The 144179-nt window shown below is 38.6% G+C and overlaps 1 protein-coding gene across 4 annotated transcripts; it reads left to right on the top strand.

Moving 5' to 3' along the window:
• Nucleotides 1-4251: 4251 nt before the first annotated feature.
• NUBPL (NUBP iron-sulfur cluster assembly factor, mitochondrial) lies at nucleotides 4252-93370 on the top strand. Of its 4 annotated transcripts, XM_038179960.2 has the most exons (13): nucleotides 5356-5474; nucleotides 6308-6391; nucleotides 8285-8320; nucleotides 10346-10388; nucleotides 11125-11159; nucleotides 21735-21825; nucleotides 35450-35489; nucleotides 35577-35667; nucleotides 56500-56593; nucleotides 70328-70413; nucleotides 76325-76445; nucleotides 81393-81475; nucleotides 92784-93370. In XM_038179960.2, exons 2-13 carry the CDS (start codon nucleotides 6380-6382, stop codon nucleotides 92844-92846), a joined length of 795 nt encoding a protein of 264 aa, XP_038035888.2. In that variant the 5' UTR covers nucleotides 5356-5474; nucleotides 6308-6379; the 3' UTR covers nucleotides 92847-93370. The 4 variants fall into 4 exon arrangements, with proteins under 4 accessions (XP_027313985.3, XP_038035889.2, XP_038035888.2 ...); XM_027458184.3 differs by lacking the exons at nucleotides 6308-6391; nucleotides 8285-8320; nucleotides 10346-10388 and adding an exon at nucleotides 4252-4410 and having other exon boundaries at nucleotides 5327-5474; XM_038179961.2 differs by lacking the exons at nucleotides 6308-6391; nucleotides 8285-8320; nucleotides 10346-10388; nucleotides 81393-81475 and adding an exon at nucleotides 4252-4410 and having other exon boundaries at nucleotides 5327-5474.
• The last annotated feature ends 50809 nt before the right edge of the window (nucleotides 93371-144179 follow it).

Here is a 144179-nt window from a genome sequence, read left to right on the forward strand (position 1 = left end):
AGCACTTGAGCACAGAAGATTAGAGATCAGGAACTTTAGATTATATTCAGGGACCTGCCTCTGGCTGAATGCAAAACCATGAAGAAGAATTGCTTTCCTTCGTGGTTGTGGATTAATGAGAGAAACAGGCATTCCAAGGATCAGCTGCTCTGCTTTCACAGCTGTGGAGTGCCTCGTATTTTTACATGTAGTGCTTCAAAACCATGTAAAAAACATTCTTGGAGCACATTTATTTTCAGCTGAGATTGGCCTCTGTACACTGAAACAATCTGGAACAGGCTGCTACTGGCATAATTGTGTAACTGGTCTATATACACCCAAAGTACATTGGTATCCTTTTGAAACGTCTTGCACTGCTATGTACTGGGAATGATGAGATAAGTATTTAATGGCCACAGAGCAAAACTGAATTGGTTTGGAACATGAGCCAGATTTTAAAATTAATTAGTAAATACAAAACCCACTAAAAGTTGATGTAATTTCTCAAATAGCCTCATTGTTCAAATTGGATTAATTTGCTCTACAAAACTAATTTAAGCTCTGTGTTCTGATGTTAACAGAAATACTTCCTGTAAAACACAAGTTTATGATTGAGAAAATGGATGAAGAGCAGAATTAAAATGATTTCAGAAACTGAAATTGTGCCTGAATGCCATTAAGACTCAGTGAGAGCAGAGGTGTCAGGTGGTTTACTGAAACTTGAGGGTAGTGAACACTTTAACTCTATTTGCGTATGATGTCTTATACAAAAGGACTCCTTCTATCACTTCAACTGCAACTTATTGGCACTACTGAAAAAAAGGAAGGAAAGGAAGGAAGGAAGGCAAGGGAGGACAAAGAAGAAAGAAAGGGTGGAAAGGGGAAAGGAAGAGGGAAGGGAAGGGAAGGGAAGGGAAGGGAAGGGAAGGGAAGGGAAGGGAAGGGAAGGGAAGGGAAGGGAAGGGAAGGGAAGGGAAGGGAAGGGAAGGGAAGGGAAGGGAAGGGAAGGGAAGGGAAGGGAAGAGGCAAAGTGTCAGCTTTCCTTCAATGTTTGTAAAACATGGCAAAGAACAGGAAAACCTTTTGAAGAAAAAGTCATCAAAGCCTTTGTTTTCCTCTTTAAGTATGGAAATATCATTCATTTGAGATAGTTACATTCATGCAAGGAGTATATATACCTAAGAAAAATTATGTGCTTTTGTTACTGAAGGGTGTATTCAACATATCTCTTAATTTTCTGCACTGCTTGCTCAAGGCTGGAAAAATTGCTGTAACATCAGCCGTACTTCCACTGCAATGTGGCTGTTACTATAGTGCACAATATTAACCTGAAGAACTTGATGAATGACTTCAGAAAAATGTAGCTATAATTTAAATAAGGTTTTCATCTCCTCTTGACTGTGAAGGACTGCACTGATTACGACGTCCAAAAGTAATACACAAACTAAATTGGGCTCAATTGTGACAGACTTTCTTCCTCATTTTGCAAAACAGGACTAAAGCAGAGAACTTAATTTCTTTTTCAGTTAAAAGTTTGGCAAAGCTTTCATATACAATCAAACTAGTTTTGTGGTCTTATATTTACTAGAAATATTAATGCACATGATAAAGAAAAATAATAAACTCTTACTGTTTCTTCTATGATTTCATTGTGCTTGTCAGTATGTTGCAGTATTACTATATATTATGAACAAAACATTGCTTCTTAAATAAGGTACTATCCCATATATTACCACAGGTAAACCTCACTTTTTTTACACAGATATTTGAAATCAGAATCTGTTTAAATCCCTTGGGTGAAATTAACTTTGCAGGGAGTGAGCGTAACTGTCTCCTTGTCAGTTGCAGGCCCTGATACTGAAGCCTGTCAGGAAGAAGATGGAAAAAGCAAAATTCTAATGAAAAAAGTAGGGGAAATAGCATGAGAGACAAGGACTCTCCTCAAACATACCAAGCCAACACTGGATGAGGTCATGTGGTTTGGTATCAAGTAAATTAGGAAAAAGTAAATTAGCAAAAAAGTTTCTTTAACTTGCATGAGGAGCAGAGCAAAGATCAAGGAAGGAACTCACATTGGTAGTTGTTTCATCTTTTTTTTTTAATTTTTTTTCTTTTAAAGCTTGCCTGTTGTCATCACCCCACAGGGGAATGATAGAGTCTGAGAATGACACAAGGGCAGCTGTAGCTTGAAATGGTTACTTATGCTTACTTAAGGAACAGAATATCAATTTGCATAAAAAAATAAATACTGTGTTTTTCATTTTGTTGAACTATTGAAAAATCCAATATAGAATTTTGGAAAAATACATAGATTGTTTGTAGTTTCCATAAAGACTCATGTCTGGCAGTAAGATCTTTGTTAATTTTTGGTTGCATCTTCCTGGACTCATATTTTAGCACTGTATGTGAACTGTAATGGATGATGTCACACAAGCACCATTACTTTCAAGTGTTAAAATTTAAATAGAAAGCCCAAAGCAATTATGGTATTTTGGAGATACCTTCTTTATTTCAGAGCAAATTTAATCTCTTTCTCATAGCCATTTCTTCATTACGTATTCAAGATAACATGCTGCCATATTAGCTCCTGTATTATTGCTAAAGCAGTGCTAAAAGAAAAGCAAGATATTGAAAAACGTTCTTTCTTAGGTGGCAGTTTGGAAAACTCTTTCAGCATACTTTTCTAAAAATCAATTTTATTTTGTGTTCGATCAGAGTTTTCAAAAGGAAAAAGGAAAAAAAAAAGTGAGGATTGATGCAGTTGGTGTTAGAGTTATTCTCAGAACCAAAGAGTATACTATGGATTTTTTGCCTTTTTTGTTTGTTTGTTTGTTTGTTTTGTTTTTCCTTAGTACAGACTTTGTAAGGATGGATAGGTAAGCTGTATGCCTACCAGTGATCCTGCATTGATGATTTCATTTCTGCGGCACACGTAGTATTTTGTACTTTAACACTGCCTCTAACCACCCAAGGTAGGAAAAATAACTATGGATATTTCTTGCATGGAACAAGGTAATGTGGTTTCCCAGGGCAGTGAAGAAAAGGCCCTTGAGGTAGATCTTTAATATAGTTTCAAAATTAAGTGGCTCATTGGTTTTCAGTATCCTTTTGCATTTTGATTTGGCACTAAGGTGAATTATTGGGAAACAATTTGACCTCTTCAAGTATGTGTGCTAGCTAAGTAAAATATGCTCAAATGGTTACAGCAAAAATTAAAGGCTGAATGAGAAGCACTTAAAGGATAGCAAAAATTGTGTTTTTATCATTGTAATTTTTCTCTGGCTGCTGAGCACTGGAAGAATCCTTTGAAAATGGTGGCTTTTAGCAAAATGCCTGATTAGTGCTTTTAATAATACAAGCCAAAAATAATATTAAATGAATGATGAATATTCTGCCCGGTATGAACGGGAGGCGGTGTTTCTTATAATAACATTTTAACCTGATGCAAGATCCCCTGATCTGTTACATGGTACAACAGATACCAACAAAGGACACTATCTACACTGTATTTTACCTTTGAGAACTAATGGCCTGAAACTGACAAGGTTGGAATTACTTCTGTACTACCACCTAGATAATAAGGACGATTCATGGAATTGTTGAGAACAAACTGCATCAAACCCATCGCGTTGCCTTCTACAACATGGTTCCGAGCCTTGATGACAGGAGAGAAGCAGCTGATGCAGCTCATCTTAAAGCTTTAAACGAATCTCCCGTGATGGAAGGAACAGAAATGTAGTTTTGGTGAAAGCTGGAGGATAGGTGTGTGCTGGTTGGAAAACTAAAACCCTAAGGAGAACAATTAGCAGTGCTTCTGAATTAGTACTAGAAGACAAGTAAGTAGTACCGGTCCTGGCTACATGTCTATTTGTTCTTTTAACTAACGACACAAATGCTTAGCTGGAACATAGTTATTGTATTTGATGATGATGGAAACCATGGAGGGACCAAGAGGTCTTGGCCAGCCACTTTGGATATGAAGATCGGACTTGGAAAAACTACTGACAAACCGTAGAAACGCCGTAGGTGTAAAAAGAAAAAAACAAACCAAATCCTCCCCCAAAAACCCCAACCCCTGCGTGGCGGCCGCAGCAGCCAGCCGGGGCTCCCCAGCTCGGCCCAGCCAGGCCGAGGCGATTTTTTCTTCCGTGTCGCTTGTAACCACGGCGGGCTGGCAGCGGGGACCGGCCGGGACCCCCTAAAGGGCTCATCCCGTCCCGGGAGGGCTGTGAGGATGCCTCTGTGCGGAGGCGGCCATGCCGGGCCGTGCCGGGCGCTGGGGGCGGGCCGAGGCGCGGCGCGGCGGCGCCATCTCAGCGCGCCCGGCGGGGAGGCGGAAGCAGCCCTATGGCCGCTGCCTGGTGCCGGGCGCTGCGCGCTGCCCGCGTCCCCTGCCGCGGGGCTTGCGCCGCTTCGTCCTCCGGCTCCGCGGTGAGTGCAGCGGGAACTCCACGCCCAGCGGCCCAGCCTGGGCAGCGGGCCCGCCTGCCTCCGGGGCGCCTCTGGGGCTCGGAGAGCCCCGCCACGCTGCCCGGCACGCTGGGGAGTGGGGCTGGGGGAGACCCGCTGGGCGCTGCCGTGAAGCCCTCCCTGGCTGGTGCAAGCTGGGGGCTGCTGCGGCGTAGGGGGGCTCCCGGAGCGAGGGGGGAATATGGGGCGGTGCCCCTACATCGGAGCAAGCGGCCAGCAAGCGGGGTGGTGTGGAGCCGCCGGCACAGCCCCAGCTGCTCCCGGCCGTTCTCCTTCTGTGCTGCCAGCCCTGCGCGGCGTGCCGGCGGTGCTGCCAGGGGAAAGGCTGCTGGGTCCCGGCCCGGGGGCTCTCGTATTCGTGACCTGGTGGTGAAAATTCAGGTGGCTTCTGGCCGCCGGGTGTGCTGCAGGTGGCGGAGTAACGGCTCGTGCAAGCAGGTGCGTGGGTCATGGTTTTGGTTGGGAGGGTATTCAGGGAAATGCTGATTGCGCTGAGGACCTTGAAAATCAGGTAACCTGAACCCGATTTTCAAAAGCCTCCAAATTATTGAACAGGGTTTTGGTTTAGTTTACTGTGAGCCCTGATCTATTTATTTATTTATTAAGGTTTAAGTTCAACCACACTTAATGGTTTCTAAACAAAGTGCCCTCTGGGGTCGCTTTAAAATAGGCCAGGTAGTTTCAAGCCAGCCTGGCTGTGAACCAGGCTCCTTTAGGGAGAGTTTGTGCACAAGAAGTTTTTTTGCACCAGTACTGAAATTATCTCGGAGCACAGGTTGGTTCATGCTTGTTAACTTTCTCCACAAAAACTGCCGGTTTGGTACCACAACCGCAGCGCTCTGGTGAATATGTGTGTCCTTGTTTTCTTTTTTATTAGTCCTCAAGCTCCAGGGATGAGGTGCTACAGGACAAACGTGCCCGGATCCTTTCGCGAGGGCTGCCAAAGCAAAAGCCCATAGAAGGAGTTAAGCAGGTGCTGGTTGTGGCTTCTGGAAAAGGGGGAGTTGGGAAATCAACAGCAGCAGGTAAGATTTTTCTTCTTTTTGTGCAGTCTGTTGTGTTTTTATTGTTTTGTAATAGATGTATAAATATTTATATGCTAATGTGTCTTTTGAATTGCGTTCAGCTGGCAGCAATAAAGCCTGACAGATCACTAAGCTTTATTTCAGTGCTTCAAAGAAATGTGCTTTGATACTCTCCCTCTTCCCTTCTACCCCCACCTGGTATTATGTAAGTAACATTGAAGCTTTTTGTTGCAAAAAACATTGGCTTTTTTGTTTGTTTGTTTTTTAATACTTGTATGCTTTATAATATTTCCCAAGGAGTATTTGGGCAGTAGTGTAATCTTCTAATTAAGTCCCACTAACAGCTCTTAACCTCTGTGAAGTCTCATTGCAGCCTTTGAAAATCCATACAGGTACAGAGGTCTTCAGTTTAGGAACCGTTTGTGCCAAGTGGGTGCCAATTGAGCAGGCAGCTTTGAAATAATGTACTTGTAACAGTGCAGTGCTGTCCTGGGACAGGCTGCTTTTTTGACATAAGAGTAAGCTGAGGTGGAGGGAATTACACACTGGTGTATTGGTACCGTTCCTCCTTCACTAGCAGACTAGGTGTACTTGCACAATGCTCCACTGCGTTGCTATAGACATTAGGGGATATCAATATGTTAGTATTTAGAAGGTTTAAGTATCAGGTCACTGTCCAGTCTTCTCAACTATTTGTGAAGACTTCTCATAACGAGAGATGAAACAGTAGTGATAAACCATGCAAAGTGATAAGAACCTGTTGGGTTATGTTGAACTCCTGACTTCTCTTGTCTGTGCTCTTAGGCTTTGAATTCAAGTTTTTCTAATTGTAGGTTCCTAAGTCATAGAACAAGATGGTACATGGGTTACTAGTGTTGTATAAATTTGCCTGAAATTCAACGAAGATGACACTGAAGGTAACGTAAAAGATCTCTAAAGTTTTATGAACTTGTTTAAAAACAAATTTACTCGGATTGGGAAAGGAGAGTCATTCTTCAGTTGTGTGTTGTCTACTTGCACAGTCTTCTGTTCATCTCCATTTGCTGTGAATAACACATTGATGTAATTCTTAATTTCTTACTTTGTAGTTTGTATTTCAGCCATGCTTGAATAGGACTGGCTGGCTAACAAATTCTAGAACAGACAAATATGTTACCCATAGTGAAAGCAACTGTACTTAAGGGAAATAGAAGTATTGAATGCATTTTTTCCTATACATAGGACACACATTTAATATCCTATACCTAGGATACATGTGTCTGTATGTATATAGTGTACACGTTCCTGTGTGAAGACATTCAAAACAGTCGATGCTTCTGTTACTTAATGATATAAGGTTGGTGGTTATAATTTGTTGGTGGGTTCTATCAGGTTAATGAAAATATTGAATAGCTATTTGTATGTCAACAGATTGACAAACTGAACGTAATCTGAACAATACATTATCACCCTCACTTTTACAAACAAATGTGCTGATTTAAGTTCCACTAACTGGTTTCTGTATGTAGTTTGTCCATATGTTTGTAATCTGTATTTGATTTCTACATAAAGTACAACAGGTATAAGAACCTTTAAAGAGGTGGGAGTTCTTATCCATTTGCTTAAAAATAAAGTAGGATTCAACAGACATTAAATAAGAGAGCTAAGTGATTATTCAAATGTTAGCGTATGGAACAACCTATTGTTAATGAATACATTTATTTATAGTACTGAGAATAAAGAGGAATCTAGAGTCGTCTTTAAAATAAGAAAGCCTTAAATGGTTCAGATGAGCAATTGAAGATCAAGTAACATGTATGGGGAAAAAAGTAATAGAGGCTTATGGGGAATGTGCTTGGTGACAACTCTGCTGACACAGTTTGAGAGCAAGAGTTGGAAAAGGAAGGAGGGTGGTAATTAGAGGTGGTATACACCTCTTAATTCCTAAAGCACCACATAACGTATTGTCAGCCTTATCTGCATCCCTCTGAAACGCTGTCAAGGCTGTTCATATTCCTTTCCCTCTATGGGTTTGCGTTTCAGTTGTTCCAGATCTCCCTGTCAAGATGAGTGGTTATGTATTAGGGTCAAGTTTGTCAGGGGCATTATTCAACTGATCATTGTGTTTCTTTTGAGTAATTCTTTTTGCCTGTCACATACAGCTTTAATATTACATTCTTTGTTGCTTTTTGTGCTTTTGAAATCAATGGAGTCACTGATTAAAAGAAGAAATTGTTTTATAGGAAGAAGTATTTTTCAGTCTGTGTTTAGATGCTTTTGGTTGTTTTGGTAATCTCTGTCGAGTAAGAGTTTTTTTGTTTGCTTGATTTCTGTCTCGTTCCTCTACTTGTACTTCCTGTCAAGTCACTCTTTTACCAGTGTTCTGCTAGATTTCCTCAATCCAACTGAAGCTTTCAATTTCTTTTTCCTTTTCTTTTCTGCCCCCTCTTTATACATAACTCTAAGTTGAGAGCATGGTAGAAAATTCATCTTGTCATGTGAAGAGTTCAAAGTGTAGGCTTGAAAGAGTAGAAGCTTCTTATTTACTGAAACTTGTGTTGTTTTCAACTGTGTAAGTGGGGGAATAAATAATAAAAGAATAATAAAAACAAAATAAAGCGGATAAAATAAAAACTGTGGAAAATTAATTTTTACAGTTAATTCTTTGAACAGCAGGATTAACAACTATTGATACTTTGTTTTGAACTTTGAGACACATCCAGCAAAGGCTACTGGGATGAGATTTTTCATTATTGTTCAGGAAAACTGATAAAGCCAATGCGTTGCCAAATGTAATTATTTTTTTCCTCTTGTATGTTTTTATTCTGCAGGCAGGATATACTGTTGTTGAAACTCACCCTTTCAAGGTAGAGATTAAAATCCCCATCTATTTATCTAAGCAGTGTAGATGCAAATGTGTGCTTTGGCAAGCAGGTTGATAACATTTGTTCTCTCTTGCAGGACTAACATAATGTTTTCTGGTAGTGGACCTTCTGTACAAGTTAAGCTATTTTGGTGACTAGGGAGATCTAACTATTTCAAAATTAACTTTCAGAAAGAGTTTATCTGAGTTATCTGTTATTGATGATGTAGCTTAACTGTGCCACAAATGTGGATGCACTCAGATGGCTCCGTATATGTCTGATCTTGGGCGAAGCACTTTTATTGGTGGTGTTAGCTCAATATTCAGTGAATTCAACTGTGCTGCTCCTATGGCCACTGGGGGTTTGGAAGTTAAAAAGTCTAAACTAATAAACCATCCTAGACTTGCACTGACATCAAGAAGACTAACTCAGAATCTCCTTATGTGTCTTTCTGGATACTGGTTGGCTTGTGTAGGATGGGCAGAGACTGCTTGCGTTGTGCTATGAAGTTTTGGGGTGGTGGGAGGAAGTACTGGACTTCTCAAATGTATATGTTCTACTGCCCTGCAGTCCTGATTACACTGGGATTTCATTGTGAGGGCCCATGTGAACGTGTAGGGTTGGGTTAGGGTCCTGTGCTACATTTCTAAACCCTCTTGGAACTGATGGTAATACAAAGACAACTGAATGCAAGAATCAGCTGGGATTCAAAAGGGTACCTTGTGTCCAGCCAGATATCCATCTAATAAACTCAGACTTTCCCACTATATTATTTTCACTGACTTCCCTATATTATTTTCACTGACTTCCTTCTTTTCGTTTAGTAGTCGAATACCCTTTATTGAAGAAGCATTGTGGATCATACTTTAATTTTATACGTGGTAATTCTATGTAGACAAGAAGGTAGACGTATGAAGCTGTCCAGGTTTTGGATGAGATAATTGCTTTCATATTGGCTGGACCAGTGACGTGTTGTGGATGTAGGAGAAAGATAATTCTGATGACGCACGATAGTTTAGCTGTTGCAGAGCTGTGCTCACACATCGCCAAGGACTTTGCAGCCACTCACTGGTACTGCCCTGCCAGCGGAGAGGCTGGGGGAGCCCCAGGAGCTGGGCGGGCACAGAGCCAGCACAGCTGACCCAGACTGGCTGCAGGGATGTCCCACACCTTATGGCCTTGTGATGAGTAATAAAACTGGGGGAGTTGGCTGGGGAGGCTGCAGCTTGTTGGGGTCTGGCTGGACATCATTTGGCAGGTGGTGAGCGATTGCACTGTGCATCACTTGTTTTGTATATGTATTTTTATTATTACTATTATTGAATTTCCCTTCCTATTCTGTCCTATTAAACCGTATTTATCTTATCCTAGGAGTTTTACCTTTTTCCCCTGTTTATGTCCACCATCCCACTCAGTTTGGTGCTTAGCTGCCTGCTGGGTTAAACAACAACAAAAGTCATAGACTTATGAAGACAGTATGTGGAGTAACTTGCTGCTTCCTTTGTGCCTCTTCAAACACGAATTGCAGTTGTGTTATTTATTTAATCATTGGTTTGCATGTTTGTTGTCTTAGCTGTGATTTGTAGATCAGTCTCCAAGGTTCAGAAGATAAATTTTCTCTGCTTGGTTCAGGGGATAGTTAATCAAGCATCTACTTAAATTGCAAGCTGAAGAATAAAATCCCTATTGCTTTATCAGTTTAGGAGTGAACAGAGCATGTGTGTGCCTTACAGAGAGCTGTATAATCTTCCTTGCTAACCTCCTTGCTTTTTTGCTTAAAGAAATTTACCTCTTTCCATACTGCGTTGTTTAAGGTGGGAATGTTTCCACGGTTTGTTCTCAGTAACCTCATACTCTTCCAGTAGAAGAGTCTGGCTGCAGCTTATCTTTCTTAAAATTCTCTGTCATCTGAGATACAACAACATGTAAAGAAGGAAAAAAACTTACATGCAAAAGTTGTTGTTTTTTTTTAAACATGTTACTGTTTGGAGTATAATGCCTACTGTTTGGTTATATTGATATTTCTAGGAGATCTTCCAAAAGGTAGTTGAAACGGGTGAACCATTAAAAGGTGCTATTTCTTCTATGTGCTTTCTAGTTACAGGAGTTAAATATTGATTGAAACGCTTTAAACAGAGCTGTAAACAAACTGTTGGATTTGTTAATTGCTCCATCCTGTTACTTTGTTTCTTTAGTTGCTACAGGTGCTTTCAGGGTACATGAGACTATTTTCTGACATACAAATCGAGCAAAAAGCATACATTGCACCTTCTTAGAGAAAATTTCTATTTTGATATATCATGAGAAATTGAAAAAAAGGGTATAAGCATATTTCTGGTCACAGTAGTTTAATAGTTTAGGTCAATGCTTATTTAATCTCTATCTTAAAAAAAAAATAAAAAATAACTAGAGACGATGGTGAGGTTAGCTATGGTGGAATCATTTTTATTGTTATGGTAGTGTCTAGTTCCAAGAGTCAACAGTGATTTTTCTTAACATTATCCTTTGGCAAAATGCTTAGATTATAATTTAACCTCAGCGTCCTGTAGAAATTTAGAGTTTGTAAGTTTTTGCAGGTTAGTGTGAGGTCGTTAGCAAGCATGGATTGAAATGTGAGTGCTGCTGCCACTGAAACTAGTAATGCTGCAGAGGTGTAAGAAGCTAAAAATCAAGATGATGAATGTGATTATTAAGCAAGTGTGATTTATCTTTGTTTTTTCTTGTTAAAAACCACAACAATCTCAATATTTAGAAAGTAAATTCTATTGCACTTAATCTTTTTTTTTTTTTCCTTCTTTTTCTTGCAGTAAATATAGCCCTTGCCCTAGCAGCAAATGATTCGGTAGGTGAAGATCTAATTATCTGCCTTAATGTTAAACAAGTGTGTAAGTCATAAATAAAATGGTTACTGCTGGGGGCAGTCACATACATAAAATCTAAGTATTTATTCTGGCAGTTAATTTTTTTATTTGTTTTTATGGACTTCTGAGTTTATGTAAACTTGTTTATATTGTACAGCATGATGAACGACTCAGCTCTCATCCTTCTTTGGGTTCGGTTTCGCTGTGCACTTTCCACTGTGTCTCTCTGATTTCAACTGCAATTCTGCAAGGATGTGTAGATTTACTAGAGGATGTTTGTGCAGGTTGGAGATGCATAATAAATAAATTCTATCACTTCAGAGTACTGACTTGGAAAAAATGAGTAATTGTTGGGTGGTGTCCAAAGTATTATTTGTAGCTGTACAGATTTATTTTTTCAGGATAAATTTATGTATAAAAATACTTGAAATATAAAGGGCTGGGGGGGGGGGGAAGGAGCTGTATATCTTTTGTGAAGCTTGGAAATCTATTTTTTCTGTAACAAAATATCGTTGCCCAGTTTGGTATTGCAAAACCCAAAATGTTAATTAGACCGAATATAAACAGTGGGACCTATTTAATGTTAAAAAAACAAGGTGTCTTCATTACATTCACCTGATGCTTCCATTGTGTACATTGATATATAAGTAAACTTTGAAGCAAGTTTTTTCATGATTTCCTATGGAAGGGTATATAAAACAAATTTTGTACTCATAAAGTATGAATCCCCAAATAGCTAGTAAATACAAAATAAAAGTGTAGCCTTTAGAAGAGTATTTCACAAAGGTTTTCAGTGAAGCTTTTAATGTATGATGAAAGTTCACATTTATTGATAATCTTATGCAAGGGCCAAGAAAGGTAAGTGAGGAAGCACCTCATTCAGATGAGTTATTACTATCTAGGAATACATAGTAAGCATGGCTTTGGAATCTTGTCGCAGTCAACTTTAACAGGGAGTTACTTGTTCGGATTCTCAAATGACACTTGGAAAGTGCTTCATAGTTGATGTTGTGTAACATAGAAATCATTTACAAAGTGATATAAAACAAGGTATTCACAAGTACTTTGACCTGGTAAACGTAGCATCCTTTTCTTCTTGTATTGTAAAAGACGAGTAAAATGAAATAGGAGTGAAGTTTGCATGCATTCTGCACACTTCCTGTAACAATTTGTAAAAGGTTTTTTAAAGATTTCCATAAAATCAATCATACTTGATAAGAAGTGTTTAAGCTGTTATATGAAATGTGTGCTGTTTGTAATGGCAACTGATCTTGATATTTCACAGTTTTTAATTCTGTGTTTTAAATAGGCTGCTGGAGTAATTTGATTTTGGAGAAAAATCTGTCATCTTGAAAAGCAAAACTGCTTGAATGGTTCCTTCTAATTAACTTTAAAACATGGCATTTGCTGTAATGCTTTTCCAAAATAAATGTGATCCTGCGAGGAGTTCTGTGCTGTGGCATGGTCACTGAGTAGCTCCATGGAAACCATGTCTACTAATTGCACATAACTGTCGGTACTGGCTAAGATACTTGTAAAGCATGTAAATAAGACACCATAGCCAAACAATTGAAGAGGTTGTTACTGGAGTTATTAGGCAAATCAGAGCTGAGAATAATTATAAACGAAATTGAGCCAAGAAAGTTAAGTTATAAAATGCACTAGACACTTCTGACGTTAAGATTACATGGTGGTGTGAAATTGGAGGCCAGAGTCTGGTGGATGTTAAGCAATGAAAAGCAGATGAAAGTGTTGTGACTTGCATGAACTGATGGCTACAATCTAACAAGGTGCTGCTCTTCATTTGTCTCTTCATTTGTTCTTCATTGATGTAGTTATGGGATGTAAAACATGAAAGTAAGTTGAAGTGAAGGAACTCAATTCTTGTTTGTTCGTTCATGCACGGATATCTGTTTTTTATATAAAATGACGACATATATGTTTGTGTTCAACCTTCGGGCTTGAATTTGCTGGTGTTATCATTTGTTAGCTCCCATTGATTTCAAGTCAGTAGTTTTGTGAGTTAAAAATTGTGAAATGAGTATCTCTGGGACCTTGATCCAGGCTGGGATTGTTCATTGCTCTCAGCTGTAGGGATCCCACTAATGTTCAGTTTCGTTACAGTGAAATAAATAAGGAGGCTGTTTTCCAGAGTTCACTGGTGCCTCCTGCTGAAGTTTATAGTGAATTTCTTTGACCTCAGATATGCAGCAGTGGCCTCTTCATTTTATTGTTAATAACTAATGATTGTGCATTGCCTTCCTGTGGTTTTCTTTCCCTTTATTACTGTCCTAAGTTCACCTGTTTCTTAGGAGATGGTAATGAGTGTGGTAGTAGATCAGGCCTTCAGCAGCAGCCTCCCGCAACTTCATGACAGTGCTTATGTCTCTTATAAGCAAAATAGAGATTTATAGAAACTGATGCTTGAGCGTGATGTATCGTTTAAAGCAAAAAAGAAAGGACTTGAGTAGAAAGGTCACCGTGATGATAAAGGTTTGTGGTTTGATTCTTTCATTAAATACAGTCTTTCTCTGTTACAAATTCAATGTTTATAACTAGATTTTCAAAGTAACTATTATATTGGACCTAAATGACTTTAAAAATACATTGTCTTCTGATCTTTCAAGTGTTATTCTTCTAAGATTATACAGGTCACAGGCTACTGAGAACAACTGTTTCTGGGGAGGGAGATGTGTGGAAGATGCTTTCAGAGGAGATTGGATTAGAGTAGATTCTTGCTGCTTTTAGTAACAGCTTTGACGCCTTATTGTTGTTTGATAGTGTAATAAGTTGGAAACAGATTAACAATCAAAGCATGAAGGAATTTCTTGTCTTCTTGATAAAAGAAAGCTTCCTTCCATCGTCTCTTGAAAGTCTGGTTTATACAGCTTTAAAAAAAAAAAAAGGGAACTACTGTTTTTATAAATAAGTAGCTGATTTTTTTTTAACGTGGAAGCTTTTTCAGGTATTACAATGGTAGTCCTAAGTATTAAGGAGTCGACAGAGCCTTGGATGTTGTCATTGGCACTGTTTGTTGGCAGAGCCAGGATTAGAATTGAGGAGCTGGAGTCCTGCATGCTGATGCTCAGGCTGCTTGGCACATTTTTACCCGTATGGTTTCGGAGTAAATAACTCTGAGACAGGATTTCATTTAGATACCTAGATACCATGTCCAAGTAGTGTGTGTTGGGGATTTATTTTTTTTCCTTTTTGATGCAAGGCCAAGGAGATGAGCAGGGCAGCCTCTTAACACTTTCTGGATTGTTAGACTTTGGTGCCCTGGGTTACCTCTTGTGGATGGATTGGTTAAGATTTGTGTAAACTCTTGTGCCTGTACCAAGATCTATAAATCATACAGTTTTCTTTTTATGTTAAGAAATAACTGAAGTTTTGCTCCTGTGTCCTATTTTTAATTGCTTGCTTAGTTTGGTGGCGGATTTTTTTGTTCTTTTGATGTGCCAGCAGTCATTTGTGCTCTCATAGGAGCACTTGAGAAGAATTTTTGGGTTTTGTGCCAGGACAAATCATATTCAGACTAGAATGACTATTTATGAAGGCTGCCTGGCCAGAGACGATTTATTATAGTAGAAACAAGTTGAATTAATAGATGCCAGCAATAATAGGATAGAGATTGCTTGTTTATGAACAGAGTATTTTAGTGAGCAAACACCAGCTGTGCATGACTAAGGATGGCACAAATCCAGTTGGGAGGCTGCATGCTTGTGCTGTCACTGCGAGGCAAGTTCCCTTGTCAGCTTTCTTCTGACTCTCTTTTTCTTTCCAAGAAGATGTATGTTTTTCACTGTAGGGTGAAATGATTTTTGTGTTGTGAAGGACAGAGCAGCAAGCAGTAAAATCACACGGAACAGATCAGCAGGTAAGCGTAAGCAAATGGCTTCTGCCCAGAGCAGTTAGGGCAGGTGATGAGTGGCAAACATCACTTTAATGCCTTGTAGCCCAGCCCTGGGTTACAGGTTACAGGACTGGATTAGGACCAAAATGTGGAATGCCCTCAGGCCTCTTCCTCATGCGGCCATTAGGCCATTATGTGTGGGCCTGCAATGGCCCAGGATCCCCCTGGCTGCTGAGCAACATAGCGGGGTGGCAGCCTGGGCCGATGGCAGTGGGGCAGGGGCTTCAAACTAATGTATGGCTGTGAGAACAGTCTTCATGGGAAGAGCTGCTGGGATAATAAAATGGTGTCCAAACATGAATCAAACAACACACATTGATTTTGAAATGGGTCAAAAGCAGGGAGGGGGAGGAAGTCTAGAATTTTGGGGATAATGGGCTTCATCACTGAGTAATTGCAGCTGGAAGGAAAGCTTTTGACCTGTTTTGTCTTCCTCCTATGCACCCTTCCTAATTGTTACGGTTTGATTTCTAGGCATCTTTTAAGGCAGCCTTTGTTGCTTGGAGAATCAGGAGGCTTTAATTGCTACAGATAGGTGTTCAGGCTAATTTCTTAATGCTGAAAAGTGCTGATAAAGGTGGAGATGGCAGTGAGAATTGATTGGGGTTATCTGGTAATGACAGCTCAGTTTCTTGATCAGCTGAGAAAATGAGAGAATAAAGCTTGAAAAATTTGACTGTTTTCAAATTAAAAAAAAATAGTAAAAGTTGTCTCAGACATGCAGTTCTTAAAATGTTTCTATACTTAATTTGATGGACAAAGAAGTCTTTTGAAGAATATACATCACAAGGTGGAGTGTGTTTACCACAACCATCTGGCGTGCTGGGAGTGCAATGAGGCACCTCCTCAGGGATGTGGTAGCATTTGGGATACTGTTGTGCATTTTTAACCATTATTTTAAAAATTGTGCTTTATGAAGTTGTTTTTTTTTTTTTCCCCCAATCAGATATATGATGTGTAAGGCCAAATGAAATTGAATTACTGGTACCTGATGATTGAGAAATCCGAGTAGGAGCTACTGAAAGCTGTTGTAGAAAAAAATGCCAGAGAAGTTCTGTAGTTGACAGGAAGTTACAAGATCTTCATATGAAGGAAAAAGGGCTTTTAAACCAGCAGAAGAATGGGTGTTGAAAGCAAGTTTGCATTTCTGGGACAGATAATGACAAAATTGTAGTTGGACTTTATTGGCTTTAATCCAATTTACAGCTAGGCACATAAGTAGTGTTCAGCTGAAAGAGCTGGAGAATCAGGGATTAAAAGATGGCTATTCAATGTGTCAGTATGTCAAATGGTGAATCTAGGGCCTATCCTGGTTTTAAGTTCCCTTTTGTCCTATATGCTGCTGCTTGCAGTTTGGGATTAGCTTTAATTCTATAACCACATTAGAAGGGTAAATTGAGAGTCACTGGTTGAGGATTAAGAACACCAGCATTAAAAATAGCTGGCACCATCACTTAGCAAAGCTGGAGTTGTTTGAAATGGGCTGCAGCTGCTGAATGTTGGGACTGCTGTGGGTGCACAGAATCGTTCCCACGCAGTACAACGGCAGCTCATTAACCTGTGTCTCCATCCTTTCCAGGCTGAACACCAGGGAGTTCTGCTGGTCTGCAGGGTTTACTTCAAAGTAAAGTATCATCCACTCAAACCCAGTGGGGATGCATGTGTTTTACCAAGTATGGAAAAGAAATCTCAGAACAGATGAGCAAAAGTGAAATTAATGCTGTTTAAGAGTCTCTGGATGTTTAGCAGTAATGTAGGCTATGTTGATTAACAGCTATTTATAGCAGATCTTTGTGAGCTGATCTTCTTTTTCCCCTTCATTGGCATGAAGTCTTTTATCAGGCTTGTTCCTCAATAAAGCAGTTGGTGACTTTGAAGAAATCAATGCATATCACTAGATTCTCCTCTAACACAAAATTATGCGTGGAAGACTCATCTTGATGCATGAATGGAACTGGTTGCATTTGGTTAAAAAAAATCTGTTACTGGAAAATCTAATTGATTTCATAGTTCATATTACCTGAAAGATTTAAAAACAAACAAAATTCCTACATAAATGAAGAATATGAGAGTAAGCAACTTTTCAGTGTAAGCAGAATAGTTTGTAGGAGGAGGGATACATCACTGGTATTTACCTACATCTGTACAAGGACCATGTATAGTAAAAGTCACCTGCGTAAGAGAACAAACATAACAATTGAGTGATTTTTGTATCTGCATACAGAAAAGCAAAGGAGGCAAAATTTATTTCTTCTTGAAGACCTTCTTGTGCCACTATACAAAGGGGCTATGTTCTAATACAGCCTTCAGCAACTGCTTTTTGGGTTAAAGGATTTAACCCAACAATGTCCAGAGCTTTAAACCAGTTTAGTTAGGATACAGTAGTAATGTAAATCTTCATCACTCACAAGGCAGTGTCCAAGTGTAAAGGCTAAATTGAATTTTAATTATGTTGGCAATCTTGCTGGGGACAAGAAGCAGATGGAAAGACTCTTTTTAATAAAGGTAAAATATGCCTGTAAATTGCACGCTGCGCAGTATGAAGCCGTAAGACTCTCAGTGATATATGCAGGAATATCTATCTATTGATGGAGCAGTTAGATTTCTTATAAATACAGAATCTGTGCCTAATGACTGAAAACCTTGTTTTCATTTCTTAATGTAGATAAAACAAGTTTCTAAATTAGAAGAAAAACTTGAGAAAATTTGAACTGAGGTAAGAAATGCAGTGATGGTATAGATCTTGTGCTGAATATTTGTCAGACATCTTCAGGGAGGTCTAATTGGGAAAATGAGTATCTTGTTGGGAAGATTAATGTCAGTAAAGTAAATATGGTGACATAGTCAATGATGTAAAAGCAGAAGACGAAGGTGAGCTGTAGTTCTTTACCACAGTCCTTTACTCTATTTCTTTTTCTTGTTGTCTTGAACTGACCCATGATCTGATGAGACCTGAAATATTGGTGCCAGCTTTCAGGAAAGAACAAATCCTAGTAGTACTTAGCCGATGCTAGAGATCATTAAACTAGAAAGGGAAAAAACCTTAGAAGTACTGATAAGAAGCTGTATGTTAACATACAGTGTTTAAATATACTTATTGCTGAATATACCAGGAGATCAGTTCTGTGTTTGTATGTGGCAAGAAAATATATATATATTTTTAAATGTTGTGTTCTCACTGGCTGATGTAACAAATTTAAGTATGAAGAGTTTCTATAATTCTGCATGTGTTCAGTATATTTTTTCTAAGTAGCTGGCCATATGTCAGAGACTTAAAGTGCATGATTAAAACATATGGGAATGGTTACACTGTCAGTTTTATCTTCAGAGCTTAAACTGTTTTAAATGCGCAGGTAGGTAACAAAACATAAAGGTCTCTAAGAGGTATTTTCTGAAGTGTGGTGAACTTAAAGATTGAGTCAGCCTTTCTCCAAAGCTGGGCAGGTGGGAGGGAATGGGCAGTGGTGAACTTCAGAACAGCAGTTCTCAACCTGGTTATGGCTATGCCAGCTGGAGAGGGGAAATGTTAATAGAGCAGGAAATAAATACTTCTATAAGCAGAAAATAGAGCTGTAAGAAGAAAATGGTGGAGATGTAATACCTGCCTCCTTTTCCTGCAGAATGGTTTAAATCATGTGTTTAGATAAAACTTCAGTCAGCATGGGAAGTAGCTTGTATTGGTAGTTCAATTGACAGCTTCATGTAGTAGCATCCAGCTGCATTCCAAATTTCCTTGAGGAATTTAAAGCATTGTGTAAATGCTGAAAGAGATGATCTGGACCTGTCTTAGAAGGTAGATGCCATAATGCTTTTCTGAGATAATTAAATCTTGAAAATAGGGGTGGTAGTGGTATTCTAGGGATACTTACATGCTGCGGATGAAGTGATGTTGGAGGGCAACAAAACCCAAAACCTTAGCTTATTGGGCCAATGCTTTCTTCTAAGCTGCTACTTTTAGATAACGTGAACTTTTTTTTTTTTATGTAACATGTGGGATTGCTCAGTGAGGAAAAACCTACTATAGGCTCTCTTTAGTGATGATCTGCAAGTGATTTAAAGAAGAGTTTCCAGAAGAACTTTCTTCTGTCAGTCTGTGGAAAGCACCCTGCTTTCAGGAACACCCCTGCCTGCATTAAATGAGCTGTAGAAACTGGAGAATCTGTGAATTCCTCTTCTTTGAAGATGAGTTTTGTTGAGCTATATACAAGAACGAAAGTAGTATATCTCAGAGACAGGCATTTTGCCTGCTTTTGAGGAACTGCATGGACTTATTTTTTTTTTTTTGGAGAACTGTCAGGTTTGCTTTGTTAGGCTGAAACAAGGTCAGCTTTGTAATTTGGCATAGTAGCTGTATTTGCAAAGTTCTCCTAGATAATTGAGGGATTTTTTTATTCCAGTGTGTGTCTTTTTAATTTCAGGAAACTTAGTACATTAGTAGACAGACATGATGTCTGTCCTGCAGATTCCCAGGAATAAATAGCTAATGGTGGTGAAGATCTGCCTATGCACAGGAGGTCACAAAGTCAATCTAATTAATTGAGTTTTTCCTAAATCTTCATTCCCTTCAGGCTGAAGACAGAATTGTAGGGAGGAGTAAGGCTGTTGCGGGTAGTCAGTGAGTATTGATGATCCTTGTTAGGGTTGGAGGGGAACCCTCAAAAAGTTGAAGGAAAGAATGTCAGTCAGGTTTAAAACAATATGTAGGTTTTTCTGCAAATATTTACTTTAATTTGACATGTAATTAGGTGGCACAGCCCTTAGATGATGTTTTGATGGGTTCGATTAGTTGCTGACAAAGATAAAGGGACTGAGTCATGAATCTTGCTAATCTTTTAAAATATGCATTTTGTACAAGAACAAAGAAGCCCTAATATTCTTTTTGATGTCTTTGAAATCTAACCTAAAATGGGTCTTTTCAATCTTTCTAAAATTGCGGCTTTCATACAGTAGGCAAGAGGTAGAATAATTTGTCAAAATAATTCCTGCCCTTCGTTGTAATAGCTTTCACAGAATGTTATAAAGTAAGAAGCATTAAAAATCTATATGAAATAATCCATTGAATTATGTATGCTTTGCTGTGTGTAATAACAAGTATATTGAATAACTAAACCCAAATTAATTTTTTTTTGTGGTGAAGTTTATTTCTTTTTTAAATACATTATAGATCACATACAGTAAAGTATTTTTTACTTCTCAGCTATAAAACTGAAGATACATTTGACTTACATTAGGTAAATCTGACACATTAAATTGATCAGCTGTTAAGGGTGTCCTAAGGGTTCACTATCAACTGTTTAAATAAAAGATAAGTAGAAAACCTCTGCTAAATCCTATTTCTTTTCTATTAAATAGGGTCAGATTTGCTTCTCAGGTGTCTGATTTTATGAGACAGTTAACTGAAATTTAGATCTATTTAGTAGTAAGGGCTGGAACTAGTTTTTTAATCCAGGTGTATTTTTGCTTTTAAAAAACAAACTGAATAAACTGATGCAGAGGAATGTACTTGTTTAGACATCCTCTTCAAGGGTAAGGATGCTGTGGACCTGCATTAAAAGCCTCTTAAAGCTCTTGTTCTAACCACACACTTAATACTTTTTACTGAGCCTTTGTCTTTCTCTCTGTCTTTCCCATCAAAGTCATGATAACATAATGGCTTAATGTGATAGTGAACTATGAAATCTTTATTCAAAAAATGGATTTCACACTTTGAAACATGAATAGTGGAAGTGTGACTCAGCATTGTTGGAAAAGCTCCTGTTGCCTTATTAACCTTTCAAACAAGCCCTTAAACACACTTGCTTGCAATCATGCAAAATGTTGAATACAGTTAACTTTTTATATTTGAGAAGCTTGATGTTCAGCTCTTAAGAGCTTGTTCTTTATTACTTAGTTTACAGAACTTGGTAATTGGTAGCTTGTCTTGCCATCTGTATGAAAAATATTTTAATTTTCACCAAATGTGTGCATGTACTTTTTTTAAAAAAAAAAAGATATGAATCTTGAAAGTCTAGACTGCATAGCTGAAATAACTTTTGTTTGAAGTTTATTGCGTAGTGTACCATATGTATTTAAATAAACCCATATTTTTAGCATTCCTTTGTGTAAATGCATTTGATTAAAGTGTTATACCTGCTTAATCGCCTTCATAGACTTGCATTATGATATTTTGATGCCTGCCAAAGTTTACTATGGCCTCTTAAAGATAAATACATCTTACTGTTTTCACATTCCTTATACAGTCACTAACTACATTCCAATCTCAATATATATTTATGAACATTGATAGTTGTTTTTTTTACGATGAAATTTGATACCCTTAAAAACCTTATATTCCTCTGTAAAGGTACATTGAATAGAGAGAATGTTGCTTATAGCGTTCCTTAATATAATGGTCTGTGGTCTTCATGGTAAGTCAGAAAATGTGTGCAAGTGAGGATTTGAGAATCTAGATTTTGTGACCTCTGGTAAAACATGTAGAAATACTAACTTTCATGCATCAACTGCAAATTAGACCAAGGAAATGGTGATAATTTATGTTGGAAGTCAAGATGTGTTTTTTTTATTTCTGTGGGCAGTTCTAAGGTTTTGCTTACAAAGGAAGAAAGAGATTTTGACAAATACGTTTTCTTTGGTCCTTACACAGAAAAAAGAAGTTGGCTTGCTTGATGCGGACATATACGGGCCTTCAATTCCAAAGATGATGAACCTTAAAGGAAACCCAGAATTAACACCAAGTAAGTGTGAAGTGATTTTTATGTTGTTGTTTCATTGTTCAGGAATGAGCATAGATGTGCCTCCTTGGTGTGGCATGGAAGGGGGTGCAAACAGAAGATGTAAATGTAGTGTATTCATTTCTTAAATTTTTGTTAATGAAATAGCTGTACAAACTAGCTTTGAAAGCAGCGAGCATACTTGTGGTCTTTGTTCATGTTGGTCCACAGGCTTTCAGGTTTTAATGGATTATTACTGAAAAGACTGGAAAAGGTAACCAGGAAATAAAGGATATTGTCAGTGGGTTTAGACTTGCAGACAGTGAGATTCTGATCCCATTGTAGAACATATTTTGTTTTTGTTTGTTATGTCAGAACAGTAGTCTGGGGATGGGGGTGTTGGGGGGGGGAGACTAACCTAGGAAATAAGAGAGACCATTACAGTAGTTAGTACAGTAATGTCTTTTCAAAATGTCATTGAAATGGTTGCCTTTCGTATCTCTCTCTCCAGCCAAATACTCAGGGCCACTTGATTATTATTTTTTTTTAATCTGGAATTGTGAGTTTAGAAAAAGTCGTGGTGAGTACCAGAAATAGATGAAAAGGATTCTGGTGTGAGGAAAAGCAAATTCAGGCAGGAGAGTTTAGAGAGAAGTAAGGAAGACAAAGTAGAAAGGTTACATTAAGTCTGTTCACCTTTCAGAAACGTAACTTCCACTTCTGCCAAATGGGAGTGGAATTGAAGAACAGCTTTATCCCGCTAACCTCTGAGATGATAGGGTTTTAGTGCTTTGTTTTGCTCCTCTGAAAAATTTAGATGCAGTAAATTTAGGATTACTGTCTGTCTCCTTCTTTTTCCACCCTTTAGTCCAGAGAAAGAAGTAGTAATGTATTTCTATATACAGATGCACTGCAGGTGGACAAGAAGATGTATGCTTGTACATGTGACGATCCATTTGAGTACTTTTCAAGTACCTGGCTTACAAACGTAGAAATCATTTAGACACTTTCACAGAGGGAAAGAGATTACTTGGTTTTATTTGTCGGGCTTCTGATTTAATTTTTGAAGGTAAAAGCTAACTCCATTGTGTAATAAATAAATAACTGAATCTTTGCACATATCACCAGTACAGTTTGACTTCCTGATTTGACTTCCTTGCATTCTCATGTAATTTGGGACCTGCTGAGAGTGTGTCATATAAGCTCTGTTCTCCTGTAAAATATATATAAGTGCATATATGTGTGTGTGTGTGTGTGTATATATGTATTTGAAATGCATTATGTGATATGAGCACAAAGGACTATGTTGCAATGTCTTCTGTATCTCTCGTTTTCCTTTTTATATGATATTAGCTTATATATATTGTTAACAGATGTTACTGACTTTTTCCTTTCTAAAGATGATCATGTAAAAGGTTACTTCTCCACCTTTTTTCCTCACTGCTAGAAAATTGGCAGGTTAGCTTTGAAACTCTTACAAATCTAGCCATGTATTTTATAGATTTAAATTTGGTATGAGTTCATATCACAAATAAAGAGGAAGTTGCCCAGTCTATTTCATATGGTCATAACATTTAATTTGCTAAGAATGCAAGGAATTAAAACATATACATTTAGGTATTAGGACAGATCAATGTTGTGGTATATAAACTTTGTAGTCTGCAGATACTTTGAGGATACAGCTGAAAATTAACTGTACGCTTTTGTCTTGGCATGTTTGCTGTGCTGTGAAAAACACAGCATTCAGTGTAACAGAAATTGGAGGATTTCCCTGAATTGAAATTGCTTCTGTTGGCCTGTAAACACATTTTGATTGCAAACATACATTCTTTCTGTCTCTGTATTGAATGTACAAGGAAATAATACCAGGATTTAAGAACATGCTTCATTTTTAAGCGACAGCAAATGGATTAGCGTATTTCAAAAGCGTGACATACAACACAAGTCTACTGAGAAAATGATGTAACAATTCGGTATGAATGGTAAAGGGGTACAATTTCTATTTCAGGAATTCTGTTTACTTTTCAGTGCAGTATAACCCTGGAGTTGATGAAGCTGTGGAGTAGCAACAATGAAAGTATTGACATCAAGATGATTTGGTTGTGAAAATAGGATACTGAAAGGCATAGGAAACTTTAATTGTAAACTTCAATGATTTCTTTGTTACTTTGTTACTTCAATGATTTCATTGCTACTCCAGTGAGTAGCAATGATGGGATATGCTTGCAAAAAAAGATCAGTTGTAGGGGTGTGCGTGTATGTACATATTTTTCTACCTACATTTATATATATATTACAAGTATATATGTGACCCTTTTGATGAAGTTTAGCCTGGTTTTCCAATTTCTTATTAGATCATTTAATTGTCTTTATTTTCAAGAATAAAACTCTGAACAATTCTTGTTTCATAGACTATTACAGAAAACAGTTCTACACATTAAAGATCTGTATTAACAATGTTAACTTTATCAGTAAGTCAATTAAAAACATTTTAGTAGCATGGCAGTCAACAATTGTGTTTAAAGACTATTTCTGTCCACAACATAAGACCGGGTTGTGAAAATGATGAGTAGCAGCCTTCATTGTTACTGAATCTCTACAGTAGCTCTAGGAGGTTCTGATCACTCTTGCACTCAGATTTCTAACTATTTTTCCCCTCACATGTAGTAGTCAAAGAGGGATTAGGGATGCTTGGCACCATACAGAATAAATTTGCAACAATTATTACATTTGAATAGAGAATGTTATAGTCGCACTACAATTTAAATGTGGAGTTTGTCTAAGTTCATCAAGTTCCAACCCCCCTGCCCTGGGCAGGGACACCTCCCACCAGACTGTGTTGCTCAAAGCCCCATCCAGCCTGGCCTTGAACACTGTCAGGGATGTGGCATCCACAGCTTCTCCAGGCAGCCTGTTCCAGTGCCTCACCACCCCAAAAGAATTTATTTGTATATATAATCTAAATCTACCCTCTTCTAGTTTAAAGCCATTACCGCTTGTTCTACCATTATACTCTCTAACAAGAAGTCCATCCCCAGCTTTCCTGCAGGCCCTCTTTAGGCACTGGAAGGCTGCTGTAAAGCTTCCCTGTAGCCTTCTTCAGGCTGAACAATCCTAACTCCCTCAGCATGTCTTCACAGGACAGGTGCTCCAGCCCCTTTATCTTCTTTGTGGCTCTCCCCTGGGTTCTTTACAACAGGTCCATGTCCTTGTTATGCTGGGGACCTTAGAGCTGAACTCAGTATTCCAGGTGGGGTCTCACAAGAGCAGAGGGCAGAGAATGCGTTCCCTCACCCTGCTGGCCACGTGTCTTTTGATGCAGCCCAGGATATGGTTGGCTTTCTGGTCTGCAAGCACACATTATCAGCTTGTGTTGAGCTTCTCATCCAGCAATACTCCCAGGTCCTTCTCCTCAGGGCTGCTCTCAATCCATTCTCTGTGTAGCCTGTGTTTGTGTTTGGGATTATCCTGGCACAGATGCAGGACCGTGAACTTGAGCTTGTTGAACCTCGAGAGGTTTGCACAGGCCTACCTCTCAAGCCTGACCACGTCCCTCTGGACAGCATCTCTTCCCTCCAGTGTGTTGACTGCACTACACATCTCAATGTCATTGGCAAATTTGCTGAGGTGCACTGACCCTTCCCAAGACCAAGACGTTACGAGTGCATTCCAGGAACCTCCTGGCTTGCCTATGCCTTGTTGCACTGTCCCTTCAATGGATATTGGGGTGGTTGAAGTCCCCCGTGAGGAACAGGGCTTGTTAACATGTGGCTCTCCTGTCTGTCCATGGAGGGTCTCATCCACTTCGGATTCCCGGTCAAGTGTCCTGTAGCAGGCTCCCTCTGTAATGTCCCTACCCTATATTTAATCCTGACCCATAAGCTCTCCGTTGGCTCCTCAGCCATCCCCAGGCAGAACTCCGTGCACTCCAGGTGATCATTGACAGAGAGGGTGATGAATTCAGTTCAAAATGAATTAGGAATTCCCAGGGAGGAGAGTCTGTATAAATGAAAGATACTCCATTACCTTAATCTTGCAGACTTGAGTACGTTGGAGAAACGTACGTCTACTAGCATTTAATAGGGTATCATTCGAATTACTTTTACTAAATGGTCAGGGAAATCCTGGTTAATAAGTTAATGACTGAATTTAATTAGTTAATGGAGGATTATGTAACTATGGAATAAATACTAACATCAGCTACAATATATACACAGATCAACATTTCTAACACAAGTAATGAAAGCATTACTTCTACTTTTTCCCCAAATAGGGTACTTGAAAGCTGTTTTCTGGCTTAGTGGACTGCGAAAGTTGTTTTCTTTTTTTACTCTACCATTTAAACTACCTGGCAGAAAGTAAAAGCTGTCATACAGCTGCAAGGATATTGTCCTTTTGCTGGATAAATGTAACATTTTTTCACTTAAATGATTATGAAGATTGTGGTGGACTTCTTTATTTATGGCAGTTGAGTGCTCTTTTAATATTTTGAAGCTTTGCTATTCTGTGATGCTTTCAGTATCCTTTTTATTTCTTAGTTAAGTAGTATATTGAAAAGATCAATAGTAGATGTGTTTTCAAACTTTGGAATGAGAAGTAATTCCTGAGAGAATGAAAGCAGTGGGTGTGTTGCAGCCCTACTGAAGCTAATAATACTACAGGAGCTATAGAAATGCAATTACTGATAAAATTCTAAAATCAGGAATAGATATTTGCATTTTTTTTCCCTGGGATACATTTATGTATCTACTGCTCTTCAGTTTAAAATCAGAATTTCTAACAGAAAGTGGTGATTTAAAATATGCTCTGTAGTTGCTGTTTAAAGATGTCTACATGAAATAGTCATCAAGGGATCTGGGGATCCATTTTGGGGTTATTTTCCCTAGTTAGGTAATGGTATATTGATAGGGTAGTTGTTCAGGTAACCCTGAAGTTTCCCGGTTATATGTTAGAGATGAATTTTAAAGATAGAACTTGTATTCACCACCTTTATGCTTTACCAGTGGAACTTTGTCATGATTAATTCAAATAAAAACTAAATTTGATTGTCTGAAAAAAGGCATTTTGTTATTGCTACTGCCTCTTGATTTGTGTTAAATAGTACGCAGTTTAATGTTTTGCGTTATTGATTCTATGTTGAAAGTAGTCTGAAGTGAATGCTGGTATTTTACTGCTTGTGTGGTCTTCTCACAGTTTATGTAGCTGGCTGAAGGAGAGTAGTCACACCTCAGATTTGTTGGGCCACAAAGCCATGCAGTTCTATTTTTGAAGATCTCAAGTCAGGGCCAGACCCTCTTTGGGTTTATCAGGGGACTTTGTTAGAATGGGACTTTTTTTTCCAAAGTACATTCAACATCCCTTTTTTTTTTAATCCAATTTTTCACTTCAGCAGGCAAACTTCACATCCTCTCTGATTCTCGTACCTGTTTGTTGTCCTTAGGCTGGTAAGTTTAGTCTGCCCTTTTAACTTGCTCTCCTTTAGCTCCCTGAAGCATTTGCTATTTGCACCATCCTTATTCATGATATTTAATTGGAGACTAAGTAGAGATGTCTGGCCTGCAAAAACTGTTTGTGTTGATTCCATTACAGAAGAGGGTCAGCTGCAGTCAGTGGCATTGCTTATTGAAAATCCATGCACTGGTGAGAAGACTGGTTTGAGGTCAACGTCTTTTCTTATTATCCCAAAAAGCCATCTGATATTCTCAGGCAAGCATGCATTGAGAATAGACTGTTTATGTTATGCAAAAATGGTAAACTCTGGCCTGGTATAAGAATATCTTGCTGTTTGAGAGGCAAATTCAAGTAGCTATTACAGTGAAAACAAAAAAATGAGAAAACACAGCAATGCTGTACAGGTATTTCAGACTCCATTAAGTAAAATAATTTTAAATGAAAACAAAAGAAAGGTGTGGTGATGGGAAATGGGCTTTCTTAGGATCATCCCAAGCAGTTCTGCAGTGGCTCACTGCCCAAGTACCTGGTTATTTTTTTTGGCTTCTAGGATACTTTTTCTTGGTGTTGTTCTTGTTTCCTATTCAGGACAGATAAGTTCCAAAAGTTCCAGCTGAAGCCACTGGCATTATAGGTACACAGGCGCTTTGAAAATCTTTGAAATAGTCTTGAAGACAAAATAGTAATTCAGAATGTTGAAATTAGTTGTATTTCTATTTTGGAGGCTCTTTCATGTGTCATGAGGTAGCTGAAAATGAGAAGAATATTTAAATGTTAAATTATTTATTCTGGACCTTGACTATTGCCCTCAAACCTGTAGCAGTTAACCCTGAACTTGATTAATTTGGAAATTTTTGATGTCACTTATGGAAAAAAAATGGTGACCTTTACTTGGGGGAAAGGAAGTGGAGAAGGAGTACAATGGCAATCTGATCAAGAAGTGAAAAGGAATTTAAAATATTTTGGGGATGAGTATGGAAAAAGGACTGTTTTAACTACAATGAAGGCATCTATTGCCGTTGAATCTTTATTTTTAAATTTCTTTTTCTTCTGTCCTTTAAGTGGATTTTATGTTTGGCAAAAAACAAACAAACAAACAACTAACTTTCTCTTAAAATATTCTCTTCTGGTTTCATGAGGTATTTTGAAATCACATATCTAGATAGTAATCATACCATATTGGGTTAGATTTATAGTTTTGAAAGACTTAAGACTGCGTGTGTAGTTTGAGATGACACCAACCCTGCAAGGGATTGTTTATAAGCATGTATTTGTTAGCTGCTGTTTAAAAAATAAGAAAAAACAATTAGTGTAGTTAACTTGTTAAGATTTATTTTTTCATTATTGAACAATTCATACTTAAAATTACAAAAAAAATAAAAGTAAGATGATACGGTGGGAAGCATAGTATGTAGTAATTAAATTTTTTACTGAGAGCAGCCCTTTTGGATAAGGGGCAAATGAAATTTCACTAAATGCTATTGCAACAAATTACTGAAACACAACTAGAAGCAAATACATGTCAACATGTCAGGTACTTGAAAGCAGAGTATATTACTCTTCATATTGTAAATCCTGTCATGTGGTAATTATAAATGTTTTGATATGGATTATGACTAGCACAATATTACAACGTTTACTATTAAAGATGTGAATGGTTCATCAGGTTCAACTTTTATACAAACTGGAACCAAATTGCAAAATGTTTTTATTATAATAAAATGATAAATGTACATTTAATTGTATGTATGTAAACAAAAAAAATGATTCATTTTCCTTTTTGTACACTGAACACATTTACCTGTTTGCTTATTTCAGAGGAATACATGTAAATGTTTCCATCCCTCTTATCTGTAAGAAGTATAATTAAAGAACTGTAACTAATTCTGAACTTTCTCGGTATTTTCATCTAGCAATTTCACTTTCATGCTTTATCTCTGTGGTTTTCTTGCTGTATCCCTTCTCCACATTATAACTGAGTGCCTGTTCAGGAGAAAGAATAAAACTGAATACATCAAAAATAGAAAAATATATTTTAATCCTTTCCCTATAGTGACAGGAGGCTAAAAGTGACAAAGTTTAAAAGCTAACATTTCTTTCCCTTGATTTAGTTGATAATCATAAGTCTTTTAAAGAATCCTGAGCTTCATTTTACAAATGGTGAAATAGGAATAAAATCACAAAAGGATGTATGGAGGCGATTCATGAGAAATGCAGAGGGGAATATTTAATACACAAAGAACACTTTATTTGTTTGTCTTAAATGGAGAGTTAACAAGTTTACTGTAGTTTTCATCTGTCATTAACATCCAGCAGCTTCAACAGTTATTAAAATTACATATAATCATTTGAACAGTTTACTTCCTTCTGTTTTCATTGACGCTTTCTTTTTTTGTCTTGATTACAGTATATAGCTTAAAAAGGCTGAACTGACTCAGACACATTGAGTTCCATGCTTTTTCTTGGAAAGCAGTGGATGCCCCTGGTTTACTGCAGGGTTTTGTTGAAGTTAGATCTTGAACTGAAGGGAGTGCATGGGGAATGTCTGTCCCTTGGGTTTGTGGTACTCTGTCGTGTCTGTTGTCCTGTGTTACATGACTGACTTGGGCAATCCTTCTTTCACAGGAGCATCCGAAGCAGGGCCGTGCTTCACATAACTTGCCTGATAAATACTTATAAAATACTGATAAAAGCTAGTCCTGTGCTTTTATTCCAAACCTAACAAGCTAATGATGCTTAAAAACATAACAAAGATATGACTAAATCCTTGTGCTGTTTGCTTTTGCCAGGCTTACTTTGAATGTATAATCTTCCAGCAAGCAATTAGACCTTTTGCTTTTGGGTAGGACTCATGTCACAGCTGCAAACCCGCTCTGGTAATGAAAAGCCTCTCACAGAGCCTTGTTGCCTCTGCAGTCTGCTGGCAGGAAAAAAGTAGTGAAAACCTAATGGGATGGCTAGGCCAACTAAATATGAGAAGCAAATCTTTTGGAAAAAGCCATGTTTCTTTGTGCATTTATTTCTTGAGCTTGAATTGTGTTGCCAGTATTGAATAATGTTCTTTGAGTCTCTGTGGTGGTTTACTTTGGTTTAAGCATTTGTGATGCCTCCATGGCTAGATAACATTGTTAGCACAGAGCGTAATGGGAAATCGCAGCCTTCCGCCTTCAAGCTTAAAATACAAATTGCAATACATTTGAGGCAGTCCTTCAAATAAATTTGTAGCAGTGTGAAATCAAACTTGAAGTCTCAATTAGTCTGTCACTTGCCATAGAATATTCTGGGCTTCTGGTGTAAGCAGTTAAAATGATGCTTGTGACTCTGACCAACCTTGTGGTGACAGCAGCCTGCGTCTCTGAGGCGGCTTGGGCCTGGCTGCTCCATGCTGCTTGCACCCCTCCCCTGCACCTCGCTTTCCTCTCATATCACCATGCTGTGGGTGGAATTAAGTTGCCTTTCCATGGGAAACTTGCACCATTCTAAACATTCTGAAGCTACCCCTTCAGAAAGTATGGCTCACCTGTACCCTCAGTGAAAGCCTCTGCATACCTCTTAGCTCCCAAAGGCATCTGGGGTGGTGTGAGACAATTCTATTGACACCAGCAAAGCCCACTGTTTTGTTAGTCTGTTTCCTTTCCTGTCCTATGTCCCCTTTTTCCACAGCTTAAAGATGATTATTTTCTATGAACCTACTGAAGTTATCTACTTTTTTATTTTTTATTTTTATTTTCTCTTGTTTGTTAGGAATCTCTGTTCAACCCTGCCTTGTCTGGAGCCTTCCAGTCCTTCACTGGAACCTGGATCCTCCCATTAGAGGCTTCTGATCTTGAGAGCTGACTGTCAAACTAGACTGCAAATAACTTCCTTATACTTCTGCATAGCAACAGCCATATGAAAATTACTGTTTGCTCTGATTAACAGAAAGTTGTGTGTAAGTTGGAGCCCTAACTTAGATTGATAGAATATTCTGTAGTCACTGCAGCATGAAATTGTATACAATTGAAAAGCAGATGATGCAAAAAGTTGTTGAGATTTTACAAGTGACCATGCTGAAAATCTGTTTCAGCTTGTCTATATGTATGGCACATTAATTGAGTTTGTCTCAGATGATTTTGTTTAATGTACTGGAATTCACAGCATATTCTGCACTGTCTTATTCATTCTCTGACTAGCGTGGTGGCAAAGTGCTTTGTCGTGCCATACATCTTCTGTGTTTGAGGCAGTGAGACATGGCTGAGATGTGAGGAGGAGTAAAAATGGCAATTTGTCATGAAAATCTCAGCTAATGATGAGCTGTATAAACAGCAGCAGAACCTTTAGCTTTGGTGTGTGCTGTGAAGAAGTACCAGCTTCCTGAAACTTCAATAATTGTATGCCGAGGAGTTGCTGCATGGATTTTTGTTTTAATAGAATACAATGGAAGATGAAGGAATACTTAAAGTTATGAGCTATTTAGAACTAGAAATATACTTTTAAATATACTTCTAAAGCTGCTGTTTTAATGCTTAAATGTGAGGTGTTAAATGCCATTCAGAGACTGAGGTATTACAGACAAGATGTGTGATTTCTTTTCCTACTTCTTTCTGTTGTATACCAATTACGCCTAAGTTAGCTGCTTTTATTTTAATTCTTTCAGTTTCAAGGGAAAATAAGCAACATCAGCAATAAAACTGAATGCTTATCAGTTGTCATTACATGCTTTCTAACGTTGGAGATTAGTGGAACCATGGCTCTATGCTGCCTTTGGGAAGGATGCAGCACTGGTCTCCAAATCTGCAGGAATCTTGAATAATCTGTAGCACAGATTTCACAATCTCTCATCCGTAAAATGAGATACTACCTCCCTACATGGATGTTACAGAAATAACATCCATGTAATAAGCTGCCTTTATTTTTCTTAAGCAGTGTGATGCCTCTTAATGAGGTATAGTGTAACATCAAAACCTTCTGGAATAATGGTCTTTACTTGCCTGATGAGATGAGACTGAAAGGAAGCTTCTGCTTGCTCTAGTGCTTCAGTCAACAGATTTGAAACAAAACCAAGAGTTGAAATGTCCGTGCCTATAGGTCTCATAGCTATGTACTTTGTGCTGTGCTAACCTGTGGTTACCATCAAACGGCTATGTCAGGCTTTCTAGAGAAAAAGAACTCAGTTCCTTAGGGTGATCTGCATGGCTTGGCATTTGGGGAAAAAAAATAATTCAAACCCAAAAGCATACCTCTTACAAAATGCAGAAGATCCATCCTAATGCCTTCAACATCATTCTTCCCCCAGGGAGTAACAACCCAGTCCTCAGACCAATCCTAGAACACTTTTAATCAGCCATCTGCTGAACTGCTCTAATGAGCTTGCACGCGTTTGCTTTTTCCAGTGCCCTACCAGAAAAGGCATTTTATTGGTAGTTTGTTGGTGCTCTATTGATCTTATTGATCTGGTTTTGCACATTGACTGAAAACAAAGAACCCTTTAATTTAGGGCCATTGAGCTTGCTTACAGTTTGCAAACAAGGAAACTGATCTCTTAACATAGATGGCATAGTAGGGCTGTGTCTATTACAATTTTAAGAAATTAGATGTATTTTATTTTCTCTTGGTTTTCTGAAGCTGTATAGTAGGCATCTCATCTGATAACAGAGAAGGAAGTGTTAACTGTAGTCTGAAAGAAATAGGAAATAGAGATGTTACTGAGAACTCATTTCGCTTAATCTTCTTTACATGTTATGCTTTAGAAAATCTTCGTGAGACCCAGAGTGAAGGAGGAAGAATGCCTGTTGCTTTTGATGAGACAAGGGTGATTACCAAAACCCACTGAAGCACTTTAGGTTTCAGATAGTCGTAAGAATGCTTTTTAGCAGTAGGCAGGCAGTGGGGTGCTTTGTGGTATTTTGTATTACTTTGAGAATATGCAGAATGTTATAGCCAGAATATACAGCAGGTTGGGAATTGTTCTTGTGCAGTATGTAAACTTGATTAAGTTTTGCTCTTCTGAGCAGTTTATAGCCCTTGGTTTTAACCAAGATATAAGATCCAGTTTTGATAAAAATGAATCTCTACTGTTGAGAAGTAAACAATGCATGCGTTTTAGCAACAGAGATTCCTTTGCTTACTCTGTAAATCAGTGTTTGTGTACCCACAGCAACTCTCCTGTTACCACTGAGGAGAAGGAGAGGGACATTCATGAAGCTGTGTCTGTTGTGTGAGGCTAGTGTGTTGCACCTGCGCCATATACAGCAGAAGCTGTCTGTGCAGGTAGTGGATCTGAGATTGTCTCAGATATTTGACTGACATATTAAAGAACCTGGATTGAACTGAGAAGTTGCATGATATTTTGGTGAAGTTTCTTATGTTTTCAGACCTCCTGCAGCTTTTCCTTTCTTATCTTCCAGTTCCTCATCCTCACATACTGAGCAGTCAAGAATTGGTTCTCCCTCATCCTTTTTTTTTTAATTGTTCCTATTTAATGGTAAAGATGAAGCAGACCTTGATGCTGCAATAATATATACTGTTGCTGATGCTTTTTTACAACTGTTTTATAGGTAAATACGAAAGCAATCTTTTTTCTCAAGCCTGTTAACAGGATTGTAATTTGTGGCAGTATGTATGTTTACAAGGACACCAAAGCAGTACATAAAGGAGTCTCTAGGCTCAAGTTCAAATGTCATCAACATCTTCATAGCCAAGCAATCTTGCTGCAGTGGGAAAAGTAAGCCTGAGTACTAGAAATATGGGTAGACAGTATAATGCCACCAAAACTCAGCCCTGACTGCAAACTGAACAGAACTACACAAGTGTATTGAGCTAGCTCAGTGAATCAGTCCAAGCCCTTCTCTTCTTGAGTAACAGCACAATAGTCATGCAAGTGATTTGTTTAGTTTGTTTTTGTCTTTTTGATTTGTAAACCAAAATACTGTGAATACAAAAACCATACCTAATTTATTTTTGACCATATTTCTACAGAATTACATGGCTTGATTGCCTGCTTACTTTTCATTGCTTGAAAGCTTTCGTCTGTATGTTTTAGCTGTTTAATTTGAGTGCTCCTGGGTGTTACTTTGTCTGAATTTGGAGTTCAGCTTTGAATGCACAGCATTTTACCCACATTGTTTTGATTTTGCTATATATATATTTACTTTAGATGCATCAAAGGTTTCTGTCAAAATATGTATTGTAATATAATTTTTATGGCTTACTCTTCTTGCAGTTTTCTGCTAGTTCCTGCCTGTACATGCTCTTAAAATAAACTGGATAGGCTCAAATAAAATTCATTTTGTTCTTCTGTGTGTGTGTCTGAGCACGTGTGCTGTTTTGAGTTAAGGTGGGAAATGAGATGGCAGAGAGTATAAAGAAAGAGGAGGTTTTGGCTTTTGGAGAGTTTTGCTCTGTATGCACTGATGTTACCTTTTTATTTGTTTACTTTCTGCTGCCTTACCACCTTGCCAGCAGAACAACTGCAATATTTCTGCACTTTTCTTCTTGACACGGGAAAGCATAGGAGTATGGAACATGACAAGGACATAACTTTTGTAATGTCCAAATAAACATATATTGTTCCTACAGAAATGTTTCTAAATCCTGCAGACTTCGTCTAGGACTTCTTATCTAGAGCTGTTACCAGCATGTAGTGGTGGCTTTATTTTGTATCTCTCACCTGGGGTTCAAAGCAGACAATAGAAAGAGGAATAAGAGGAATTCCCTGAAATGTGGTGTTTTAAAGGGAATGGTCCTCTGATTCGTAAGATTAATTGGTAGCGCAGTTAATAAATAAATAAAATCTCAGAGCTTTTTAGGACTTTGTTTTTGTTTTGATAAAAATGACTCAGCAGTTATCTAAGTATTGCAGAAGTAGAAGGTGGACAAATAGGTGATCTGTGCCTTGTAGCCAAGGGGATTTTTTATAAGCTGGTGAAGTCTGGGTTTCAGCAGCACAAAGTGATAATATGGGCAAATACACAGTTATTCTGGCAAGACCTCAGTGGTCCCAGTTGTTGCAGACTAAGACAAAGTGGAGCTAGGGTCTCAGGTAGAATAGACAAAGGTATACACGTATATATACTGAAGGAATGAGAGGGGGGAAATAAACAAATACCGCTGGGAGGGAGGGAAAACTGCTCTGAAAAGGAAACTGTTGTCTAAACTTATTTCTTCTTCAAAAAACAAAAACACCCTTCCAAAAAAAACTTGTTTGCTTTTGTTTTAGAAAATCTAATGAGGCCCCTTAAGAACTATGGAATCGCATGGTGAGCATGTTTCAATTCAAATAAAGTTTATTTACAGATATACTTGGTATCGTGCTGGAAAGCTAACCTTATGCTGTGTTGTTTCAGCATGTCCATGGGCTTCTTGATAGACGAGACTGCCCCGGTTGTGTGGAGAGGACTCATGGTCATGTCGGCTGTTGAGAAATTGTTGAGACAGGTAAGGATTTATATCTAACTGATACGTGAGTAACCATAACATCGTTTCAAATTAGCAGTGAAAATTTTTGTGTCTTGGTCTTTTATATGGACTTGTGTTGCTATCAGACTTCTGAAACATGTTTTGTGCACTAAGGAATCATTTTCTTGGTGTCAGTAACTTAATAGAAAGGTTTTCACTGGAGAACCAAATGGCACAAATCTTCCTGTGGACACTTGACAAGAGTCATGGACCTAACTGCCATTTGTGGCTTTGCTTACTTAATGAAAGCTTCATAGCAGGCAAACTGCAAGCAATATGCATTTGAAACAATAATCCCTGGAGGTTATCTCAAATGAACTAATAAGATTAGTGGTACAGAACTCATACAATGTTGTCACTGGTCTTTTGATTTGCAATTTTCTGGCCTTTTGGAACTGATGTTTGTAAAGAAAAGTAGAAAAAATCTGTTTGTTTTTTTTTTTTTTTGTATGTTTTAATTTTACTTCCTGTGCATTTCAAATATTTATTACAACTTATGATCATGACTTCCACTTATGTTCAGTTACCTTATGACCATTCTGAGAATAAGAGAATTTTATTTTCTTTCCAGGTAAGAGAAAAAGTTGAAGCTTACTGTGTTTATCTATTCTCTTTATGTAGTCATTGTTCTGTGCGTTTGATTAGTGGATCACCACGATTTAATGCATTTTTGTGTATTTTTAAAGAATATTTTGCAAATGTCTAAGAATTTGAATGTATAGGTGTCTGTGCTTATCTACAGCTGCATTCCTGTATGTGCTTGTTTATTCAGCAGCACTAAGCATTCTTGGATGGCATTTGACAGGTACATGAAAATCATGAAATACTATCTCGGTGTAATGCAGATAAATCGTTGGTTAATAAAACTCCTGGCATATGGAAGCAGGGTGGCTTCTTTATTTCTTGACAGATCGTTTTTTCCTTCTTCGTGTGAGTAGATCTGTGAAGTGCTAATGAGACAAACAGCTGAAAAAATGCATTAAGTGCATTAAAGTTCTGTGTTTAAACTTGGACGTGACCCATATTGTTCATGGCTGACATCTATTCCAGAGATCTGATGTATACAGCTTGGAGATCACTAGGTTTTTGTATGTGTTCTGTAAATACTTCCAAAACTTATGCTCCCTTAATGACTGAGAAGGAGGTGTGTTTGTTTTTTTTTTTTTTTTCTTCCGTTTCCCTAGCCTGTTTCCAGTGAATTCTTCTCTGTTTCTAACAGACTTTAGAATAGCGGCAAATGTTGCTCTAGTCAGAAAGGACACGTGTGCCAAAATTTAAGGGAGAACCTCTTTGTCTAGACTTGACATTTAAAACTACGAGGTATCCATGCCAATAGCTGTGGAAGGCTGTTTTGCCCTCTTCGTGTGTCGCATTGCGTTGGCCCGGCTGACAAAGACTAGAGCCTAAAACCTCAAAGACAGAGCTGAAGTTAGCACCTGCTGCATTCAAATACTCAGCCCTGGGAGACTGAAGCCTTTTGGCAGGCACTGCAGTGCTACTACTTCAGTCGGAGGTATCCCCAGATGGGAAACGTGTGCCAGCTTCCTCGTGGAGGGTGTTGATGGTGCTGTGTAATGAGCTCACTGCTCCCTAGCAGCCAGTGAAGTGGTTACGTGCTGCCCGACTGCAACAGGAACAAGGCAGAGAGTCCATTAATGCTCAGGGCATCAGTGATTTCGCTGACAATGGAACCTACCTTCTGAAAGAGGAAGACCTAATAGCTACATTTCTTCTCTCCTGCAGCATCTTTACCTCTATTTGATGATCAGGGTTTGCTTAAATCTGTGCTGGAAAGAGTTGTTTGCGTCTTCTCCCAAGAAGAAAGAAACTCCTAGCCAACAAGAAAAAACAGCAGGTTCTTTCAGATGCACAGGTGGTCTTTAGAAAACGTCTGACAAATTATCCAGCCTTACACATGCTGCTTTGGTTTTAAAAACTGTAATATCTCCCTTCTGACACAGCTAACCCATGCTTGAGATTGACTAGTAACTAGTGTTAGAGCCTAGGACAACTGAATGAGAGAGGACCACAGCATGTGATAAATATCGTTCTGTTTGTGTTGAAAATGGTTTTGTGATCTCTTGGGTCTTCTGAAACTGTTTCCTCTTTTCTCTTTATCTGCTCTGGTTGTTTGTCTATTACCAATTGTTTGATAGGATAAAATTGCTTGCAAGAATAAAATGATTCTGCTTCTAACTTTCTAAGGCAGTATTCTTAAGAAATAGCTGCTTTACCTCTATAGCTACATGTAAGCTATCTAAATTAGCTCCCTAATCTAGATTTATAGTCTATAACTTTAATGTAAGGACCTTTTGTGCACTCAGATAAGCTAACAAATGTTAAGTTCTTAAAATAATTAAGTCAGCCAGGTAGAAAACACCTGATGGAACTGATTGTGTCAGAAGTTCCCAGGCTTTCACATGAAAAACACTGGTAGTATTTCATAGTGGTGTTTACTGTTAGGTCTTGGTGGCTTTATTGTGTGTGTTGTTCTAAGAGGTTTTGTATTTGCTCTGTAAATAAGTTTGTTGTTTTTTTTTCTTTACAAAAGAACCAGTTTTTCAGAGTTGTTCATGCTTCACATACTCCAGTTAAAGCACTGGAGGGTCTAGTTTCCCAACTTATTAATGTTGACTTGTTGACTCATTAACTTGTTAACTCTTAATCGGTCTGTGCCTGTAATTAGTATTTAAATGCTTCTTTTACTCTTGCAGTTTATCAAATCTCAGGAATTGTTTGTCTGGAAAATACATTTTGTTAAATATATACACTCTGTGGCTCCTTGTGCACTTTGTGCAGGTAGGATATCCTACTCAGGTATTGAAAGAGCTTTGCAAACATCACTTTTCATAATACATCTATAGTTTTGTTCCTCTCATTCCTCTTGCCTAATTCATCCTTGGTGGATGAATGGCTTTTCAGTGCTGCTCCCTTTCAGTTAAACATCTCTAGTTTACATGCCTTGAAATTACAGTGGCCAGTTGTCATGGGCCATATGATCTGAGGTTTAGTTGTGGCTGAGAAATGACTTTTGTTAACATAATGAGATGTACTTTAGGCCTGTTTAGGTTGCAGAATGATCATTCCTCTTATCCAGACTTTACTCATTTCCCAGCAACAATTGTTTTCATATAAAAACTCATCCACCTTTGTTGACACTTTGAATTTTGGTAGCCTATAGGTGAGGTAGAACAGAGTATTTTTTGGTTTACTTAAAATTTTGAAAGGATAGTTCTGAAATCTTTTCTGTGAAAACACCATTAAAGCCCATGCAGAGAAGTTTTGATAGTTCTCCATTGTCATCTGTGGCACTGGGCTTTTCCTATTTGCTTTCCACTTAACATACACTTCAGAAGCTGCCTCCTCTTTATAGTTCCATTCAGTGCTCACTTCTTTACTGTTTGTGTCTCCTGACCCAGTGCTATGGTTCAGACTAAGAGTTTCTCAAAATGCATTGTCTTGGTGTATTTGCTGTGGAAATGAGTCCTGGTGAACCTTAGGCTAAATATAGCAAAGATTCTGATTTTTTTAAATTATTTTTCTATGAATGTTACCTAAAATCTGTGCCTGAATAGTGATGTTGCTGAGAAGCTTTGAAGTAAATGTCAAGTAGACAGCTGAGAACCTTGGAAGAGCACCTATAAGAAAAAGGGGTGGGAGGGTGGGGGAGGGCAAGCAAAACTTGCTGTAGTCTGGTTTAAACTGCTACTGCAACAAGGATTTTATGCGTTCATTACCGCTGTATTATAGATGCTGTACTGTAAGTTTTCTAACACCATTTCCACTTCTGTCTGTTGTGGTTTAACCCAGCAGGCAACCAAGTACCACACTGCCACTTGCTTGCTCTCCCCAGGTGAGATGGAGAGAACTGAAAAGATAAAGGTGTGAGAACTCATGGGCTGAGATAATGACAGCTCACTAGGTAAGGCAAAAGCCATGCATGCAAACAAGGCAAAACAAGGAATTCATTCATTGCCTCCCGTTGGCAAGCAGGTGTTCAGCCATTTCCAGGAAAGCAGGGCTCGTCACACAACGATTGCTTGGGAAGATTAATGTCATCACTTTGAATGTCCGCCTTTCCTCCTCCTCTCCCCCAGCTGTTATTGCTGATCATGATGCCCCATGGTATGGGACATCCATTTGGTTGCTCTCGTCAGCTGTCCTGGCAGTGTCCCCTCCGACCCTCTGGTGTGCCCCCAGCCTCCTCGCTGGCAGGGCAGTGAAAGGAGCAGAAGAGTCCTTGGCTCTGTGTAAGCACTGCTGTGTTATCACCACTATTTTCATCAAAAATCCCAAACCCAGCATCATCCAAGTCTCTACAAATAAAGTTAACTCTAACCCAACTAAAACCATAACACAGTCTGAGAACATCTTGACAGTTCACCATCATAGGAGCAAATAGAAGAGTGTAGATATGATTCTGAACTAATCTAGGCTCCTCAAAGTTGGTTGCTGTACATCCTAGAATATATTGTGGCAATTGTTTTGCCAGAAGGCTGGCACAAGGGAAGTGGCATTGCATTTGACTGCCAGTTTAATAGTTACTGTAGTCACAGCAGTAATACAAGTGAAGGGGATTTTTTTGTTTAGAGTACATAAATTTTAATGTAAAGGACAGTACACGTTGGTTGCTCACATCCTAACAGATGTGGAATAACAATTCATTAGGTTGAAATACAAGTACAGAGTGGGCTACAGGTATAAAGTGCATATTTCAGCATGTAGTGTTCTCCTATATTTATCAATAAAATTGTGTCACGATGAGAAGCAAGCATTGCCTACACAATAGGGATTATAGGTGTGAGCAATTCTGTTAAGTGCAACCAGTCCACTTGGAACTAGCCCAAAGAAGCTGCTCTCTTTTCAAGGCAGGGATCTCTGGTTGATTAACATCCTTAACTGGATTTCTTACATTGACATGGCATTTTAACCTATGTTTTCCAGACTAGCCAGATCTTACCTGGCAAGACTCCTGTATTTCTTCCTTATCCTGCTCCTCTGGAGCAGCATGAACATCTTGTGTATTGGCAGCCTCCTTGGTATAGTATGGTTAAAAATCTAACCCTCAGAACTGCTGAAGATGTTGCAAGATATAAAGGTTCTTTAAATGTACCTGAGAAGGGTGAACACATTTTTCCTAGAAAGACAACAAAGTTCTCTGGAGTGGCTTAATGCTAAATTTATCTAATCTCCATTTCTTCCTTACTCCTTTTTGGAACAGTTTAGTGCCTTTGTTTTACAAGAGGTATGTTTTGAAAGAAAATTAAATGAACTTTCACTGGAAGAGATATAATTGGAACAGAAATAATACAGAGAAGCTAGCAGAAAGCAAATGATATAAGCCTTCTAATGCAGAGCACTTGCACATGAACAAAAGGAAATGGGGCCTTGCACTTTGAAGCATGGACAGACTTTATCCCCTAAAAATGTGTTGAAAGAACGTAAATTCAGCAAAGGAAATTACCAAATGATTTTTTTTTATCCTAAAGCAGATTAGAGCTGTAGCTTTAAGATTCATTCTTGTCCTTTAAAAAAAACTTGAACTCAGTTTATGTGATAATTATAGTTGTATGTTCTGGCTGGAGGTGGAGGTTTTGTGTGCCACTTTCCTTTTGAAGTTCCTCTCTACTAAGAGCAGAGCTGATTTGAAATCAGCACTTAACAGAGGTAATGGTGGTAGTATTTTTATAGCATTGTGTGTGTGTATATATGTATATGCATCTGGAACTTTTTTTTGTAGCATAATGCTTAATGTCTTCTGCAGATATATGCACAATTGCTTAACACCTGATCGTACATGCTACCTTATTTGCATCTTCTGCAAAGAACCATCAAAGTGGTAAGGGGTCTGAAGCATGTAATAAGAGATACCATAAATACTGGATTTATTTGATTTTGAGAAAGTTAAGAGGACATCTGAGCTGTTGTCTTTAGCTACCTAACTGATATATACAGAGAAGATGGAGGTAGTTGCTTCCTGTATGTGCAAAGTGAAGACTTCCCAGAGAGATTACAGATTCTCTCTTTTGGAAGATACTCAGAACTCAGTTGGACAAGGTTCTGAGCAGCCCGCTCCCAGTTGGTCCTGCTCTGTGCAGAAGGATGAACCAGAAAACATCTTGAGGTCCATTCCAACCTAAATTGTTCTGTGAATCTATGATTAATTCTGAAGTAGATGTCCTGCTGCTTATTTGACTAGCAGCATATATAATTTATCTGCAGCTCAGAGAGGAGAAGAAGGTTATGCCTTTGAAAGAGAAGACTGAATGCTCTAGCCAGTGATCAAAACCTAAAATGAAATGCAGGTGTCTCTCTTGTGTGAGTGTCCTAATCACAAAGCTAGACAGACGTGCTTGCAAGGCATCTTGTGTCTTGCTCAAATGAATTTATAATTAAGTCTTTCAGTCAAATGAGCAAGTTTCAATATAATGAATGAGAGCATATTTTCCACAGTAGCACTTAAAGCCATTTGGCCACTTGACAGGTGCTACATCAGATCCCCATAGGCAGAGACAAAATATTCAAACCCAAATAATCTTTGTCTTGAATGAGCATTCTAAATATGAACTAGGAAAAAAAGTTTAATCACTCATATGGTAATGTCATTGGGCGCTTGCTGTAGGTTGAAATTATTAGTAGCGTGGTGGGGAAAAAATGTCTTTTTTGGATAAAATTAGTGAGAGTATGGGTGGATGAGAGGGAACAGTGAGAGGGATTCAGCAGAGAATGACACGTCTTGGGTCAGGAGAAAGGCAACAATAACAAGTTGATGGCTCTGATTTTTTGCAGCTATATTTCAAATGAATTGAAAGGATCCCCAGAATAGTAGTAGTGAGTCAATGATGAAAATTATTCTTATTGTAAATGTAAAGAGCAACTGGAGGGGAAAAAAAAAAAAAAAGCACTGCAGTAAAGCAAGAAGCAAAAAGATATTTTTTTATTGTGGTTTTTAGCACTCTTTGGTTTTGGAAGGGCACTCCATCAAGAGATTTCCCTTGAAGACATTTAACTTGCATTATGGCGGTAGATTCTAGAGACAGGAAAAGGTTGAGGTGCTGCGGCGGGGAATTGTAGCAGAGGTGATTGGGAGGTTGAATAGTGATCAGTAGTAATCATATTCTTGCCTTATAATATACATTTAACAGTCTGTACGGTTGTCTTTATCAATAGATGTGCACGAACTGTATGCTAAAGGCAGATAATTAATATTTTTCTCTGTATTTTGTTTCTGCAACATTTTGCAGTTGAATATTTCAAAACAATTCAGTGTTGAAATTAGTAAAAATTTTCATTTATCTGGACTGCAAATAATTGAGAAACTGAAGCATATAGTCTGTAGCAGGCTGTTTACAGTTTATGTTTCAAAAAGCTAAACAAAGCTGTGTTTATATTATGAGCTACTAAGACATGTTTATATTCTGCAGTGCATAATTTTAAAATATGGTAGTCTCACCAGGTGTCACTACATGTAAAAAAAAAAAAAAAGTTGCCAGCATTTTAACGTTTTTTTTTTTTTTTTTTTAAAGTATTTATTCTCTTCTAATTTTCTATTTTGGGTTATCTTAGCCTGAGGTGAGCATAGAGATTGTTAGGCCAGGCCAAAGGCTGTTATTTTGTGATTTTGTTTGGAGGGGGAGGGAGAGGTGGAAAAGTTGAGATACCACTGTTCTTCAGAGCACGAAGAGTGGTTGCATCTTGAGGCAGTTCAATTGCTTTTCTGTTTTTATTTTTGTGATCCAAAGTACAAAAAGATCCAGACACTTCTTCATTATATAGAGGATCATTGTATCAATGTATTTGTTTTATTTAGAAAGGTCGAGATCTGCCATTGAGATACATTGAAAAGGGGAGCAGAACTCAGTAGTAGCAGTGACCAAACTTTGCAGTAAGGTCTGCTTTGATATACTCCTAAGGCTGCACGGAATTGGCCTGTATCTGCAGCTGGCAGGCAACAGACGGTAACTGAATGCGTGTGAGATTTTTCCTTAAGTGTTTCATGAGCTTTCATTTAAAAGCAGGGAAGGTCAAGAGGCACATGCCTTATCACCAAATGTAAGGAACCTGTTTGAGGGTAGGATAAGATGCCCTCTCATACCTTATAAAGGAGTTTGGGGAGGTGGGGAAGCCTATCCTGATTTTAGTTGCATTCATTTTGCTGTTAATAAAGGACAAATAGCCTAACTTCTTCTCATCCAAAGCCCACTGAAACCAGTGGGCTTGAAACTGATTTCTATGAGCTTTAGTTTGTGGCGTTGATGTTTAGAAAAGCCCGTTAGAAGAATTCTTTGTGTAATCATAGCAAATTTGCTAAAATACTAATAATGGTCTTGAAGGGCTCTGTGTATTCAGAGAGAACTGCCTAAACCAGTCCCAAAAAGTGTGTGCAAGGGCAGTGCAATGCTTCCTGGAAATGAGAAGCTAAACACAGACTGAGGGATGTCCTGCAGCCCACGCCATGGAAGACAGCAGAACGTCCCTCCTGCCACCCCCAGCCCTCTGAGGTCCTCACAGCTGGAGCATTCCTGCTGCCACCCTGTGCCGTATCCCTTTGCCTCCAGTGCTCCTGTGTGTTTTGGGAAAGGTGTGATTGAACGAATATAGGCTTGATTCTTTTGTTCCAGCTGAAGCTACAAAACCCGTTTTGTTGCTTTTCTTCCCTTAATGAAGGAAGTAGGATCTATACAGATCCCTGTTGCTTTATTGGCTTGCGTTAGCAGTTGATATGAAAAAGGATTATAGTCTGTGAAAGGAATTGACAATCATAAAAAGAAGTGTTAGAAAAGCCAGAAGAAAACAAAAACATTAGCCAGCAACATAGTGCTGAACTGGAAGCATTTGCAGTAAATGTATTTTAACTGTCTTTGAGGATTAAAAAAAAAAAAAACCTAACAACTGAGTGAGAATGTATTTACAGCAAACATTTCTTGGCCTGATTCCTCAGCTGTCATGGTTATGACTGTGCAGCTACTGCTGCTGTGGGAACAGGCTGTGAGAGTGTTTTCTTTGCTCTGCTTCCAGTAGTCTCATCTCCAGCACAGATTACACAGGTATGCATGTGTCTGCCCTCCTTTGCATAAAATAAAACAAATGCAAAACACACAACTGTGTTTCTGGGTTTGACTAGACAGGAAGAAACGGCAGAGCTCATGGTTGTTCAAAATGGCTGCCTTAGGGCTAGAACTGGTGTGCGTATGTATATATGTATGTAATTCCTTCAGCTTTAAAAGAAACTGTCCTGAGGTTTAAGAGTTGGCATCATCTGTCTGCAGCAAAGTTCGGAACATTGTGTCCAAAATGGCATCCAGCTTTGTTCTGTGACAGAAGAGGCAGCGATGTAAGGATGTTCTCAAGTGTTTGCTAAACTGGAGTACTGGTGGTAGAAGAACTGGGAAAAAGAAAAGAAAAGAAATCATTACTCAAAATTTCCAGAATTGATGTGACACTTCTCAAAATATTGAGTGTTGTAGGTAGCTATTGCCACTCTATCACCTTCTTTTCCAATGATAAGGAAGTCTGTTCTTTCTGGCCGTAGTTCAAATGAAAAGGGGACATGGGTATTGCTCTGCTGAACGTTGCAGGTAGGTAGGTGCCCTGCCTGCCAGAATGGAATTGGAAAGTCAAAGCCTAGAAGAAAGCTGGGTCTACTCAGCTGGGATTTTGGAAATACATCATTTGTCCCTCCCAATGTTGCTGAGAGGTTACTTCAGACTTTTTGCCACTGCCTCAATAAAATAGGTACAGTATCTTTAAAGTGCTGAAGTTTAGGGCTTGATGGAAAGTAAGTGAAATTTAATGGTGCAAGTGAAATTCGTAGGGTCAAGGGCTGGAAATGAGCAATCCTGAAATTGCCGAGCAAGAATGCTATTAGGAAAAGCCTATGGGATGTGTCTCACTTTGTGTCTGTCCTGGATTTCAGCACGTAATTGTAGCCTGGATTAGACAGCTCTGTGGAGCTGAGATTTAGAGCCAAAACTGAGTATCTTCTGTTAGGTGCCAAGACCTTTCTCTTGGTTTAACTTGACAGGCTTATTCTGTGTTCAGAATAATAGCCTGGGAAGGGAATCATTCAGCCAGGACAAGAGAACTATGAGTTCAGTTTCTTTCTCAGTTTTACATTTAAACCTGTATTTCCCATTTCCCAAGAGGGTGCCATGAAGCTGCATAAAGCAGTCAAAACCTTCTGCTATACCATTTACTCTATGAACAGGGATGTGCAATTTCTGGGACCAAAACTAGCAGCATGGCCAGTGCTATACAGGAAATTGTTAGTCCGATGTTTCAGCTTTCCAGGTGAACTCTTCAGCTACCAAGTTTATATAAAGGGTTATGTTTGCTTCTGTGACTCCTGCGTTCCTTGTACACTAGCTGAAATAAATGACACCTGCTTGAGAAAATGAAACTCATATCTTCTACTTCTTGTATGGGTTCTCTCATGCAGCTAATTACGATATCAAAAGCCACAATTACAGCAGCAGAACCACAGGTTTCTGGCATGTGTGTTCACTTTAAAACGGCTGTGAGTGCTCAGCTTTTTGTTGAATTCGGTGTTATCACTGACAGGTGCATTTTGAGCATGCCTGCTAGATTGGTCCTGTAAGACTTGATTCTCACTCACAAAGGTATGTATAATTAATGGACCCCAAATGGTCTTCTGGTAGACACTTAAAGTTGTAGAATTGTAGAATTATTTATGTTGGAAAAGACCTCTAAGATCGTCTAGTCCAACCTTTAACCTAGCACTGCCAAGTCCACTGTTAAACCATATTACTAAGCTCTACATCTACATGTTTTCTGAAGACCTCCAGGGATGTTGACTCAACTACTTCCCTGGGCAGCCTAGTCCAATACTTCACAACCCTTTTGATGAAGAAATTTTTCCTAGTATCCAATCAGAATCTTCCCTGGTGCAACTTAAGGCCTTTTCCTCTTGTTCCTCTTGTCTTATCACTTAGTGCACAGCGGGATTTTGATATTTGCAGCAAAAGAATTTTCACTATCTGTGCGTTTTGTGTTGAAAATGTGTAGTTTTGTCTCAAGCATCCAGGTTACTGTGGGTTACAGGCACCTGACTTTCACCTAATTCATAGCTTATGAGTTGCTATGAATCAGATGAGTTACTTTTGAGGTGGTTTTGGGTGCTGCTGCCTTAATGCTTGGGTCCAATAAGTTGTCCTTGCACCACTAAAACTGTGCTGCAGAAGTAAGTTGAAATAATTATGGATGAAGGGCAGACAGTGTTTGTGCCTCAGCTGGCTCTCCTCAGTGCTCCTGGCAAATATTAGCTATGATAGGAAAGGTAAAGAAACTCTGAAGTACAGAGACCATTATCATAATTATCAGAAATGACACAATCAAAGTTCCACACTCCTTTTACAAACTTTCTTTCCTAGGGATGCAGTTCAAATAACGGCTAAAATACTTGGACATTGATATTTTCTACTAGCAAGCAATGCTTTGCCTGAGGACAGCAATAAATTTTTAGTGGTGATTGCCAAATTATCTTTTGATTATTAGCAAGCTGTTTTGTCAGTTTGGACTTTGTTGTGCCAAGTCAAGTAAAGAGCCTCCTGACACCTGGCAGTAAATAACACACCAAACTTGCACACAAATTGAGGAGATGCATGCGGGTGTAAAAGAGGAAGGAGTCAGTCTGTCCGCTGTGGTGCTTCCTTCAGCTGGAGCTGCGTTCACTTCTTGAGCAGTCAAAATCTTTAGGAGAGGTTTTAGGGTTGCTTCTGAATGTGTATGTGGAACTTGCCAAGGCTGCTTCTTAGACATTTTTTTCATTTTTAGACATTTTTCATATTTCTGTTCAAAACAAAAGTGGACTGTCCTCCCCATCATGGCAAAATTATTACATTGTTCAGCATTAGTCACTCAATTTCACTTAGCAAATGAAATATCAATGTCACTATATACACAGGTCTTAATTTGATATCAGTATAGGTTTTTTTAATATTTTAAATTACACATTTTTTTTTAAATGAACTGACTTGCAGTGTGACCATTGAAAACTGAGATACTGATCCCTTCACTCACAACATCCTCCCATATCTCTTTTGCTCCCAGAAAATAGCTGTGGATACCCAAGAATGGCAGCAGTTTTTGTACCTATGTTCTTTGGAGAAACTGACCATTTCTCACATGCTAAATGATTGACACAAATATGAAATAATTGTGCTGAAGGCACCAGAGATTAATGCCTTTTTTTATCCCTGACCAAAAAACCCCAGTGCTTCTCTGTACTATTTATGAAGCTGCAATAGATGGTTCTGCTTTTACACTGCTTTAGTCTATCAACAGTGTCTTTCAAAAGAAAAAACTGTTATTAGCAGAATGATGCCTTTCATGTACACTTCTTTCACTGTGTAGTTAGTGGGTGCCCATTTTAAGTATGTTTTTTTTTTTTTTGCTAGGTATAAACAGTTTTCTCTGTGTATCAACGATGAAGTAAGAATTGTAGCCAAATGCCAGGATAAAAATGAAAATATGAAACCTGTCCTGTTCTTGGCGGTAATCACTGAATGTCCCTAAAATTCAAGGTTTCAGCACCTTCAGCAAAGTAGTTTAATTAGCTTTAGAATACAAGTAACACTTTTAATTTATTGTTGCAGATTTATAACTGAGGGCACCAGTGAATGCAAAAGCTTGGTTCTGCAAGCACAGCAATTATTTTGGCAATCTTTATACAATGCTGTCATATATTTGTTGTCTAATCCATAGTAAATGCTTTTGCTACTCTAACAGTAAGACATTCAGCACATCTTTAATTGTGGGAATGTTGTGCGTGCAATTGCAAAAGTGTGAAATTCTTAAATTGATTTTTGTTTTTACATACTGTCTGTATTTTAATGTGCTTTCTGTGTTTTGCTCTCTGTAAGAACAGTCCATATATAGTTGTTCTTGTTCCTTTGCAGCCAACGTAAAGCTAGTTCTTTTAACAGAAAACTTGTATCTATCAGCTTCAGAGTCTACAGATAGTCCCTGGTCAAGACTTCCAGTGAGTCAGTTCTGCTTCCTCTTGCACGTGCTCTCACTTGCACTCTTCTTTCACTCTCTCTCATCTTCTGGAGTCTTGCTGTGGAAGCGAAGGATACTACATATTATGCGGCCTTGTTGTGACATCTTGTTTCTTGTTGGATATATTCATTATTGTGCTCCAGGTAACTCAAGCGGACTCTCCAATGCTGGTTTCATTAGCAAGGGTAGACTATTTTGAATTCAGTGACTGTGGAGGATATGCATCTTAATTTTAAGTACATCAAATTTGGACAATGGGATTTTATCAGTGTTGGTGGAAAACAGATTATTGTAAAATACATGTATATAACATTTTATTATTGGAAAATTAATGTTTCACGTTAAGGCTACTTACTCTGAGATTGGATAACATCTCACCAGACAGGAAAACCAGTTCTGTATTGAGACTTACTGTGTCTGGCCTCAGTTCAGTGGTCTACATCTAATTGATTCTATTCCAGTTTTTATATTGCACTGCTTATGGTAGTATTGGAGGGTTTTCTTCAGCAGCATTTTAAATGATTTGAACAGTATTTGTCATGTTATTTTCTTCTGTTATCTTTTTCCTGAAGGTCTTAGACTTGCCTCTGAAGAAGTCTTCTGTACTGTTGTGGTTTTAATTAAATTAAATGCATTAATGTACTTAAGAAAGAATTTTCTGACTTGTTAAATTTAATGTTTAAGTACTAATTTAAAATCAGTGTCTCAATGAAGGTCACAAACTGGTGCCTGTATTAGTCTGTTAGTACCCCAGTAGTGAATTTATGAATTTTCTTATTGTACCAGGATATGAATTGAAGTTTAAAGAAGTTAAATGACTTGCAGAGAGAATTAGGAACATTCCTTTCCATTGTACAGCTTAAGCACTTGACTTTAAACTATACATCAGCTTTTAATATCATTAGAGTAATACTGGCAAGAGTATATATAAAGGATGAGTTTAATAAGTTTCTCCCTTTCGGTAGTTGTTACCAATGCTAGTACTATTTCCATCTGTTGTTGTAGGGAATATCTGAACCAGACAGCATACATAAATTTTATGAGCTTAACAGGAATCCTGATAACACTGCCTTAAGAATGTTTTCTTGACTTTGGGACTGATAGCTAGATGATGCACATGTCCCTGTGTACTAATAAGGAGAGCTCAAAGAGACTTTGTAGCTTAGGTGATATCTGTAAAGCATTTGCATCAACCTGGTTGTTAATTGAATTAGATGATGTGATGCTAGCCCAGTTTATTCTGATTTGTTTAGGTTTATGTTACTTTATTTTTTTGTGTAACTTCATTGCTAAAAGGCATACGAATTGAAACTTGTCTCGTTCCATGTTTCTTTTCCAGACATTGCTGTTGAGAAGCTGAACTACAGACAATTCTGTGTCACAGAACAGGAATAAAAGATGGTACATATATATTTCTGAAGAAAATTTCCTGCAAATCATGTAGTACAGACTGTGGGTCAAGGACAGAGAGCAGCAGATGAATTATCAGTCTCAAGACTGAGTGCATAATACAGTTTGTTTCTCAAACTGTCTCCTTTTAGGGAACAAGTGCTTCCCTGGGAAATAGAAGTCTCAGCTCACAAAGGCTCTTTCACAGCAATAACTCAAATCTAGCGGGAGATTTTGTTAGATATGATAGTGTTGATTCCATCTCCATTAATCATTCTGGGGATGCATAGAGACTCTCCTTCTCACTTGTCCCCAGTGACCAGCCTCAGACTCTTGAGGACATGTCAAGCTGGTCCACATCTTTGTGCCCTCTCTTATGCCACTAAGGCTGACATGGCACTGGTAGGGTTTCCTGAAGTTGAGGAGGAGCCTGGTGTCAAGTGCCTATCCTCAGTCTTCTGGAGTGCCCTCTGCAGAATGGCCACTTCATACTTGTTTTTTGGGAGTTGCTTCGTTTTTTAGGTTATATAGGACAGAAACTTAAGGCTACGGCATCATATTTTTCATTTGCCTTCAGATTTCTATATTATTAAAAGCCATCGGGAGGAGGAGGCCAGTTTCTGTTTCAGTGGTTGAATTGAACAGGACGCTGATTTCCTTCCTAGGTAGTTAAAGTTACTCTTAGTCTGTATTTGGAAAGAAGAGGACAATCTCCTTCACTTTATGGAAATCTGAGGAGTAAACTGTTCAGATGCTTCACCTCAATTTTTCTGTATACTCTGGCAAAACAGGCTGCTCAGAAATACCTTAGAGGGTATCTGAACTATTGCAAGACTGGATTCTGAGTCTTCAAGATTGGTTAAACATCACAGGACAAGTCAAAGGGGCAATGCTCTTTGTTCAGAAAGTGTCAAGTTGTATTAAGCACTATGGAATACTCTGCTATGGCGTAAGCCGTTATTTCACTATTGAGAGAGTTACTGGAGGGGATAAGTGTCTTCTGTTCTATGCCTGGGAAATGCTCCTTTCTTTAGTTCATCAAATATTTTTGAGAATAAATATTAATTAACATATCATAAGTTTAATTATACTATTCCTTAAAAATCTGCTTTCTTTTATCATGAAGCCAGTTCTTCTAATTTCCGCTGTCTATACATGTTTAATCAGCATCTCTAAGTAAATTTTCAAGGAATTACTTTTTAATGTTTGCTTCATCTTGTATTAAGAGATTTTTATGCATGCGAACAGCTGTATGCGGATGCATACTAAATTTGCAACAAAATTTCTTACCTTTAGTATGTTCAGCTGTTTGCCTGTCCTAAATCACATGCATACCCAACACAATAGTTAGGAGGGGGGGGTCAGGCAGGAACAGCCCTTAAGCTGTCTGTGACATAGCTCTTGTACTTTGCTGATACTGGTGTTCAGAGCTTGGCTGGCTGCTGCCAAGTCTGCACCTGCAGTGCTGCTTGATTGAAACTCTGCATGTATTCCTCTTAGTGAGAACAAATAAATAATATCTTCTGTTATTTACCAAACACCAGGATTACTTCAGAACCACAAGTAGCAATCCCTCTTCTGTGCTAATGTTCTGTCACTTCTACCTCGTGCACAGAGGATTCTCAGGCTTCATTCCTCAACAGAAATGCCATCTTTTTTTTCTCCATGCTCTATCTCAGGTTTAATTTGGTATTTGGAGCCCTTACTTTAAATGCATATCTGGCATTTTGATTATGAATTGTCACATAAACAGAGTGATTGATTAAAGTAATTTACATAGGAGCATTCATGGTATTTCTGAGCAAGGGAAAATACACAGAAGCACATGGCACTTAATTACATTGCTTAACAATAAATGTCAAGTTAGATCTTTTTAAAAAAAGATGAATGCTATACTTAAGTGAAGTGCAATTATATTTATATGGTTTGAAATGTTTTACGCACTGTATATATTAGAGAGGCAAAGATATTAACACTTCTGTACATGCAGAGGTGCTGACAGATTACAGATGCTTCGAGGCAGGCTTTTGTAACTGCCATCAGTTCAGTGCTTGCAAAGGGAACTCCTCTAATGTGCTGTTAATCTGAGCTCATTTACTTGTATGCAGTGGCATTTGCATACAGGCACACTTCTTAGAACTGATTGAGAACATGAAGACTAGTGGTCCTGATTTGGTAAATTGTTGCGTATAAACAGGATTTGCATTCAAATTAGTGTTTTATATCACAGCCTGATTATACATCCCATTTTAATAATGTTGAAAGAATGGCAATAGTAGATTTCAGAAAGCTACTTCTCTGATTATATGTTCCAATTTTAAGTTAATTAAAAATGTCTCTTCCCCCTTTTTTTCCTCCTCTGCTGATATTTAGTAACACCTGAAATTTTTTCCCTCATTAAATAATGTGTGCAGTTCTATAACAAATAGAACCTTCCAAATTATATTCAATGATGTGTTAAATAAAAGCCTGTTGTACTGGTTATGTACTGCTGTGGGAGGATAATGAAGGAGCAACTGACCTCCACAGTGTTCATCATCCTCTAATTCTGTTCTATTTTGCAGCAAATAGGAGTCTACAGAGTGCAATGTGGTGAGTTGCAGAGCTCTCCAACCTGAGTCTGAGCAGGTCCATGTGGTTACAGGCCACTGTTCACTCCTGGGCAAAAGCACTAGCTCAGTTCTTTGTAACAGTTATATCAATGTCCTTGTGGTGCAACTTAGAGTCTCAGAGGTCTTAGATCTGTTCGTACCCTAGATTAGAAATAGAGAGGAAGAAAGAATAAAATTATGAGGATTTAAAAAATGTTATTTTTAATGAGGAGCAGTTTTCCAATCCACTTTGCCATCTGCCTTCCGAAAATTGTGCTGGCACAACTCTGAGGTGTGTGGAAAATAATTTTCATGTATATTTAACACTTGCACATCTAGGTGTCTTCATTGTGTTCTTGAACTGATGTGAGAAGAGCTTGTCTTTCTGCTACTATGCACGGCAGCAAAACATCCTTTCCGCTACTGCTGTGTTGGTGTACCTTCTATGTTATACAATGGGACTATTTATTTGATGAAGTCTTAAGTTTTTCAATCCATGAATTTGAAGAAAATACATAAAATAAAGTGGTTTCAGTGCCATAAATTAAGTAAAGTGTTATAATATAATTGCACTACATGTTAACAGAGTATTTTTTCTGTTGCCTAGCAATGAGATGTACAATGGGGTTCACCATGTGCTTAAGATTCCCTGATTAACTTCTGTTTTCAGAGTTTTGTAATTTTAACACAAATCATTAATCGTAGCACAACCCAGAATATTCTTGTTTGTTAGGGGGTCACTTACTTAAGGAAGCTTGAGGCAGAAAGCTCTGGTACCTTCAGATTTCTGTACTCCTCTTCCATACGTGGTAAATTTTGGAAGTAACTTACCAAGCAGAAGTTGTTTTATGCATTTTTCTACTGGTAAGCTTTTCATTAAAGTGTTCTTTTACTTGAAGATGAGCGTCTGAGCAGTACTGGCATGGGTATGGGTGTTTTGGTTGGGGAACTGTGATGTGTGCCAGGTAGAAGCTTCACGTGAAGCTTGATGAAGGAGGCTAGTGATTGAAGAACCTGAAATCTGGAAAAGTGAAGAAATGCCACAGCATGGTCCCAGAAGGACACCTTGTTCCACAAGAAGAGCTAATATACGGTCAGGACCAGCAACTACATATGAAACTAGAAAGCTTTTAGCTCTGGGAAAAAGAGCTGTTTTTCGTTCCAGTCACCCCTAGTAAGAATGGGTTTTGGATTATTTTGCAGTACTCTGTGAAATGGTGGTGGTGCTTCAAGTTAAGCTCATGCAGTAAAAGCCTGGAGACTACTCAGTATCCCGAGCTTTTCAACAACCATAACTGGTTTGTGTAGACTTAAGTAGCTGGAAACTCAATCAGAATGATAGAAGTGGCATACTGCTCATCAATGTATTTTAGGATTGCGTCTTGCTGAAAGGCAGAAAGCAAAAAACTAGTTGATTTGTAGTTTATGTAGAAGCATTTAAGGAAGGAGAACGTGGTTACTGGACTTGTAAATTTGGATTTAACAAAAGGTGTCAGGATCGTACTTTATAAAGACACAGGGGAAAATAAATGCATTTTGTTATCCTTTTTATAACATAAAATCCTCTGTACGTTAGTGTTCCAAAATGGTTGTGATTATTATGAAAGATTTATTCCTGCATATTTAGATTTCTATGTATGTAGATGTTTTTAGTTACAAATCTTTAAGGAATTTGTCTTTACTCCTGTTGTAAACTATTGCTACTCTGTAGCATCTATATCAGCATCTATATCATTTACCTTTCAATTTGTCACCTTTATAATGGTTAATTTTTAATTAAGAAATTCAATACAGAAATTTAAATTTCACACCTTTAAGTGAGCAGAGTTAATTTTCACTGGAAAAGGAGGCATCTGCAAGCATTGGCACTTATCTTGTTTTGTAATTAGGCAGGATTAGTTATGAAAAATGTAGTAATTTTTTTTAAGGATAAACTGGATTCTCTATTCCACACTTAAGTTTCAGTATGTACATTTTGCACATAAGTGAGACTTATATATAACCCCTCCGGGGTTATATAGTCTCAATATGATTATGAATGCTAATTATTTAAGAAATCTGTTTGGCATATGTTGTTTCATTGACACGATATTGACATTATAAAATAGAGATTGATAATGTAAAAAAGTGAAGCGTAATTTTTGCTGTGGTTAACATAAGCAGCATTTTCTGTCTAGCTAGACTGCCTTAGGTACCATTCAGTCTCCTGCAGCTTTTATTTAGGAAGAGAGGAAAGGGAGGTGTGCCTGAGATGAGTTCAGGCACACCTGAATTCAGGTACACCTGAAGACATCTAATTTAGATGTCTTAAGTCAGAATTTGTAAATAACCTTCCCCATCCTCTTTTTCCTGTAACTGCTCTGAAATCTTGCATCTTCATCAGTCTGCCCTGAACCATTGCTTTTCTCCCTGGAGTATTACATTGATTAGTGGTCTGGATTTAACATCACTCGTGCTTCCCCAGCACATCGTCATCTGTACAAGGACTGAATGAAAATGAATGAACGTTCCCTTGACAAAGTCTAACACTCCAGAACAGTAACTGTGGACAAGCAAAAAGAAGTTGGTTGGTTTTGCTGTTCCAGTAACACTGAGGGAAGGAGTAAGATAAAAGAGAAGGTGAAATCTCATTCTTGCTTGGCATTTTCCTTTTGAGAGCAGCTCAGAGACTACATCTGTAGTCTGAATCAGAAACATAGAATCACATTGTCTGTGTGGAGAGAAACGTGTGGGGAGATATTTTTGCATTGTCACTATTTTTAATGGTTTTGATTTCTAAAGCTCATGTACTGCAGAGGCAGAAGACCTCATATCATTATCGCTGCCTAGAAAAAGTACACTGGTATACGCCTGCACCATGTCAGAGTCGAATTAAGGGTCTCCCAAAGCTTAGTTAAACCACTGGGAAATGTTTAGGCAAATCATGGCTTGACTGTACGTTATGTGGAGTAGTACTATTTCCTTTCCCTGTGATAGGGAAGCTGCACCACTCGACAGCCTCCAGCTCGTGGAGAGCCTGCGTTGCAGTATGTGGTGCTCCAGGAAGAGTAATTTAGCTCACCTGGGAGTCTGTGCCTGGCCAAGAACAAATAATTACAGAATTTCCAGATTTGAGCCTAGTATCTTCAATTGTCACTCTCATTTGATGCCTAGCAACTGGTAAACTTGTTTTATTCCATGATGTTTTATATACACCGTAGGTCTGCATAATTATGCCCAGTGATTTTCATTTAACAAATTTGTTTTTTCCAGCAGCCATTTTTCTTGATAAAAAGTCAGTACCAGTAGTTCTCCATGCATTAATAACTTGACAACAACAAACCAGAAAAGGATTACTAAAGAGATTATGTATAGGTTTCAAAGAATTGATAAGTAGCAAGCAAAATTGGTCTAAAATTGATGGAAACAGTTCCAAAGCAGTATTTGTTACACAACAAGCAGCATTTTACTCGAGTTTTATGTAACACCTGCTTCTAAACTGTGATTAAGCAACTGTGAAGTAAAAGGCTCAAGTTGTTAATTTCCTTTTTGGGGGGAATGGGGAGGGAGGTGAAGAGTTCTGTAAGGATTATATTCAGAAAGGTATGTGCATAGTTTTGAGTGATCAGGAAAGATTGAATGTTTTCTAAGAAATGTTTTGATCTTCTACTGGTAGTCTGGCTAAAAGGGTCTCTGAGTATCATTCTTCCAAGATATCCTTGGTTTACATGTTCTACATAATGTGTTGTTATTTCAATCCTTGTTTCCTGTGAAGTGCTTTAAGTAAAAACACTTCAAATGTCCAAAATATGTTTTTATTCTTTTCTTCTAGGTTGACTGGGGTCAGCTGGACTATTTAGTAATAGATATGCCACCTGGGACTGGAGATGTACAGCTGTCAATCTCACAGAATATTCCAGTTGCAGGTATGTGTATTCTTTGAGTGTTTATGAGATTTGAAGTTAGTTTGGTGGCATTAGGTAAGTCTTTTTTTTAAGAATGCCAGTCAAAAATCTTTTTAATTGCCTTTCAAGACAATTCTTTTGTCTACACACTGAGTAACTACTCTGTCAGTAGTGTAGTGGTGAAAAATGCTATCAGCAAATTTTCTACTTGTCTGCATTAAGATTGTGTTGCTTTCTTTTAAGGGAAGTTTCAAAAATACCCAGAAGTCAAGTATATCAGTGTTCTGGAAAGAAAGGCAGCTATGCCAAAAACTGTTAAGCCTAACAGTAGAAAGTACTTTCTTTGTCTCTAACTACTGCATATTAATGCTCATACAATAAAATAGTTGGTCTTCATGGTTGCTTTCTAATAAGAAGCTGACAATGCTGTTAATGCACAGCATTTATTCGGTTAAACCATGCAGCGCTGTACTGCACTAATGCATTCTTTTTTTCTCATGTTGTGAATTTGACTTTTTTATAGGGGATTTAAACATTGACAAATCAATCTTGAGGTATGTAGGTTGCCCTCTAATCCCATTGGCTTAAGCAGGAGTTAGAAATACTGCTTCTGAAAGGATACTTAGGATCTCGTGAGATCTAATAGATTGTAATGGTTTGACCTGTCTGACACACTTCCAACAGAAGCAATTGTCAACAGGCAGTGTAATGAATATTAGGAACTGAGTGATAAAGAGACAAAGCAATCCTTATGGTTCCAGGACTAACTCAAGAGTTGCTGCAGATCTTTACCAGGAGGGTAGTGCAGTGCTGGAACTTCTTATCCAAAGAGTTTGTGGGATCTCCATCCTTGGAAAGTCCCCAGATTCCACTAGAGGAAGCCATGTCTAGCCCTCTCTAGTGCTGCCAGTAGATGACCTCCAGAGACCTTTTCTGAACAGATTTATTAAATAATCAGTGGAACTGTTTGCTCCACTGCTTTGTGATAACAGATAAATGTGTTGATACAAAAAGAACACCTTTTGAGCAACGTTCACTGCTCTCATTTTTTTTTTCCGGAGTGCAGACTGGCTCACATGTGCAGGCAGCTGCTGGCTCTCTCTGGTACTCCGTTGTCTGTGCTTTGGTGATTGTAATGCACTGAAGTTGAGGCACCACACCTTAAATTTGTAGAACTATTTCACTTGAATGTAAAGCTTTTAACAGGCTGCCAAGTAACAAATAAAAGACTGTGTATCTCTACAAGTTCACAGAGTATGATAAAAAAAAAAAAGGGTTAGTTACACACATAGGTAAAAAGATTGGTGGGCGTTGCAGGTGTGCCCATGAGGAAATGCACTAGAGCTAACAGATTTTGAGACACAGACCCTGGTTTCACAGCAAATCATCACTGCTGTTACGGCATAGTGAACGCTACAGGAGTGAAGTGAGTCATTTTAAAATCAGGCGGCACCTAGTATCTTTACCTTGTAAGGGGCTATCTTACATGATAAAGACAGTTATCCATATATCTACAAGACAAAATGTCTGAAAAAGTTAAATTTAGGGTTAAAGCTGTGCAGTGGCATCTCATAAACTTCCATGATGTCAAGTTTAGAAAAACATAAATCTTCTGACATTTTTATGAAGCCCAAATATTAGGATACATGCTAATTCATTGGCAATGCTTTTGACTCAGAATTGTTAATAACCACAGAGGGTTCATTCTGCTGTCTGTGATTGTGGTGAGTGGTGGAAGGTTTAAAAAAAAAAAAGTCAGATTTAATGATTTTTTTCCCGTAAGAAGTACGAGTCTTTTACTGCCTTTGCTTATATGTGACCTCAAACATACAGTAAAAAGAAAACCGTAATTCATACTTATTTTCTTAAATAATCATAGAATATCCCAAATTGTAAGGGACCTACAAGGATCATCGAGTCCTACTCTTGGCACTGGTATTAAGTGTTGAAAGCATATGTGAGTAGCAGAGCAGGTCATTTGTTACCAGGTTTTGAAGCAACGAGGTATAGCATGACAGTGGTGTGGAAGTTTTTGGTATGGTAGAATTTCACGTTAAATCTTAGACATAAAGGTAGAAAAAATATGAAATTCAAGAGGTACGTATTATGGGTTCCTTTAAAGTATGATGGGTGTTGATAATTGCTGTTCACTACAGTACACCTAAATTTCTGTTATATATGATTGTCAGAAGCACGTGGCTTTCACATTTGCTGAATCATATTTTTGAGGCAAGCCAAGATGGACAAGACATTGATTTAAAGGAAAGAAAACCACCAACAATACAGATACAGATTCTCTTCATATGCCCTAATGGGATAAATTCCTTTCCTATGTCTCTTTTTAGACTTGACTATGGCATTTTTTGTATAAGCGTGGGCTTCTACAACTTCCTAGCTGAAGACAGCGTTTTGAATTGAATTCCGAAATCACTTCATCAGTTCTACAGTTGCTCAGTTCCATTTATTACTTCACCAATCCTAACTTCATAAAATTAGAATGATACCATCACTTTACATTTGCCTTCCACATGAGTTGGTGTAGTAGAGCACGTTAGCTAAAGTCAAAACTCATTGTAAAAACAAGTGTTTTGTGCTTTTGAAGAAGACAAATGTAACAGACAAGGAGTGATTAAGATCTATAATTCCCTGTGTTCTTTCTGACTCAACAAATTTCAGCTATTTATAGAGAGTTTTCTCTGCTGTCTGTTTTATTTTTCTTTCTCATTGGAAGAGCTTGTTTTTGTGTATTACAACTTTAACTGTGCTTTATTCTTTCACTCTTGTTAATTGGTTGCCGTCTATTCAACCGTCCTTAGCCTTGTTTAGCATACCTTTATTTTCTTCAGCCTTGTTGCTTTCAAGGATAGTGTCACAAATATCAATGATGGTGTCCTTGGAACAACCTATAGAATTCTGCTGTGTGTTTTTTTTTTTTTTTTTTTTCAATGGGCTCCATTGTTGTTTGCAATTCACGTTTCTAAGCTGTGTGGTGTCTTTATTTATTTATTTATTACAGAATGTATTTGGTCTTCTGCCATTCTGCTGCTTCTCCGTTTTTCTTGTTCTTTAATTTTTCCTTTGAGGATGCCTTGGACGGTCATGGTATTAGTAGCATAATTTCTTTCCTCAGAAACAGCATGTATATATCCCAGTTAAGTACATTTGGAAGTGCATTATCTAGTTTGCATGAAGTTGTCCTTTGATTTGCATGCATGTGTATGTGAGATATAGTATTTACATTACATTTTCATTATTTATCTGTGGCTTCCTAGGGATAGACAGTGTAGAAAAGTTTTATTTTGTCTCTAAATAAATGTACAGAACCTGCATTAATACTTTTGCCAATCGCCCTACAAATTTTTCTGTGAGTCTGAGAAAGAACACTGGCAAATTTGTTTTGTTTGGGGAGGGTTGCTCAAATGTGACATGAAAAACTGTAGCATTGCAACATTTGACAATGAGAGGGACTGTTAGGATGTGTGAAAGGGTATTGGTTTTTAGAGTAATTTTTTCACCTGCATCACAGCTACCGTAATTTCCTTGAGTCATGAAAAGATTAGAGCAATATGCAATGGATAAAAGCAACATAACAAAATCTGTCACTTAATTCTGATCATTAAACAGAACATCAGCCTCACACAACTTGATTTGAAGTGGCAGTTTTGTGTATGTATTTTCATTCTGTAAAAGGTGATGACCAAGGTTACTACAGTGACTGTTATTTTTATTATTCATAGCTACCCTTCCTAGGAGAAGTCTTATTTAACATATTATTCATTAATCACCTGTAACTTTTACATGTTTGCAGTCATTCTTCAACTAACTAGCAGATGAGAAATTATATGACAGCTTGAAAATGGGATATATATTTTTCTTCCACCACTACTCCTTTCTTTAGATACTTTCCAAATAAAAACTCTGGGTCAGTCAAGAGAAAAAGGCTTTGTTTATGGTCTGTTGCTACCTACTTTTTCTTTAGTTCTACTTTTTTTATTTCTATTTTTTCAACTTTTATGTCCAAGATACCCAGAAGCAAGCTTTATCATGTCTTCAGCATACATAGGAAAATTTGAAACTTCCTTACTCATTTTTCAGCATTTAAAATGTAGGAGTGTTCAGATGACATTGTGATGTTTAGTATCAAATGTCTTATATTTTGTGTGAAGTAATGATATTATGAAGAAAAAGGTCTGTGATTCCTTTACATTACCTGTTTGCTGAATTGAGAAATCTAAGCATGTACATTCTTTCGTTCAGATAAAGGAGCCATAAATCCAGTGAATAAATAATAAATCCAGTGAATAGGAGCTGGAGAATGAGCTTTCCTAGACACAAGGAGAGAAGCTCTTCATTCTCTCTCATTAGAAAGTTGATTCTGACCCCCAGGACCGAAGGCTGTCTTGATAGCAGAAACTGCATGGGTAGGAGAAAGTGCCTGCCTCTTGGAGAGAGTGTTCTGGCACCCTGTTAGCACAAGCACTTCTTAGAGAAGCTAAATTGTGGAGACTGTTAACTATGTTAGGCTGCCTGTCACCCTTTCTTTATTAACATTAAAGTGAAGTTAGCATTAGTAAAATGCGACAGCTTGACAGCTGTATAGGCTGACACTCTGTCCCAGTTGACAGAACTGGCTCCAGGTTAATAATGGAATTGTCATTTAATTTTCTAAACTTTGTCATATCACTCTCTTCTCTGGACATCAAGATGCCATGATGGTGAAAACCATTAGAAGTACACACCTGTCCAGTGGGAAGTGGACTGAGACAAATAATTACATATCTTACTGAACAGTCTCTTAATAATTACAATGATGACATTTGGACTGAACTGCATAAATAGATGTAAATGTAAAAGGTTTTGTTTTATTTCAGTGCACTTAAATTTCCCATCTTTTGGAAGTAACAGTTTTGTTTTTTGCCTTTTTTTCCTCTTCTGTTCCCCCTTCCCCTACCCACAAAGCATATTATTATAATAAGCTTATCATAATAAGCTTTAAAAAGGCTGTTACTGAAAATCAGGAAAGACCATTAGTCAAGATGAGCAAAGTGACAACAATGTATATGCTATTTATGTGTTTTGTCAAGTTCCAAAAAAGCAGAAGTGTTGTCATTGCTAGCCATACAGTGAATTACTTTCATCACCTTTTAGATTTAAAGCCAACACAGTGCACAGATCCTACCTTCTTTTTGTTGCCTTATTCCACAAATAAAGTAATTTTTCCTAAGGACCATAACTTTCAGCAATATGTGGATCTTAATTATCTCCTGAATGTCTTTTGCAGATAACGACTGAAATATTTACCAAAGGAGTTTCTGTTACTTCAAATACATATTTTCAAAGAATTGTAATTAATAATTTTTTTGACAACATTGTTTTGATAGATAGGTTTAAATGAAAACAAAAAGCTTATTTCTGTCTTTACTGATTAAGCTTTAAAAGTCATAGCAGTATTTTCTCTATTCAGATATGTTAATTGAGGAGAAAAGAGTAGAAGAGTACTACCAACTTGAAGAAAGTTGGCATTTTTAAATTCTGAAACACTTGATTGCATGCTACATACCGAACTAGTAAGCCAAACGCTATTTATTCAATTATATGTCAGTGCCACACATCTCGTGTTGTAGACAACTGTAGACGATAGCAGTGTGTGTGCCACTGTGGTAGCTTAACACTGATGGCCAAGTAAACTCCATCACACCACGCTCTTACTTGCCCTCCTCAAAGGAAGAGGGGGAGAAAATAGGATGAAAAGGGGCTCAAGGGTTGAGATAAGGACAAGGAGATCACTCACCAATTGTCATCATGGGCAAAACAGGCTCAGCATAGGGAGACAAATAAAATTTGTTGCCTAACAGTAGTAGGCTAGGGCAGTGAGAAACTAAAGGGAAACGGAAAGCATCCCCACCGACCCTCTTGTATGTGTTCTTCCTGAGTGGTGCTGGGGAATGGGGGTTGCAGTCAGTCTGTGATGTTTTGTCTCCGCTGCTCCTTCATGGTCACTCTCTGCCCTTGCTCCACGTGGGGTCCCTCCCACGGGATGCCATCCTTCTCAAACTGAGCCTGCGGGGGCTGCCCACAGAAAGCAGCTCTTCAAGCACTGCTCCCACATGGCTCCGTACCACGGGGTCCTTCCCCCAGGAGCAAACTGCTCCAGGACGGGTCCCTCACGGCTGGGCGGCAGCTCCCCCCAGACTCCCTGCTCCTGTGTGGGCTCCTCTCCATGGGCTGCAGCTCTGGCCCAGGGCCTGCTCCTGAGGGGGCTCTCCATGGGCCGCAGCCTCCTCCAGGCCACATCCACCTGCTCCACTGGGGGCTCCTCCATGGGCTGCAGTGTGGAGATCTGCCCCATGTGGAGCTGCTTAGCTGAACTGGATCCTGCTTAACATCTAATAATGTACAAAACCAGCAAGTTCCAGTTAAGAAGCACTGAAAACGAAGAGGAAAAAAAAAAAGAATTCCACATAATTTTAAAAAAAGAAAATGACTTTTGTTTTCTTTTTTAATTTTTCCACGGTGTTGGTATGGAAAAGGACTGTGATTTCTGAGATAAAGGTGTCTTCTTAAATTAACTGAAATCACAAAGTAGGTAGGTATGGCAGCCTTTTTTTGTCTTTTCTGAAGAGAAATGATCAAAAAAACCCAACCCTAACCAATGCAACCATACGAGTTGCGTGTAGCATATGCTTTGATTGTAGGTGTATCTGTATTCTGTCAGTGCTCTTTGTGTAAGTGTCTGTTTGCCCCTGGTTGAATATCTCTTACTTTGATGCAAATCACAGTTGCAAGGCATCTGATCTTTCCTTTTAGTTTAACAATGATTTACAATGTTTTTCTCTGTTTCTGAGCTAGCTTTTTTCTTTTACGGAGGTTGTGCATTGTTACTATCTACAGTAAATTTTTGAAGATATTTTATGGAAGCCATCTGAGTGTTTTTTTTTTTAAGGTAAATTTTACTTGATCTATTTTTGAATTGCAAATATTTTTAACATCAGATTTCTATATTTTTTTCAGATAGCTGTGGAGATTTATTATTTCTTTCATGCTATATTCTGGTATTTTAAATAACTGCACGAAAGGAAAAGCAAATAGATTTAGGACAGATTAACAACAACAACCAACCCTTAGTCATAACATTAGGAATTTTTTTAATTGTCAGTTGCATTTGTCCAGCTATAATTTGTATGTTTAAATAGTATTTTTTCCTTTGCCAGAAAAGCTATAGTTGACAAATGCAAATCATCATCAAAGTTATCTTAGCTTTGGATGGTCTCAGCAGTTAATTATGAAGTGCCTAACCCAGTAGGCTGTACATTTAATTTAGAGACCAAAATGCAATATGAGTTACATGTTAATGGCTCAAACTGTTTCAGTATTACTTTAAACTTAACTCTTGGCTCCTGGATATTTAATGGATTTCCTGTCCAAGCTGAAGTGAGAGCATGTTCAGTGCAAGTTCTTTAAATTTTATAATTCTTTAAAAAATAGTTTCTACGTATTGAGGCAAAAAGCTGTAATGTACACAGGCTTTGAGAACTGAGGTTCTCAGAGGTCTGGCAATAGTGGCTGAGTGTATGTTAAGCAGCACATTTGCTGTAATTGCTTCTTTTTTTTCCAGACCATTCTGAATAGGAAGAATAAATAAGCATAGAGTTCAGCTGACAATTACAAAGGATAATAAAAATCCATGTGAATAATGGTACTGCATTCACCCTCACCTCTGGGGAAAAAAGTTAAAAACAAGTTTGTGGACATGATTGAAGTATTTTGTGTTGTGTAGTTTTGTTGTTGGTTTTGGTTTTTGGAATAGGAGCACACTTTTCCCTAGCTCTCTTTTGATTGGCACCTCTCAGAAATTGTGAGAGTTTTTTTTTAAATCATATTAATTGTCAAAAGAGAATATTTGGACATTGCTCTTGCCTAGTATAATGTACACTGTAATTTGGATGTAATTGGCAAAAGGCCTTGAAGGCAGGAGGTGCAATGGAGTAAAGCAGAAAAATGCTAATTCAGACAGCCAAAGAAAAGTGCAATGTGGCAATGTGTCCGTGAGGGAGTACCTTCTTATTTTAAGCATGTATTTTGTAACTAATGCTTTTTCACAGATGCTACTACAAATATTTTCAGTGCTCTAACAGTTTACCAAGTAAATGTTATGTATTGAATGACACGTGTATTGTTTACCAGTACCAAAATCAGGCATTTTAACAGTGAGAAGCATCTTCTTTATGGCTTTCTCCATGTGATCTAGTGCAAAATGGATGTTACAATACTTACTGGCCAGTTGGGTGAGGGCAATTGAACTGCAGGATGACAGCTTTGTCCAGCTACTGATACTCCTTTGCTCAGTTTTCACAGATGAAGTTCCTGTCAATAAGAGCATAGGATTCTCCCTGAGCTTGCTGTAAAATTCATGTCCTCTTTTCATGTGGGCAGGGTGGTAGCACCTCAGTCTCTGATTACCGGCTAGTTTGTGGGCAGAAGAGGATGTGTGGCTGTTGGGAACATACACCATCTGAGCAGCTGTTCAGACTCCTCCAGGAAGGTAAGAAGCAGGCTGGAGATGGGACACGGCCAGGATCCAGACTTTAGGACAATTCTGCTCTATGATATGAATCTTAAGGATCCCTTAAAGGCAAATCAGACTAAGGATTCTTTAAGGTTACCAGTTGTAATGAGATGTGTCACACACAACCTAGAGGAACTTCTTTATGAGGTTCATCCAAGGAGATGGCAAGTTTTTAATGTTAGTGCAACTTTAAGCATCACCAACTGAAATTCTGAAATTCTAGCAAAGACGAGCAATAGCTCATTCTGCATCTTCAAGTGCAAGCTATCCTGTAATTGCAAGCATATTTTATGAAATAACAAGAAATTGCACAGAACCTGAGCAGGTCTCTGAAGATCCATAGTGGAGATGATTCTGGTTCATTAGGCTATTTATAACTTGAAAGTCTTGCCTGGAAGTTTGAAATTGATGCAATGGAAGAGGTAGCAAAAGCTACAAAAAGCATGGTAATGTGGTCAGATCAGGCCATTGGCAGCTGTGTTGAGGTCTGAATGTGGTTCCCTGCAAGTGTTCAATGCCTGCCTATCAGCAGGCGCAATTACTAGAAAAATGCAATATGTCTTTGTGTCTTTTTCCTCCTGAACTCTATTTGTCAGTCTTTCTGGTCTGTTACTTTTCACTCCACAGTTTTTTGGGTGGCATTATTTACTAAGTTAGTAAGAATCGAGGTGATATAATCCAGTCATTAATCTAATATTGGCAAGGGGAGGTTGCATTCTTAGTCATCTGTCTGGATGAGATGGACGTAGCTTAGTTATGAAGTCTGCCTTTGTAGGTATTAGAGCGGGAAAAAAAAAAGGATTATGTTAAAGAGCGAATCTTTTCATCCTAAGGTTGATCTTGTAAGCTTAGTTTATCAGCTGTTTTTTAGACTTGCCTGTTTTTCTTCACTGGCTTGAAAGAGAGCCTAAGTGATTTGCTTAGGTACAAATTAACTGTATCTAAGGCTTCGGGAGATTGCATCTTGTGTCTTGTAACCCAAAATGTCTAACGCAGACCTTAGTGATACAGGTGAATGCAGGTGGTGTTTTCTCTACGCAGAAATTAAAGGCTTTTTCAGTATTTCTAATTTCCTAAGCACCAGTCCACCAGTAGGGTGAGTAACAGTGCACCATGCAAGCACACCTTTCTTTTACTGGGGATTAAGCACCTGGGGTTTTAAGAAGAAGGGCAAACATCAGGCTGCTGTTAGTTCTGTCTCTCTATTTTGCATGCGAAGTATTAAAAATATAGTTAGCATAGTTTCTATTAATGCAAAGTGCCTCAGCTCTTTGACTGAAATACAGTGAAGTTACAAGAAGAAATGAAATGCATGAATAAGATGTGCCAGTTAAACCTAAATGTGCTTGTTAGATGTGTATGTTCAAGGCATAGAAATTATTCTTCTGCACACAACTGTGAAGATAGAATTTACACTATATTTTAATGTGCGATGTGATAACATTATAGTTTCTGGAACTTCTCTGTTCAATTTGTCAGCTTTAGTTTGCATTATTTAGACAGGCTTGTGTAAACATTGCATGTATTGCTTCAAGAGTCATGCTGCGTGCATGAATTCAGTCGTATTTCATTACTTTATTGATCAAAATAACTCTTTACTGTTTGATATTCCTATTAACCATGTAGAGCCAAAACAGCAAAGAAGGTGTGTGCTGTGTTCTTTCTTGCCCATCATTTGAATCGCTTTCTGAATTAAATATGCAAACTTATTCAGCAAAGGGGAACACTGAGGCAAGTCTCATTTGCCACATTCTGTTGCTAGTGGAGGAAATAATGCTGCTAATAATTTGAATTCTTGAACTTCAGGTTGGGTTTGCTGGGCTAGCAGTTTACCAAAGAGACAGAAAATGCACTTAATTTAAAGAATGTTGTTATAAGTCAGTACAAGCTCACTATGAATAAATTTAGTCTGGAAATCAAAAATGGGTTTCTGACCGTAAAGGTTCTGGATCTTCTCCATAATAAACTTCACAATCTGCAATTACTTTTAATAAGTTTTGGACAGGTTTCCTATAGATACCAGCATTAGAAGTGGACTGGAGCCAATGACCTTTGAAGTCCCTTCCAGTCCTGTGGTTTTGTGCCTGAGTTTCAGTTTGTTTGCAAGGAAATAATCACTCACCAAACAGGTATTTCATAAATAGGTCAAAAGGCTCATCAGATTCTGCAAGTCAGTAAATCACTGGTAACTGTTTGTAATATATTTTTTGAACTTATTTTTGTGTTTCTAGGTTATTTTAAGGATTTATTTTTCACTGAACTGTGTATGAATAGAATTTAAGGTAGGAGCTCCTGAAGAACTGTAGTGTACTGCTTTTCTTTTCCAAATTAGCATGTTCAGAATTGAATCAGATTTACTTCTAATTAAAAAGTAAATTAAATCAATAATTGAATATGAAACTTAGCTTCATTTTGATGAAAATTGGTGGGTAGTACTTCCTTGAGACCACCTTTAATTTACATTTTACTTCAAGAAATGTAAATGAGGAGATGTCCCGGATCTTCTATGTTGATGTGAAGTAAATCACTTAGTGAAGATACTGTTAAGCAGTTTGGGCCCCAGGGAAGTGCTTTAGAACCAGAAGACAAATCCTAATGAAATTACAGTAATTTTAAATAGCCTTCTTTAAACTGCTTATGAAAGTGTCAGATGCTTAACTAACATGACTAGTCTGATTAGTGCATACTGTGCTCTGCTTTCTTAAGCCATTGTGCATACAGTCTAAGTGAAGTTTTTTTATTGCTGCTGTTACAGTTACCTCTGTGGTTATCAGAGGTAGCACCTGTGGGCTCGCTTCTTTTTCTAGGAAGCACTGTCCTCAGTGTCAGTAGAAGGATGTGATACCAAATTTCAGTATTCTCACAAACAGGAGCAACAAAAGTAACTTTAAAAAATTTACTAGAGGGAAATAATGTAGTGGTTTTGTTCCGTAATCCAGTTCAGAACAAAAATTAAAATAGGAGAGAGAGACCTATTACACCCTCAGCACCGGCTTCTTGGTTATGTTGCCTTTCATTCTGTGGGAGAAGACATCCAAGTTATCCACAAGCTTAGTTTTAACTCACATGTGACAGAAGTTGGAATTTTTGTACAGGGAGTTTGTGTTCAAGGCAGCCTAAACTCTGCAAAATACCATTGAATCTTTTCATCTTTTGAGATTTTCCCTTTGGGTAAGGTTCTCTAGCAACAGGTTATTAGCGTAAAACAAAACAAAACAAAACCTTTCCCAAATAAGCTGTTTATGGTTATATTGGATGTTTTCATTGTGCCTAGTTTGATTTGTTTAAAAACATTTGTTGGACCAGAAAATGGTCAGTTAAGTTCTGCTGACTGCATGTTAACTTCTCCATGAAGATATACAGAATGCTAACTGAGCCAATATCTTTTTTTTAAAAAAAAGCAGAAACAAAACCTGCCATGTGAAACAACTACACATAAGACACAAATTCTAGTTTTCTAGTTTTGTTTGAAGAGAGAGCTATAATAAGCACTTTGTCTGAGTATTGGAAGATCTTTATTGAGCCTAAATTTGTAGGGTGCATGCATTTTGTGAAATTAACCCTGTATTTCAGCATTGTCTGTCAAGTGTAACCCCACACTTCATTGGAATGACTGGCTAAGGTGTTGTGGATGTAACTGAAAGTGTTCTGTGTTATTCTTTGCTGTGTCATTGAAAGCAGGTCAACTTGGGAAAACCAGCAAATTATTTGGATGCCAGAGTTTTAGAGAACAATAGGGAAATTGCATTTGCTTAGTACATTACATATGCTGTTCAGTTTTTGGACTTGTGTCTAATATTATGTAAGGCAGAGATTGGCAGCTTTTCAGGAGCGAGGTGCCAGATTGTATTTTTCTTTTGCAAATTAGAGGTTAAGCACACTGGTGGAAAACATTCACATGTGCTGTCAGGCAGTGTTTGGAAACGGCTGACTGTCACGCAGATGAGATGCCACCATGCAGCACATGGCTTGCACAGGGCTGTGGTGAGGGGCAAGGCTGCCTGTTCCACTGCTCCGAACTGGGAGGCCTCCTAGGGACATCAAAGCTCCCAGTATGCAGTCCCAGGTGATGACCAGAGAAATCTATACACGTCTTCCTTTGACAGGTACACCAAAGGGTGGCAACTGCAGGCCCATGCGTCTGAAATTATATATCATAATTGCTTTCAGCGTGAAGGTGGGCACAAATTTCTCCTGTGAGGTTAGCGTGATACAACTTAGCAGAGATATTTTTATAACATACTTAGGAGACTGGCCGATTGCTGTAAAACCAGAACTAATCAATTGCTCGCTAATGTGATGCTTTATAACCCATTTTTTAAAAATAGGGATGGGTATGAGCAGATTATTGATGCAAGTGTTAAGAAAACAATATTTGAAGCCCCTGAGCATATGCAAAAAGATGCAGACACAGCTCTTTGTGAAGTGATAGGGGATATTTTAATGGCAATATTGGTTTTGCAGGCTGTGTTAGTCATGAAATGATGTAACATAGTAATGTGTAGACTTCCTATGTTCTTACCTCTAACGAAGAGCTATATCTGTTCTGAGTAGTTAATAATTCTTCGGAGCCCTAATTATCAGGGAACTTGAGGTCATGCCTGACTGGTGAGCAATAGGGCGCTATTTTTCCCCAAACATTATGCAAGTGCGTATGCATCGGTCTGTTGTAGAATCATCCATACAGCCACGATCGTGTTAGACTTCACTGGTGCCGTGCCTGGAGTAACTGGTTTCAAGTTTGTGCCTGCCAGTTGTGGTATCCAAAAGCACAGCAGGTTCAGAAAGAAACAAGCTGATGGCAGATAGCTGCCTCTTGCTTTTAGTGCAAGGCTTAAGGTTAAATTAGAAGCTTTCAGATGGCATGGAACAGTTACTGTGCACGTATTTCCAGAATATCACCATTGCAAACTGTGAGCATGTGGACCGTGTTATCGTCTGTTTGTGGTCATATGGCAACTAGAGCCATTTTCTCATTTAGAAAATATAAATGTGTTCTACGTAGATATTTTCATCTTATATTTTTCTAAGTTATTTTTATCACTCTGCATTATATTTCAGTTGTTTTTATCACTGCATAATAAAGAAACTGTAATTTTATTTCTTAAAAAGTATCGAACAGCCAAAATATTTAGTGGTTATGAATCATAATATAAACTTCAATGATGTTTCATGTTTTCTTTTCCCAGGAGCTGTGATCATCTCCACTCCACAAGATGTGGCTTTATTGGATGCACGCAAGGGAGCTGAAATGTTTAGAAAAGTCCACGTACCTGTAAGCATCTACATTAAAAATACCTATAGATTTTTTTAAAAACGTGGGAAATTTCCATATGCTGTAATAGGTGAACAAACTATTCACGAATCATTTTAATCTCATAAATTCTTGTTTGGGGGAAAAAATAAATTAGAATCTGCCTTATATCTGAATCAGAAGTTTACTTTAACAGAAGGGAAGGAAGAATTTTGTCAGAATGAGGTGGTAATAGTATTTAATTTCTTTTACAACAGTTTTTTAATCACCTGGAATATGTCAGACAGCTAACCAGATAGAGATGATTTATATAGTCATCTGTGTTTTCCAAATACATTGTCTTACTATATCCTCGATATATGTTCTCTTCATCTCTGTGTTAGAGTTCAAATTTGAAATTTCTTGAGATGTGGAAAAAAACACCTTCATTTTAAGAAGGAAGTTTAAGATTTTGGGAAGATATGTGTATACCTAATTGTCACTTTGCCTTTTGAAAGGCTTTGTGACTGTTACACCAGCAAGTCTATCTTTGTTGCTTTGTTTCTCATTAGGCTTAGAGTTAATGTGGTAGCTTGCTTGTTTGGGAAATGAAATGTTTAAAACTATCCCCAATATTCATGTGGATTGAAATGGAGGGAAAATGAGGAAATATTAGAAAGGTAACAAATTTGAACTGATTTCTTGTTGTTTTGATATTCTGGAAGTTTTCACTGATAATTGTGTTTTTTCACTGAATTGAAGAACTACAAAAAATTATTTGAAATAATGTAAGAAGCATATATTTTTGTTTATTATTCTTATATTAATTTTTAAAAATAAGCTACTAATTAAACGGATTTTCTAGGTAAAAATTTGATTAAATTGCTGTAAGGTCTTGACAGTGTTACAAGTTGCTAAGTAACTGAATGTTATACTCTAGAGTATGTTCACGAAGAGACTCATTTTTCATTTGAAATGTGCATTTGATGAGAAAATACAAACTGAAATGCTTCCCTATTTTAGATAGCAAAGAAAGAAAGCCATTTACTGTACTTAATTAAAAAAAATGTATATTTTATGGCTTATCTGTGTGAAGGTCACTTCTACTGTCTATTAAGAAAGGGAAATTTCTTGAGTGGCTAGTTCATTCTTTAAGTTTTTAAAAAGGCAACAGAAATCCTGAGGAGACTGCTTTGCCTTTTTTGTTTTAATTTACAGGATAGATTATCAAAAGAAATAAATAGATAAATTCCTTATAATTAACTATTCATGAAGTATCTTTGCACCAAAATGAAAGCAGCATTTATTGTTTGCTATTAAAAAAAAATACATACATACATATATATAGATACAGATATACATGTAGATATGACAGAAGGAAAGCATATGAAATGCTTTCTTTTGATTTTGTTCGGATTTGCTAAAATCATGCAAAATGATTTTCCTCATATAAAATCATATTCAATTTAGTACTTCACTGAAATTTCCTTCCTGTAAGAAATTATCCAGATTTCTTTCTAAGTCAGTTTTCTTCAGTGCTCCTTGAAGAGAATGGCTTCCACAAAACATGTGTTCTATGACCGACTTGGCTGCTGTTTATTTGACTGCTGGTAGATAGGATTTTAAGTATCTGTTTAGATTTGATGGAGTCCTCAGATCTGTCTTACTCGAATGATAAGCCACAGCAAAGCACTTGTGCCAAATGCTGAGTTTGAATGCTCTCAAGCCAGTCGTCTGTTGTTATGTGGTGCTTTACTTTTTTTCTCACCTTGTATGTGCATCAGCGTAGATGTCTCATTTACTTCAGTGTTAAAGCAGATCCTGCTTATGTATTACATTTAGTTTTAAGTCTAAAATAATAATTTCAAACCTGGGGTTTTCATCAAAGAGGTGAAATATTTGGGACCATATTAAAATTGTGTGTCCTAATCATGCAGTTGACTCAGTAAAAAAATCTGATCTTTAAAATCAGATTTAAAAATTTAAATTTAAAAAAATTTAAAAATTTTTAAAAAATTTAAAATTAAAAAAAAAAAAAAATTGCAGAGAGTCTACTTTCCAAAGAAGTTGAGAGTCTGCTAAGCTGTGAGTCATTGAGTGTGCTTGCTTCTATTCCATAAACCGGAGTCTCCCTTGTGCACATAGGCATCTATACACCACATTCCCATCACTGCTTCAGTCATTAGTTACCAGAGCCTCACATTACATCCATATAGTATTACCACAGTAAAGTCACAGTTGTTAGCGTTGTTTGTCCCTTACTGAATTAAAATTAAATGACAGAAGGATTTAATTGAAATCTGTCATTGAGAGTCAGCATGGGAGCCAGGATTACAGTGCAGGTCTTACTTTAAGTCTTAGGATGTAGTCATTAGAAGAAGAGTCCCATCTCTTGCACAGTGCAGTGTACCAGGCAAGGCAGGACGTGGCAAAGTGATACTGGCTACTGTCACCATGAACTCTGAAGACTTTCTCCCATTATGTGAGTTTAGCTGTCATTTTAATAGATCGTGGAGGCTTTCTCTGGGCTGTTGACAGAAAAAATGAAAAAACCCACATTAGTAACTTGGAGTATTTAGGAAAAAATTGCCTGTTTTCATATTCTGAAATTGAGTTAGTTGGGTAGGGTTTATGATAAAAGCATATCCCTGAAAGCAAATGAGAAGGCTTTAATTAAATCTGCAACTTTCCTCATAGCTTCCTTGAGTTGGAAGGATTCATTGTGGATTTCCCAGGTTTCAAAGAAACTGTGTAAATACAGCTATGTATTTCTTTCTAAGATGTATAAAAAATTGTTTAATTAGATACGTACTTGTTGGTATTTTTGTAGTTTACAGTACCTAGCCAAGATTATGGCTTCATATAGAGAGCTGCAGTTAGAACCAAAAATTGCTTGTCAGTAGAAAAAAACTAGGAAGACAGAAATATGAATGTGCATGTTTACTTGAAGCACTAAAACATCAAGTGACATACTTCCATAGGAAGTCTACGGCAAACTGGAATTGTAACCCTCACCACTTCAGTTCAAGTCAGACTGGAGTCAGACCTCATCGCCACCTGTTCTTAAAGTACAGGGAATGACTTAGGTGGGTTTCTCAGGAATTCTTTCCTTGTATAGAGAGAGCAGTATATGTGGATTTGGGCATGATTTGTAGTTTAACCAAAAGGTTAGTTGAACATAAGGAATAAGTAAGCATTCAGAAACAGTGCATATACAGGTCATTGATAATGAAAAGTAAGTTGTCTCTTATTTCTTGATGGATGTCTTTTCACAATTCAAAAAAATAATTTGACCAAATGAAGTTCAGTATTGCGACTGTCTTGTATTCTGGCACCATAGGCTAGCTCCTGTACTGTGGAGCATCTAGTCATAGTTTTCATGTCGTTACTGAGCCAAATTTGCAGGGAAATGCTCAGGAAGAGGAACTCTCTATGGATAAGAATCAGACTTGTAGGTACCTATGGGATAGTTTGTGCAAACAGTCAGAGCTGCTTTGAAGCTTTTCCAGATGTATTATTTGAGCAGGGAAATGAGTTATTATTCACTTTATTAGCAAGACCAATTACTTTGTCTGTAGATTTAAAAGCTCTGAAAACAATAGTGAAATCTCTTCTTTCTCTAAATGTCTGCAGAAATATGCTTGTTAAAAATAGACTTCAGCACTAAAGGTGTGTGTGTTTGGACAGATTGTGTATCAAATTGGGTATTTATAATTGGCAACTAATATTCCAAAAATCTATTCCTATGCCAGAAGAACAATTTATACATCAGTAATCACTGTACATGCACTGCTCACTGGTTGGATGACAGCTAGGAATAAAGCTGAGAAAGTAAAAGTGACTGTGTAATGCTGAAATGTCATTTGCTTTTAGAGAGATTTGTTGGAATGGAAACAAAAAAGGACATTGAATAAGACCTCTAAAACTGATTTAGCATTGGGGATACAGTTGTATCTCAGTATTTGCAGTAACTGTGGCAGAAGGACTTCTTTAGTTATTAGGTTATCTCAAAGAACTAACAAAAGAGCTGAAATATTTCTAAGCTATTTGCAAAACAATAGTAGACTACATAACTTTGATTATGAATTCACTGTATCATAAGTGTTGTACAACTACATTGAGGAGAACAAAATGTTCAAAACCCAAGACATCTGGATGTGGATGAATTCATTTAGAGCATAAATATTAAGATCTTTTTTTCCTTTGTTCTGCAGATAATGGCTTCCCTGTATCATAGTTAAAATACTGTTTCTCTTTCATCAAATAATGTTCCCTCCAGTGTTCTCCAGTTTGTCAACACAGTGAAAATTCCATGACCTTAATTTAAGGAGAGCAGGATGAATGCCTCCTCAGAGGTCAACAGGAAGAAGACTGTGGCTGTACACCCTTGTTATACCTCTGTGCCATGTACTCACACTTAGTATGCCATAAATCATATTAGTTTAAGAACTGGATGAAAAAAAAATATCTGTGGTGATGTACCAGCAAGTAGAAATTTGTTTCTCTTGCTTCTCTAGCAGTCCCTGGGAGACAGTGGGAAATGAGGAAACTGTATTGTTAAATTAAAAGTAGGTAATCTCTCTTTTTTTAAGTGTGTGTATATATATATATATATATATATATATTTTTTTTTTTTTACTGTTCCTTAAAATGTTCCTTGCTATAAACCCTTTGAGAGCTTTACATAAATAAAGGAAAACATAGAAGTTGGTATGAAACACGTAACGGTGGTATGTATAGCTTAAAAAAAAAAAAAAAGGTATTGCCTTTTGATCAGTTTTAACTTTGATATATGGAAATTTTTAAGATATTGTAAATAACATGCCTTTACTTGCAGTGCTACCTCCATATTCTTTTAGTTAAGTCTTTATTTTCACTTCCGGTGCCAAAAGTTGTATGGCCACTGTTAATTGATTAACTTAAGACTTGTTGCTTACATTGAACCAACATCCTTTTAGATATGTTTCATTACCACAGATGATACATTACTAGAATGTTCTGGGAAATTTTAGAAAGCACAGAATACCACAAGGTATATAGCGGCTTTTCTGTACTTTAAAATATAATCATATTTTTACAACTCAGCTATAATGTATGTGACATACTTAAGTGGCATAAAGATTGTGAGATGAAATTGAGTAGCATGGAACCTCTTAAAGCAAATCTTTTGTTGATTAGCAAAGAGGTAGAAATTTTCAAGTGTTTTTGTGCTGTTGTCATCACTTTTGAGAAATTCTGCTCTACTTCAGTGAACAGTCTTGTTTAGTAGGTGAATAAACTACGATCAATTTTATCATTAGCATTATTGTACATTGTGAAAGAAGACACTTTTGTGCCTGATCTGGCCAATTTTCAAGACATATTTTGCATGTATACTGTTGAACACCTGGCACCAGCAGAAAGGTACCTAATACATGTGTATTAGATTTTTATGCTGTAGTTTTGCAACTTTCTTTCACATAATTATTTCTGTTGTTTGACCTTTAAAATGTTTCCTTCTCTACAGAAGAATAGCAAATCTGGTTCTTTTTGTAAATATTTCCCTAAAGGATAATTTACGAAAAAATCTTGAAAGCATGTCTGATTGTCATTTCTTGTAATGGTATGTTTTTATTTTGCTCCTTGAAATTGCAAATTACAAAGCTATAAAACAGTACCTTAAAACTCTTCCAGTATTCAGAGTTCAGGAAATATAATATACATCTCCTCGTCTGGGAGGAGGACCTCTTAGATCTGTTCAAGAGGTACTACTCTTGACAAAGAAGCCATAATATTTGAGAGGTATAATTACAGAAAATTTTAAATAATGTACAAATGATAGCAAAACTGAGACAGTAAAAGCTGATAATGATTTGTTGATTCTGTGTTGATCATCTCTTCTTTGTTGTCAGCGATGAGTAACAACTGATGCTTGAATCCCAGGTTTCAACATTACTTCTTTTTAATTCAACAGGTTTTAGGACTAGTACAAAATATGAGTGTTTTCCAGTGTCCCAAATGTAAACATGAGACACATATTTTTGGAGCTGATGGTGTAAGAGATCTAGCAAAAACCCTTGGATTGGATGTTCTAGGTAAGGATGTAGAAAAAGCTTTTTAATGGCATGAACTGAAGTACAGAACTGCACAATTCTAAATTACTGCATATTCACATGTTCAAATGGAATAGAATTAAAAGTTTAAGTAGATGAATGTCCCTGTTGTTTCATGCTCTGATTCTTATCAGGATCATTCTTGTTAATGGGATATGGACTGGATATGCAAATTCTTGAATTGCATCTTAAATCTCATTTGAATTACAAACAATACAGAACATGGATTATTTTGGTAATGATGTCTATATTACCTGAAATTCATTGTTATAATATGCTGTGCCATCCTGTAAAATTTAGACCTTAGAACTCTGACTGATAATGCCAGTAGAAGTTTCCTTATTTATTTAATTTAAATGAATTGTGTGTGTGAAATAAATATGTTAATTGAAATTCAGTTCATTGGAATAGTTTCTATAGTTTCTATAATAGTTTCTATAGCTGATATGAAGATACCTTTACTCTAGCATGGAAGCAAACACACTAATGATTATATTTAAGTGTTGAGATGAAAAGAATGTGCTGAATTGCAAAATGTTGTTTCAAAAGAAAATTTATCTTTAAAACAGAAATTGTCCATGATTAAATCATCTGGCATGCATATAAGCTAAAATATACATCGATCAAAATGTATGTTGCTGCTTTAAAAAGGCATATTTCAACCTGTGCTTTCAGTATAAAAAAAAAAAACACACAACGTAATTAAGTTGGTAAATGGGATAATTGCATGTGTTAATGATGTGTTTCCATGTATTACTATAATTATCTCAATGATTTTCCATAGCTAATTCATTAAAAGAACCAGGAAGCTCACTTAGATCAACACAAAAACATCAAGGTGTGACACAAACTTAAGATAACACAGCAACGTATAATTAAAAGACGTGCATTTGGGCTATCTTTTAGTCTTATGAATATATAATAAGCTGCAATCAGAGCCCAAGGGGACTTCTACAGCCTTGGGTTATGTGGATGGATGCAAATGTTCTGCAAGAAGTTGAGTCAAACATGCATTTAGATACACAGGCACAGATGATGTGCTGTGTTGTTGGTCTCGTAAATGTTTTTCTTTTATTCCCTAACAAGGCAGAACCTATTGTAATAGTGTTTAATAAGGAGAGGTGTGAGAGATTTGCAGGTTTAGCAGGGGATGGACAAAACATATGAAAAAAAAATAGTGAAATTTGCCTTAGTCTAGCCTTTCAATGACAGTTTGAAGATTAAGAAAAATGCCCACGGGTTAAATTTAGAATCACAATACTTGATCTGATTAGTATGCTCATACTTCCAAGGGTGACCATTGCACAGCAATACCATATGGTATTATAAAAATTTCTGTTTACAGATTATATGTTAATCTATCCCAAATGGTAATTTTATCCTACTGCTATTGAATTGCACCAAAAGCTTTGAGAGATTTTATCTATCCATCTATAAATTTATTTGGCTTATGTTTTGCTGTTCTCTTTGTTCAGTTCAGGACCTAGTCATCTGAGAAGATCTAAGTTCTTAGTTTCATTAATACCCAACAAAGTCTGCAAGCCAACAGTGTGCAGGATAGAAAAGTATTTTCCTATTTGCTCACGCTCTGCTGCCTTTGATTGAAAACTTCTTTTATTTTTGTTTGACAGAAGACAATTGGGAGTCACCAGTCACCTTCTGAGTGTAGTTCAATATTTCAAGTATTTTTAATTGCCTTTTCTTTTTTATTCTTCCCTATAGGAAAGAGTGAGTCTTTGAGAAAGACTTTGCATTGCTAATTTCTCTTTCTGTCTCAGAAACTCCCATTTTCTTTTTTTTTTTTAATTTGATTTACCCGAACTATGACCAGAAAGTTAAGCAAATTTACATACTGCTAAGATACCGAGTACTATACACACCGTAGAATCACAGAATGGTTTAGGTTAGAAGGGACCTTAAAGACCATCCAGTTCGAACCCCCCTGCCATGGGCAGGACACCTCCCACCAGATCAGGTTGCCAGAGGCCCCATCCAGCCTGGCCTTGAACACCTTTGGGGATGGGGCATCCACAGCTTTTCTGGGCAGCGTGTTCCAGCGCCTCATCACTCTTTGAGTAAAGAATTTCTTTCTTGCATTTGATCTAAATCTACCCGCTTTTAGTTTAAAGCTAATCCCCTTTTTCCTATCCCTACACCCCCTGACAGAGTTCCTGTAGGCCCCCTGTAGCAGCCTTCTGTTGCCTGTAAGGTCTCCCCAGAGCCTTCTTTTCTCCAGGCTGAACAACCCCAGCTCCCTCAGCCTATCTTCGTAGGAGGGGTGCCTCAGCCTTTTGATCATCTTCAACGCCCTCCTCTGGATTCATTCTAATACATCCATGTCCTTCTTGTGCTGCAGGTCTCAGAGCTGAATGGGGTACTCCAGGTGGGCTCTCACAAGAGCAGAGTAGAAGGGGAGGATCACCTCCTTCAACCTGCTGGCCATGCTTATTTTGATGCAGCCCAGAGTACGGTTGGCTTTCTGGGCTGCGAGCACACGTGGCTGGCTCAGGTTGAGCTCATTCAGCAACACCACAGGTCCTTCTCCTCAAGGCAGCTCTAAATCCATTCTCTGCTCAGCCTGTATTTGTGTTTAGAATTAGATTATCCTGGCCCAGATGCAGGACCATGCACTTGGCCTTGTTGAACCTCATGAGGATCGCACAGGCCTTCCTCTCAAGACAGTCCATGTCCCTCTGGATGGCATCCCTTCTCTTCAGCGTGTCGACCGCACTACACATCTTGATGTCATCGGCAAACTTGCTGAGGGTGCACTCTTTCCCACTGTTCATATCACCGACAAAGATGTTAAACTGCACCAGTCCCAATACTGACCCCTGAGAAACACAACTCGTTTGTGTCCCACGCTTGGACATTGAGCTTTTGACTGTAAGTCTTTGATTCAGCTCTTAATTCCTTACCCATCAAGTGGTCCAGCAATCAAATCCATGTCTCTCTGATTTAGAGACAAGGATATTGTGTGGGACAGTGTCAACTGCTTTGCACAAGCCCAGGTAGATGATGTCAGTTGCTTTTCCCCTGTCCACCAATGCTGTAAACCTGTCGTAGAAGGCCACCAAATTTGTCAAGCACAATCTTCCATGGTGTACTTCCAAAATTTTTCAACATTCTCCTCATAGAAGCAGCAATGGCTGTCTCTATTTTTTTTCCTGAGCACTTATGCTTTCTTATGCTTTCTTTGCAGTCTAAAGTATCATCAGAAAAAAATATTACATTGATAAATTCCAATCATGTCCTATAGTGAAGAACAGTATAAAACCTTCATCTTCCTCAAATCCTTATCAGCCAAACTTATGCACAGATTTTGTCTTTTTGCTTCTGCTTCATGTATCATGTTTTGATTTTTTTAATTGGGTTTGCCTTTTGCTTTGTCTTCTGAATTGCACTTCTGCCCATACATGTCCTATTATGCTCATGTTGTGCAAGCAAATCTTTGCAAGCATTGGGAAGATAAGTTGCTGTTTTGTAATAGAATAAGGTTTTTTTGTAATTGTCTGAGATTGTTATTAAACTGACAGTGAAGAAGTATTTTTTCCGCTAATAAAATGTCCTTGGGGAAAAAAGTGAATGTTAGTGTCTACACAAAATAATGGTAAGACCTAAGCTGTGGGAGATTTACAAAGTTACTCTTATTCTGTTAACAAAAACATTTAGGGTTACAGGAAATTTTAAAGGACTCCCTAGTTTTTGTTTTGTTTTATTTTATTTTTTTATTTTAATGAGTGAACAGACTTTCTGCCTAAAGAAATTCATTCAGGACTGGGAAAAAAAGAAACAAGTAAATTTGAAGGAAATGAATAATAATAATAATCATAAGAAACTGAATTTCTTCAAGCATTCAGCTCAGTAATCATGGAGCCATGTTTTTGGTCTGCTATTTATTTGGTTTTCATTTATTTTTGTGCTTGCTTTAAAGTCTTTATTTCTTAACTAGATTTGTTACTTCAAAGTCTGTTTTTATACAATTTTTCTGACTATGTTGTTTCTTCTGACTATATTGAACTTCAGTAATCTATACTGGCTTGGTGTAGATTAAGTCAACTTTGCTAAATGTATGAATTAAATTGATGCATCTTCTGAGATGCACTCAAAATTGAACTAAGCATAGGCCGTTTTGTCCACACGCATCTGTGATGTAAAATGCTGCTGTATCTTTCTTTAAAAGAAAGTTGGTCTTCAATTTACCTCATAATTATCTATTATGGTAATGAATTAAATACGGGAACTTCATGTTTTCTTCAGTGCTAAAAAACTGTATTTCAGGAAGTATGTTCCAGAATGGACCAGGGTTACTAATTGTGTCTCCTTTAGAACATTCCCCTGTGACAGCTCCCTGCTCGTTAGAAAGAATATAAAGATGATTTCTGTTGGAAAGAAAAAGGAACTGAATAGCTGCCTACCTTTTAATTGGATCCAGGGCCTAATAGGAGCATTAACAAATGTTGTTATTTGGAAATTAAGTATTTAAATAAGTCTTTGAATAGTGATTAAAATCTTAAAAATGCATTGAAAAGAATATACAGTGAGAAGATAAGCTAAACAGTAAGTTGCATGAGTATTTGCCTGAGACAGAAGCAAACTTTTGTGAGTACTCGGAATAGTTTGTGCTTCTTCTTGTCTTTTTCTGTGTGCTCAAGAAACAATAAAACAAACCACCTTTCATCATTTATTTCAAAGCCTAGTCCTTCCTATTCAGAGAAAGAAAAATCCAAAATAGGTTTGGTCTTAATCATGGATATATAGAAATGTCTTTGCAGCCACTTTTCATTTTAAATGCTAATTTCTTGGTATTAAGTAATTCAAAGAATATCCTGAATTGGAATTTTATTTCAAGTCACTTTAGGGCTATTTTAATGAAACATTTAAGATGTATTGTCTTCGCTTACATGTATCTTGGTGTCTTTAATACAGGAGACATTCCACTGCATGTTAATATACGGGAGACTTGTGATTCAGGGCAGCCTGTTGTGATCTCACAACCTCAGAGTGATGCTGTAAGTTTGGTGCACTGTACTTAAAATAACAAAGCAACCCCCTTCGCACCCTCCTATTCCTTTCCCCCTTGTGCCCTCCCCCAAAAAAAAAATAAAAATGGGGAGCACTTCTCATTATTGCTATTTGAAAACTAACATATCTGAATGTAACTTAGAAAAATGCAATTCTGTAAGAGATTTTTGTCATTAAGCAACTTTGGCCTTTGTTTTGGAATGCTGGTCATGGGTTCTGCTTGTGTGCATGTGTTTTTCCTTAATTAGTCCAAATCATTCAATATAGCGAAGATTTGATCCAGATTCTGGCATGCTAAGAGGAGGAAGGTCAGTGTCAAGCCACATGAGACCTTGCAGCTAATGTAGGTCCTCTGAAACTGTCGGTTGAGCCTTTGGTAGCGGAGCCTGGAAACTGTCAAAGGATCCTATCAAAAGATTATTGGAACAAAACCTGTGTATTGTCAGTACCTGGATTGTTTTCAGCTGAAAGTGAAGGAATTTGCATACAAGATGAAATGGATTTTTCTGTGCGTTTACCGTAACACTTTATTGCCAAAAGAAAATGCGGGTTGTTGAGGTGGTAGGAGTCAAATACGCAAGTCTCTGAGGAAAAGCAGTTGCACATATGAAATTTCATTAACACTTACAGAGTAAGATTTTTCTGGTTAGTATTTTTTCTTGCCTCTCTACTTGATTTTGTCCACCTTGCTCTGTAGGGTAGAGTGTTGTCTGTCACATTGTGTTGTCACAGTGCATAGCGTGATGCAGCATCACTATTGACTGCTGCTTAGATGTTACCAATAAAAAAAAAATTGATTAATAATGATAATAGATAGTAGAATGTGTTAGAGATAAGCTAAAAAGTACATATAACCTTTCTAATACCATGATTGCTAGATACATGCTGAAATAACTTTTCCTTACTAAAAAAAAAATAAAAAATGGGGGTTTGCTAGGGGCATATAATCCAGTATCATTAACATACTAATCAGGATTCTGGAGAAATAGTGACTTACATTGTAGCACTTTATTTTTTTATTTCTTTCTTTTCTTTCTTTTTTTTTTTTTTTTTCTTGTTAGAGAAGCAGCAGCTGTTTGTTTCTAATTGATATTTTTGTAGTCTTTGGCAAGACCTGTGCTGATCCTCTGTGGAATAACGTAGTGATCTTGAGTCCAGATCCTTGTGAAAGGAATCATTCCAATCAATACTGTAGTTTCTATCTGGGAATTTTGATTGAAACTGCTAAGGTTTGAATAGATGTATAGCTTAGGTCAAAGTTGAAGCAAAACAGCTGAGCAAACCAAGATAGAAGGCTCACAGCTCACAGTATCTGAAATCTATATTAACCAAAAGTCTGTAGCCTGCAGGAGTCTGAGCCTACATACACTCAAACGTGTAGGACAGCATTCTGAAAATTAAGAAAGACAAGAGAGTCTGTAGGGTTGCCATCTGTTCCTTCTTGGACTATGTTCTTGGTAATGAAAGGAGGGGTTATAAGCACCATTTGTGGCAATTAAGTTAAATATGAAGAGGAATAAAGATTGACAAATATGTGTGACTCTGGGGAAAACTTTTAATATTCTTCTCTGCCATTGTGTCTGTGAGATAATCATTCTCCTCAGAGAATGAGGTTTGTTTTTTTTTTTAGACTTTACTAATCTCTACAGAATGAAAAAGAATTTCCCTTTATTCCTGGTTTGTTTCTCATTATACATACAGAAAGTGATTGTTGTCCTTTTATATTTTAAAAGAAAAATGAAATTCTTATCACATAACTGGTGGTGGGAGAGGTTGTGTAAGGTCAGATTCTAATCTTTAATACATGACACCCATCACCATGTTTCTCAAATACAGTAAAATTGTGGCTATTCATGCATGAACAATCATAGTTTTTCAGATAGAGAACAATGTGCACTGAGCTGCTGAAATTATCTCTGCTCTTGTCCCTTAAATTTACAGATTTTTGTATACAAAATTCTGTGCTGTCTTTGTTAGAACACACTTAAAAATGAAATGCAGTCTCACAGAACTGAAATAATACTTGGCTGATTCAGAGTGGGAAATAAGGATGATGATTGACTTCTCAGAAACCAGCATGCAGTCACACCTTCTAAGCTTCATCAAGATTGGAATGAAGGGTTTTTCTTAAATGTTGTTTAATACTTTTTTTTGCTTACATGCATACCACAGGGTTCACCTTCTTTTGCTGATATGTAAAAGCATAGCTGTCACTCTACACTAGGATTTTAAAATGTATAAACAAACTTGGTTAGATAATTTACTTTAAAGCCTAGTTTGCTTAGATGCAGCTGATAGAAAAGGGAAACTAGCAGGAAAATTGCTAACAGCCGAAATAAACCTTCCATAAAAAAAATAAAATTATGTGTAGAAGTGTGGATGTATGCACTTCCAAAGTTCTCCATCAAAAGGCACATAATTCCTGAGATGCATCTTCTTGTGGAAAGGGTTGCTTGTATAGCTAAAGGGTGTCAGGGTTTAATGGCTGAAGTTCTATTTTGGTAAAGCTTGAGTCTCCAAGGGATAATGTCCCCAAGGAGAAATAAACAATGCTGGTAAAATGATTTTTTCCTTTGTATAACATTGTTTATGCTAGTGTTTCTGTCAGCTTAGTTGTTTAAATTATGGCTTTTTTTAAGTCTTTATTGATAAAACTTTTTTTTTTTTCTTATCTGCTGCAGAAGTGCGCTGTGAAAATTGAATATTGCTGTACTCACATATTAGCCTAAATAACAGGGACTAGTCCAACAGAAAGATAGCAGGCAGACAGCAGCAATTGGTAGTGATCTAAGATCCTCTACAAGAAGCTAATCATTTCTTAGTTTAATCAACAGCAAGGACTTACCAGGCCCTTCTGGAGATAATTGAGAGTCTTGGGAGCATGTCCCTCCTCCCTCAAGCTGTGGAGGTGGGTTGGCTCTCTTTGTTGTTTGCTCACCCAAACATATGTGAGAGTCTCTAGGCAGCAGAGGCTAGTAAAAGAAAATGATGAACACTGCTAAAATGGGAAAAGTAGAATAGGGAAAACAGAAGAGGAATCACTGAAACCAGGTGGGAATTGTTAGTGCTCAGATGTAGGGGAACTACTGATCACCAAAAGGAATCAGCAACAAAATTGGGATTTGAAAGAAGCATTCCGAAACTTGCAGGTAAGAGGACAGAAGCACAGTGAGAGATGCAGAACATGATTAATTCCCATGGAGTTATTTGTCCACTACATTAATCGCTAAAATCCGCAGCGAACTCTCCATCAGTACTGAGGAAAATATAAGTAGAAGTTTAAGTGCTCTTCCACCTGTGAACATAAAACTCAGAGAGGTGTGGGGACAGTTGGTGGTTGTCTTGTGAGCTCTTCCGGGTTGAAATTCTTGGGTATATCCCAGGCTTGATGGCCCAGTGGTTTGCTACTAATACCTTGCTAGAAGAGACAGGGAAACTGCGAAGGAATGCCACTGAACACGAAAACCCCATCTATCCCGAGGTCAAAGAAGCAACTCAAGTAAATTCAAAGTACATTTGCTCTACCAGTGTAACCATTCACCTTCTAAAAGCTAGGGAGTCTTGCTCAAATACGCATTTCAGGGAGGAGATGTGTTGGAGGCTGAGACAAGTAGGAGGCATGTTTCTCATCTTGGCTTGGGAATGAGATGATTAAAAAAAAAAAAGTGGAGAGATGATACACCTCTAAGATTCAGGAGGATAATACATTCGAGACAGCAGAGAAATAATGACAGAATGAAGTTTAGATTTCACCTTCTTCCTTATTCCGTTATTTAAGAAATGGTGAGCCCTCATGGCAGAAATATGAGGAGGATAACTGCTTTTGGAAAAAATAAAAAATAAAATCAGGAAACATGTAACGGTCAGCCAGTTCCTTAGTGCTTTCTTGTTGCAAACGGGGCAAACTTTGAGTTCAACCTCTTGTTCTGTAAAAATCAAGTAGAGTGTATTAGAAAAGTATGGGAACAAACAGAGAGAACCAGTAATAGGTTAGGGTATCAGAACCCCAAATTGCATAGCCATTTGTAGATATGCACAAATTTATTTCCAGTTCGAGGAATTTGACTTGGGCAGGAGAAAAATCAAACTTGACCTGGAGCAAGAAAACCCAGATTTGTTGCTGGAAATCATGCTTAATGTCATCCTGTCCAGCTTATCATGAAGACCAGTGTATGGTACAAAACCCACACACACGGGGGGATGTTCTGTTATTGTTTAGTTCACATTTAACTATGTGAAATGTGTTCAGGTGCTCTTGAAAATTTTACTTATTGTGACTATTTAAAGGTTGGACTAGATGATCATCTTAGAGGTCTTTTCCAACCTAAAGGATTCTATGATTCTGTGATATCTTGGTGAAGGAATGTGCTGTCTGTAAAATCCACAGGGCTCTTTAAGGGGAGACAGAAAGCCCAGTCAGGTGGAAAGAAGGAGCACTAGGCATAAGCAGTCTGACAGAGGAAAGTAAGTCTGGTTTAAAAATCCCTTTTCAATTAAATTAGAAATGTTACAGGCCTTAGTGTGGTCCGAAGGGACAGATGGAATTCATATTCAGAAACGCTTTTTTGTAAAATTCTTTGTAAGGGTGAAGTGTGAGTAGGGTAAAAATGTACAAGCTTTTAAAGCTTTGCAAGAAATAGTTGGAAAAAAAAATTGAAATAGTGGTAGGGAATAATGTTTGCTGTTGTTTAGCTGTCATCAATAATTCCATTTAAAAAGTGGTCTCTCCAGGGTGTGGTATCTTTTGAAAGAAAAGCAAACCCTGAAGTAGAGACCGCATGATATGATTTATAACATGCCTTACCATCAAGGCTTCCTCTGAATGATCACAGTAACACTTGGCATGTGTAGGTCTGAATCCTTTGTTCAAGCTGTAGATAGCACAATGCATCGTCAAACCCTCATTTACACTTCATTCTGCTGCGGAAAATGCTGAGTGTTAGGATAGTCTGCTTGAAGGATGCTAGTGTATTGCATTTGTATTGCACTATTCTACTTAACCATGTTTTCTGGGCAGGATGTCTTTTTAGATATACATAAAAGCACCTGAGTGATGTACACATACAATGGCACCTTGAGGCTAGCAGTGTTTCCTGGCTGAGGCTATATCAGAGGAAGGCTTGGCTTTTGCAGCTACTTATATATAGGATTACAGGAAATTTCCATGTCCTGTGAGTACTAAGGCTTTTTTTAGGTACTATCAGGAAGCATCCACTTTACTTAACCATCTTATGCCTTGTAATTATTGTAATTTATGGATCAACTTTTATCATTTCATTAAGTTTCCTTTCTGGGCTGAGGCTTCCCTGGAGTGTGGCAGAAGTTGCCAATTCATGCCAAGAAGACTGTTACAGAACTACCCAGAGGAAGACAGAGTAGGAAAGATTCTGTGCTTCTTGCAGCAATCAAGAATTTGTCTGGGTGACATAAAGTTATCTGAAGTTGGAAGCTCATTTAAACCAGTGTTTATTATCATAGCTCAGAAGGCACTAAAAGCATACCATGGTGAAATACAGACATCAGGGGGCAGCTCCAGACATGCACTGAAGGTTGGGGTTGTGTCAAAGTCACAAACAGTTTCCATGAACACTAAAAATCCGAAAATCCGATTGAAAGAGAGTTTCATTGTTTCTTTGTTTGTTTTTTCTATGCTATCACCTAACATTGCTTTCATGTGGGTGGTAGTCAAGTCTAGTGTTTGTCCTTATGATGGCCACTATTTGACTGGTTCCTTGTTGCCCATGATTGCTAGTTTTCTTTAGTAATGAATAAAGTACAAGTCCCTAAGACTTCAGTTGTGCAGATTTAAATACTATATCCTTCTCTATAGGTTCAGTAGCGTTCAATATTCTAGACAGTCAGGACTTGCATAAAATATCCCTTTCAACTTGGGATATTGTAAGACTGTGTATTTTTTGGGTGGTCCTTTCCAGTTGTTGGATCCTTGTGGGTCCCTTCCAATTTGGGATAATCTGTGATTTTCCTTTGGATTGCTAAAACAGATTAATAGTCATTTTAATAGTCTTGGAGTTCTTTAGTAGAAGTTAGAAAGCATGTCACTAAGTGGACTCCTTGGTGTCCTTGGCCCACAAGCAAGTGATGGGATCAGTATGCTTTTTCTGAGTTGCTGGTATGCAGTGGTTTGGGGGAAGGCAAATGTGATACCAGCTCTTACCTGTTTTGGTTTTCCTGATGGGTTAATGGTATTCTGTAGTTGTGCATCCCTCTTATTAGACACTGGCAGCCTCTGCAGCGAGCTGTTTGTGACCTGAGATCTGTACTTCAGTAAAAATGAACCGCAAGGCAAATTAGCAGGTCAAGCCAAGTCAATCCACATGAACAGGGCAGAGTCAGCTATAAGCTGTAAGCTCATTTTGCAGTTGTCTTAGGAGTGATGCACACATGCCTCATGGGTAAGAGTTTGAAGGAGAATTAAATGCTGTAACTGAAAGGCTCACATTTTTCTAGGATTACTATGTGACTTAATTAGATGGGGTAATAAAAAGATTACTTGCAGTTTAAAGCCAGTCCATGTCTGCTATTCCATACCAGAGCAATGAATCAAGATGTTCTGATTGTGTCAGCTAAGTAGGACTCATAGGTCCTTTTTCTGACAAAGTTTATTACAAGTTCTCCAATTCTTACCTCAAGATCTGTGCTTCATCAGTGGTGCCCTCTTGGTCCTAAGATTTGTCGTTTAAGGAACGCTGCAGTCTTTTCTGACAGTGTTTGTACTAGTTTTCGAGAGGTGAAAAGTCTTTCATGTGGCCATTATCTAGCTCTGTTGACTCTGAACATCACCTTCCATCTCTGTCTGCCCTTACCGCTGTTGCTCTCAGACCCCACCTGGGCAGCATTTGTAACAAAAAATGTGGTTTGTTTTTAGAGCATTCTGTCTCGTGTGCACTTCTTCATCCTCTCAAAACAGGGAGAATGTTTTGTTTGCAGCTAACTGATATGTTATTAGTAAATATAAACAGTCCATCTGAAAAAAAAAAAAAAAGCTTTCAGAAAGAGCCTTGTAAACCACTCCTTTAGAGTTTCCAAATCATGAAGGGAAACACTGATCTGTAAAACTCACTCAATCTCTTTTGTCTTTCCAACCGAAAAGGAATAAAAATCATTCTCAATTTTCAGTTGCAATCCCTCTTCTTTTCTTAGTAATGATGGAGGAAATAACTGAACTGAATGGGCTCTAGTACCTGTGTACAGATGACACATTGAATAGACTGAGAGTAGGAGAAAAGGCTCAATACATATAGAGTTGTGTTTGTTTAATGAAAGGCACATTGAGTTACTGAGATTCCCTCTAGACCTTTCATGTCTGCTGATGTATGTTGCTGCTGAGAGACTGGCCCTCACTCATAGTTGAGTGACTTGTTGAAAGGCTCGAAAAAATTGATTTTCTCAAAGACTGGTTACTGGTGGAGACCTTGTAAGGAAATGAGAGACTGTTCTGTTAAACTTATAAGGTAGGTATCTAGGAGAAAAAATAATAATAATAAAAAAAAAGCTGCTTAAAAAGCTGCTTAGGGTGCATAGGAGGTTAAGAGACTGCTGGCAATATTCGGACTAGGTAACACTAGCATGCCAGCTGCAAAGAGTTGAAACTAGCCTCCTGTTACTAAATGACAGCTCAGATAAATGGCAAATGAAAGTTAGCGTACATAAATGTGAAATCATTGCCCAGACACTCGTGAATATTGTTGGGGCGGGGGGCACATGGAAATGTTATTTATTGAGATCTTGACAGGGAACACGTAGGGAATCAAATCTCCCAAGTGGGATATCTGTTTGCTGTCTGGATGGTTATGGAAGTTTCTCTTACAAGGGCTCTTGTCAATCAGTAGTGTCTTAGCTGCCTCAAGTGAGACTCCCTGGACCCCTGTTCAGCTCAGTTTTCACAGTGGAGCCAGTCCATGATCCTGAATGAGTACTCCAGCATATGTGTGATCCATAGCTGTTGATTATCTGTGCACAAAACATCTCTAATCTTAACTGCGTACAAAACCACTGTCCCTGCAGCTGCAAGAACAATTTCTGCTGTGTATTTGCAGTTATCTATGTGCCATTTGGTCAATTCTGGAGCAGAAACTGCCTGGGTAGTCTCTGAAAGGGGCTGGGTTTTGCATTCAGGTTGTTAATTAACTCATTGAAACTTATGAATGGATCTGTGCAAAGGGGCAACTGCCTGCAGGACTTTTCAGTGTAGTCCAAAATTCCCACCTGGAGAACTCCTACACTAATCAGTGTAAATACTTAAATGCAAAGGCAGTTTGATTTCAGTCAGTCACCTTTTTTGAAGTTGATCTCTTGTTCCAGATTGATCCATTATCTCATCTGTGCAGGTGGCTAGCTGGGGACTTGGTAGACTCCCCAGGAGATTAATAACTAAGTGTACTGGGTGTTGCACATGGGCACAACTGTATTACCCAAATGCACTGCAATAATACCTATAGGACTAGTTTGGATTTTCCTATACTGTGGAATGAAATCTTTTTGTTCTGTTCTTCATAAAATAAAACCCACTGTTTACTCTCATTTCTTACTAAATTTTTTTTCAGCTACGTGTTATTGTGATCATTGGTCCCTGGGCATTTGGCCCATCATAATGTAGTGCAGAATAAAAATATTGCAAGATTTTAGATGCAGTTCTTTTAAAGCTAGTATCTTTTTTTTTATTATTATTATTTTTATATAAGTGACTGAGATTTTCTATTGTGTCTTTCTGTGAGTGACCCTACAGTGCCACAGCTGTTCTTCGTAAGTGGCCTGGTGGACCGGAATGATTTACCATAGAAATTGAAGGAAAGATAAGTGCAGAGAATGTAGCAGAATTAAACAGCAAGGGATGTTACAATGAGCAAATATTTACAGCCCACCTGACTTGTAGCTGTGGTGTTCTCTTTGTAGTGCAGTGTCTATTCCTTGCTTCTCAGGTCATCTATTCTATTACATGCACAATCTTTATGAGGTCTTGCAGATTATTACAGCACAGGTCTCTTGGGAATAATTATGCTTCCTTTTATTCTCTGAAATGAATTAGTGTGATCTAAATAGCCGTGAGGGGTATAGGTTGTAGGTTTTTAAGCATATGTGATGTTCACAAAGTAAATGAAGAAATAGTGATATCTAATTTTTTTAATTGGTGCTATTTAACAATGAATAAAGGACTAACTAGGACAGAATAATTCCCTTGTAGATATTTTGTCAACTTATGTACTAAGAAATGTAAAAGCTACTCTGGAACAAGAGCCATCTTATCTGTGATACAAAAGGCTGAGCAGAATTCAGTTCCTCAGAATCCCTTATAAAGAATCTCCAGTTATAGATGTGCTGCCTGGATTTAGCCCTGCCTTATAAGCGTGCAAGCTGACACAGGGCTTAATGGTTTTAAAGAAGCCTCTTACATGTAGTTTGTGAGAGTCCTAAAATAGAGCATTATGGAGTAAGCCTGTGGGGGAAATACACATGACTGGTACTAGTTTTCTGTAGTTTTCTGAGTCTGTTCTAACCATAATCACCATACTGTTAGAACTGCATTTTAATTTCTTTAACGATAAGTATAAGAGAGGTTACAAGAGAATAAAACTATCTAAAACACACTGAACTTTAGAATGGGAAATACTGCTGTTTGGCCATATGTCAGAATGCATTATAATTCTTACTTAAAGTAAGTCTTAGCTTTGTCATTGTACAGCTAGAGGATACAATGCTGATCACAGCTTAAATCTTATGAGTAACAGATACGGATTACACACTTGACTTTGATGCAACTGCTTGCATGAATAACTTGTGTGTCCAGAGCATTTCAGGATTAAGGCCTTCACTTAGTCTGCTGTGCATTTAATCTGTTATCTGCATGTAGATGGTGTCTGCGTTCCTTACAGTCTCAGAAAATTACTTGGTTTAGTCTTAGGAGTATCTGAGCACTGAGGCTGGGAGTGCCAGAAAAGAAAACTGACAGGCAAGGAGCGAAGCTTAGAAGAGAGGAGACTTGCTGGGACCTTCTCGTCCTGCCCCTCAAGCTCTGCCCTCATATATTTGTCAGTTTATTTGCTGTATTAAAGGCTCGTCAGGACTGCAAGGTCTAACTTGAGGCTACAGTCATCTATGAGTTCTGCATGAGGGAGGCAGGGGAGAGCAGCACAGTAGGGAATATTCTGGTGATTTCTTCTAGTTATTTAAGAAGGAAGAACTTCCCCATTTAGGGAAGGCTGTCAACATGGGCTGCAAATGCAGGCTGATTTGAGAAGGTGAAGTGGTGCCTTGGTTACAACGTAAGTTGTGGAGTAGAAGCAGGATGAACAGTAGACGTTTTGTTTTACTTTACAACCACAAAGGCACAACAAGTTCAAATTACAGATAAGGTATAAATTTGTAACAATGAAAGCCATCTCTGAACAGGGTAGATGATATGCATATACATACACATTTAACACACAGAAGAGACTGTTTTACTTGAAAATCTTTATATCAAGGTCAAAGACCTTTCTAAAACTTATGTTATGTTTTGACTGTAAGTTAGTGAGCTTGATAAAGAAATTACTGGGTTTTTGTTTTGTAGTTTGTACTGTGTTAAAGGCAGTTGCTTTATGTATCTTTTGGCATTGCATTTTTGAATATTCAATGTTAGCCCAATCACGGTCCCAGCCATGTCATTTTTCAGAGGTGATAGAAGTAAGCTTGAATTGTGTCATTCCTGATAGTCTTAGGGTTTTGTCTTCTGCCCTCCAACTTAGAGCATCCTACCAAGTGCCACAGGTTGATGTGAGAGTGAGCTTTTGTAGGGATTCTAGTATTGCAGAATTAGTTCTTTCCAATACCCACTTTAGCCTTTTTTTTTTTTTTTTTTAAATCCTTAATGACTTAATTCTCTTAATTTTTTTTTATTGGATTTTTTTCCCGATTCTCTATCTCAGTCCTGTGTACAGTTCATCTCAGTCTTTGAGGTGAGGGGAGTTTATAACTAATAGGACCTGTGGGACTGGAGTTTCCTTCCATCTCAGCACCTCTCCTCTGGAAGAATATTGATTGTTTGCTGTTTAAGACAGATTGTTCAGTCAAGCTCTAAGAATAATACTAAAGTGTTGTACCCCCAGTATTTTAAATAATGCTTGTACTTACTTTATGTATTAGAGTATAACTTTCCTGAACACAAAACTAACTGAATAGAACACATTTATTATAACATTTTTCTTTTCCTTTGAATGTGTGAGAAAATGTATACTTAACAAGACGTATTGCTTCATATAGGAAATGAAAGGTTCTAAATATATGTTTCTGTTTTTACAGGCTAAAGCATATCTAAAGATAGCTATGGAAATAGTAAGACGACTGCAAGTACCTCCAGCTTGAAGTGTTTATCACAAACTAACCACCAAAGCGATCTTCTGGTGTGACTAACACAAGAGTCCTGCTACTTAATTCTGTGGACACCAGTCTTTATGAAAAACCTTTTCTGGGAATTAATTTATCAGAGTTTAAATTATGATTGTGATATTTATAGGTTTGCAAATCATTATTTGGCCATGTCCAAATGGATTTAAGTATGCAAAAGATGATAGACAATATGTAACTTCTGGATTGTAACGTCATCGAGCAAGAAGTTCATCTTTCTGATGAGCCCTGTTCTAAGGTCAGGAATGGAAAACAGCCTCTCCAGCCAAGCAGAATGATGAGAAGGATGTTGAGATATAAGACCTACTTAAAAAGTGACATTTGCAATGCTATAATTTCTGAAATTTTTTTTTTGAGCTTTTTACTTGCTTAACCACCAAGCTGACCTTAACTTGTGCAAAATTTTAAGTAGAAAATTCAGTTATGTAATTGCAGTACATGTGTGCATTCATCTTTAAACAAATAAAAGATAGATCTGCATATATTCTGAAGAATTCTTATGATGGATCATGAAAAAATTCATTCGTTATTGGATAATGTTCGATCATGAGGTAATTCAGTTTACCGGGTAATGGATGACATGACCCTTAGGCTTATTTCTTGACTGCTTTGCATTATAATAGACACAGACAGAAGACAAGGTAACTGAGGTCTTTGCTGAAAACGCCAGAGCTCAGTTTGCCAGGGGATGCAAACATTCAAGATACATTAAATTCAGGATTGCATATTCCTCTTACAGTGCAGCAACTTGGAATTTAAGTGTAAAGATACAGTTCTGAAGCAAAGAAAACTTTGGTCATCAAACTGCACGGCCTTCTGGTTTCCTTTTTTTATTGCCTTACATTCTGTGATCTTTATTTTTGTGTTGGTGTGTTGAAGTAAAAGAATATGCCTTCAGGGAATGAGTTCCCATTCACAGTCAGATGTTTTGAGCTGACATTTAGGCTTTTTCATCTACACAGTAAAGTATAAGCATCCTAAACATACATCTTAACCAGACTGGGAGCTTAACCATACTAAGGAGTTCTGCTATTGATCTCTGTGGGACCAAGATTTTTCCCTGTAGTCCAAATAATTATTCATACATTTTGAATTAGTTGTTTTTCCTTACTGAAGCGATACAAGATAAAAAGTTGGTATCCATTTACATTAGGAACATTAAAATCATATTACCTGGAATTTAGATGGGAAAGGTAGGACTAAATTATGGGTTGAATTTCAAACTTAGTTGATTTTGCAAATACCTAAGTTATGTACTCCTAAGCCATATTTTATTTTATTTTTTCTTCAAGTCTGTTTCTATACATGTACATGAGCCTTCCCTCCTATGCACTGTCCCATGAGATCACATATTGGTGTTTTGTTTTTTCAGTTGCATGTTAGCCCAAGCCTCTAGAGTTCATGCAAATATTCAGATCCTTTCAGTTGTTGAATAGATTTTACAAAAATTAAAGGTAGCTCAAAGATTCGTTCTTTATTTTATTGTTAACATTGTTTTTTATTGATTATTTTTTTTCTGTACATATTTATTTCTGCTTTAGCTGTTGTAATAGTTGATATTTATGTCTACAAGTAATCCTATGGTGGCTTTGGAATAGTAGAATGAAAAATTTTCAGTGGAAAAAATGGGAAAAAGATCATCGTCTGAACCTCATTCTAAAAAAGTTTGTGTCTCTGACACCCAGTTCATGTTGAGCGTGGGTGAACAATGCCTACGCAGTTACAAGGTTGGTTGTTTTTCCTTTATCTTGTTATTTCTTGGGTAGTTGATGGTTGAAATTTGCTTTAAATGTCCCTTTTAACTTATTTTTACTTTTTCTTCTCCTTTAATGAAGTTTTGTCTTTGCTGTGTTGAATTTTTCACCTGTAGAATTATTTTAATGCATTTTTATCAGTGAAAGGGGTTATGATTAAATATGATCATAATTCACTTCTAGCCCAATCTGAAAATTCATGTTGAACATTTTTTGGAAGGATTGCCCAATATAACAGGTGAAAGGTGATTTATTGATTAAAAATTGTTGGTCACTTAAAATATATTTAATTGTACAAAGGACCATCAGAGTTAATAGGACATTTTTGCATTTAAGGGTAACAGTGTTCAAACCAAATTTAAAATAACAATGTATTTGCTTTACTTTCCCCATTCTCATGGGTGAAAAAGCATGTTTTCCAGTCCTATTCCTGCAAAGGAATTGAAGGCCATTGACAGGATGTTATTGCTACTTACTGTTACAGAAACACATATTTGGTAATTACGAAGCGCACTGTTAAATATTAATGACTTATCATCTTATGCTAGATCATAAAATCTCTGATACTCACTATTGGATTGGAGGGTGCATCAGTTGGGGGCTGAGCAGGAGACACTGACATTTAACCATACGTTTATAAATACAGGTTATAGCCTTGACACACAGTGGTGTTTGCTCTTTTCGGCTCCAGTGTTTTACTTTCATCTCTGTGATATTTCTTTCTGTACTGCTACATTTTTTGTTTTGGTGAAGGTACTAATCCTGACAATAGGACCCATCTTTCCTAAACTGCATGGTTAGGTGCTCTTTGCTCAGGAGCAGTGGAGGCTGTTTTGCAAAATTACTGTGATCATGAGTTACCAGCACAGAATTACACAGGTCTTCGGTGCTTTAAGTTGCAATTACACACTGCAGATCTCCTGGAGAGGTATGGGGACAGAGGGGGCCGTCCGTCCCTGCTGCCTCCTCTGTGTGCAAGGTTCCCCAGGCTGCCTTGCAGCACTGCCCTAGCTGCGTGAGGGGGCTACAGTTGGTTATTTTTCATTCAATACATGGCCCTTTGGGTAGCAAACACAGTTGTTTGCTGATAATTCCTGTTGTTTCTTGGGTGGTGGAGCCTATAGGCTGTCTCTTAAGTGAGTGCATTTCCTGGCTTTCAGAAATTACACTTTTCCTCAAGTTGAAGCTCAAAGCAGATATAAAACTGTTTGGTGAAGTGTTTTGCTATTAAATTTTCAGATTGCTGTGAGCAGTTCAGCCACAAAGCCTATGTTTTGTGCATTCCTTCATGTGTTGCATTTCTCCTCAGAATACAAACAACACTTTTTAATTGTTCTTTGAAGTTATGAGAGGAAGGTAGGTTACAAATCAATTTTTTCTCATTCAATTTGAGTTCAAACTACAATGCATTTCAGTTGCTGTGATTGATAATTATGGGGATGAAATTAGGAAGAGAAGCAGTTTATCTTCAGTGTAGTAGCAAAACAAAAAGTAATTCTGAACTGGCTTCAAATTAGACTCACTTGGATCCAGTACAGCAGGTGATTTCCCCCATAATATCCTTCCCTGAGTGAGTATAGTTTCCACCTGGACCTACTCCAACTCCCTGTTGGGTTTTCCTGCTGGCGCTGCTGTTAGAGCAGGCTTTGGTCTGATGGTCAGCTTTGTTCTGGTTGTTACTGGGCCCCGTACTGTACACTGCAGGCTGCAACCAAGGGGGAGATACAAGGGAAGAAAGAAAATTGTCATGCCCGTGGTTACATCTCCAGGTTCCCAGAAGACCCTTCCTTACTAATACTGGGCCTGCCAGGGTGAGAATACGTGTGGAAGAGAAGCGGCAGGAGAACAACAAAGGAGAAGCCTCTGTTGCTTAGGTGAAAGATTATAGAGCAGAATCGATTCGCAAAGGCACCTCTGATGCTGTGCAACAAGATAAAGGGGATTTAGGTGCTCCAGCCCTGCAGGGCTTCTGTAATAGCAACCACAGCCCTAGGACTGGCATGTGAGCCCCAGACTTGATGTCTTGGGTACTCCTTTAACAAAGGGAGCCCGGCACTGCTCTGTCTCTCCACGTGTCCTTGGTGTGGGTGGGATCTCTATGCTTACATTTCCACACAGATTGCACTGAGGGCACAAAGACATGTCTCGTGCCTGGCTTTGGCTGGGCAGATTCGAATCCATTGCTTCTGAACTTAGGATAGCTCCTCAGGCATCCGGCTTAGTCTCGCTAAGGACAAGCAAGGAACATGCATCACTTCCGATAAAACCATACTGCTTGTGGAAGAAATAAGGAACTCAGTCGTAATCACAGCTGACACTTTTATCTTAATGACTTGGGCTGGACTCTGATCCTTGCTCGCAGCATTGCTGATGAATTTTACTGAATCAGTCTGTGAACAACACACCCAGCCAGTCGTTAGTGTGACGTCTGGCTCTGCAGATGCTCACAGGCCAGAGGAAAGGCGGTGAGGTTCCGCTTTTGGTTTTGGTACCTGTGCACCAGCTGAGCTTCTTACAGCCATGACTGGGCCCCTGTTGCCATTGCTCGTATCTAGCAGGAGTGCTTCCTGCTGGAGATGAGTAGGCAGAGCAGCTCCTGCTTAAGGATGCGTGACAGTAAGATGAATCAGAATTGCTGATTTAATTTCAGAACTGGCTTATAACGCGAAGAGTTATTCCTCATAATGAGGATTATTTTTTATTTTGGCAGCATATCAGCCAAGTCACCAGCATGTCAGAAACTTATCAGGGAAACAAAGCAAAAGAAAAAAATGATTCAAAAAGTAACTTTTAGCTGAAGTTTAAAGACTTTTTTTTTTTTTTTTTTTTTTTGGTGGGTTCTGTTTTACATTATAAAGATATTAAGTCTGAAAGAAAGTATATACAAAGGTCTGTATTTTTCCATTATCGTTGCATATGCAGTGACTCTTTCTCGTCAGCGTGAAGAGGACAGACATGGTTTGTCATTCCTCAAGCACCTATTGCTCTGTTTCTCTGTTTATATGAGTCTGGATCTGAATACCCACTTTAATCAATGCAAATAAATGGCTTCTCCTAGGGATTACGTGAGCCTTCAAACAAGCTAATGGGGAGAACATCTGTTGTCCTTTAATATTGTTTGGAGGACTTGCAGATTTATTTGAAGTGCTTTCACTCATACCACTGGGATTTTCTAAAACTTGTTATTTCCTGTGGTCCAGGGGTTGTTTCATCTTTTCCAAGAGACAGACAGAAAACTTCTCACACTTGCCTACCCCACGTATGCTTCCTGCTACTAAATAGAGGTCTATTTTGAGAATACAACCGTCAGATTATTTTTGATAGTGTTACTTTTTTTATAATAACCTTTTTTTTTTTTCATGGCATTAGACTACTTTCCTCCTTTTCCTTTAAAGGATTTCCTTTTCAAATTAACATTGAAGAAATACTATAACATAATTTTAAGGCCCAGCTTGTCCTCTATTTGGTTGAAATAAAGCAAGAGAAACTTATTAAACCAAGCTTACACGCTGCAGATACGGAGTGTTCCTCTGGCATGTAAATATTACAAAAATTTTTACATTAAGTGAAACTGTTAAAATGAACCAAAGTTGAAGAGCCTGAACACTTTCCTGCTCCGCAGTGAGTGTTTTGACAGGGGTGTGAGACCTGTTTCATAGGGTGTTCAGACAGGCCGGGCTGAGCTGTGTTGTTTTATCTGCTGGATCAGGAAGTGTCTGCGCGCCTCCTTCTGAGGAGGGATTTCCATACAAACAGCCTTTGTCTCTGCTACCTTGAGGCCTCTAATTAATTACGTTCTAGATTGAGCCAGGGAGGATTTGGGTTCACACTCACCACTTCCTCATGCCAGATAATGGGATCCAATGGCTATTTTGGAGAGTTACTTTTTAAAATGAGCATTAAAAGGCTGGGAAAATGTGCCATCTAGGCTTTGAAAACTCAGTCTAATAAACCTGTGTTTATTTGTGAGTGTCAGCACTGCTGCCACCTCTTTTGTAAAGCCCTCGCTATCCTAAGCTTTTAGAAAACCTGTGAATTTGTGGCTTGTTTGCGCGTTTAAATCAATGCATGTTTTACAGACGCATTCCTTATTTAACATAGATACTGCTGCTTCACTTCTGGCTTAATTTCTCTACAGTGTAAATAAAACTTTTTCTGAAGCAGATTTCCTTCACTATTAATAACACATCGAGACAGCTCTTACTCTACAGAGAGAAGTGATGGCACTGAATGCGGAAGATGCTGAATTCCATCTTCCCTATTGGGTTGATATAGGAAATCACTGTCTGTGTATGCTGTTGGTTTTGTTACACTGATAGGAAATATATCCTCACTAATAGAGAATGAAACTGCTGATGAAGTGCCTTTTAATTATTAAGAATTGGTAGTTCCTAAATGTTGAAAACAATACACCTCAGAGTACTTTATTTAAAGTATTCCTATTTTACACTTTCTAAAGTTCACCTTTTAAGGCAGACAAGTGTAGTAATGAAGATATTTGGACAAACTGCTGGTGCCGTGGGTTGCTTTCCAGTCCTGAGCAGTTGTGCTGTGTTCACACAGAAAGGCTCACACATCGGTGTCTGTGTACAGGATGTGCACATGAGTTTGCAAAAGTGGATGATAAGGGGGAAAAGTGATGAAGTGCCAGTATTCGCCTGGAATGACCTCATGCCAGGAAGTAATAGGAGTTGGTTTAGCACAGCAAAAATACATGCAGAATTAGGTTTTTAGTGAAGGCAGATGGGTCAGGGCAAAGCAGGGGATGCCTTATTAGCTTGTAAATGTGACTGGCGTATGAAAGGAAATGTTTATACTGTCAGAAGAAAAAAAAAAAAAAAAGGAGAGAGAAAGTAACTGTTCTACTTCTGATAGAAATGTGCAGATAGAGAATATGTGACCTGGAATGCCTGGCACCCCAGGGACTATTGATCCTGGTGCTTCAGAAATGTGGCAGGACACAATAATCGGATCACTGCAGGTCATGGGGAATCCTCATCTGTGGCACTACTTCTTCGTGGTAATGAAGCTATAGAAATGTGTATTTATTTACAAGGCAATAGTTAAAACAACAACATTTACCATAAAATGTTACTTAAGAAATTAGACCAAAATAAATTAACCTGAAATTTCTTCTATTCCAATCCATTTTTTGGCAGCACTATGCAAAGTGTTTCTTGTTTCCTTTTCAGCAGTTTACTGCTGTTGGTTGGTAAGATAAAAATAAATAAATTATGTACAGGGCCTCCTAGAGAGGATTGCATGCTTTGAGGTGACATTGTATAATTTTCTTCCAAATAAAATGATGAACAGTAGGGTTGTTCCCTATTTTCTGTTTTGTGTTGGGGACCTGCAATAAGAAAAGATCCCCACTGACTGTCATTTTGGGTAGTTGGGTGGAACTCCTATAACCAGTAGCTGGTCATATCTTGACAGTACAAACACAAGACCCTTACAAAGCTCTCTTTTTTTTTTTTTTTTTTCTTCATGAATGTCTTCATTAACCTTATCTTCCTTGGCATGGGAACAATATCAAACTGGCAGATAAAATGCAAAGGGCACATGAGAGGCATGAGTTAATTGTCACAGCCAAGGATAGAAAACCTATCTACAGAGCCCAGCCACTAGTGTGGGCACCGATACCACGGGAGCCAGCAGCACGGAAGTGGTGCCACTGAGGTTTCACCTTAGGTGGCTCCCGGGCTCATTCTGTGATTTCATCTGGAGAAAGTTACACCCTACTGTGGCAGCATTAAACCTTTAGACTTCATGTTCCTATTTCCCTCACACAGGAAATGACTCACTCAAGTATTTATTCTTCGTGTTGTGATCTATTCTTCCCCGAAAACTAGGAATCTGTTTACTTTCTGACGTATCAGTGCTTCTTATCAGACTGTGCCATATCTGTGTGCCAGGGTTGGCACTGGTCGCTATTTATTAGTAGTTTGTGGGTAGTGTGTCTGTGGGAGCCCAGAGGCTGTGTAACACTTCAGAGCCCTGCTTTCCCCATGCACCTGACAGGTGTCGTGGCCTGTGATCACTGCTTTGATTTGCTTCCCACTGAAGTAGTGTGCTTCGTTACTTGTAGGTAGTGTTTTGTGGGGCCCTGCGTTTTGGTAGTGTTACCACTGCTCACAAGAGCTGCGGGTCAAAGGCTGCACCAAGAACAGTGCTGACCCCCTAGCTAAGACACTTTCGCCTCGTAATTCTGGTGCTTTGGGAAGAGCCTGCTCGGGCACAGGGAGGGGGTAGGAATGGCAGTGCCATCTGCCCGGTGTGGTCTCAAAGGGCTCCTTAGGGTCCTGGGCACCCAGATAAGTGATGGTCAATAACAGGGTATGAGGAAGTAGCCTTCCATGCTGTGTTCAAATGTGAAATGGGAAGGGAGGACCTGGAATCTCTGTGCTGTTTTCTGGCTTTTTCACGAGGAAGAGCCCTCCTTTGAAGTGGTGTAAACTATGGGTTTTAAGTTGCATGGTGTTGGTAAACTGTGTCTTTATAAAAAGATAAGTGGGTCCCTGTGCACATTTCATATATACCTATGGCTATGTGTTATTTTTCAGTTAGCTTGAAAATGCCCTGATATTCTTGTGTCATCATACCATGTTTGCCTGCTGACACACTAACCACTGATAATTTTAGTGATATTGCTTGCTGCACCGTTTGTAAAGTAGGTAATTATTTTGCAGTACCTCTTCTGCTTTTCATTGGGGCTCTACAACAAGTTAAAAATATAACTAAATGTGATTTGTTTATTAGCTAATTGTATATTTTCAGAAAACCCTTTTCTTAAATCTAATGTCTATTAATCAAACAATACCTATGAGAAATGTCTTCCCATTTTGCTCTGCTTAATTGTCCACATTCTTTTGAAAGAGTGTATTATTCATAATCTCTAAAAAGAACTTCTCTTTTAAAGAAGTGATGGCGTTAACATGTTCAACTGAAAACCAAGACTCAGAACTGCTGGCAGTACAGTTTTATAGTTTCTGATGAGGCACATGAAATGCATGTTTTCTGTGACCAGTGCTCTTGAGCTGAGTACCACTGAAATGCAAAATAGTAGAGTCTGGTATTCATGGAAGTGAGGAAGTTGTAAACATAAATGCAAAGAGGGTAATTTGTTGTTTGCATTATAGCAGAGAGATGGTAAGAAGTTGCCTGCATTTCAAAGCCAAGCGATAAGAGTGGTGATCTCACTGCAAACTAGAAATGTTATGACTTCTAATCTCTGATTGTAAACAAGAATTCATTTTGCTCCTGTGATGTGTTGTGGAGAACCAGATCATGGTCTCTGTAGGTGGCCAGTTACTGCTTGACAAGTCACATGGCAGTGAAGTTTCCTAGCAATTAACGTCTTCCTCTTTGAGCAGATTATTGCATTTTAAGATCTATTGATTGGCATTTCTGTATACAAACAATTTTATTCAACTGCTGAAATCACTTTAAGTCCCATTCCTGAATGTTGACCTGCAGGAATTTTGTCCCATAAGACATCTATCTGAGTCTCTAATTTGACAGGTGGTCCAAAATAATTGACTGACCTCCAATTTGAGGGGCACACTTTTGCTTATGCATGGGAAGGCATAGATTATAAGGTGGCACTGATTCACCATCTTGTGTAGGAGACCTCATCTGGGCTCGCTTCAAGCTCAGCTTCTCATAAGGGAGTTTTGAGCACTGGCGCACTTTTAACAAGCTACAGTGGAAGATAATCTTGTGCAGCAGGGACTCTGCAAGAGCAGAAATACTGTCAAGGCTAATTCGTCCTGGAGCGTATATTAACTGCTCATTACCAGTGTTTGTCATTATGTTTTTTCAGCTGTTGTTTTGATGTAAGCACAGTCAAGTGATCTGACAGCAGTAAATCGCACTGCTTTTAGAGGGCTAGGTGCAGTTAAGTGTATTCCTGGCTATTAGGAGTCATCTGCAGTCTAGCATCTCTGGGGCTCAGCGAGGGGCTGAGCATGGGGAACCCCATCTCCTGGAGCCTGCAGGGAGGGCACGGCCCAGCCCTGCTGCTTCGCAACCGGAGTCCACCCTTAACTCCCTCTAGATTCAAAATCAAGGTCAGGCTTTGCAGATCACTTTTAGATTGTGGACAGCACTGCCTGCCTGTTCCTTGGAACTGGTTAGAAATGTGTGTGTCAGATGTGTAAGATATGGAGGAGGAGGATGGTGACAGTTCTCTATTTATTTATTTATTTATTGACAGGTCAGCATCAGAGTAAAGTCACGGCTCTAAACTTTTCAGCAGCTCTGCACAAACATTTTTGTGGCATTATGACTACCGTTTCCCAGTCCTTGTGCTCCATCAACAAAGTTGTTTGTTTCATAAAGTGGCTGTACAAGAATGAACACATAGCTGTTCGTCTCATGATTATCTAATTATCTTTGATACAAATTAAGAGGATTAAAAATTCAGATTATATGTGTCAGAAATTTGCTGAACTGTTTCTTTGCAATTTATCACAAATGTAAACTGCATCTGCAGAGAGGCAGATATGAGAAAAATAAGCACTTATCTCCCTTTATTTCATAAAAATTTTCCCCTCCATAAGCCAGTGACTTTCTTTTCCTTGACTTTTCTTTTGTCTTTCATAATTTAGAAAGTAGAACTTCCCTGCTTCTTACCATTTTCTGCTTTCTTTAGACAACCCGATTATTCAACTGGGAACATTGAGCCAGGTCTTACAAGCTCTAAATAGCAAGAGACTTTGGAGCCAGCAGCAACGTTTGGGGGAAGACTTCAGAATGTGCTAACCCCAGCAGTACATTCATTTGAGATAGATGCAGTTATTTATCTCTTTACCAGAAAATGCCCTTTTTTCCTTGGCTATCTCCTCACAAAAATACCAAGAAACTTAAGTTCCTTATTTGTTTCACATTCAGTGCTGCTCCATGCAATATTTTAAAAGTTTTTTTTTCAAGACATTATTGTTCTAAAATATGCATACATTTTTCTTTACCTAATCAAAACAGAACTGGTAACATTGAGGCTTCAATTTTCAAAACTGAATGAATTGTAACTCTTTATTTCATAAGGACTGCTATGCCTAATTTTTTTATGTTGTTATTGGTCATTATTAAAGTTATTTCTGTGCTTTCTATTATGTGCATGAATTTGAAATGCTATGACAAAAATAAGTAGGTGTGCAATTGATTTAGATCTCTTGCTAAATATTTAATGATAGGATATATACCAGATATAATTGCTTCTAAATTAAACTGTAATTGATTGTGACTGCTTTTGTAATGTTCTCTTCTAAAAGCACATTATTTATATTTCAGGATATGCTGTAATTTACATTTATAACAATGTTATTTTGATCTAGTTTATGCTAATACTGAGATTTAAAAAAAGACAGGGGGGTGGGAGGTGGGTGGAGAAATCCTCCTCTCCCTTTTTAAAGCACAATAGAGGTGGCTAGGTAAAGTAACACGTGGGTAAGAAATCAGCCTTGCAACCTCTGCTCTTTGTGTCTTGTTTGAGATGGCTTGATTTGATGCCCCTAGAGTCTTCTCCTGAAATCTACAAACCAGATAGATTTGTCACAACTGTTATCAGTAGTGGCAAAGAAAATTCTCGCTATGCCTTGGTAGATGTCATCTGAAAAATCCACTTTATGTTATATTGCTAAAATAAAATACAAGGAGATGGCATACATCACAGCTTGGATTAGGTAGCTGTCGCCAGGAGGAGGAAACTTGGACTTTAGCCCAATTTTGTAATGTTACGAAAACGTACAGGGGGAATGGAATGACTTCTGTCTCTAACACAACTACCTTAAACTGCACTTAGTACAAAGATACCATTTTCATTTGCATCTAAAATGCTTGATGCCTGCATACCTGGAAGGTATAATATTTCTGCAGAAAATACCCACATACTCCAATTTGGCGTACAAAAGAATGCCTGCTCCAGGGAACAAACAGGTCTGAACTAACTGAATGCCTACGAAGAGATGTAAACCCTACTATCAAAATTATTCAGAAGCTTGTACACTTCAGATTCCTCTGTGTCTATAATTTCAGCATACATTCACCAGTAAGGCATTTATGTAGCTACTTTTATATAAAGACACAACATTGGAAGATTTGTGTATGTATTGTGCCTAATAATGCTCCCCCTAAAACCAGTATGCTTTTATGGTTGCTTTATGTCTTCACCCGGCTGTAAATACCCAAGGTAACTGGCAGTAACGAAGCATTGCTGCTGGCGCTGCCTGCACCAGTGTGCAGTGGAAGTTGCTGCCGCGCCTCCTTTTCAGTAACCCTGAGTTTGTTCTATGGAACAAAATGTACTTCCTAAAGAGCTGTAAGATAAGCGATATCTTCTTCAGCTGTTGTGCTAAAATAACCAAACGAAGGCCCTACCTCAACACTTCTGAAGAATTTGATTTTTTCCTGTTCCTTTAGTTCGGAGCACTATTCTTTTCTCCTCATCACCATCCTGATGGTATCTTCCTGAGTGATTGCTCAGTTACTTTTTCTGCTCTACCAGAGATAATAAGAGAAGGAAAAAGTTTGTGATTTATTATTGCTTTTACAGAACAATTAAAATACTTTTCCTATTAAAATAGTATTATTTATATTGGATTAAGCTGGTTAGATATGACTCATGGAAGAATGGAAATGCTTTTTTTTTTTTTATGGAAGTTTACTATCATTTGATTTGAAAAATAGTGAGTGGAAATCACTTCTAAAGAGGAAAGGTCCTCTTCAGCATGTAAAAACAAAGACTGCCTGCCATTCTTTAAGAACAATAGTTAACTATCCATCACATGTATTTCCAAGTCACTTGGCACAGGCTATTTTCCCCATGCAAACAAACATCTAAAAATACTTCTGCTTCTGCTCATTAGCATAAACACCTTCAACAACACATTGAAAGTGACTTCTACATCTGGTTGCCTTGTAATTTATTAATAAGCACATGCTGTTTAATAAATTATTATTTTATTTTATTTTTTTTAAAAAGCATTAAGAATTTATGTTTGGGAAATTGTTTTTATTTTTATTTTATTTTTTCTTTTTAGACAGGTAGTTGGGTGTTAGTAGTTGAGTGTTGTTTTTTGTTTTTTTTTTTTTCTCTTTGTATCTGCTGTAGATATCTATATTTTCTGTCAGTATACCTGGTACTGCACAAAAGAGGAAGCTTTGCAAAGGTCAAGGAGAATATACTTTCATGACAATGAGACAGAGAAATGCAAAACAGGGAACCCAGCCCTGGGAGGTCATACTGATTGTGAATAATTTAAAGAAGCAAAATCTGTGCTCAGTTTTGCCTCATGATTTTGCACTGGAATGGTGGCCTTAGTCTGCAACAGTCCAGCCGTCAAGGTTTTTCTTCTAGCTGTTACTGATTTTATTTTAGATCTGGTTAATTGGAGTTAACTCTTTTACCATTTGGATTTGTGTTTCAGGGTTGCTTCCTTGGGGCTTGGAGCTTTGATAAGCTAGTTACAATCTCTGTTTCCAAGATGCTTTTATGTGTATCTCTGTAGATGCACGGCATACCTCCTAGAGAAATTATAATGATTATCAAGCTGGTACAGCCTGTATATGGCCTGTCAGGGTGTCTGGACATTCATTGAGTATTGATTTTCCTGCACTATATGAATTAATGAAAAATTTTAAATCCGGAAGTCTCTTACTGACATACTTCTTTAAACAATACTGTAGAGAGAGCATTATCAAAACAGGAATCTGAGTGATTGACAAAGGAGTCGGCTGTGTGAGTGCCTGGTGCCTTTGCAAAGCTGGAACAATTAAAGCTGAGCAAGAAATGACAGGGAAGTGCAAAATGGCTTTTTATCCAAATTGAAACCAGATGATCTAAGAAACCAAGAGGTTCCTCTCCTGTGACAGCTTTCAAATAGCTCTCACAGACTTCAGCTGGCACCACCTGATGCTATAAAGAGAGAATTGTGTCATTGCTGGCCTTTTCTGGCTTTATTTCCAGGGGAAAAAGAGGTTGGAGTGGCTAAAATAAAGTCAGCGTACATTTTCAAAAAGGTTAGTATTTTAAAACACCTGTTATGTATTTCTTGATGTGACCTCCACTTGTAGGCAAACAAAAGTGAAGGTGAGAACAGACAGCCAAGAGCTAATATTGACTCAGTGATCCCAAGTTCAGTACTGCCAAACCTGAATTTGCAAACCATCAGGCTATCAGGCTGCATGAAACTCATGATCTTTTTTTTTTTTAATTTGCCTACTTTTTTATTGAGGTTGTATTCACAAATTTCCCTCTGCAACTGTGGAGGCTAGAACCTTGCTATTTTGTTTTAATGAATACTAAACTCCCAGAGTTGCAGTATACAGGAGAAAAAAATAGGAGTATTTTAATTAAACTGTAAAGTTGGCAAAATTGCATGTTGTGGAAATGCAGGGCAAAAACCCACTGCTATTAAATTATTGGTTAGATACTGACAAAAAGGATTCGTTTTCTGCAGCCCTATTTTAATGCAGTTGCTGTGGCCATTGGCTGAATAAGGCTGTAATCAATGAAAGGCTAATCAATGAAAGAGGAAATCCTGTGACAGCAAACAGATTGGCTGCAATGCAACAAACTATAAATATCGAGTGAAATAAGATCTCAGAGAGTGACTCTTTGAAGGGGTTCACATCTCCTGAGTTAGCTAGACCAAAGTGAAAAAATGGGGGACTCTGCTGAATGCGTACACTCTCATCCCTGTTGACATCAGACAGACACAGAAAATTAACCTCCTGGAACGCCATCCTTTACTGTAAACTTCATATTTACTTTTGGGGAAGGCCCAAATCTGTCCTAATGGGTGCAGGTGCTGCAGCAGTAGCAGGCAGCAGCAGGGTGCTGGCTGGGTGGTTCAGTGCACGGCATTTAACCTCCTCCCAGCACCTCGGTGAAATGGCTATTGCAGGCTGCGTGCAGTATGTGAACGGCTGTAATTCCTGCTCCTTTGTACCGAGCAGACCACTACCAACAACACTGACACTGAAGTAAGCTGTATTTCTGATGCACCAAGTGAGCTGGCTGGGAACCTTCTGTAAAAATAATGTTTCAAATAAATATATTAAATAAATAAATATTGACTGAATAAAACCCAGCTAATTTTCATACTAATTTAAATTTCTCTTCTTTTTTTCTGCCTCCTGTCCTCCCCTCCCTCCTACCGCCTTTTCCCTTTTGTTCCTCCAGTTACCAGTGCTGCAGTCTTCCTATGCCTACAGCATCTCTCAGTCCCAGCTTTGCTTCCTTCCTGACTGGCATCAGGTGTTCAGAGATGCGGGAGTTACTTTGTATGGCTTACACACAACCTCTATATCTACCTTGTCTTTTTTTAGCTATGTAATTACTTTTTTTTTTTTAAACTCAAAGTATTTACAAACCCAAGCTCTCTACTTTTGTTTCCCCAGCCTTGGGCTGTGCTTCTGCTGGGCTTGTAAATATTTTAAATCAAAAGCTTCTCATTTAATTACGTATTAAGAAATTCTGCTGAGCTTTTCCCCTTCTCTTACAATCATTCATCTTGATAATGCTCCTAATGTCCTCGTATTCAGGCGATATCTCCAATGTGCATAAGAAACCTGAAAGGTGAAGGGGAGACTGATTCTTAAGAATTTGCTTTTTTGACTTTCTGTTCAGGGTTTTTCTTCACACGAACTGCTTTCCTATTTGTACTTCCTCAATTCCTTCTTCCTTGGTCTGCTAGCACAAAGAGCTCCTCAGTAACAACAGCCTTTGTGTGTGGTAAAGGGCAAAGAGGTGAGATACTTCCTTCCAGGCTGGAGGGAGAGAGATGAAAAAAGGACACACAAGGAAGCATTTTCACAGCATGGACACTAATAACTGGTGCCTGCTAAACACTTACAGGTCGGTTCTTCTGGCCATGTACAATGTCTTGATCACAGTTGCCAAGTGAGTCGGTATGTTTTCTGTATAAACTTAGAGGTATGACCCAAAGAGGCTCCTGTGGCAAACGACAGGTCCTACAGTTGACAATCAGATAGATTCCTGCTCTGTTCATACCGTCAGTCTCTTGCCCTGAAATCCCAGAGTTGCTGACTGCTCACCCAGACTAGGAAGTCCCAGTTTCTCAAAGGACCAGCCACTTTCCATTCTCATTAGATGTCGGTGTGCCTAGTTTTGACCATACTTGCGACGTATCAGTCCCTGGATGCTCCTTAATCACAGCATCCCCAGGGTTTCTGGGGATTTTGTAACCATTTTGTGAGATAAAGGATATTTGAAACACTGATAAGATCAGCAAGCAAAAGCTGTTTGGGAAACCAGGAGAACCACTCGCTCCATATCTGTGAGGAGCAGTGCTTCTCCCTTCCCCAGCTCTCTTGCATGTTTCAGCTGGGGTAACTGACCTCTGGTATTTTCAATCAGATCCACAGCTGCCAAAAGCAGTGACCTAGAGTTGTGGTAGCTTTGAGGCTGAAGTGGCTGTTGTGAGACTGGGTTGTGATGCTCCCAGAAGTGGTGGAGAGAGAGGAAGAGATGCAGAGAATAATGTCCGTTCTCTTTTTTTTTTTTTTTTTTTTTTTCCCAACTTCTACTGACTTCCAGTGACTGCTGAATGTAAATGCTTTTCCCTTTGGGTCTGAAGGACTATTGTGGGCATTCAGGGAATGGGTTACTTGGCTCCAGATTCTGGATGTCTTTATTGCAGAGGAGAAGTGGAGAAGACAGACATGGTCTCTTCACTCTAGTGTCCTTTAATAAACCATAATCTGCTTTGGAAGCTTGTTTCCGTATGCTAATAAAATAGAATTGCAGTTCTGAAAAATGTCAATATCAGCACAGTAAACAGACCTTTAGCATGCAAAAAAGAGATGTTCATAACCTCTTACGCTCTAGTAATCACTGCTGTTAATTAATAAGTCTCCGTTATCTCTAAATTGAAGTAATACTGCGAGCTACTTGTGCTTGCTGCTTAGCTTTACTTTATCATCCAGCCATTTGTCTCAACAATGACTAACCTAGATGCCAAGTCCATATGCAAATATGTTCCCCTGCTCTTAGGGGACTGTTAGTTAGCAAGCTGCCCATTTAATTCTGAACACGTGGGAGCTGCTGTGTAGTGTGAATATGCTGGCCCAGCAGACTTGTTTCAGCGCCAAAAAGCTTCACAATCAGACATAATTTTTCAGTGTCACATTACCTTTCAGAGAACTCTCCTGACATGTACAGCCTTTTGTTTTCTTCTCTCTGAACCATCATTAGGTGCTCAGAGATCCAGGAAGTGAAAGCTACCCTGGGAGCTGGGAGTCCTTTACATGGCTTGCACGCAGTCTCCCCTCTCTTCCAACTCTGAGGTGGAAATGACCAGGAAAGCATTCAGTTGTCACATTTTCACCATTCCCTTTAGTTTTACAATGGCCTCTGAACTTGGATTTTGGAGGGTTATACAGCTAAAGTAAGATACACACACACACACACACACACAAAAAAAAAAAAAAAAGTAAACCCTAATTCGTTAGTTAGGGCACCAGTATCATTTGGTATCTAACAGTATGATGCCAGGTGTGATACCTAACACAGCATACAACACCCTATCCCTATGACCCCAATTTACAGTGGGGTGTAACCAAGGAGTTTCAGTCTGATCAGGGACAAGCTGCACATACCACTACATCGAGCTATAAGTGCCTTCAGGCCCCTTGGGTGGGAGGACAAAAGCAGCTGTGTCTCCCACTGAGGTGTCAGAGAGCTCACCAGACTGGAAACACCAAATTGATGTATTTTCCAGGCTCTTATCTGGTCTCTCTTCCCTCAGCACAGCCCACTCTTCAGGCTGCTGTGGGCAGTTCAGTGATAACAGCAGGCTCCCCAGGGTCCGTGGCTATTGTGGGGCAAATGGAGCTGAGTATCTTTACAAGAAGCAGAAGTTGAACAGATATTAAATAATAAAGTAAAAGGTAAGAATAGGGCACGGTGCTGTCATTGCTTGTATTAAATCATGCCATTGATTTAATCTTTGTTCTGTTTTGCCTGTCCCATTTTTATGGATTGCATTATTGGCTCAATATATATTAGATACTACTGTAGCATTGCACTGATATAGCTTTGCCTACCTTTCCGTGGGGCTCTACAACAGGGAAACTGGCAGGAGCTTTGCTTCTCTTCAGCATTCATGCCCATCTTTATGTGGTTTGTCATTTGCTGAGGATGGAGCAGTACCCACTTAGTGCTGTGCTCTGGTCAGCCAGGATGAGGTCTGTTAAAACAAAATAAAAAAAGGCATTTTTTTTCCTTCCTGCAGGGCTAAGCCACATTCTGAGGCTTGAGCTTCAGCAGGGTAGTGAATGGGACTTGGTATTTTAAAACTAGACAGAGTGCGCAGCCCTTTCACAGTTTGTGGTATCATGGATGGTTGCACATTGTGCTCCTAGCAGTTTATTAGTCTGACGTTTCACTTGCTTTCACATTTTTGAATGGAGAGTTCTGCATCCCCAACAGGCTAGGGAAGCCCCAGAAACAAACTTAGTATTATGTATGATCGGAAACTTTGGGTCAGATCTTTTTCTTTTGAAAAGTGCTTATTTATTGAAACTGAGTTGTGCAGAGACACTGATTTTGGGTTCCTTCCTTCCTTCTTTCCTTCCTTCCTTCCTTCCTTCCTTCCTTCCTTCCTTCCTTCCTTCCTTCCTTCCTTCCTTCCTTTTTCCTGTAGATTATGTTTTTATATAACCCCAATTTTAGCTGGTATGAATTGAAGTGCAAAACAAAAACAAGAGAAAAAAAAAAAGAAAAAACAAAAAACAAGAATGATACATTTTATTTTACTGGACTTTAATGATGTTTTGTAGGAATTTCCCATTTTTTCACTTCACTTTGGAATTAAACATTTTTGGCAACATCAGCAGTTCATGCAAGAGTGTGGCAGCAGTGACCAACTTTTGCTGACAAAATGCAGAAAGGATGCCTGGCTCATGGAAACAAAATGCAGGAGCCTTGCTGGCTAGTCTTGGTTTTGGAAAGTCTGATGGGAGACATCCAGTAACTTTCTTGTTTATCAATTGCATCTCCTCTGCAGAAAGGAGAGGAAACATACAGAGTCTCCAGGCAAAGAAAGCAGAAGAGGGGAAAGGGAAAAAATAAAGGAGAAAATGAGTTAATCAAGTTTGTACAACAAAATGGTAGTAAAATTAGTGACAACTCTTTAAAATAAATAAATTAATTGTGAGCAAGTTCAGGTGAATGAGCAACACGTGACTCAGTGCTGCTTTAAACATGCTGAAAGAAAAGAGGGGATAGCTATGCTTAAGAGGCTACAGGAAATGAAATTACAGAGAAAAGTAGAAAAAAAAAAAGAAAAATGAAGTAAGATTATTTTTGAGTAATTTTGTGGAAACTAACAGTGGGTCTGGGTATGAAATGCTATTCTTTGTGTACTGAGAAGGCAGCAAGTGCCCTGACTTTTGGTACATTTTCCTGTCTACATTTAGGGTGTGGTATTGCCCTAAGTCTGATTGTAGGAACGCTCTATACTGTTTTCTACAGTTTTAACTTATCTGGCCACCATGGATGTCACAGAGCAGGAGTGTCATACAATTATTCTTTAATTACATGATTAGTTAATAGGGTTCCTATTAAACACCATGTAACTACACCAAAATTACTATGTAATTACCTTTAGTGGATCTAAAACTAATTAACATATAACCTGTATTCTTGCCTTTTGGTTCTGAAGGCTATAATCTTGTAATGATATGGTACTCACTGTGTTGTTATCCTGCCACTACATGCTAATTTCCATGTAGTTAAATGCACAGTAGTTTTCATACAAGTAATATTTGTGCACTGTTACCAGTTGTCCTATAAACTTGTGCCCCTGTTGGCTTTGACAATGACTTAAACCAATTACATTTTCAAATTGCCTTTGTGAAATGCTTTTGTTATATCCCTTACTTGCTGGTGTGTTGTAAACTCAGCTGGATGTGAACTGTAAAAACAATCATGAGCTAGGTGGCTTGATTAGTTTCATTCATTTCCTTTATGGCACCAAATCTAGTGCAAAATGTACACATCCACACCATTGATGTTTACAGCTCATTCATGGCCAGCAATGGGTTCTGGGTAGTAAATTCTGCAGGTAATGCACCATCTCAATGATCATAACAAAATGATGTGTACTTTGTATACTTAAAACTAAGGGTCTGTGTCCAGGTAAGGAGTTTTAGCAGAGGTAAACTTTTTCTGCATGTTGTTTCTCTTTTAAAACTCATTTAAAATACTCATTTGAAATACTGGTGCAAGCAAAGCTAGCTTGGTTTAAAAACAGAGGGTAGGTCATATCTTTTACTAGATGAATAAAAATATTTTAAAAGTGTTGTCTCTCTCTTTGCACATATATAAGAGCAAATTAACTGTTTGTTGTGCAGTGTACATTTTGCTATCCAGTTTCTAACACAGAGCTCCATTATAGTTCTCAGCTGGGATAGGACAGCAAAAATGACAACTATAAATATAGTTGGTTTTTTTTTTTTGTGGTGGGTTGTTGATTTTAGTTTTTGATTTTGTTTGTTTGTTAATTTTATTTTGTCCACTCCTGTTTCTTTGCTGTGGTTTTCCCTGGCAGAATACAACTAAACATAATTTTTCCTTGGCCAAGAGCTGAGCAAACATAAATTGTACTTGGCCTGTATAGGACACAGTATTTCACATCTTATAAATCCGTGTCACTTTATACAGGAATGGTGTGAACTACAACTGTTCCTCCTTCAGGTTTGAAACTTACCCAGTAATTTGCTATTAAAATGAATAGTGTTTTTCAGGGATTGCCTCTTAGCTACAATAATAATTTCTGCACTGATAATTTTTACTGTGCGTAGCATGTGATTTTAGAAGCTAATGCCAGTTATTAGGATATCGGTATGTACATTGTCAGTGGCTTTTTGCAATAGCTCTCCACGTCATCAGTCTTCATGAGTGGTGCCAATAAAGACAGAGTTTGGTCAATTAGACAGCAGCAACATTTCCATTGGATCATTTAAAACATTAACAAGAGGAGGAAAAGTTTCAGGTTAGTAACTGGGGGGAGGGCAGTTGTCTTGCTATTTTTACCTGATGTATTGTTTGCAAGCAGGAGTTTGGATGTACAATGAAGCTATGCCTGAAGACCCAGGAGTTACATGTGTATCTTATCCACCAGCAGGACTTCCACGACTCTCCACATAATGCAGTGTGAATCATTCTTGGGCACAAGCTTCTCATAATTTCAAATCATGGAGCCATTTCAAACATTACAGATTTTTTTATTTTATTTTATGAAGATGTCTCTCTCTGGAGACCCACAGGCCATTCCAGAGAGAAGAACGGGACTGTAGGGACTGCCTGAAGGCTTCCCCCACCCTTCCCAGACTCAGGCCCCCACATCAGCCCAGAGAGGCTGCAGCAGGCCCAGGCTCCAGCTCCCCACAGCCCTGCCCTGCCTGGCCATGGGTCCTACTGACCCCAGCCCACCCGTCTGCTGGAAAAACAAAGAGCTGGAAAAACACCTGTGGAGCCTGTGTTTCTGTAGCTTTGTAAAGGATGATTAACGCAGACAGAAGAGAGAAGAAAGCTGTTGTATTTTTTACATAGCAGGGATTTTTTTGGCCACTGCAGACTCATGAAGATCGTAATGCCATTGTGGGGACTCTCTTCTCTCTAAGTCCCCCTGACTTCCCCCTTTGATTGGCAGGAGCCAAAATCAGGGCCTTCATTGAACCATGGGGGACCCATGACAGACTTGTCCATGAGGGTTTCCACAAGTGCCCCCAGACCATGCAGGCTGACGACAGGCTAGTGCTAGTGCTCATGGATGGATCAGGAGGGACAATTTGCCAACATGCACACAGCAATGTGCATCCAGACATGATGTGATGTTCGCCCAGTATGTCTTCTGTATAGAGGCAGCCAGCATGAGTCTGAGGTATGTGAACTTTGTGGCTTATCAATCTCGTCACACCCATCCACCCACTTCTAGGAAACAGTACTTGATGTTGTGATTTGCCACAAATGTAGTGATTTGCTGCCTGCACCTGTGTCTGGTCTCCCACCATGCTGTCTTACCTTCTTCCCCTTGTAACCTCCTGGTCTGGGCCCTCTCCAGCTGAACTCAGTCTGGTTCATGTCTGTCTTCCCACAGACCAGTGGCTACCCAACACCTAGCTACTGCTTCCCCACCTTCTGCAACACTCCCAATATGTTTTACAGGTTTCTCAGAACCTAACGTAACCTAGAATATACAAATCTAATCTAATCTTAAAAAAAAATGTTCTATTGTTCCCTCCCTTTGCACAGATGGTCTGCTAAGCCCAAGGACAGGGTGACTGTGAAGGCGCTGGCATTTTTAGTGTGCTGAGTAAGCCTTGTTGGCAAGGTGGATAGGTTGTGGTCTGGGTCTGTTTAACTTAACTCCTCGGTACCTCAAATTGTTTATGCCCTGTTAGCAGTCTGTTGTCTGCAGGTGTAACAAATATACTTTACTTTCCCTCCTTCAGGCTGCTGATGAAAATACTCAGTAGGAGCAGACCCAGGCAGCCACCTGCAGATTGTTGCAGATCTCACTCCCAATCTCTCTATCTTTCATTTTGGCAGTGAGATTCTGATGTTTTTGAGTATGTAGTTTGTTTCCAGCTAGTTTTGCACACATCATTGAAAAGTTTAATCTAGACTATATTTCCCCAGTCTGTTTGTGACAATGTCGTGCGAGAGAGTGTCAAAAGCCTTAATAAGTCAAGATATATGACGTGCACTTCTTCCTTTCTATCTGCAATGTCTGTTTCTTTGTCAGAGAAGGAAATTACAATAGTTTGACATGACTTGTTCTTGGCAAATCCATTATTAGCTTTTACTCATCCCCCCCCACCCTCCCTTTTTTCTTCTAAGTTCTTAGATGTAGCTTGTTTATTTAGTTCACAGTTTTTCCAATAAAAGTGTTTTCACTCCAGAAGCCTTCTCTGATTTTTTTCTTAGTTACATCAGTTAGCTTAATAAAATCCATTCTCTCTCTCTATTAACCATTTCTGACCTATATTTCTACACATATGAGCTACAAAACTCTGCTGCTGCTGTTTTTTCCCCATGAATTAAAATTACAGAAGGTGGTCTGAAATTTCCTAGCTTATCCATTCACCTCTTTTAGATAAGAGCATGATACTGCTCTGTTTTCCTTTTCTCGAACCTCATCACTTGCTGTCCATGAGCTCCAAGGAAAACAGTTAATTAACTCTTAATGCTCTTGACCTTACATGTATTTCACCTCCTTCTTTAAGTACTCTGTGACGAAAACAGTGTGGCCAGGTGAAATGGAAATGTCTTCTACTCTAATGTCCTTTTTTTCTCTTCTAGGCAGAAATATTAAACCATGAGTTGCTGGTTCTACTGGTGCTAGCAAACTGAATGCAACTGAAGGGATTAGATACTTTGACCTTTTTCAGATATTCTACTGATGGCTTCCTCTGTGTAGGAAACCAATTCTTTTCTTGGTCTTCTTTTTGCTAATAACCTATTTTTAGAAATACACTGTTGTTGCCATGGATGTTTCTTCCTAATTGTATTTCATTCACTGCTTTTCTGATTTTGTCCCTGCCTTTATTTTATATCTATTCTTCTCTGGCCTATTTTCCACATTCAGTATGTTCCCCTCTTAGGTTGTGGGCAGTGGAGGGGTTGTGCTATAGGGGCTGATAAATAGAGATGAGTATGACCTTGTACATAAATGTTCTGAATGTTTAATAAATATGTGAGATGCATATGTATAAAAACATGTAGCAATTCAGATGTGCAAGTAGGCACAGGTTCAGTGGAACTAGAGTTACAAAAAGTCTTCCTGAGTCATGTGTGATCTTTACAATGAAGTGGTTGTTGTTTGCAACAGACAATGTCCAGCTTTGTTGTATGTTGTTATTTTGGATTGATGGTGTGATTTATCATTTCAAAGCAGCTCTAGGAACTGAGATGAGGCAGCAGCACTGGAGAAAAGAAGATTCTATTGGCTTACAGGAAAGCTGCAGGATCAACTTTGAGGCATCTTTTATCTCTCAGCTTGTATCAGCCTTCATTTTCCTCTGTCATTTTTCTCTGTCTCACATTTCCACTTTTCTCACTTCATCTATCTTGAGGTGTCAGAAAACTTTGGAAGCCCATGTGGAAGCTGGAAAGCCCAGCATGCCATAGGCAAAGGGAGGGAGTTAGCAGATGCTCCCCACTGCAGTGCCAGTTAGTGGGCTGTGCATGTGCCAGTGCCTCTGAGGTTACTGTGGTGGTACTGGGACCACTGGCTGAGCTTTCTTGTTAGCAGAGAACTGGCTGCTGCCTTAATGATGCAGCCCTGCAATGTCCTCCTGGACACTGTGACTCAAAGCAGGAGCACAGCAGGACCGTGTGTAATGCCTGAATCTGGGATGCCTGCACTAGTCTTAGGGAAGCAAATGAGGAGAGGAGCTTTGGTAGTCCAGCCCTGCCTGACCTTGTTGCTTATGCTTATTTTAAATCTCTAAAGGTGACAAACCTCTGGATGCTAGCACCATTGCAAAAAGGGGGCAGAGATCCTTTACCTGTGAATGTTCTGATTTCTGCTTTGAAACAAAAGGTTGATAATGGAGCTATTTTCATCTGGGGTGCTTGGCTGAAATTTGAAAATCTAATGTCTGATGAGAGGGTGAATGCAGCACTGCCCATCTTTGTGATCTACTAAATAACTTACAGGATTCTTTGTGCAGCTTGCACTGACATTGAACCACATCTTAGTGAAGAAGCTTTGTGTGTCTCATGATGAGATCAATGTTGTTTGGGGCAGACTCAGTGCTAACTGTCAAGTTCAGTTCAAGATGTTTTCTGCAGTCTGCTTTTGCCTTATGTGCCAGTTATAGTTTTCTTTTGTACACAAAATCTGGCAGCCTGGAACCTATCTTCCCTCCCTTCCTCCCTTCTTTCTTTCCTTCCTTTTGTTGGAGAAATCCTTGTGACTTGAGTTATGATGATTCTGGTGATTCCAGCATTAAATGATGAGTATAGACATGGTTGCCTAGACTCTTAAATGCAAGTGGAGGCAAATCCGTGGCATATAGTAACTTTGAATCTGGAGGCTCTTTCTGGGGTTGTATATGGGGATGTTAAAAGAATGACTTCCCAAAAACGGAAGGTTAGGAACAGCGACAGTAAGAATGGGTAGAGTTCACTTGTCATCAGAATGTGGAACTGTCTGTGGCATAAAAGCTTAATTTCTTTAAACGTCTGTTCTCACAAGAGCTCCAGCACTTTGTTCTGAATGGAGATATGAAAACATCCTAAAAGAGCAATAGCACCAATAGCACTTGCATTTTACGTGTGTCTTAACTGGAGCTGTGAGGTGACCTCTTGACCATGTACTGGTGATGAAGCTTAAGGAATATTCTGGGTCACAGTTTTTCTTCTCTGTACGAGCAGAGACATTTTGCAGTGTCACTCTGACAGGTTCATATGATAACAGAAATACTGAGGGCAGAATCTCTATTTTCATTTTTTATTAGTACTGCTCCCAGATCTCAGACATTCATATGGGACAAGATACCTTGGTTTACCTCCTTCTGGGTAGGGTGCTGTGATGTTGATAAAGTAGCAACAGTGTTTTTGAATAGCATTGAGTAGAATTGTCTCAAAGACAAAGTTGTGTAGCATTTTAATTTAGTTTGGAATTGTTTATTCATCTATAATATATATTTTTTTGTCTTCTGTTTTATGTTTGTCTCTTAACATTTTTCTCTTAGGACATCTCTTCTACCCTTGTCTCTGAATCTCAATTGTGAACAAAATACAGTTATCTGGCAACAGCTGTGTGCATGAAGAACTTTGCTGAGGAGCTTCTCTGCCATTTTTCAAACATTTTCTGTTCTTTCTTTCGCAGTGACTCAGTAGGCACAAAATCACCCTGAGCACTATGATCTTTTTAAGCTATACGGTTATTTTGCCACACTTGAAATAAACATGCATAAATTGTTTAGAAATTTCTGTTAGCTATGTGTTTAAATAATTTCCTCCAATAACTCACTTGAATATTCACCCTGCAGATGTTAAAAATGTAGGTGTCAATATCATCTGCTTTTGCTGTTCCCTCCAATCTTATTATGGAAGTAGTATTATGCCATGATAATTTACAAGCTACGTAATTTAAGTGAGTATAACCCTTCCAACTATATATCTTTTACTTCCTGGATTACTACAGAAATAACTTCTGGGGAAAAAAATGGTGAGCCCTACCAAAGAAAAAATGAAGTAGACATAAATACCAAATAAATAATATGGTACTTGGACCTTTCAAACCAAATTCGACAGAAGACTGTTATGAAATGTACTCTGACTGATATATATATATATTCATGGACAACATAAGACTTCTGCAACAGAAAAAATATGCACTATTTGTGAACTACTCATATTTTAGATCTAGATAGCATTAGAATTCACCTCAATCTGCTATCATACAAAGCTATTACTGAAACAAACAATCACTAGAGCCATTATTACATTTTCATATATCTGGCACAATGCTTGAAGTAGTACAGACATAGTATAATGCATTTCTCTAAGCTGTAATAGGATGAACATATTTCTTACCAGCCTTTCTCATTGGTATTTCACTGCCTGGGTATCCCGAAACCTCTACAGTGTCTCAAACAGATCCCAAGGCAATTATTGCTCTCATTTAAGCAAAATAAATTTAAGTTTTCATTCAACTTCCTAGCTACATGAAACTAGTTATGTACCCTTAGGTTTTTGCTTATAAATCTTCCAAGGGTCATGTCCTCAGTGTGAGCTAGCACTTATAAAGCCAAACTCAGAGTTCCTCAATAAATTTGAATTAATGTCTGAGTCTTTGTTGTTTCTCTAGTGTGCATTTGATAAAAACTAAGATAGTGCCCTACTGACAATATTAAGGCTTCAATTTCAAGACGAGACGTGGACTGTTTCTTCTTGTGACTCTGCTACATTAAGTCTGCAAGACTGGACAATCGTGCTTTGTATTGATGATATCCCTCACATAACAAAGCTAAGAAAACTGGCCAGAACTGTATTCATGCTTTCCCAAATATCATTAAATAGAAATCATATTTACATGAGAATAAGACATGACAAAGGGCAGAAAAAGTGTCAGATTAACAAACCAAAAGACATACCTGTTTTCATGAAGGTGCAATGGGAGTTTGGGATTCTTAAGTAATTTCCAAATGCAGAGTTTAGCAGAACTGAAGATATAAATTAAACATAAAAATGGATTTCAAGTACAGAGTTATTATAATGCCTATAACGAACAAAGTGTTCATTCTTTGAAAAGAATATTAAATCTTTGTGCTTCTGTATTCTGGACTGTCTTAACAGTTTGGGTGAAAATCATGTCCTTTTTCTTTACCTGTCAAAATGCTAGGTGTTTAATCTAAGCTAATCTTTAAACATTCTCTGTAGTATCAGGGGAGAAGGAAAGACAAGAAGCTGTTTCTTTGACATTTTAAGGCTCTGGTTCTGCAATGAGCTCTGTATTTATCTGCACCAGACCAATACTTCATCAGGTGCAGACAGCAGGAGCTCCACTGATCATGCAGAGCTTAGATAAGTAATGCCATCAGTGGGAGAGGATGGTTGTGCTCAGTACTGTGGGCCAGGGCAGGTACAGAATCAAACCACACAAAGCTCCTGTAGGACTGGGACATGAATATGATCTATGCTGATTACTTTTCTAATATCATCTGTGTCTAGACAGATGAGTACGCTCTTGTTAGCTGATGAGTTGTGTTAATGGCAGTGGTAGGAATGTGTCTTCAGACAACCATTTACTTCCTCTGAGAACTGCATTTATGATGTTTCACGAAGACTGTACACAATTCAATAGATGCTGAAAAGCCTCTGAATGTTTCTCATAGTCTCGATGTTTTATTTTAAATAGCATGTCATTTACAAGAATCCCAAAGACAGATAGCTTTCCCTGCTAGCTTGCAGTCACTCTGCAATTATATGGAACAGACGTTGAAATGATGATGGTGGCATCTCACTGCTACATTTTGCTGCTGCTATGATCTAATGTATTTCAGCAACAAGCAATTCTCCCTACATTTGTATTCATCAGATGTAGACATTAACACACTGTCACTTCTATCAGCTATTCTCAGGTTTTTTTTTTCAAACATGAAAAATGTTTTTAATCCAGAAAAAAGTGCCACTATATTGCTGTAACTGGAAAGGTGGAGGTTACCCTATGCAAAGGTAGAATGATGCGTTCCCATTTAAAATCTTAGCCTGAGTGTTAAGATATTTATACAGACGTTTATGCAGCCAAGGGTGCTGGGCCAAGTTTCGCAGGCAGTATGCTTAGCCTATGTTGTTCTCCGTAAGCATCTGCTTCTGACAAAAACGTGCAGCTGAGATGCACACTGACATTTGTTTAGTTTATTGATGATGGCTTAAAAACACCTGTTGAGGTTCTGGCCATCTTTGATCAGATTGAAAAAGGAATGAAAAAAAACATATATATATATATATATATATATACCAGCTTTGATTCACAGATAGCATCACATGAGTGCTACTGGAAGTAATCTCTGGGAGGTTGCAGTATTCCCTAAATACGCTGTATCTCCCTGTGGGACTTGTGCTTGTTTATTTCACAGTGACATCACTTATCCTTAGAGAAGTTCACAGTTCACAGCACATTCTGTATCTCCTTTTTTAATCTCTATAAAAGTCTGTCAGGCTGGTTATTATAATGGAACAAAACACGGAGTTCTAGAAAACAAAGAAATGGTGTTTGCTTGGTTTTCATCCCTGTGGTTGTAAATCAAGAGGACAAAGAAATATTGAAAAAGCATGACACTAAAAGCATAAGTAAAGACCAGAACAGAGAATTTTCTAGGGGTGATTTCGATATTAATACACATGGAGAGACCTGAAAAAACAGGGGCAGTTTGCTCTACCTATCTATACATTTCTCCCTATATATCAGGTTTGCAAACATTGATGGCTTCATATTGCATAGAAAGTTCTTTTCACACTTCCTTCTGGTTGAAGATTTCATTTCTTGTACATCTCTAAAAATATACAGAATGATTAAAAAAAATCTGGATGCAGCAATTTACCACCATGCTGGGACTTCCTTTGCATATGCTCAGTGTTTTAAAACTGCATCAGCAATGAAAAACTGCACACGCAGCGTTTATTACTGGCCTGCACTAACTCCTCAGTCAGCAGGCAAAACTTACCACCGGATTTTTTTGCCTCTTTTAGTTTGTACCAACCCTGCACCTTTGTGCACTCTACGCAGCTGAACAGTCTTCAAGATCAAAGCCTCATGACTGAGCACAATCTTGTTCCTGGCATGTCATGCCAGGCCCTTTTCTGTGTAAGTGCTTTGATGCAGCAGCAGCAGTCAGGAAAAATAACAAACCAAGAACAAACGGAGAGAGGAAGGAGGCAATGCAATGCTTTCTCATGTCTCTAGGCTTCTGCATTAAAGATAATATGAGCAACCCTCCCTGGTCTGGCTAAGTTTATCTTCATTATCTCTGTTTTCTTTAGTTGCTGTTTCTATCAGTCATACCTCGAGACCTCATTCTCATGTTTCTTTTAAATACCAGTGGAAACATACAGGCAAAGAACAAGACTATTTCCAGCTGTTTGCTGTGTAGGAAGGACAGCATGCTCATCAATTCACCCAAACTTGCACCTGGCCATCAGCAAATGGAAATGTTCTGCAGTATATTGTGCAAAACCACCAGCTTGGGAGGTCTGCAAGAACGATGTTTCCCTTCTGTGGAGCTCTTCTCTGCCTAGGAGTTGCTATCCTCAGTGATGGATGCTCAGATCTGAGACTCCTAGGGGACCCTTATTTTGCTCTGTTCTGCCAGAGGAGGCTGTGACACGGGACCAAGAGTGGGAATCACTGGTGAAGCAACTCAGAGGGAACTCAAAGACTTGTGAAAATGCAGGTAGGCATGGCTTCCAAAGTGAAAGCTATTGTGCACACATTAAAAAACAGAGACCTTAGTGAATACCCCAGGAATTCAGTAATGTCAAAAAACATGGGGAAAAGAGTAGAGCCAACTTTGAAGTAAGTGAGAGGTGATACAAGGAAGTACAATGAGAATCATTTCTATTTTAGGTGCAGCTTGTGGAAGGAGCCCGACAAAGGCTTTCTCCTTTTTTCCTCCTGAAAATTGCTGTTGGAGCAGTAAGACTGCTAACACACCGGCTAGTGGTTACACCGAAATACCACATTCCTGCAGACACTATCTTTCAACCTCCAAAGCGTGGCAGGCCTGTGGACTTGAAAGTCTCCTCTCCATAGAGAGGACAGAGATGAATGATGGCAAAGAGAGGAACGCTTTCCATTAGCGCCAGGGAACAGGCCTGAAGGTAAAACCTAGGAATCTGTTTGTGCAGCTGCAGCAGCAGCAGCTGAGATGTAAGACAGTGCAGGAGGAGACATAATTGCCAGGTTTCACAGTAGTGCTGCAACTTCAGCTCGTGGGCCCTGCTGCGACCTGGGGTGTTGTGAGGAAGCAGGCTTTAGCTGCAGACAGCTGAACCCCAGGAAATTGTATGGGAGCTTCACAGCCCATGTCTTTGGCCTGTCAAGCACATTTTTCTATCCAAATTCTGCAGGTGAAAAGGCACTGATTTAAAATTGAAGAATAATAACTTGATGTTGAGCAGATTTATGATCTCTCTGTGCCTTCAGCCTTTGCCTAGGGGAAAGCCCTATTAAGTTCATTAAAAATTTGCATAAACTGAGATTTTAGGAATGAATGAGGATTAATATCGCTTTTCTGTGTTTATTTATAGCAGCACTTTATATACTAGATGGGTAACAAACTCTTGAAGATAGTGAGGAGCTCACTCTACAAAAACAAAAACTGGATTGTACTTACAGGGCCATACAATGAGCAAAACACTACAAAACAGCTACTTCACTTTAAAGATTTCTTCAGTACCTGCTTCTACTGGCCTGTCTGTACAGATATACCAGCTGGTGACCAGTATGTTGACAGCCAGTGAGGAAAACTGAGATTTTCTTTTTTTAATTGGATTGATGCTTTCTTTACTTTATCATGAATTACTCTAAATAGCTGATACTGCACAGTTTACCTAGACTCACAGATGCCCTACTGTAAATACATGTTTTTATTATTGTTGCCTTCTTATCTCTTATTTCTTTAGGTTGTTTGCTATGATTACTTAATATATCTGCTCTTAATTAGCAAATCAACTATGAGCAAATTACTTACTTTTTAATTTTTATTATTACTTTTTTTTTTTTTTTTTTTTTTTTTTCCATGATCTAGAAACCAGCGTATGATTGGGAGAGTAGTTCTCTAGCATGGTTGCTTACTTCCATTTCCCTACCATCTTCAATTTTATCAATAAAAATACCTTTGATGTCTCCTTTGCTAAACAAGCAATAAAATCATCCTCTGAATCACAGGTCATGTTACTGGGTGTGGGCAATGCCAAGCTTCTACTTATGATTTCTTTATATTAATACAACCGTTGTGTTGTCATATCAACAGGAATAAGTGTTGATAACAGATAGAGGATTGGTTAAATTCCACGAGTGACTGTAATATTTGTGCTTTTAGAGGTGTTGCCTGTAGTAATTTCACTTAAATTTCCTAGCAGCTTTCCAGCTTCAATTATTGGCTGCCATCACTTGTGTAGAAAGGCTGGAATTCACTCAAATAGTATGAAGGGGATCCAAGTACCCTGTGTCTATTATTTTCTCAGTTAAAGCTTTTTCACAGTTTGACATACCAGTTCTTCAAACACTGACCCAGTAGCAGGACTTAGTACTTGCATCAGCATTTAGGAAAAAAAAAAAATATATATATATAAATATATACATATATAAAATAATAATAAAAATCCTTGATGTGTTGTCATTAGAAGATCTAAACCAGAAAGCTGATACACATTATATTCTCTATGAGCGGTCTGCATCAGGTGATTTTTAAAGTACTGTATTTTCATTGTTAATTATCAGTAGATCATTAGAAAAAGCTGGCATCCTTCAGGATATCACATTAACCATTTCTTAGATGAGCACATGTTTTTGATTGGAAGCCATGTTAATGAATTGATTAAAGGCAATCAAATCAGCCCATTTCAAACTTTACGAGACTTCTAAACAGTGATCTGAATAACACCTACTGAATGTGGATCATCATTAAGCATCTTCATCCTGTGCTATGAAAAGTTAGGGGAGTTTTCCCTCCTGCCTTTCATGGAAGCAGGCTGGAACATGTTATTCTGCCCACAGTGAAGTCAGCATCAACGCTGGCAGACTCTGCATTCATTGCAGGAACATAATTGTCAACAGTTTAACATCTGAGAAAGCTGAACAGGGAAACACCATGTTCTTCTCTGCTATAAATAATAATAAAAGCAATAGAAAAATATTTTTTTATGTTAACATATTTTGATTCAGGAGAAACACTCACAAATGTGTTTTGGCTAAAGATTATAAATGTGTAGCATAAGCACTTTTTAAATCGTCTACAATTGTGCACAGTTGTGCGATATATATATACACATTATTTTATTAACTTGGATCAGGTGTAGCTTGTTGTATACATGTGAAGTGATTTGTGAACCAAAACCAAGACTGTTTTCCTAGAGACAACACTCTTAGATACCACCAAGTAGGTAAGACTTACATTTATTATCATTATTAAAAAAATAATTATAGTATTTATACAAATATTTATATTCTGATTTAAACTCATACTTTAAAATAACAATGAATGTATGTTTAATGAAAGAATGTACGTAATGATGTAGAGCCAGAGAGACTTTTCTTAATTTCCTTAAAACTATCTCCTAGATTAAAGCTTGTCTTTTGGTTAAGGGCAAAGATGAAGAAGGTAAAGCCAAAACTCTAATCCAGATTGCCTCTCAGAACAATCCTTTACATGCCTATTTTTCTTTTTCTATTCTTCTTCTGTTTACAGCAGGCAAGGGAAAGAATAATAAGTATTAGACATTTTCCCCATGAGGGAATGAATGTCACTATATAACTCAGGGTCTGGGAATTCTGCCTTTCTAGAATTCCAGAAGTTTGGAAATGTAGCTCAGAAATTACAAGAATTAAATATGTAACAAAAGTGATGAGCAGCAAATGCGATCCACAGAAAATGTCCATTTCATCCTTAATGAATTGTTTCAGTCCCACTATCAGCAAAGGAATGCATTAACAGCACAGGCTGTAATAGAAACAAGAGAAACTTCTTTTTTTAGTGGTGCACACAGCTGCCAAATGTTTTATCACATCACAGACATTCCCCACAAGTTGTGTATATCCTGCGTGCTTGGGCTTTCTTATCGCACAACATCGCAGTCTGTATTGCGCTACATACTGCTCAGCTGCTTCCCTTTCGTAGGGGCTCATATATTGCGTGCTTTGCCTTGTGCGAGGATGAGGTTAACAGTCTTTTAGTTGCTGCCTGATATGCTGCTACGTCTCCTAACTTCTCGGTGTAGTTAGTTGCATTTGTTCTTACTGAGCATACTAGTTGTACTTAGTCACCCTGTTTAGCTGGGACAAGCACATGATCCCCCTGACTGTACATCTTTGCTCAGTGCTCTCCATGAAAGCCAAACACAATCAGAAAAGGCTTGCTGTTCCCCTTCTTCAGTTATACAACCCCATTTCTTCTGTGTTATCCCTTTCCAAAGCTCTATATTCTTAATTTTTCCAGAATGTTTTTTCTATGTGCATTCAGACTTTGGTCACTCTGCTTCCTCAGGCATTGTTCTCTCTCTTGGCTTTATCTTCTGTCTTCCCCTTATGTTCCTGATACACCCTAAATAATTCAAGGTACACTTTATCAGACCCACTGCTGTATGCTGTGACAATAAGGAAATACGAGCATATAAGACATATTCCCTCTGTGCACATTTTAAATGCACACATGCAAAAGGTAGAATATGCTCTTCACTCTTAAATATTGGCGAGGAACAGTGAGCTGAGAAAATGGTGATAGAGGTTCTCTGGAAAAGTGACTAGGATTGGGTCCTGAGGTTTTTGTTTTCTCTAGGGATTTATATACTGCACTGCAGTTATGTTGCCACCTAGCATAATCCTTTGCACCACAGCTGAAGGAGAATGTTCCAAGGCAGAATCCAAATTTCTCCTTCATGCACACGAATGTTGTTTTATCTATTGACATTCATCTGAGAGATGACCCAGGGGATAAAATGAAGTGTGTGCAGAGGTCCATCTTCCTTCAGTGCTGCAAAAAGCTTGTTTTTTTCAGAATTGGAGGTCCATCTCTGGGCATACATTGCCTAGAGCTTTCCTTTATTGGTGCACTTTGTTTTGCTTTCTATTCTTACAGTCTTTCAGGCTTTCCTGGAAATAGTGCCTGGAAACCTTTCCCTTCTGGACACTGCTCCTACCCTCCCCCACAGTATCAGCACATCAACCCTGCCAGCTCCAGCTTTAAGAATGCAATGTTCTTGGGAGTCGACAAGAACATAATTTGCAGTGGCATTTCATTGACATACCCTGCACCCCAAGGGTCAGGGTAGCAGCCTGCAACAATGTGGCCTACAGAAAAGCCAGTAAGTTGCTTTGCAAAATCAGTAGTGCGCGAATAGCCAGCCACTCTCCTCCCTCTTGCTTCTGCTCTGTCTCCAAAACATGGAGTTCCCATCTGTCAGTGTTCCTCTAGGGCACCTTGTTTCTCCATGTAATCTTGCTCACCATTCTCTTTGGCAAGGCTCACCAGAGGTCTCTTACACCATTAGGGCAACTTGAGGTGGACAAGATCTCCCTTATTTTATTCACACTCGTCATTCTTTGAAGAAATCTCTGGGCATCCCTTTTCATAAAGGAAAACTTGTTGAGCAAGCAGCAGGTAGCTGTCATGTACATGCCTTGCCTGGAGGTTAGAGAATTAGCTCAGTAGAGCCTGAGATGTGAAATTCAATACAATTTGACTGCCTAAACCCATCCTGTTTCTTTTAAAATCCTAACCTTCACTTGTGACATATTTTATTTTTTTATGCTAGTTAATCACCTGGACAAGGGCCTTTCAAAGACGTTATTGTGGGAAACCTAAGAGGCTCTGTCTCTAGGCCTGGGATTAGGGCTGTGGCATAGCGAGCCTTTTAAACCCTCTCATCCATCCTGGTCACCTTTTAAAAAACACAGCCTGACCAACACATGGTTAAAAGAGAAACCCAAGCCCAGGGACCAGCTTCTGTTTCCAAATCTTCAGGGCATGCTGTAATGACTGCAGCTACATCAGAGTGGTTGTGGGTGCTTGAAATCTCAGCTAACAGTCCTGGCTTTGAGCTGAAGAGCAGGATGGGTTTATTGCGTTAGTGCTCCTAACCTCTTTCAGTGCAAACAGATTAGACTGTACTGGTAATGGCTTAGCTTGGTTGTGCAATATAGTGATGGTTTTCATGCTTTCATATTCTGCTTCTCATCACATTGAAGCAGCAGGAATTTACTGCTGGGAGCAGCTGTGACATATTTCTTTCTTAAACTGCTACAGCTGTTTCCCAAGCAAACTGAGGAGCTTGGCACTGACACCCCTGTACTTTTCCACTCATACAGCCTTTGAAGAGGAAGGTCAGACTCTGTTAATAAGCCTCTGGACCTCTGAGGGCTGAGGGACTTCCTTGCCCATTAGAGAAAAGGCATCCTGGCCTGAGCAAATGGTCTTGCTGTGTGAATGAACAACAGGTGTACTGTTAGGCTCTGGTCTCAGTCCCAAGTCTTAAATACCAACACGCAATCCAGAATCACTTCTGGCTTAAGTCACTTGACATTAAGTCTTCTTGCCCTATCACTATGACAGAGACTGAGCAGCTTTTAGTGGTAAAGCCAGCTCTGGAAAATGAGCACAGACTGTGCAAGTACCAGGAAAATTATGGAGCTTGCCCCTAGAGCAATTGCAGCCATCACCATAGCTGAAAGATTGCTGTTGTTGCCTTGCAGAGGCAATGCAGCAGTCATGAGCAGGTTTACATCTATAGGATTCAAGTCTTACTCCTAAAATCTGTACTCAGCATAGATTGTACAGGAGATTTTGCTGCTCTGGATTGCCTGTAGCTCCCTGGAACTCCCCAGGAAAGCACAGGGGCACAGGGCAATGGGGCGGTGTGGAAACAGCCAGGCAGGACACTGGTAATGTTGGCACAACAGCTCTGTATGTGCTATAGAGAAATATTCTGCCTTTTCATCTGAATGATTGATTCTCTCTGTCACCCCTTCTAACCCTAGAGAGGTAAAACAATCCAGAAGAGAGACTGAATTGCTGAGCATTTGTTGAAAATAAGAGTGAAGCTAATAATTACTTCAAATTCAGCTTAGGAGTAAATAGTAGTAATCAAATGAGATGGGGATAGAATAGAGCCCTGTGCCTATAAAAGGACAATATGAAAAGAATAACAGGGGCTTTATACCATCATCATAATCAAACTGAATGAGTGCACATTAGCCATCACATTGATGTTAATAAGAAGTGAAATCTTCTTTTTTTTTTTTTTTTTTTTTTTCTGGATGTAGATTAACTAACGAGTAAATCCCATGCATTAGTAATAGTGGAAATGCTTTGTTTAAGCCAAAGAAATCAGAAACCGTAGCTCTCTACCACCCATCCTCATGAAGAAACTCAGCAGCAAAGGCTTTTCGGCCAGCATGGAGCAAGGCTGCACGCAGGGCAGATCTCAGCATCGTCCAGCCCTCCAGCAGCATTCAGAGGCTGACGCAGCAGCCAGCTGCCCATCCAGCTCTCCCAAGGCTTGGCAAGGCCGCCAGGGTCACCACAATGCGAAACCCCAGCAAGTTGTTCTGCAGTCACTTGGGAAGTGTGGGTTACAGTAGCAGGGAAGGCAGATCTCTGCAAGAGGAGCTACAAGTATTTGAGTCCACAGGGGTGTAAATCTCTCTCTCTCCAGTTAGTGGCTGCTCTAACTGCTTTGGGACAGCAGCCAGCTGGATATTGCATAGCTGTACTCCTGTCAGGGCCTGGGTGCTAGGCCTCTTTCCAAAGCCTGGCAATTAAACCAGGAAAACATTCAGCTGGGGGATAATTTAAAACTTTAACTATAGTGCTAACCAGAACAGGAAATGCCATCGTTTAACAGCATTGGCAATGGCCGGTCGCTGCTGCTCACCCTGCAACGAAGGGAGAAGCGTGGAACAAAGTGTAATGCTGGGCATAAATCTCTGCCTCCCGTGAAACAAGATGCACTCTTATAGATGTTTTACTGGGTAATTTCAGCCTAATTGTAAAGAAAGAGAAACCAAGAGGCCTCTCTACCATTCCCCCAGACAAGTGGTCACCCATCTGATGAGCACTTGCAGGGGCTCACCGAGCTCTCGTGCAGGGTCCTGCCAGCCAGCAGCTGGAATAGGATTGCCACCCACTAGTTATCTGACAGAAGGTGCACTGCTCAGGGCAAGGACAAGGAGAGAGGAGGTGTTTGGAGAAGAATCGCTGTCACGACATGTCAGCCTGAAGGAGCAGTAGAGATGGGCTGTGCTCACTGAAGTGAACCAACTGCCCATGGCTGTTGCTCGTTTCTGACAGGGTTTCAATGCAATGTTTTAGCATGCTGGTAAACGTCAGACTGTAGGTGAATCTGTTCATTTCTGATGGATTCTTCTAGCTTGTGAAGAAGCATGGAGTGGTTGTCAAGTGTCTGTATGCGTGTAGTCCAAGGAAGACCTGCTGAACTTTGCTTTGAACACTGCTCTGCTATGAAGCAGTACTGGTATCCCTACTGGAGCAAAGGCTGCAGCCCAGGTCTTCCCTGGATGTGTTCTTACTGAGAATATTATATTTTTCTTTAAGCTCTTTGCTCTAATGAATATTTAACTGTTTTATCCAGACTGTTTCATTCAATCTCCTCTAGCAGCAGGCAGTGGCAGTGCTAAATGGCCAGGGAAGGCTTTGAGAAGGAAGGAGGTAGCGTTGGTAGCAGCTGTACAAAAACATAGCTGGAAGCTACTCCTGCTTTCTCAGAATATATATATTTTTTTCTTTTCCCCTCTGCTTTCTGTTCCCTCCTCAATCTACTGTTTCAGCAGAGCTTGACGTGTATAGTGTGTGGTGGAAGGAAGAGGGAAAAGCAAGGGAGAGCTCTTGCCCTTGCCCTCACTGCTCTGAATTACTAACTGCTCACTGAAGCTCAGCCAGGTTTGGAGTGCTGGGGGCCTGCCACACTCTGAGTGGTTTTATGCCTAGTTTTGCAAGACAGGAGTCATGTGACACGGGCATTGCTGTCTAGAAGAGGATGTAACTGTGAATGTTTATGGCAGTCTAGAAGGCAGCAGCACAATCCATGAGCACTCAAGCTCCAGCCCTTGTGCTTGTATTTCTTGCTGTGAAGGCTAGGCTGTTCCCTGGTCTGTCAACCAGTGTCTGTGAATGCCATTCTGAAGCATCTATTTCTCTCTGTGAAACATATGAAACTGTGGGCTCAGGACCAGGACTCACTAGGCAGCCAGATGTCTAAAAGTTATGCCTTACAAGGTTGAATCTAATTTGCCTTTAGCAATTAAGCCCTTAGGTATTTCTTGTATACAGTACTGTTTACAATTCAGCAAGTATGATTAACTCATGTCTCAGTATCTATAGATAAATAATGCTTTCTATTTGCTTAAATCCCTCTACAAGGGCTCGCCTGTTTGAGACTTCGTCAATAAGGCTGGCAGGGTGACTGCTGTATGTTCCTAATCCTTTAACCATTTGTTTACAAACAACAGTTGGGTGTCTGTGCTGTGCAAATTGGTCAATAATAAAAGTTAACAAAGGGCACATAGAACAGGATTCAGTTTTGACTGTTCATTTTTCAGTTTCTAAGAAAATGAGCAATAACTCCTGTTTTTCAGGAATTTATATGCCTTAGTGTTTGTTGCCAGTTCCTTAGCATTCTTTTTTGAGAGACTTGCAGTGGGTGCTGTCAGAGTCTGAGTTGGAGAGACTGAGGTGAGACGAAAACATCTGTTCTGTACTTAGGGATATCTTGAGTGGAAAAATCTCGCAAACTTGATTTAACATCACTAATGTGATTTTAGTTTTAAAGCAGTCTGCATAGGTAGTTCTCATTTGTGCACTCTCACTCCCACACCTCAGCGAGCAGGCCAGGTTCAGCCTAACTGCATTTTGTAAGGCAACTCGCAGCACAGATTTGAGCACCTTCTGTCACACAGCACATACCTGTATGTCTATGCAAGTCAGGATTCCAGCCATTTAAAACAGATATTGAACTGCACTGTCTGATATCAGTAGTATATTTAAACTGCAGTTAAATTAGATTAAATCATCATTCATATACACGCTTTTCTGTCACATCTTAGTGGTAACTATCAATTTAGTAAAATTTAGTTAAATGCACATAAAAATCATCTTATCCTGAAGGAAAATAGTAGTGGAAACCAGTGATTTTCAAAAATAGCTTGATTTTGTTCGATAGCTATTTGGAGTACCAAGTTTTAATAGATATGAGCATTGTCTCTGTGGGAAGATGCCTGAGAGCATGTTCAAAGGTACAGGTTTAAAAAAACAAAATAATACACAAAGCCACACAGTAGTACCTTGAATTTAATAGCCTATAATATTCTTTACTGAGACTCTGTAAATGCAATAACTGTTGCTACATGCTTTTTGGTTATTTTTCTCAAATACTGTAGTGTTTTTATAAGATTGTTTAGACAGATGTTCTTCCTTTTTTGTACAAGAACTATTTGCTCTTTTGAGGCTCAGAGATATTCCTTCTGATGTTGAATTGACATCTGGTCTCTGTGGCAGGATGTTTGCAGGTAGAATTGCCATGGAAATGCAGCCATTGGATGATTTAAGTACACGAAGTTTTAGAATTGTTGCAGACAATACATTTAGAAAAACATAAATCCTGACCTGTATTAAACGTACCTCCTAGTGAGTGTGAGGATTTAGGGAATTTTAAGATCAGCTTTTCTCTTAGATGTTTCTGCTGCATCTTGAAAGCACAAGGACAGATTAATCTGATTATGAATATGACAGTTCTTGAGAATCTGAATGCTTATACAGCGATTTTCCTCTGAGAGACTCAAGTCACAGACTAATTGGAGAGTCCCTGAACCAGAGGGAGCAGTATTGGATACCAATACTTACAGATGCCTGGTTGTGAGACTGCTCTCTCACGGCTGGTCAGTCCCTTTGCAGGGATGGATGAGCATGGGAGAGGTCACAGCAGTGCTTGTCCTCACTGCCCTGTTCCGCCGGGATGTCACAGCAGGATAAAGGGTCAGACTTTCATCGCTTCAAAGAACACTTTTGTATTCAAATCAGTCAGCATCAACAAATACTGAGCTGATTATCTGTGGTATCTATTGACCATTAATTACACTGTTTTCACCCTTTTTTCTTCAGATATTCAAAGTTTTACACTACAGAACCTGTGTCTTTCCAAAATGCTGAGTTCCCATGCTCCTGTCCAGAATACCCACAAGAATATCCACAGGAATACCCATTCTGGTTGTGTCATGCTCACTGTGCACACATTTAGTGTCAGATTGAGCATGTTCAGTTTTCATCCACTCCAACCAGAATACAAGCCACCCAGAAAGATAGCCAAACCCTTCCTCTTACATCCAGGATGACTGGACAGACACGTCCAGAGTAACTTGGACACACAGCAGCCAAGCAAAGATCATTCTGTGAAAAAAGCAACGTGGTTTCCTTGAGCTGTTCCAACGTCTTTACATGGACTACCTGCAGTCAGAGAAGAGAAATTATGCTGTGCTTTTCTGTAAAGACTGGTGCTACCATTCTTTCACAGCAAATAAAGCTACTGCCTGTCTTGTATCTCACATTCCAGCAGAAGAGGAGATCCCTTTTGCTGGTATGGGAGGGCCTGTTCCACCTAGACCAGGTGCAAAGCAGCCTCAGTCCCCTCAGATGGCTGTTGCATAAGGTATAAAGTCTGTTGCAATCATTTGTCTTTCCTTTTAGTGATTATGAGTTCCTATTCAAGTTTTCTCAATTTAGGAGCAAATGAAAGATGTGAATGAACCTTTGCTGCCAGTAGAAGAGGACAAAGGAAATGTAGTGTTGAATTACCCAATGTGTAATGGCAAATGCTGTCAGAAAAACACGGTGCCTGTCTGTTGTAACCTAAGAATCTGCCTAGGTCTGGTGCAAGAACAGGGTGTTTGATAAGCAGCTCTGTGTTTACAGATTTCCTGGCTGAGCAAAATTAAACCCTTTACCTGTGTGTGCTGCTGGGTTTATCTTTGACAGGATAGTTCCCTGCAGAATTCCTGTTCTTACTGGTTTTACTGGTGTTTGTCATTCTCAGTTTGAATGTATAACTGGGTAGCAGGCTGTCTTCCTATTTCAAAATGCGGAATGCTAATAGAAGATGAGACTACTCATTAATGAGTTTTTTATTCACTGGATAGTTTTCACTGTGGAACCTCATTATTTCAAGTCATATAGATGTCCTCTAATAGGAATTATTATACTGAGTCCTATTTCTTTCATGTGAATTTCCATAGGTGCACCGTTTTAGGGCACTATTTTGGGTATGAGACAATTCAAATGAAAGAGTGCTATTTAAATTCAGTGCTTCTTAAGGACAGAGAATCCCTTTTCAAATTGTTCCTAGTCAATCACCTAAAGCCTCTTTTTTTTTATTATTTTTTTTTCCTAATTTAATGGTGGCTCCAAAGAGTTAAATACATTCCTCTGGAGCAATGCCACTGAGACAGATTAGATATTCCAAGCAGAAGCAGGTTCATTGTGTAGTTTGCACATGTGAGACAGTATTATTCATGGTGATTTTATCAAGAAAAGATACTGAACTTCTCAGAAAATAGTATGTATTGGGCAAAGTCGTGCAATTCTCATTCATGCTTGTGAACATTTGCACAAATAGACCCATTGACTTTCCAATGAAAGTGTTTCATTATGATCATTCCTATTACAGTGATCATTATGTGATTTGAAATAATAAAGCACCACAGCCTCATTGACTTCAGTGACACTACTTGGTCCACCAGCATGAGTAAGGGCTGTGCAATGTAGTTAAGAAGATCTTAATAACAAAACCTCTGTTACCAAGTTAAATATAAGCCCCACCACAGCCCTGCCATGGAATAGTCACAAAACTGAGCGGGTGCACCATTACTCCCCCACACTCATCCCCCTCCAGTTTTTCTTTCGGAACAAAACCAGCTGTAACTAGAGGCTGAGTTTTGCAAACTGAAAAGAGCTTGTAGCAAAAAGAACAAAGGTGCTAGTGTGCAGAAGCCACCCTGCAAAGAATGTTGGCAGGGGACGAAGCCAGACCTTTCCACTACTGTAACCTTAGACTATCATTTGTTGATGTTGATGTATTCCTAATAAATGAGGAAAAGAGAACACAAGAGAAAGGGAGATGGAGAACTTAAGACCTTCTGGAGACTAAGCTTTTCACATTTTTATGGAGCCTGGCAAGGTAGAAAGAACTCTTTATTGAGTGATAATAGCATACACTGCACAATTTACCCTTATGGGTAAGTGCCATAATTCACAGCTTTTTTGTTTTACAGAAGTGAAACCAGTAAAGCAAAAATGCTCTGTTGGTCAAGCCCAAAGTGCAGACAGGTATGGAATTATGGCTCCAGTTCCTGAGGGAGCTGGTGCTTCCTCACTGAGTGAGCTGTTTAGCTAACAGATGAAGTGGTGTGATCTGGAGCACAGCAGAGCATTACTTCAGTGTGAAAATGCTTTGGAGTTTGGGCTTTCCTTGCATACTAGGAAGGAGTCTCAGTGAACAGAAAATACTATTTTAGTAGTAATACTCCTGTCTAGGGAGGCAGAACCTGATGGATGAATTAGTCTATGCTCTTGGGTTGAAGTGTTGTGTTTTTGTTTTTTTTTTTTTTTTCTTTTTGCTATAGCAAAAGAAAAAAAAATCTCTTAGACATCCTCTAATGCATGAAGAAACCAAACAAGGATCCATAAGGAGTCATTTTCTACCTGAGGATCTCTAACCAGCTCAGAAGTATACAGTGTCTATGTCCATTTGGCAAACAAATCGAGACAGAGAGGAGTTGTGGCAAAGCACCAGCACCCACATTTGCTGTCTCGTTCTCTCTTCCACCAGAACATAGCATTAAAAGGAGTTTTCTATGCGGGTTTTACAGTAGCCTTTGACTTCGAATGGATGAGGTGGAAATCACAGCTGCAGCGAAGTCAACAGCAATTTTGTCGCTCGCTGCAGTGTCCCAGTTAAGTAGCAGATATTGTAAAAATATTTCACAGCCATCAAGTCTGTATGAATTATCAGCAGCTGTCAGTTTTTTATGCTGAAAGATAAAGGCCAATAAAAGCCATGGTATCTTTTTAAGTTATAATGCTATAAGGATGAAAAATTCAGTCCATTCCAAGGGTTAAACCCAAGCTTCTTCTCTAAAGTTTCTATGGCAACTAGATGCAATCTATAGTGATATTGTAGTTAATGAAATGTTTCTTCCAGACCAACAGGGCAACATGTAGCATTCGGTAATGAGGGATGTCTTTGGGGAAAGAACAGTGGCATCAAAGCTGCCTTCTAGCAAACTATATTGCATGCTAAAAGCCTGGGGTAAAGTGTGTCCTGACATCCAAATTCCCTTCTGTTTATTCATAGTGCTTCCTTCATGTCTACTCTGATGAAAAGAAACTCTGGTAATAAGAACATTATCTGAGAAAGAAGAGAGTAAGGAAAGAAAAAATATATGATCACTTTCGGTAATGCTACTGAAATTCAGTCTATCATTTTTAATTGTCATAATCTTTTTGTGAAGAAGCTTGTAGATATTTTTGCTTGAAAGAGATTTAATTTTCCTTATAAATGGAATAGCTAAATGTGGACATTTTATGTCAACATAATGTATCATAGCTGTATGTACGTGTATGAATCATATTGGTATAGATTAAGTCTCTCTGCTCATCTTGACTTCTCAGAAGCTGCAAGCTTTGCTAGACTCAATGCAAAACCCAAAACACAATTTCAGCCTAGATTCATCCCATCAGATAAAAGACAAAGATAAAAGATTAAGTCTGTGCAGGTGTGTATCTGAGAGACGGAGGTAGCAATTCAGGCACAGCATTCTGCACCTGAGTGGTGACACAAACTCCCCTGGTGCCCCTGGTCCCTTATGGCAGGATCCTCTGCTGCCTGTTCCTTCCCTGTGTGCTGGGGAAGAGCCCTTCCCCTGATGCGTGGGTCAGGGGCAATGCTTAGGAACTGTATGGTGGCTTTCTTCCATGCACGAGAAGGTCTCTTCCTGCCTCTGCTCTGGGGCAAGACTGCTTAGTCACCTTTCTGGAGCTGTAGACTTGCTTACAGGCTTGCAAAAAATCTCACAAATAAGCAGGTAAATATAACCACAGCTCTCTTACTTTGGGTGTCCTGGTTTAAGATGCTGGCCACTGAATTTCTATAAATCCTTTCCCCACACACAGGCCTTGGAGAACTGTATTAATAAGCAATCCATCCATGCCTAATGGATATGTCCCGTCTGTCTTCAGTGGCACAGGAATACAAGTGCATTTTCCTACCTGCTCTCATAGCATGAGAGAAAGTAGGAAAATATTCTCTCCCTGGTCAAAAAGAAAAACAGATGAGAGCTTTAATTTGCTGGGATGAAAATTTGTTGTTCTGTATGAATATGCTGTGTTTATGTTGGGAGAGATACACGCTGTACCTACTGTGCTGTAGTAGTACTGCTGTTGTAGCTATGACAGCCTAAGGACATAATAAATAAATATATAAATAAAGTAAGCAAACAGGGCCTCCAGCACACAAATTCTACTTCAAGGCTTGGAAACTGGCTCAGATGCTAAACTGCTGGTCTGCTTCTTCCAGTGCTGTCAACTGATCTAGTAAGAATAAGCACACTTTTTCTTTCCACTCGCTTGGCCTTGCTTTCAGATATGTGTGCAGAAAAAGAGAACAAAACAGGTTACATTTAATAACAATTCTTATCCTGGAAAATGAAATGGATGGATTATATCGGCTAAAGGGTTTCAGAAATGTACTGAATAAAGACTTCAGAGCTTGGCCTTAGGGCTATGAGGAGCAGGTTTGTGCTTGGTGCTCCCACCAAGAGGCGGACCTGAACCAGGCAGAGGGGCTGCGGATGCTGTGCCATGATTTCTTAGCCATGAGGTAGATGCTTCTGTTCTGTTTCTGCGTAAGCATTGCTGTACAGTGAGAAGATGATGTCCTTTTAGCTGGACCTGTCAAGGGTCACCAACTTTGTAGGGTTGTCTCCATCGGGTATTAGACACTTTGATTTAGGCATCTCCATTTGAGGATTTTTAATAAATCTGGTTTTAAGTGTACAAAATGTAAAAGAAACCCTCATGGCTGTACCCCTGTCTCTGTACCATTCAAATACAGTGGAAGATAATAAAAATATCTTTTGTGGAGTGCTAGATAAAAGGCAGTGTCTCTTTAGACAAAATTAGCAAATTTTTATTTTTATTTTACATTCTTGTTCTTGGAACAGCATTAACAGCCTTAGGAAATGAAGAACTAGGTACCTTAAAATGTCCTTGTGAACTTTATACAGCCACTTAAAATGAATCACAGTAGTAATTTATTTCCAAAAGGTTGAACTTAGTAAAATAAATAGATAATGTCGGTTAGTGAGGATTTCCTTCTTCTTAGCTAGGTTATAATAAACTGTATAATGTGTTTAATGCTTGGTCTCTGCTAGTCCTTGTGCATTCTGTCTCTCCTGTTGCTCTGATATTCTCCTCTCTCCACTGACTACCAAATACACTAACAATTAAAGCATTTATATCTGAATTGGTGTTAGATCCAGAAACTTTATTTTGGTGCACAAGGATGATATTTGCCATTGTTTTAACAGCTGCATAAGAAAATATTCACCAGCATTAAGCAAAACCAATGTTTTCAGCTTTCTCTTTATTTTGGAAACTGTCTGGGTCACTAAGGTTAAAACAAAATGGTGCAGGCAGTAGTTGATATGCCGGAGAACAGGATTTGTTGTTAAAAATGCTTTATATTAGTAATAGTCTTCACTTGAGTTAGGTAGTATGCTGATGGAAGACTTGAACACATCTTCCCCAAGGCTGTTCTAAAACTGTATTTTTCCAGCCTTCAGTTGTGTCAAATACAACATCTCAATACAGATCTTTATCTGCTGTTATTTGTCTGAGGTTCAGATTAGTATTTCTGTTTGAGATTTCACCTCTGTAAAACATAACAAAACAGAGCACTGAATACAGTCCATCAGGATCACAATGAAAACTTGTGTCATCAAAATCTCAGTGTGCAGTTCACAGGAAATCGGAGCCAGTAGAGCATTTTAGCAGGATAGATAGTGATTTTGGTGTCAGGGTGTTGTGTGTGTCAGTATGGCAGCTGTTGTGCTATGAAAAGTTCTCTGCATAGAGCCCAGGCACAAATAAAGCTGACCTAGAACCATGCTAAGATTGCTGTGGTCAAAGAAGTGAGGCTCTCCTTCACGAATAAGTCAACTTTGAGTTGAGTATTTGTTTTGTGGTAGTAGAGATTTCATGCAAATTTCATTTGGTAATTAGCCCATAAATGTTTGCTTTTTCCAAAACAGTCTCAGAGTAATTACTGTATATGAGCTGTATATTCAGTTGTCAGGTGAATTATGTATTTCAACAACAGAGAAAATTTTCTTTGAGATGGATTATGACTTGACTTTGCCATGCAAAGTGTTAGGAAGCTGAAGATGCTGAATATGGGCATCCAGAACAGCTCAGGCTATTGACTGAGGCTGGTGAGACCCTGTCCTCTCCCACCCTGCATGGATCCTGGTGCTCGTGTGCCTGCATTAGTGAAACGTATTGTTTTCAATTGGAAAGGACCTGGAAAACCATGGAATTAGAAGTCTTCTGCACCTTTGCACACTAGGTAAATCTAGGTATGTGGACGTATGTGTGCAGCTTTTGCTTGCCTTGCTTACTCAGTGCCTCCACGGTCTCTTACAGTAACTTGGCTGGTACAGAGCTACAAAAAATAGCCTTGTTGATTGGAGTTCAATCCAATCCTCCTTGGTATTTGACGCTATACAGATAGAAGATAGGCAATAGAAAATTCCTTGTTCAGTGTCTGCCCTTTCCTGTTCTTCACAAGACATTTTAGGACTATGGCTAAAGAAAAGATAACTTACAGCACTAAGAGGCAGGAATGGTACCACAAAGCAGCACTCACACAATCCCTGCACCTTCTGTGCCATAGGAAAAGTATTGCATACTGACTGCAGTTTGTGATGTCCCATATTGTTAGTAGAAGTGACCTGTCTATACTCTTTCATTATTAATGTTTTTCCTGTCTGAGCTGAAAGATTATGGACTTCATGATTTTTTTCAGCACATCATTCTCATCTCAGTGAATCAACCACTATAACACTGTTAAAACTTATCATTTATCAAATGGGCACAGGACCGAATTCAGATCTAGTGTAAATGGATACAGAAAGATTACTGTACAGATTTTCTGGGTCACTCTGCTTGTCTTTTGGCAGGATAATGCTTCTTGTGAGCTGAGCCAATTGTGGTTGGCATTGCAGCTCTAGCAACATGAGATGTAAGTGTATATTTTTTAACCACTGTACCTACAAACAAAGTGTACAGCAGCTTTGATGAATATGACTGCAGAAATCCTGAGATGCCTGTAAGAGCACTGTAAGCACTATGATGGGGAAGGATTTTCTTCAAAATACTGCAGATGAAGTATATATACAGGGAACTAAGTTTGGGTCCTGAGCTTTACTGCTTGTTCACTAAACCGGAAGAGTTTGTGTGAGTTTTACATAGAGGACGTGTTTGTATTTAAAAAAGGACACTGAAATATGTCTTGGAGGCAGAAGCATAGGGCAATGAAAACCAAACATAACGATGCTTCTCAGACACAGGGAGTCCTGTCATGATAGAAGGCCAGTTGAGGAAGGAGGCAAAGATGATTAAAATGAATAAATTGCAGCTAGGGAGCAGGCCCTCTCTTCCTCCTTACATGCTGCTCAGTCACCGTAGGTATGAAGGTCAAGGCTCTTCAGTATTCCTCTGCCTGTACTCAGTGCTGTAGCTAACAGTTTGTTTTACATGAGGAATTCTTTACTTCCCCAAATAAATAAAACTGTCTGTATTAGCTTTGTCCATCAAAAAGAACATCCACAGATTTGTGCAGATCTTGACCCTACAGGAAGCTGTAAAGATTTTCATTTTTTTATCTGTCATACTCACTGAGTAGAAGATTTAATAAAATGAATTTAGATAGTGCCAGTTCCTGTAATTTAATGAAACAATTCATTGTCAGTACTACGAAACTATAGGTATGCTTTCTATAATCCTTCCCCTGGACAGACCACAGTGTGATGGCCTCCCTAATACCTGGGGGTGAAGGAGAAACCTCATCTTGTCTTCCAGGGTTGTTTTATATTAGTTCCTTATATTTATATAAGTTTATATTTATATTCCTTATATTAGTTTATATAGTTTTATAATAGCTCCTTTCTTAGGAAGCTTTCTGTAGTTTTTTTTTTTTGTTTGTTTGTTTGTTTGTTTTCTAATCCTATTTCAAAGCAGGCATTGCACCAGAGCTGGCCCAAATGGGTAAGTAATTAACTGCATATTTAATGGCTATCCTCATCATCAGATAAAAGACCTCCAGCAGGTCCATGTGCTCTGATGGGCCTATCTCTTGCAAACCAGGCCTGGAGGTGCACCAGGCCGCGAGCTGGCAATTACTGTCATGGACTGAAACAAAACTCCATGAGAAGATAAAGGCCTTGTACAATGCTGTGCAAACACACAGCTGGCTGAAAGGTAGGAGAGAGGTGGCGTGACAGGAGCAAGTAGATTGCTCCTGCTGCCTTCAACATGTGTTCGTGGTTTGAGTGTTATGTTCCTTGAACCACGCGGTGCCTGGGGCAGCGCAAAGGGGTTTTCAGCCTCCACTGAGGTGCAAATTCCCTGCGTGGGAAGCGAGCTGGGGTGTTGTGTACCCCTGCCCTGCCATCGGCAGGTCACACCAAACAGCTGAGACCCCGAGCAGGGGGCGGTAGGAACGTGGCTGTAGTTGAGGTGCCCTTCCCTGATTATGCTGAGAGCCACCACAGCCTCAGGGGTGCCGCGCACCCCGGACAGAGCACTGCCTGCATTAACCATGGCATCCCTTGCTTGGCCCCAGGACTGGAACCAATTACTGTGGCCATCCTGTCATTTTATTGTGTGAAACTATATTACTTGGTGTGCACAGATACAAACTTTTTTTCTTGAATATTCTTCTGCCACCCGTAATGTCACTAGGTGACCTAATTCCTTCATTCACACACATTTATTTTTAGTGAATGTCAGATAAAATAAGAGCACCATTGTGCGGCAAAGAGCAAATCAACTGTATGAACTTCTCTCCTAGATGTGAACAGTCTGTGGGGAAGTTAATGTCAATTTGTAATTACAACATCACAATATTTGATTGTATTTTTTTTGCATTTCAGATGCAAGGGAGGTACTACTGTCTACTCTTAAATACATTAAATAAATACAAATATATAGAAAATTACTTTTGAAATATGTGATTTAAGTGTAAAACAGCTTAAAATAAAGTTGCTACTCACTTATAGAGGAGAAAAAGAGACATTAATTCGTATAATTTGGCAGTTAATTGTCATAAATGTTATTTAAAGAGTCTAATTATAATCATGCATATCTAAGTAAATACCTCGAGATAATTTAGCATTCGTAAACTTCTTTATGCTAATACATTTATATATTCTAATATAATACATACATATTTTGTGTGCATATAAATCTCCCTATATATAGCTCTGTACTTACACCACATACGTGCAATGTCCATCAACAGAGAGTCATTTATTGTATGTTTATATCTATTGTAGATTGTTCTATAACAGTAAGTCTTCTTTTCCTTCCCCTTTGTATATACCAGGTGTGGTAAATATTAGACTTTTTCAGCCTTGAGTCCAAATATGCCATTTAAAAATAAAATTCCTTTCAGTTTCTTTACATGTAAAACAAAAGCAATATATACATATATATATATACACAAGTACACACACACATATTTTTAACTACAGCATTCATAACGATATGGTGAGGCTGAACACCTTTCTGGGTGCAGGGAAGAAGACTCCAATGAAGTGAAAAGTGAAAGTTGGCCTCAAATATTTCCTGTATATAAACTTTTTGCTGATAGAAATTATTCAGTGTAAACAAATTTCAGTTTGAAAAGAATAGAAAAAAGAAACACTTAACTAATAATAGCAATGGAGTAGGAAGAAAAATTACTTGAAATTGAATAAGCTAGTTATTAAAATATATATATATATTTTTCTATCAGGAATCTGTTAGTTCCAAACAATATTTGCTATATTAGTTCCAGGTTTCCTACAGGTCTGTGCCAATCACCATCTAACCAGTGATACAGTTAAGATTTTCTAATGTTAAATCCCAAGCTTTGATTTGTGCCAAGAGCACCCGCTGTATTCCAGCAGAACAGTGTGACTGGACCCCTGGCTCCCATGAAGCTGCTCTCCCCCAAATCTCACAGAGTTTCCACCCAGGTCTGAACTCTGTGGCTTTGCTCTGTCAGTCTGGGCATAGCTTTTGCTGTCCAAACGACAACGCTTGATTCTCTTCATTGTGTTTGCCATGAATTTTCCATTGAGAGTAGATATGGAGATGCCAGGGAGAGCAGATTAGCTGTGTCAATGGAGAAATAGATGCAGTATAAATAGTGGGATCAAATTACAGATACCTTTCCTTTTTTGGGGGGAATGATATTTTGTGCACTGGATTAGTAGTAGCAAAATATTCAAATTTACCTAATAGATTTCTAGGGCCCAGCTTTAAGAATTTTCTGTGCTTAACTTTGCATTGCTCACGAGGAAAACAATCAAAATCACGTCTGAAACAGAGCTATGTGAAAATAGCCTTAAGAGTACTCATTTCTTAATGCCCACTTGTACTCAATTAACTATAGCAACTTCTGCTTCATGTTACTTGCCATCTGCTGGTCCTCAATTAGACTGTCCCCTGGGAACTGGGCTGCAAGGATCTGCCCTGGCTGGTGCCTGCTTACGGCCATGCTTGGTCCTCGAGGCTCCTGTGAGAGTGCTCAATGCTGCAAGGTTTGCTCAGCCCAGCTCTTAGTGGCTCTCCAGAGGGACGTGGATGGAGTGGGCTCAGTGTGTTTGGCAGAGAACTGTTTTCTCAGTGGAGACAGCACCTGTGCCAGTCTCCCCTGGGGTATGATGCAGCAAAGAGGGTGAGGGTCCATGCCTGTATGCCTGATGGGAGCTGGGGCAGGACTGCATGCTCTGTCACACTTCACTGACTTGCCACTCCTAAGAGCTTTTATGTGCTATGTGTTAGAGCAGGTCCTTTATCAACCTAAATCATGGCCATTGTTTTTTAATAGCTTCATCTGCTGCTCAGCTGAGTGGAATTCGGATACAAAGAAGTATTGAATCCCTTTGCTTTATGAGGGGAAATTATCTTAAAATGCCTCTAAAAATATTGTAAGGAAATATTCCTT

The sequence above is a fragment of the Anas platyrhynchos genome, chromosome 5 (genome assembly GCF_047663525.1).
Source record: "Anas platyrhynchos isolate ZD024472 breed Pekin duck chromosome 5, IASCAAS_PekinDuck_T2T, whole genome shotgun sequence".
In the NCBI taxonomy this organism is placed as follows: domain Eukaryota; kingdom Metazoa; phylum Chordata; class Aves; order Anseriformes; family Anatidae; genus Anas; species Anas platyrhynchos.

Bases quoted from the DNA above. Each gene is read 5' to 3' on its own strand.
- NUBPL (XM_027458184.3), top strand. From the start codon at position 4,327: ATGGCCGCTGCCTGGTGCCGGGCGCTGCGCGCTGCCCGCGTCCCCTGC. The intron at 11,160-21,734 runs GTAGGTGAAGAT...GTCCTTACACAG, and splicing joins CCCTAGCAGCAAATGATTCG to AAAAAAGAAGTTGGCTTGCT. The intron at 56,594-70,327 runs GTATGTGTATTC...TTCTTTTCCCAG, and splicing joins ACAGAATATTCCAGTTGCAG to GAGCTGTGATCATCTCCACT.